Below are 122,705 nucleotides of genomic sequence, written 5' to 3' on the forward strand. Positions count from 1 at the left end.
GCCACCATTGTCACTCTAAAGGGCACTGGCAAATGAAAAATATCTGACAAATTGACAACTTGACAGCGACCCGAGATGGTGAATTAATCCACCTTGGCAGAAGGCTGTTGATGAATATTTAAATAGGTTAATAGTCAACATCAGAACCCAGAAACCAAATACAGGCTGGCAGCAGTAAGGAACAGGTAAATCTGATATCTAAATTATACTGTTACTAGTGTGCTTCAATCTCAGAGTGGAAATCAGATCCCTCAAACCTGAAATAAAAAAGTTAATAATCTTTCCTTACAGATAGTTCTTTGAGCCTTTTCTATCAAAAGAAGTTGCTTGTTTCTTGAATTTATGTGTGCCCTTACACAGGCAAATCCCCAGTTCCTTATTCAGCTCAAAGTCACACACATTCAAATAAGAAGATGGGTATGTTCACAAAAGAGAAATATATTAAAAATAAGCGAACCCCATCTGAATTGGCATTGCTAAATTTTGAATATATCCATGAGTCTCTCAATATCTCTGTTCTTTCTCCTAAAACACAATGAGAAATACTCCCTGTTCTGGCCATGCATGACAGATAGACAGGAACTCGTCTCCTTGGGGTGGTTTTCATGGTGTTCTCACAGCCAAGATCTGCACTCCTGAGGGTGCCATCAGCCCAGCACCAGAGCTGGAGTTGCAGAAAATGAGAAGTGAGAAAGGAGCATAAGGATGTGTAGCAGTGGTGTAGATGATCCAACCTCAGCTCTTCGCTGCGGTACTTTCTGGGTCACCTGCAGTATCTTTTTGGCAAAATGCAGAAGGGCAAGCTCAGTTGGCACCACACACATTTACCTTGCAGAGTATCATTAAAAATGTACAAGTTGGACAATGCACTTTGTCCATATCACTTTCAGGTACTTTAGGGTGGCATTCCTCCAAAGGGCTGATGCCGTTCAATAACAGTGGTTTTAGACATCTGTGGGGTCTGTAATGAATTCTTTGACTAACCCAGAATCCTGTTTGGCTCAAGAAAGGCTCCATAGCAGCCAGGCAAGTCGGGTGCACTGGAGTCTATCTGTTGTCTAAGGATAACTCAATTCCGTGTTAATAATAAGAGCTAGTGCTGGCCAAATCCATTCTCATTGTGTAAATCAAAGAGTGGTCCTTATAAGAGTCTGTTCTTGGTCCAATACTAATCAGTATTTCCATTAAGCACTGGGATTAGGACATACTGTGTTATTATGTTTGCAAATGATACCAGGATGGGAGGCACTTTGCAGAAGAAAAGGTAAATTAAAAAAAATCTTGGTGAAGTAGATAAATAGTCTGTGTGGTGCTAAAATAAAAATGGTCATTTAAAAAAATAGGAATTATTTAAGAATAATGAATTGCATCAACATTAGATATAAACTGACCAATTTGGCGTGCCAGGAAAAAAGTTTCAAATATTATAGAGCACACATTTGCCAGTAGTCAAAGCATAATAGCTATAAAGGAAAAAACAAGCATATCTTGTTATGGGTTATACAAATACATGGGAGATAAGTGAAATTATTTTTCCATTGCGTGCAGCACAGATAAGCCCTCAGTTAAAGTACCAGCTCCGTTTGGTACTTGTAGATTTGGAAAAGAAGTGTCCAGGATAATGTCCAGATGACAGCAACAAAAACAACAACAGATTTTACCAGAAAACTTAAGGAAACTGGGTGATCTTCAGGTTAAAGAAGTAGGATTATTTTCATATGGTATACAGGTATTTCTCAATACTAGACTTCATATTTGGGCCAGGATAAGAAGCAAAAAATTTTACCTATTGGTGAAGAAGATCTAGGTTAGAGGTTCAGAAAAATTTAATGTTTTGGGGGATATTGAGCTTTTATGATTGATTTTTAGAAGGAGCTGGGTGACCAGAATTGGCTGGTGCAGCAGGCCTTGGGCAGGAGTGTGGGACTGGAAAACTGCTGCCCATTTTATTTTCTAGAAGACAATTGCTTAAGTCCCAAATGATGTCAGTGATACTGAAATTTCTGAATATATTTTTGTGGAACAAGCAAAACTGAGGATAAGCAGAAGAGAAGAAAATACAGTAACTTAAAAAACATGGATGACTATTTTGCTTGCTATGGCTCATCATCTAATGTTTCTTACAGATATATTTTAACAAATAGATTCATGGGCAGTATGATATTAAAAAAATAAAATCCAAGAATATTTGGGTCTCGTTCGCCAATTTATAAATGTGAATTTTCTCTGCTTAAGAATAATTTTTGTTTTAGAAAGCAAGAAAGAGAAGGAATAGTATGTCAGATGTGTACTTCCAAAGAATAATGTCAGTAAGGTCTACAGGGTAGGAATAAACCTCCTGGGCCCAGCATTGTTCCCACTCAAGGCAATGAAAAGCCTGCTATTTTTTTCAGCTGGACGATCCTCAGAGTTATTTTAGCAATTAGGTTCACATAATTGCTTGTAATTAATTACATAAAATTATAAGCATTTTGTAGACAAATACAAAGAAATTAAATTAACTGGATAAATTATATGCTGTAAACCATTCATCTGTAATACTTATCTTTTGCTATTGTGTACCCTTAGAAATATTCCAAATAAGAAATACAGTGTCATAAAAGTGATTTAAAGAATATAATTGTTACAAAATTGTTTAATTGATATCTGGATTATTTAATAATTTTTTGTTAAATTATTAAATAAATTCCAAAACATCATGTGGAAATAGATCACAAAACACAATCACTAGCCCAGTCTCTCTTGTTTTTCTGAGTCCAGCATTTAAATCTGCACTGGATCCTGTCCCTCCTGGCTGTTTTTCATTGAGCCAGTGAAATAATTTCAGATTACAGCAGTGGCACAAATCGTAGGGTAAAATCAGAAACAGGGTCAGGTTGCTCACAGGGAATTCAATGTTCCAGTGCTGGAACTGATTTATTACCAACTAGTTTGTTTATAGATATCTTTGATATCTTCTAGCTACTTTGAATTATGCATTGTTGACATACCCTCAGCCAACCTCTACTAATATTAATAAAACATTGAAAACAACAGATATTCAACTAAGGACAGAGTAAAAAATGTTTGAAGACCTCTAGATTTGTTTCAACAGGGTGAGGCTTAACATCTTATAGCAACAGCATTGGTACTGTACATTTGCTGTGATCAAACATACAGTACTGTAAGATAACTGGCAGAAGGCTAAAAACCAAACTTTTCATTCCATCAGAACCATTGACAACTAAAAATGTCTCCTTTCAGAAAGGCAGGAGATTGGGAAACAAAAATAAAAATATGTGAGGAAATGACAAAATATGGGAGATTTATAGATTTACAGCTGCAGCAGACCTAGATGGAGAAAGTGAGACAGCAGAAAAGGGATTAGGATTAGGATTACTTATGCACTTATATAACATTTGTTCTAAATTTGATTACAGTACTCAGTAAAATGAGAACCCAGTATTCATCATGCACAGCAAAAAAATTTCATGTCAGCATCTTCATTTACATTTGCAAAAATAATTAGGAATCACTTGTAAAATGCTTTAATTATGTTAATCAGCCAATGTTTTCCTACACTTTGAAGACATAAAGGATTGTAGGAACTTCAGACAGAGCAACCATATGTTTGTTTGCCTCATATGGCTGTAGGAACATCATCTGTCATGTTCATAGCTTTTTTTTTTTTTTTTTTTTTTTGCAGAGTCCCCAGTTATCCCTGCATGGTAGATTATTGCACCCTACTTCTAGAATAATAGGCCATGAGGGGATTTAAAAAAAATAATAAATATATCCACACAACCTCTCCAATTTTGAGTATCCAGCTTCAGATTTATAAAGCTTAAGTGCTAAACACTTCCTATATGTTTATTTATTCTGCAGCTACTTCAGAAACTTGATTGAAATGGTAGACAAATTTTTGAAACTCTGAGCCTGTGTGATTTTTCTTAAACCTCAGCTGGAAATGAGATGAGAAGGTGTTGTGGAATCAGTGGTACTATGACCTCTCCTCAGTCTTTACCTACACTTTTCCTATACGATACATAACTTGTCTTGAAAGTGATCTCCAACCTAAAGGCCAGGAAAGTCTAATTCCCCAAGAGCAGTGTCAATCAACCCATTTTACTATATTTATACCAAAATAAAGAGGGGAGGGACAAAACCCAACCAAAAGCCTTTTTTGTGATTGTTGTGAACCAAACAACAATGTGCTGGGTCTGTGTGAGGGAAGCCTGGCCCGGGACAGGGCTCTGGTGGGAAGGGAGGTCAGCAACAGCTGGGAGCCAGCCTGGCATTCCTGGTGGACACACCTACAGGGCAGATCTGCCCAGAGGCATGCAGGGTGTTATTAGCACAATGTGAACACTCTTGGTTTGGGTGGGAAGGATGGTGGTGAAAAGGAAATCTGGTGGAAAGCAGGTCCTGTCATAAATACCAGCTGGAGATGTGATTAAAGAGCCAAAAATTTTATTGTAAACACTGTGTTGGAACGATGAAGTGTTTTTGCCAGCTTATTCTGTTTGGTAGATGCATTTGTAAAACTCTTTTGCTGTATAAAATGCATCTCTGTTAGCAAAAATTGCTTTTACAGTTGCACTAATGAACAGCCTCTCCAGTGCTGAGCAAGTGCAAGATTTTGTCTCCATCTGTGAGACCCTCTCCTACTCACTGACATATCTGAAAACTGTGTTCATGTGTTCTATTTTGTCCTTTGTCACCCAAGGTGGCTGTATCAGTTTTAGATGAGGCACTGAAATTTTCGTCACCTCCCCAAGGTGTCTGTCTTGCCTCTCCAAGCCTCCTTGCCTTGTTCCCCGAGGCATTGATGTAACCCAGCCAGGCTGGAGCCCTGACCTTTGTCATGGACACGCCTGTGCAAGGGAGTGACCATTGCTCCTTAAGACACCTGGACAATGCAGGGATGGGGTAAAGTCAATGGGCAGGAATTTAATCTCTCACCCTTGAGAAAGGGAGGAACTGGCTAACATCCTGCCACTTACCATTGAGACCTAGGCTTAAATAATGGGGAATTGATGGAAAGTACTGAATTACAAGGCTCTGTTAAATTGTTTTCCCTTTTCCCTTAGAGGAGTTGAGAGAAAGGAAGACCCTTGAAAAGGAATCTGTATAATCACAGCACCTTGCTGCTGGAACAGGTAAGATCCACAGGTATCCAAGCTGGGTTTTCAGCATTCAAGCTGGCTACAATCCAGCCAACAGCACAGCAAGGAACACCTTCAGAAATATCTACTTCATAATTTCAGTGCAGTATAGGAACATGTTAGCTGGCATTATATGAGCTAACTCAAATACTAAAAAAATGATTTTTTTTTTTTTGTGTCCAAGGCATGGGAAACTGAAGTTCTGCATGAGGGTGCTTGAAATTCTACTTCCCACTACCTGGAGAACATTCCATATATTAGATGTTACACTATTTTGAAGCAAGCTATTAAACCAAGAGAGAGTGTACAACCATGACGAGAATCCCCACGTTCCTTTCCCACAAAGATCTCAAACTCCTTTCCAAGGTAACATCCCTAGGTGTGTAACTGTTTGTATTACAGTTGTCAGGGCAATGTCCCAGGTGCCCGATGTCAAGAGACCTGGATACCAGGCCCTGTGTTTATTCACCAGAGTTCAATCTTTCTTTATCCACTCAGTGGTCTTAACTGAAGTGCTACAAAGTAGAAGACAAAAAAAATCCCTGTAGAATATATGAGTTTTTCGTTGAGATGCATTGTTTTCTGCCTGGCAAGTTTTTACAAAGGTTAACCATGAGGTGACATATGAATGCAATAATCACTAGGGCTTATAAATTAGAAAAGGAAATTGTTATAAAAAGACAAGGACAAGAATGAATTACTTAGACAAGTGTATTTTTATAAATCATTAAATAAAGAGTGGAAAAAAATTCACATTTTGTAAGGTTATCCCTGTTTATAATACAGGATAGCAAAATTATGTCACTGTCAAGGATATACTAGAAATTAACTGACTTACCTGAACAAATTTTCTAACAAAACCATTGTTTTGCAAGATTATGAGTCCTGCACTTTTATCAAGACAGGGCCATTGGAGATGTTCCAAACTTAAAAAAAAAAAAAAAATAGCATGAACAATTAGCATTTGATAGTTCACCCTGGTCATCCTCAGCTTCATGAAGATAAGGGATGGCTTTTCAGGATTTCCTCTTTCTTCTCATCTTGGACTGCTTCCCTGAGAAAAAGAAAATAAAACAGCTTTAGAGAAAGCCACAAGCTGAACATTGGGGCCTACCGGCAACATGTAATTAAAAAGTTAACAGTGAAGCTGAAAGGGAAGATGAATTTTAATGCTTTCCACAGCTTCCTGTTATCCTGAGGCCTTGCAAACTGAGCAGCACTGATTGTAAACTCTTGACGTGCATTTAGCACGCCAGGTCATTCCACACAGCCAGGGATGAGGTAAGTGCAGAGCATTTTTTGGTGAAGTGTGATGCAGTGCAAAGTTCTCTGTGCCTGCAGGGCACTGACAGGTTTGACCTTCTGCCTGTCACATGGAGCCCCTCACCTGGCATTTGGGATCCAGCTCTCTTGAGCGTCATGTGTTGGGTAGAAGTTGAAGTTCCACACTCTCAACAAAGCTCTCAAGTGAAAAGAAAAAAAAAAAAAACAACAATGGAACGGTGAGGTGTGATGTCAAGATCCAGGTTTTAACAACTAAAAGGGTAAGAAGAAATAAAAAAATACTGCATTATTGTGGAGATCCAGTAAGTGTCTTGGAAATGTCACCTTGTGCATCCTGTCATTTAATCTGATCTTATTTATTTCAGGGCACAAAAACGGAGTGACAAACTGCACGCAAGGTTTCCCTTTAAAAAGTTCAGTTCATTTTTTAACTCTTTTACTTTTTCCCTGAAGACTGGTTGCTCTAGGTAAGAATACACGTCTTTAGATGAAAAGCCTTGTGACTGAAAATCAGCCATTGATTATCTCTATATAATTGATGCTTCAGCCAGTAAGTGAATGCCTGAAGAAACCCTGTGTCTCTCAGGCAGTCCTTAACCTCGACGGATTAGAAACAAAACAGGTATTTTTATAGTGTGCATTTTTAATTAGTACCATAATTAGCAAATAAATAATGCATAGATTAAAATACTCATTTAGAGAAACTACGAAATATTTAATTAAAACCAAAGCAATGGCTGAGAGGAATTTTCTACCAGGAAAATGCTACTGTAGGGGTATTACTGGTTTTTGCTACAGAAACCTACACTCCCTACTCTGAACCTCCATCTCTACTCTGCACCTCTTTGGCTTTTCTGTTTTTCTGTCCCAAAGGACAGAGATGTTTTCTAGATGCAACATAAGAGCTGGGCTGCCCCAAAATCAGTGCGTCAGATGAGACCACCACCTTTGCAGCACCCTGGGAGCCTGGAATGGGGCTGGTGCATCCGGGGATGGGGCAGGTGACAGGGCTCAGCTGCCAGGCACTTCAGTTTTCCAAGGCAGGAATGCTGCAGGCAGCTCACCCTCTGGCATCAGTGCTGCACTTCCATCTCCTCTCATCATGCATTGGATGTGGCTGTACAGCCTGACAGCATCTCACCAGTTCCTGCTGGAAAAAACACCATTTGCTGGCCCCAAAACACCATTCAAAACTGATGGAAATGCGCGAGTGTCTCCCACAGGAACAAGCTCAGGGAGCAGCATCAGCAGCCCCAGTGACAATTTGATGATTGCATGTTCAGGCAGTGATTCTGAGGTTACCAATGTTTAATTTTATAAACCTAAAAGTAGCACCATTGATTATATAAGAATTACTCATGCACACATAAATAAAAGCTTGCTGGACCTAACATTTAAGTGTGTGTTTTTATGTTTATGTAAATATTTCTTTATCAGACAGCATTTGTATCCTGATCTTGCTAAACAAACATCTGAAATCATTACTCCCATAGAAACTTAAATAGAAAGCTTGGAGTCTAATCAAGACACCCTGGGCAATGAGTTAAACCTAATCTTTGGAAGGTGACTTTTTTCTTCAGCAGCTGCTATTTTTTTTCTGTATAAGCCTGCTGTGTGAATTCAGGTGACTCCAGGGCACTATTTTAAAGTGGGGTCTCTGATGTGGGAATTTTAATTCTTAATACAGTTGACCTCTGATTTGAGAAGTGCTGGAGTGTTACTGGCTAATCAATATCTGGCTTGGCTGCTCTGCTTCAATTTTCTCTTCTGAAAACTATTTGTCTCTCAAGGGTGAGATGAAACTTCATAAATGTCTAGTGTGGGCTTTTGAGCAATTTAAAAGGTGCAAAGTTTTACTAGGCAGGATGCTAGGAAAGGATTTTTTTTTAGTGAAATTTTCCTGTATATTTGAAAAGGTGCCTTTGCTGCACAGAGCAAAATACTTCCATCCTATCAATATACTTTCATCCACTAAAATACAAACATTTTAGAGTGAAAAATACAAACTGCAGGGTTCAAAACACTTGCAAATTGCTTCCAAGTTTTGTCTGGTGAAACAGTATCATTACAGCAAATGTGGAACAGACAGCGCCAAGCAGCTTTATGTAACAACTGCAAGCCATGGAAACAGAGGCTTGCAGAAAGTGCAACTCATACTGGAATTTGGCAGGGAGAGAGTGACAAATATTCTTGCACTTCAGAGTAATGGCATATGAATTTTAGTGTGTAGTGGTCAGGACCCTGTTCTACATCTGATGATAAAAGAGGAGCATGAATATTGAGTGTATCAGTTCAGCTTCTGGCTTAAGGCCACTCTCCAGGCAATGTGCCACAGCTATGAAATCACTCTGTTATTTTCGACTTCTCATTAGATGAATAGGGTAGTGCAAGCTGTTTGCAACTCTGCTTTGATGTATTTAAATGTTTTGAAATAATGCCTAGAATTTAATACCAAGTTTTGCTAACATGAGCTTTTCTAAGTGCCTGATAAAAATAGTTTTATTCCCTGCTGTTTAAACGTTATTTTTCTAATTAAATGCAGATGTTTAAACCACCACAAGATTCCATTGCTCAGACATTAGATCATCCATCTTAAATCCTGAACTACGTTCTAAATTTCTATATGAACACTATAATACTATAGCAGATACGATTATGATTTGTTGCTAAAAGTCCTAATTCCCTGGGAACAAATGGGAGCAGCAGGAACAGTGCTCTTCACTCACAGAAACACTTCTCTTTAATTCAGTGTCAAAATTGTCACTGACTTCAGGGACAACTGTATTTGGTCACAAATGCCCAGGTATTTACTGCTTAAAATAGTCTCCTTTAGTTCTTAGTCACAGAGGCACAGAAGCTGCAGACTTGCATAGGTGTGTCCAGTGTTTGGCGCTGAACAGTGTTTGTTTCGATAAGCAACAGCTGTTTTCAGAGCAAAATCACAGCTTTGCCGAGGCTGGGAGGGACGTCTGGAGATCACCCAGCCCAACCTCCCTGCCAAGGCAGGGCCACCCAGAGCAGGTGACACAGGGAAGAAGGGGAAGATTTCAGAGATCTCTGCCTGGCATCAGCGCGTTTCTACACGAGATTTTAACAAACAGCGGTTCAAGACAGTGCTGGCAGCAGCAGGGCGCCAGAGCCTCCAGCACCTGTTCCCGGCTTTGGGAGACCACCCTGCACTTGGGCTTCAACTTTAAATCAGTGATTATCTGCTCTCTTTTCAAACTCTTTATTCCAACATGTGTACGCTTTGCACTTTTTGCAAAGAAAAGAAAGATAAAACAGTCAAGTTGCGAAGCAGCTTCCCTTGGGTAGAACAGGGGGCCATCACAGGGCTGAGGGCGCTGAGCCCTGACGGGCTGCGGCCGGAGCCCGTGTGGGGAGCCGGAATTTTGCCCGAGGATCGCTCGGGCGCACGCACGGCTGTTGTGCCCGAGAAGCCGCACCTCAGGGACCGCGGCAGCCCAGGCCCGGGGCAGGTCACAGCAGCTCCCCCCTCACGGCTCCACCGCCCGCACCGGCCCCTCTCTCCGCCCCGCCACGTCACTTCCCGGGGCGGCCGCAGCCGCCGAGTGTCAGCGGCCGTGCTGTGATGGCGGCGGCAGCCGCGGCTCGGGGCGCCGGCGGGGCTGTGCCGCTCCTGACTCGGCGTGGGCCCCGCGCCATGGGGAGCAGCCGCGGCGGGCGGCTCGCCTGAGGCGGCGGCGATAGCGGAGGGAGGGCGCGGCACTGCCGAGGGAGCCCCGCCGCGGGGGCCGCGACCCGCGCCGCCGGGGATGCTGCGCTGGGTCCGGCAGCAGCTGGTAGGTGCCTCCCTGCGCCCTCCGCGCCGCGGGCCGGGCGAGCTCTCGGCTCGGCCCCGTCCCGACGGCGCCGCCCGGGCCGCGGGTTCGCGGAGGAAGCGGGGACAGGGCCGGGGTGCGGGAGAGGGCTGGGGAGACCCGCAGGCTGCACTTGGATCGTTATTGAAGGGTTTTTAAATTTGATTTTTAACCCGTATCCCAGGGTTTGGGGTGTTTCGGTCTTTTGGCCTTTGGTTGGTTTTTTTGTGGTTTTTTTTTTTTTTTCTTCGAAACCCCCTTGGCACAGAGACCAGCGCGTTCCCTTTCGTGTGGCCCCCGTTGGGAAGGGCTCCCCAAACTTCCCGCAGAAATGCCCTCTTCCCTGGCCCGACACTTCAGAGATTGGCAGCTTCTTCCTCCTTCCCGTTGCGAAATGTTTTAAGGCTTTTTTTCCCGACGTGCGTCTCTCAAATATTTCCCCGTACCTGAGCGCTCTGCAGCCGCTGCGTGCTGAGGATTTGAAAGTGAATGAAATTGAAGGAAAACATCCGTGAAATGCTTTTGGCGGGGGAAACGCTTGGAGAGGGCAGCAGTGAGGGTGCCTGTGCCCCACACGGGCGCTGCTTGCTGTGCTGGGTTAGAACGAGCAGGGCAAACCAGGCGGCCGTGGCTGTCACGTCTGTGCTGCTCTAGCAGGGAAGTACATCGAGTTTTACTGTTTTGATTTGAAGTATTGGCCGGCTTCCTGCATTATCCTACTTGCGTTTTCTCTAAGGGAGAAATTCTTTCTAAATGATGTATTTGTAAAATAACTTCTTGCATTCTTTGGAGTTACTTTGCATCACGCATGTTGTCCAGGTTAGTGCAAGAGCGTACATTAGTTAGGTTTTCAGATTTTGATTTGTTAAAGCTTCTGTCTCACTAATGATTTAATTTGTTGCAGCACTTTTTACCAAAAAAAAGGATTAAAAAATTTGTGTTTTCTTTTTTCCTCCTGTTCTTCTCTGACCTCATTTCCCATGGCCCATAGATTTTCCCATTTCTGTGTCTGAGGCAGAGAGCTTGTGGTCATGGTCTCAGTGCCAGCTTGACAGTGCTCAGTAGTTTGGTCTGACACCAAGAGTTACTGACCTGGAAATTAATTGCTCTGTTTGAGCTCTGACCGCACTCTTCTGTTCTGTTCCAGTTGTACACACGTTTTTTAGAAAAAAATACCTGCTATAACATAGCTGTCATTTTTTCCACTTGAAGGTGGCTTGAGGTTTGTGTGTGTGGTTTTTAAAGCAATATTATGCTGTCTTCCATAAAGTTTAGATTAGGACTGTATCAGTGCAAGCAACTCACGTATGAAACATGGTTGCTTTTTTCACTGCAAGTAGTACACTGACCAGCTTTCCAGAAATCTGTTTGCCCTTAATAGAAAGTAAAACATTAGTGTAATAGGATGAGCAATAAACTTGGCACAAGGAGGTTTTGGTGCTTCTTAAAGGAAACTGGTAGAAAATAACCATTTAAAACTTGCACTAGTTTTGACAGGGAAGAAAAGAATTAATGTAGTAGAAAAGCAGGACAATAAAAGTTCAAGACCCTTGGCAGACATCTAAATATAGTACTGATGAGAAAAAATTATTGCAAATATACGTGTTTCGTGGGTTTTTTCCTATAGACGTCACAGATGTTGATGACTTGGTTGTTTCACTGCTCATAAAGATGAAAAATGGCCTAAGATAGGTATCACACTGCATGTTTCTTCCTAAAGACACTCGACAACTCATCCCTGTGTGTAATTGCTGGTTTAACATAGATCCTACCATATGTTTGCTTCTCCACATGGCTGTGATGTTTAGGTTCTGAAAGAATGTCAGAGGGCTAAAAACATGGGGAAGGATGCTGACAAAGTAACCAGAATGAGTGGGAAGAGTGGGGTGACAGAAATAATCGAATCAAAAGGTGCTAAAATCTGTGTCTGAGAGGAGGAGAGAGGAATGTGTGGGTTTGGATGCCTTTGGAGCGTGCGTTTGTACCTGTGCTTGATGTGGCAACAATGGGGTTTATAAAAGGGTCCTCATCCTTCCAGGAGGGTTGGAGTCAGGCAAATGTGTGGGAGTGATGCAAGTGGGATGTTGTAGTAATACAAAAGAAAAACGTTGGTGTGCAGAAATGCTGGAAAAGTAGTAAGGGATTGGGGAAAGGGGGAGGGACTGGTACTTAGCTGAAGGTGCTTTGAGGTAGTTTTTAAGTACTCTCTGTGTGAAACCAGTGAATTGTTTTGCAACTTCTTGTTTGCTTAAGAGAACAACATTGCATATACTGAGTGCTCAGGAGTGTATATGGTTTTGAGAACTTCCATTGTTAAGATGGGGGGAGAATGAAGCAGGTGAACTTAAAGTAATGAGAGGACCTGGTATGGAATTCAGACTATTTTAGCTATGTTTTGGAAGTAGTGACTTCGCTGTGCTTTCTCTGAGAAGTCCAGTGCATGCCTGTAGAGCTACAGAAAGGGATAGAAAGGCATGAACAGTCATCGGAAGAGACATGCTGAGAATGCAAGGCTTCATTGATCCTTATTATCATCTTACAAGTCTGTCACAGTTTTTTAACTGAGTTGTTAAATGTTTTTTAGTGATTTGTTGTATCTAAGAAATGGGTGACAGTAGTACAGCCTTCAGTGCCTATGTGGCACAAATCACCAGGTTTTTTGGTATCTTGGCCTTCAGTCTGGTTTTCTTGCTCTGAAACAATTTACACCACCATAGCAGAGACAGTTTATCAGTTTTTCTTCATCTGCTCATCCTAAATAAGGTGCATGGTAAGTCATTAACTTTCTCGTTAATGTGATGTTATAGAATGTAGTTAATAGTTGGAAATACGTAGGTTTTAGTAATGAAAAAATATAGACCCAAATGGAGTTACAATTCATGGCTTTGAGTAAAACGGCATGATAAAAACCAGCTTTGGGCGGGAGAGATATCTGGGTTCCAGCTCTGTTACCTTGAGATCTCAGAGAGCAGTAGGCATGTGGATTTGGAGGGTTGCATAACGCCCCAGGCACAGCCAGCTCTGCTTGAAAAAAGCAACCGGATAAACAACAGTTGATAGGAAGCATCATTAATATTCAGGAATAGCATAGTGTGTTTGATTTGCATTTCCAGATATGATGGGTTAGACCTCATGGCAAATCTGTGTACCTAGTGCTACTGCGGCTGCCACAGTCGAGTTTGTGCAGTACCAACACAAAAGGAGAGTACAGTGACATTTGTAACACCCAGGGACTTTCTGTTCCACTTCTCCTTTGGTGGGTTTATGGCAGCATTTGGGCTGTGCTGCTCTCTGATGGTGCACATGCAGTGCAGGAGCTGTTGCAGTGCTATTAACAGAACGTACTGACACCTTCAGTTCTCTGGCAAGGAGGTCTCTGAAAATTGTGGTGGTATACCCTTGTATGTATGATTTTAGCTACATAATTTTAAATTGTTTGTCCTGTCAGTTGGAGAAGGGACTCAGGATTTCTCTTCTATTGCTGTTATGAGGAGTTTGAGCCTTTACTGAGCTGTTGTCTAACAGCTCAGTAAAGTACAAAGGATTCTGCATGGACAGAGCCTAAGAGTTGCCTGTCTGGCCTGTCTTACATTAATGACTACTCAAGACAAGTGTTGTGCTGGATTTGGCTGAGTATCTTTGCAGTTTAAGAACCTGAATGCTGTAGTGCACAACAGCTTTGATGCTGGGGAGAGCTGGGTTTGGGCAAATGCAGTTTTCTTATTTTACTATAAATCAAAGCTAAAATCTATGGATTAACTGTAAAACCTAGTTACCAGCCTATTTGATTTATTTCGTGGTTATAAGAAGGTTCAGATTGGGAGGGATGTCAGGAGTTTATCAAGTCCAGAAGTTCTCCATAGGCTGCATTGAGGGGTGATCACAGGGAATGTTTTTGACTGTTCTGTGTAGGTAGTGCCTGTCACACCTCACACCCTCCACAGCCAGCACAGCATCTGTAGAAGTGTTCATCTTCTAGATGTGTTCTAATGAAAATTTTTTTACTAATAAGGGAATGTCCTTAAATAGATGAGCACTAGAGGATTGGATGTCTGGGATGGGATTTTTTTTTCTTTTCAGATGCTGGTTACTGTTAAGATGCTCTGAGAGGACAGATGGTATTTTGTAATACCTTGCAGTTATTGGCATTGTGAACAAGGTGGACAGCATTTATTTCATTGTTTGCACTGACAAGTGTGTATTATTTTCACTTAATCATTTTACTGAATACAGTTACTTCCCCCCCAACCAAATTCCTTCTGTTTTCTGAATGGCAAAAGGACTTTAAACTAATCCAGCGACTGAGAATCTATCTTCTGAAACCACCTTGCTATTCTGGAGTACAGTTTTTCCCCTTCTTATTTGTCAATGAAGCCTTTTCCCCTTTCTGGCTAAAGCTAACTAACTACTTGTTATTTCATGCTAGAAAAATAAATGCATATTTGCTCAGAAGAGTTCCTGGGGTTCAGACTGCGCAGTTAATACCTTGTGAATTATCACTGAGGGATCAGCAAGGTGGGTGTTGGAACAGCCCAAAGGTTGCATTGCTTTGCTGGAGTGGTTTGAGAGCTGGAGGTCAAGGCCTCCCCTCCTGTAACTTAGCAGAGGAGCAAATGTGGCCCTCTTTTCTTTGCTAGAGATATACTTTGATCTGCTGGACTAGTGCTCCCATGTATTAGGGTCTTTTAACCTTATTTTCTCTTTGTATTCTGTGGCTGCTGAGGGCTGATGCATTTGCAGCACAATGTGTTCCAAAGCCTGCAGAACCTGGCCCTGTCTTCAGCCAGCTGTCTGCTCCAAATGGAGACATCCGTTGTGTCCTGTGTATAATTCGTAAGTCTTGCCTCATGAAAATGAAATTCTAAATCTAAGAATTGCATACCAAAACATAATCAAACCAGTCCTGAAACTGATTCTTTCTAAGACTGTTTTAAAAATGGGAAGATCAGTGTTGTCTGATGTGCTGCCTTGCTGTGAGACTTGGGTATTTGACCTGTATCTTATCCCATCCTCTTTTCTTTTTAATCCTGTCCATGAACTTTTTAAACAGCAAATTTCTGTTGTGCCAAATTTTCACTTATCACTCAGTAATAGGACTGTTTAATTGACTGTATGATATTCCTGCACTAATGGGGTCTTGCTCCCTTAATATCTTCTGTCTGTTTATGGTTTTTATGTGACTAAGGGAGAAGAGGGATAAAAATAGAATTTTGTTAACAATGAGCCAAAACTAATTGTGTTCTGGTCAATAGGGAGTATCTGGTGGGATGGGTGAAAGCTCTGTTTACTGCTTAGAGATTGTTTCTGCACTCTTAGTGGAAGGTAAAATTTGTAATCTAAGGCAAGTAGATATGTGCTGGATTTAATAACATTCAACATGTGTTTTGAATATCATTGGTATTTGTTTTTCTAGTTTAAAATGGGTTGTCTGACTTCATTAAAACTGATGTTTGCTTTCCTCTGGGATGGAGATTCAGAAGTTATAAAAGAAAAATATAACAATGTGGTTAAATTTCAGTAAAAGTGTCATGACTTGTGACTTTCACTGACACTGTGCTCCTGCTTTTTCTTGACTGTATTGTGATGTGCTGAGTAGTTATGACTGTTTTTGTAATTACGTCACCAGGAAAAGGTTTACCTTTCAAAAAAATCCTTCAATTTCTAGCACGAAATCTGTTTGTTAAGCAAGCAGGTAAGAACTGCAGCAAAATAGATGTGACAAAGTGTCTCTGTAAATGCAAGGTCATATCTTCTAGCAAAACACAGGTGACATATTTGCAGCTAGACTTTTTTCAACCTCTTTTCACCTGCTGTTGAGAAAACCACTTGGCATTAGTGCGGACCATGGTAAGAAAGATAGAAAGTAGGACTGAGAACTACACTGTGATTTAAAAAACAAACGCCTGCAGTTCCTTGGCCTCCCACATGCAGTGACTTAAGAGGATTTTTTTCCCGTTGTTTATTTTGAGTAAAAATAAGTCTGGGAAAGGAGAACTTTTCTGTAAATGGGAAGGAGAGATAAAGATGCTGACAAAAGGCAAACTGTTTGTTTTTATCCTGAAATGTTTTACTAGAGCAAGAGGTTTTAAATGGTTATCCCCCAAAATACATTTTGTCATCTTTTGTTGTTTTGTTACTCCTTTGCATGTTTCTGTGCTACTTTGTGTGGCCGTGCACATTTTTGTATTTACATTTCTGTTTGGAAAGAGAATTGCAAGAAAATGGAAAGGAACCTTAAGATTTAGTAAGCTTTGAGGATGGACTAGTCTGTACACATGTCTGAAAGCAGGGCATTAAACTGACACTTAAATCATAAATCGTGTTCAAAATGGAATTAGAACTAAAAATGCTCTTGGGTGGATACAGTAGACTCAAAAGGGTAATGTTTTACAGAGCAGGCTTTTTCAAAGCATGTTAAAATAACAGCTAGACAGTTCCAGCAATGAACTAAATTCTCTTCCTGTGAAATTTGTCGAGCAGCCATTGCCAGCAATTGTCAGTATAATTTTGTCACACATTTTGAAAAAAGCCTTAAGATTTATTATTTAATGGTGATTTTGGGGGAAGATACTTTTGGAAAGGGTTTGTTGTTTTTTGTTCTGTGCTGAAAGAAAATATGAATTGGTCTCCAGTGTAGGAGCTGATTGACATAAATAGCTATTGCCTAGTAGAACAAATCCAAATATTGAAAACAAGGGTTTTCAATAATGGCTGTATGAGTAGTCCAGAACAGGAGCCCTTCATGCTTGTGTAAGATACTTTTATAAATGATTCTTCAAAGCAGAGAGTAAACAGCATTTCATGTTAAGATAGTAATGTACTTAGTATGCCAGTATGTGAAGGAATGTATGATTGCTCTGCATTTTTCCTGTCATGGACTTGAGAAATGTCATTTTTTTATGGTGAAATTGCTATCTACAAAATTTGAGCTGCTTTCTAGCCTTAAGGGAAAGTTCCTAGCCTGTCACAGATTTGAATGCTTTATTTAATATAGAAAATCTGCTATAAACCTACTTAATATATCCTGGGAATGTTCTGAAAAGATGCACTTGGGGGGTTCTTTTTCTGAGATCCATCCTATGGTCATTTGAGTTTTGTGAAGGATTTGTGTGTTAAATGTTTCATTTCTTGCATTGGTTCTTTATTTCTTAGTGTGGCCTGTTTAGTAGCTGTTATTTTTGTGGTTGATTATTGCAGAATTGTAGCACTGTTCTGTTTAGTGTAGTTTATATAGTTTGAGAAGTCTTCTGAAAAAGTGGCTTGTGATTTTTGAGCTCTCAGTTCTTATTTTATAAAATTGATGCCCTGTAGTTGTCTCCTGATGTAGTTGTCACCCTTCAGCTTTAAAAATCTTTCCTATCTCCTTTTGTACATGCCTGACAGGAAGATGATATTGCAGATAAAGAAAACTAATTGCTGGAGCCCACAGAGGAAAACTTTTAGTTCTGAAATTAGAGCTGTGTAGTTGGAAGTGCAGAGACATCTTCATTTCCATGTTAGAGCAGTGGGCTGCTTTGGGACCATGTGGCAAAAGACCACATTGGGCATTTTGGACTACAGACACTGTCAAGCCTCACTGTCTCTTCAACTTCTTGGACTTTACATAAAGTATTTTTTTCAAAGGAAAAAAAATAGAGTGCACTAACTGGCCTTGAAATGTAGCTTAGGAGCCACTAGCCCTGCCTTTGGGATTGAGGCTTGCTTCTTAGAATCTGATTGTTGACTAAGTTTCTTCCTTCGCTGGAGCTGAAGACAATTTATTGTAGAGTCTCTTTTCTTCCAAAAAGCATCTGAGCAAAAGTTATTTATGATCTGTGTGTCTGACAGGGAGCATCCTAAAATGAAGCAATGGCATTTGGCTGGTTAAGCACATTGAGGCAAGAGGATCAGCCCCATCCAACCTGGCCTTGAACACTTCCAGGAATGGAGCAGCCATGCGTTCTCTGGACAGGCTGGGCCTCTGCACCCTCACAAGGAAGAATTTCTTCTTTGTATCTAATCCAAATCTGCCCTCTCTCAGTTTAAAGCCATTCCCCTTTGACATATCACTACAAGAACTTAAAAACAGTCCCTCCCTGGCTTTTTGTGTAGGCGCTCTTTGGTTGCTAGATTAATAAAGTGAATCTTGGCATTCTGTTGAAGACAGTCATGAAAGAGCAGCTATTACAAGGTCTTAGGTTTGTATTATCATATGAAGTCCAAAACAGATTATGCTTTATAAATACTGTGATTTGGATTTTAGGGGGGGAATGAGAAAGCCATTTCCTTCATTGATGCAAGTTGGACTGTTTTTGAATTAAGCAATTTTCCTGCATCTCCGTTCAAATCCTTTCCTTCTAACAGGAGCTGGACATGCCATAGCAGCCTTTGAAGGTGCTGCGTTAGAAATATCGACTTGCCTGTCCAGCTCATTTTTCCTTTCTGATTTTAGTGATGTTACAAGACCAGTCTGTTTGGCAGTGACCTGAGCAGAGGAACTGGTGTGGGGCAGTATGTTAGCAGTGAACGAAGCCAGCCTTGCTTGTGTGTATGCAGATAAATAAAGAGAAGATAGGTGATTTTTAAAAATTTTAACTAGGCATTTTTCCAAGTTATTTTTGGTGGGCATCTTGGCAAAATAGTATGTAAAGTAAGAACAACTTGAGCTCTGTGTGAGCAGGACTTTGTGGCATGCACCAGTGCAACTTTTCTTACTGCAGTACTAGGGATATTTTAACTTTGTGAAAGGAAGGGCTATTGCCTCATGATTTCACAGACCTTGTTACCTAGAGGGTGTGTTTTCACAAAAGAATGTAATCTGGTTGTAGGTCTTTTAGGAGGTTACAACATGATTTATTATCAGATATTTTGAACAGCTATAGATACAGTAAGAGGAAGTTGCACATAGTGCATTGACTTTAAGTAGTTTTATTTCTTTACTGCTGTGGTATTTAAAAGGGGAGGTACAAATTACATGGCACTGTGTACACATCAGGATGCTTCAGCTGATTCACTATTTTAGTTGTTAGAGCAGTGTTTAAAATTGCTGTGAGAGGCTCTTTCTTCCTTCATGCTAACCTTTGATAAGGCAAATTCAGTTTGACTGCTGCCCAGTTACATGACTGAAAGAATTATTGGCTGACTGTATGGAGTACAAATTTACACAGACTTCTGAAAATGGGCAGGAGTGTGAATAGATCATCTTATCTGACAGAGGGAAAAGTATTCTATGTATATTCAGAAGAAAATCCAAAGCAAGAAAATCCATTTCCTCAAAACACCTTTAATCAAAATATATCTTGACAGCAGTGTAATAGCAGACTTTTGGGCTGTCTGCCAGGAAATGTGCTGTTCTGCTTCTGCAGCCATGATCAAGTCACTTCCCTAGGAGAAAGGCTTTCTGAGACCACGTTTTCTTCTGTTTATTTGCTTTATTAAGTAGTATGTGATATTCAGAAAGGTTTTAGGGTAACTGCTGCTTTTGTCTGTTGTGTTCAGTGTGGGTTTTTAAAGGAGGAAGAGGCTCTGAATGAGACTTCCTTCTTTCAAACTCCTTTCACTTTTCAGTGGTCGTGTAGCAGAAGTTCTTTTGGCAAATATAAGTTTGGTTTTTCTTCCTCCTCTGTAAAAGCTGTGAGTAATGAATGAGAAACCCTGGGAGATGATATTAAAGTATGCTAAGTTTATGCAAGTCATAAGCAAAAACCTGGCAGATGATTTGTGATTACCAATGCATATATTGCAAAGCTTGATAATGAAATTGATGTGTTGCTTGCTGGTCTCATGTCAGTAATCCTTGCTGAAAGATCTGTGGATTTCTGCTGTCTCACCTAACAGTGCTGGGAGGGCATTGGTGCACACTGCCATACCTTAGTAGTGGTAGTAAGAGTCTTGCAGTAGATGTCTATGTTACAGCAACAGGTTGAGTACAAAAGCATTTTTTTTCTTTTCTTCCTTTGCACTTGCAGGTGTTGGGAGGGTCTTTTTTTAGTGCTGATCCTCATTTACTTCCTGTGCGGTTGCCTCAGTTGTTATATGTCTTATTAGGGCTTCCTCAGCAGCAGTGTAAAACTCTTCTTTTGCGGGGAATCTTTTTATTATATGATCAGAAAACTGGCATCATATATTAAAAAAGCCGGGGGAAAACCCCCAAGACAAAACCAAAACCACAGACCAAAGTGGGAAAATGGATGGATCAGTTTTCCTTACCTGATGGCTGATGGACAGTTCTCCAAGTACAGTGGTTGAGATGCAGACAAAATGTAGGAAAGAATTGTTTGGGGGTGGCTGTTGAATCCCGTGGCTTTCATGAAATAAATTGCATAAAATTGCAGTCAAATACTTCTCCTCAGTTCCCTGGGATATGTTTTCTGTGCTGTTTTAAAGGGGCCTGATTTACTGCACAGAGAATATCTTTGTCTAACTTTTAGAAACTGCTGAAGAAGTTTAGTGAAAATTACTTAGACTTTGCTTACAGCCATTCAAATTTATAAGAAATGCAAACTATGAATCACTTCTTTATTTTTCTTTTTTTAAAGGTTATTTTTGTTTGTGCTTTATAAATCATTTGACTAGAGTATCTGTGTACTGTATATAAGTGGCATGCTTTTAGACTGTTTTCAAAACCAAAGTATTAAGTTCATCTGGGTGCAAAACTTCTGCTGGGGAAGTGTGTAGCAAAGATTAAATGAGAGCTGTATTCCAAGGGTAGATAACGCCTGGTTTGTGTTGGTAAATCATCTGAAGAACTGAACTTTAGCCAATAAATCTAGATTTAATTTGCAACATGAAAGGGAGAAAAATCAGGTCATTTCAACTTAATTTAAAGGGGATTCATGTAATATATATGCCTGTAATATACCTGGTCAAGAAGCTTTAAATACCAGGTCTTGTCATATATTCAGCATTATTTGTCAGTCAGTGACAAATAATCAGAAGTCAGTGATCTGGGTAAAAATCACTTCACTAGATAACTGCAGGAAAACTAACTTTTTTTGGAAAGAGATTGGTGGCAACTTAATAATTTTGCAAGACTCTAATTTAGGGTTTCTCTGCTCATGCTGTTTAGCTGCAAAAATCCTTTGACAAGGGCATGTTACCCTACTTTTGCAGCTGAGTTGGAGAATGACGTTAGAAAGAGAGGAACTGTCTATTAAGTGAAATTAGGAAACAGTGTGCTTTCTGCACTGCTTTGCTGGCTGCACAGAGTCACTGTGGAAAATCCCTTGCTGGGCAGAAATTTGGACTACAAGTCAGTTTAGTGTCAGGAGCAGGCTCTGTGACCAGCCCCATAGTTAGAGAAGAGTTAAAGACATTTCAGCTCTTGAACAATGAGGTTCAGTGCCTGTGCAGAATTTTCCTTGGAGGGATGTGTAATTAACATTTCTCTGGAAGATCTGCTTAGTTGTGGTCTCATCAGCTAATTATGAGATGGCAGGGTTGTTGGCCAATTTCAAGTGATTTTTAGTAGTTATAGTCATAAAACTTAGGAAATCTGGTTTTTATTCCCAGCTCTGACACACACTTCCTGCTGTGACTACAGCAAGTCACTGAGGTTGTCAGGGATGTGTCCTTTTCCAACCCAGCTCTGACAACTGAGGGGTTTTTGTCCCCAGCCTGCCTCGTGTGTGCACTGTGATCTGCTGACTGCACAGCTTCCTGCCTTCTCCGTGGCAAATGTCAACAAAACAGAATTAAATCTCGATAGACTGCAAATTTAAGCTGCACCTGTAAACTTGTATGGCCTGATATTCTGATTTATTTGGAAAGTAAAGTTCTTGCTTTTAATCATCTGAGCCTGCTTCAGCAGAGATAGTCATTCTGATAGAAGTGCTTGTGCATGAGCCTGGAGTTGTACAGAGGTCTTTACTCTGCATCATAAAATGTCATCATACTCATCAACCTTCAGGTGCTCAGATAGTGGCCTAAAAAGGGCATATAAAAAATTCAGTGATATCCTAGTCAGTCAGTAATCTTTGATTTATCTTTTAATAGTGTGGCATGCAGGTTAGCATTTATCACTGTCAGAAAGAAGACTGCAACTTGTTTTCTTTGCTCTTTGTGGTTTTTTCCCTTGCTTTACATCTGTTTGATTTAGAGTGGAATTTTTTCAGGCTGTAGACTTTCCAAAGTGAGGATGTCTGGCATTTTGTGAGTGCCAGACATTTTCTGAGATGTAGAAGAGAGCTGTGCATGAAGTCTTACTAATTAGGCACCTTTTTTATTGCTTGAAAAACACTTTTATTTGTGGCATCTTCTGGATTGAAATACTGTGTCACTTATGTCAGATATCCAAAATGCTTCTGCTACAAACACTCTTCTCTTTAAGTTTTGTGTCAGCAGTTAACAGGTACATTTTTTTTCCATCTTCCTTTCATGCTTGTATTTCTTTTCTAAAGCTGCAAACAGTTCCTTGCATTTTGCTTTTGGTATCTTGTGTATTTTTTTCCATCCTTTCCCCTATCTACTTTTTGTCTCCTGCTCCACTCTTATCTTTAAACAAGTTTTCACCCTGGAGCATGTGACTAGACCAGCCTTCCACTGCTTGTCATCTAAAGTTTATTCTCCTTCAAATCTCTTTGAAAAATCCCCCTTCCTTTCTTTCTCCCTTCATTATTCTGGACCTCTTTCATTCGAAAGCAGAATGTTTCTGTAGTAATGATGCCAAACACAAACATTTGTATGTTTGAGAGGATTTTTAAATTATTCCTTTACTTTAAAATGACACCATGCGGGACGTGAGCATACCTAATGACCTGCATTAGAGATATTAATGGATTAAAAAAAAATGTTGGGTTATACCAGCCATTTTTTATGTCAGTCATTGTGCTCACTGTTCATCTTCTGTAGTTCATTGGTACAGAGGTATCTTCTGGAGTTTTGTGAGGTGTCACTTTTTATTTGACACGGATAAAGCTCTGAGTCTCATTCACAAGAGGAGCAAAACAACTGCAAATGCAGTTTCCTCACCTGCAGTAGTAGAATTGATAATGCCCTTTCTAGCAAAGGACACCACCAGTTGTCCTTGCACTTGGCATCAAAGAACAAGGAGATTGTGTAAACTCTGCAACTTGTTCTAAGATTAGGAACGTGTGTGATGCAGATGCTGGAATTCACCACTTTGCAGACAGTCATTGACTCTGAATCAAACAACAGTTCCAAATTTAATTTCACTAGTTTATTTCGTGTGTAAAAGCTTTTTGTCTTTTTCTTTAGTAGTCTTCTTGGCCTGTTATCAGAATTACTACTGTTTGGTTGTCTTCTGCCATCACCTGCTCCTCCGGGTCAGAACATTATTGCTAGGAAGGGTTCTGGTGAGTCATGTAGCCCCAGGAAAGGCTCAATTAAACACAGACTTGAATGACCTAGATATAAGCCCTTGTGTTACAGACATTGCAACCTTTCCTCATGACTTATTTTGGTATTTAATTATTCCTTTCCACAACAAAGGTATTTGTTTGCTTTCCAATATTCAGACTTAGGTTTTCTTACCTGCAGCTTAACCCTGCTTACTTCTGTTCTTCTTTGGCCTTCAAAGCACCCATTTTCTCAATGGAACAGTCTTCTGTGTGTCAGGAGATTTACTAGGATATCCCAAGTTTCCTCTCCTCCAGGCTAAATTACTCTAATTTGTTTGCTCTTTGCTTTTTAGATTGCTCAGCCTTGCGTTATATGTCATGTTTTCAGGATCTCTTGGGGCTCGTGGTGCACTCCTCTGGGTGCTGTCCATTTGGTTCACAGTGCTTCAGCTGTGGCTCCCACTCCTCCTCCAGCCTCCTCTGCACTGAAGGCCTTTTTCTCAGTGGGGTGACGTGGATGACTCATGTCTAGCCTGTGATCTGTTATAGCCTTTGACATTTTTTTCCAAATTCCTTTACGGGCTTTTATTCTCTTTTTCTGGATGCAGTTTCTTTGTGCTGGATCTTTGTGTTCTGTGCATCTGGTTGGTCAAGAATTTTCTCTTACTTGGTGTTCTTGCAGTCCCAGGGTGGTATCATCTGCAGGTTTAACACTTGTGTTCCACTTCCTCTTGAAGAAGCAGATGATGAAAACTCTGACCATTAGACCTGCAACAGGGCTTTGATTCCCAGGGACCTCACTCAGATCATCTGTTTTGGCAGGAAATTATTGATAAGTATTTCTGAGTATGCTTTTTCTTTTTTTTCCCCCATGGGTTTGCTTTCACTTTGGCACCATTCATGTAGGAATTGGTGGTAATGGCAGGAAATCACATTTGAAATGAGACAAAATGTTAGTTCTTGGAAATAGAACTTGTTAGGAAGCATACTGCTGTCTGGTCAGATGTATATGCTTTTGGCTTTTCTCTGGTGAGAATCTTTTCAAAATCCAGTTACCACAGCATAGTAGTAGAGTTTGTATGTTTTGACCTTTTTCTCAATAATCTGTTTTATTAGGGTTACTGGGAGCATGGTTATGAGATTTTGTAAATTATTTCTGTTTCTTCCTTTTTAAGTTTTGCAGGGCTTCAAGTTTGCGTGGTAGCAAGTGTTCTCCAACACTGAGACAGGGTTTTTTCCTTTCATTTTTTTCAGAATGAGTACACAACCTCAAAAGTAAGGTTTTGGGTTTTTTCCCCACAGTTTTTGAAAACTGTCTGGACACAGCAGACTTCAATTTTGTACACTGATTTTCTTTACTCTTCGAAACTGCTGTTTGATATCCAAATGTCCTTTTCCACAAAATTTTAAAAAACAGCAGTTAAAAAAATCAACTTTCTTGATTGCCTCTTTTTTTATTTGATGTTCTAGGGTTTTGACCCACCGCATCAAAGCGACACAAGAACTATTTATATAGCAAACCGTTTTCCCCAGCATGGCCATTATGTTCCTCAGAAGTTTGCAGACAACAGAATCATATCATCCAAGGTAAGGTAATCGATTTGTCATGGTAAAACCACTTGATATGTTACTTAAGAAGTTGTGTGGCAGATGTGCATGCCTGTATTATGGCTAGTGGTGCATATACAATATTCAAAGTGAAATAAACTCTGAACTCTTTTGAGGGAAAAGCTGAGTTGCTTCTTGTGTAGTTTGTCTCATTCTCTCACCCTTCTTTCCTCAAAACTCAAGTTCAGAGCAATTAAGTAAGTCGGTCAGGCTTTCTGAAGAAAAGTACTTTTTCCTCCAGTGTTACCAAAACTACTTAAAAGGCAGGATGAAGCTGGTTATGAGGATTTTTAAAATAGCCATATTGAAAGCCAGTACTCTGCATAAAATAAATCAGCAGTGGACTGCAGTTGCGGATTCCCTCCCGGTGTGTCCTTGGATTGAAATCAATAGAGCTGATGGTGGGGATGTGCCTCGTTGCTGTAGTGTTGGAGGGAATGTTACAGCTGCAGGAATTAATTTCTTTCCTCCTACCCAGGACACAAGCAGCCAAATTACTCCAGCTGCCCCTGTCCCAGTTGGAGGAAAACATTTTAAACTTGGCCTGTACAGGAAATGCAGTTGCTACCACTGCTTCCCTGCTAGCTGTACTTAAAACAGAAGGAATTTTAAAAAAAGAACAAAAATTGGATACAGCAGCAAGGTCTGGGGGAGGGGTCCTGGGGAATGAGAACATTTAGGTTAGAGAGTTCAATGGGAGCAGAACTGAATTACACTGAAAAATTGTGCATTGTGTTATAATTACTCATCTCTCTCTCCTTTTTCCCCCTCCAGTATACAGTGTGGAATTTTGTTCCAAAAAACTTATTTGAGCAGTTCAGAAGAGTAGCCAACTTTTATTTTCTCATTATATTTTTGGTTCAGGTAAGTTGAATAATACTCAAGAAATTGCAATTTTTGTTGCAAATTTTGCTGCTGATTTTTGTTTAATGAATTTAACTTCTCTACTTATATATTCTGTGTATAAAAAGAATACATTTCCAGTTTCTCCGGGAAAAGAACATGAACATAACTTTAAAAATAATTATGTCCAAATTTGAGTATTATCCTTAGGTTTCATTTTCATGAATGCTAATGTATTTAAGTGTGCAGTGGACTTCAAAGTCCATTGCACAGTCAGCACAGGGATTCAGTTGTCTGCCTCCAATACAACTTTAAAGCTCTTAAGAGAGTAATGAAATTCCAGATATGCTTCTTGTCTTTGTGGGTGTTGATGATGTTTGAATGTTTGTATATTTTCACTGTAGGTGGTTGTAATCAACAGAGTATTATGGTATAGTTCTAAGATCCTCAAATTCAATTTGTTCAGATAAAGTGAACACACAGATGTTGCAGTTAAAATCAATAGTTCCCCAGTTTTGAAGACCTCAGTGCTGTTACTGTTACAGTTTATGTCAGAAATATTGCTGTGGCTTTTGTAGCCTACTGTATTTCTTTTAATTAAGAACACCCACAAGTAGATTAGGACAGTCTGTACATTTTGTATGATCTTTGCCTCTCCAGCTCTGTAATGTACCTGAATTCTGTGGAGCTATTGCAGGCTTACTAGGTGAAGGATAAGTGGGAGAAGGGTTCAGAGGAGAGATAGTAACTTTTGAAAGACTAATTAGTATCTGAGGCAGAGACAGGATTTTGGGGTGCACAAAACTTTTATTCCATTATAAAGTAGAGTTATTTGAACATGTACAGCCCTCCACGGTGATTAACCAACATTTGGAGTGTGCATATGAAAAAGATGGCACCTCATTTGACAAAGAATGGGGATAGTGAAGAGCTCATAAAACTTCTCTGTGGTTGTGTAAGGTGTCAGTATCAGGGCCAGGTCTGCAGTTTTTCATCCATTGCCTCCTGTGTCCCTTGATCTTGTTCTTTCACATTTAAAAGGAAGGACATTCCTAGGCTGAAAATTCCTGTGCTGGACTAAAGTCATACAGTTCTAACTTAGGCTGACAGAATGTCTGTCACATCTTCCTCTTAAGAATAATAACTGTATCATTCCAGTTGTAATGTTTCATGCTGCTTAACATATTGTAACATGAGGAAGATGGGAACGTGCTGAAGATGGAACAAAAATGTTATTAAAGTAACCATAGACAGCATGGCTTTTACTTCTTTTTAATGCAGATTTATCTCTTCAGTTCAATGTTGTGTCATAGTTCTTTCAAACTATTGCCTTTCAGTTGTATCTAAATGAACAAATAAGGGTCTAAGGCAGAAATTCTGTTCTGAGTGTAATCCTGTTCTCTGTGTCAAGTGGATGCCCTCACCTATATGGGAAATGTCTTCTTGTCTGTGTGTCTGCATTCTTGGAAACAGAACAGCAGAAAAGTTGAAGTCATTTTTGTTCATTTGTTAGAATGGAATTCTGTTTTTATTCAAATCTGTTTTGGAAGTTCATTAATATCTAATATTTTTCTTTTTGTGAGGCTAAGCTGCCTTTTAAAGCTGAGCACCATGGTACCTTCCCTGTCCTGTGAATCTCGTGTGGCCAAGATGCAGTGTTTGTCATTACCACCTTTTCCACTGGGGATGGCAGAGCTGGGGCAGGGTCGCATTGTGTGATTTCAACTTGCAGCACAGTCCAGTCCACGTTGTTCACCACACATGTGCATGCCCAAAACAAGGTGACAGACTGCATCTTGGTGACACGAGGTGTGTCATGGCTGTGTGTCCATCTGCGTGGCAGGCAGAGGATCGTGTTGTCCTGGTGAAACATGACAATTCCACCAGCACAAAACCTGCTTCATTTTCATATATGAGCCTCTCTTGAGAGAGAATGAGAGAGTATAGATGGCAGAAATGCCATGATTAACCCTATCCAGCCAAAAATCAGATGCTTTTGGTAGGATTTTTCTTGGTCAATATGCTGCCAAACTGAAATTGTAGTGCTGCCATTAAAGAATAGACAGTATTACAGGCTAGGTCTCATTTTTGTTGTGTTCTATAAATTGTCTGTTTCAGTGGAAAAAAAAAACAACAACAACCAAAAACCTCATGTGTGCATGGTAAAGTGGCATGATCTGTTTTCTCTTTGAGGTTCTTCCCCAGTGATAGAGTAAATTTCATGTATGACTTTTTTTTCTTCTTTAATGATTCCCAAAGCAATGCCATAAGTCTCAGGTAAAGTGAATCAAATCAATGTCTGTGGTTTTGAGTAGTTCTTGTGTATATTTCCTTTACAGCACTTGACCATGTTGATTTTTCCTGCAGCAGAAGAGAACCACTAACATCCCCCCACATTCAGAACCTTAGTGTGTACACTGCACTTTTGGCATGCCAGCAATAATTGCACAAGTTGTAAAAACCGCATGTTAACTTGGGGCAACCAGAAAGATGCAGTCTAAAAAAAGTGTTCTCTAATACCTAAACCATTGGAAATTACTGTTCTTAATTTTATTTTCACTTCTAAAGTGGATGATGTTATATTCTACATTGCTGGTAAGCAGTGGATCATATAGAGTGTTGAAACAGGTTCATGAAATGTAGATTTCCTTCCTTTATAATATGCTTTTGAATTCATTTTTCTAGGATGAAATTAATCCCTTCCTTTTGGTAAGGACCCCTAAAATTGTCACATGCTTTACGAATGTGACTAAGGCTGCTCTATGCCCTAAAACATTTTTTTGCATCATTACTGACATATTATTTAGTTGTCAGAAACTGAGTTTTGCTTGAGAAATTCTGCAGCACATGCAGTAAAAATACTCACAGGTTATAATAAAGAGTTTGGAAAACAGTAGTCTTGCATTTTTTTTTTAATACAATTGTAAAAATGAAATTTGGACTAATTTTAATATTTTCTTTTCTTTTAGCTCATGATAGATACCCCTACCAGTCCTATTACCAGTGGATTGCCATTATTCTTTGTCATAACTGTGACAGCCATAAAACAGGTAAAGGGGATAAATCTGGCAGCATGAAGTCCTACTGAATAAAGTTACTTAACAGAGTCTGACCAGGATAGTGCTTAGATACTAAAAATACATAAAAATGGTGTAATTTTTAGAAACTATTTTGGGTTTAATGCTTCTAGTTAGGTGCTTGAGCTTCAGGATTTGGTTGGTTGTCAAGCACTCGGTGACTCACTGCAGTCCCCTAAAATGGACAGTGGATGACTGTCAGGCAGCATTTTTGTCTAAACATTACATGTCACTTGTTATCAGACCTTTTCTGAAAGCTCCTCACTTATTCCTTTGGCACACCTCACTGCCTGTTAGAAGCAGTCCTCGCACATCACACTCTGAGAAAGGAGCTTGGGCAGATGAAACAGTGATGCAGGGTGTGTTTGTCACTAGTTAAAAGGCAAATTTTGCCCCAAGGGGTAAGTTTTGTGGTGTAAAATGTGTATTAACTGTGATTCTGTACCAGGTAAAAGCCCCATGTCTTCTTCAGTTACATAAAACATTTTTGAGTGTTTGATAGCACTTAAAATAAGAAAAATCTTCTGAGTTTAATAGAAATCTTGTTCCAGGACCATATTATATCCTACTGAGACCTAGAGCCTCTGGAATCAGAATGTAAAAATAAAATAAAAGAAAAAAAGGTTTTTTGTTTTCTTTATGCTCTTAAAGCAAGAGGAGAAAGAAACAAGCTCATAAATAAAGAAGTGATGTGGATAAAAATTATAATCTCTTCTGCAGGGAGGTAACTTTCAGGAGCTGTCCTCTTCAAGGGATTTGACAGTGCTGTCGGGAATAGATGCAGCCTCGCAACTGAAAAATAAGCAGGAGACTGTTTCAGAGCTGTAACCAGAATTTCAATTTGCCTTCTGTGCCAGAAAGACCCAAAGCCACCCAGAAATAGGGCAAAAGTAAAAATAGTTCTAGCTTTCAGGCAGCTAGAAAGGTGTTTGGGACACAGTGGTTCTTAAAGCTGGAGTAATATTTGGACAATATTTCATGTTGTTGCTGTGCAATTTGTATATGTAGAATGCCCTAATCCTATTCAATTGCAGTTGTTACCATCACCCAAAAAAATCACATGTTCAAAAGCTATAATCGTATGTAGGCAATGGATAATGAAACTGTGTGAACTAAAAGAGTTTATGAAACAGAGTTATAAATATTATATCATTGCTTCCAGAAAGAAGTTAGACTTGTGTAAGTCTAAAATAGTCCAAAATATTTCCAAAAATTGTTTCTAGATGTCCAATCAGATTGGAAAATTTAACTCCCTTATCATCAATTTTGATGAACAGAGATTCTGTCATTCCTTCTGGAAGCTTCAAATCATTCATGGCATCAAGAGATTTTCTGGTTGTCTCAATATCTCTGCAAGGACTATTGGAACCACCTAAACTGATCTAATGGACTCTCATATTTCTCCTACCTGCTGCAAAGGAAGCAAGCAATATTCACAGGCTGTTATCTGGGACTGAATTGTGCTATTTCCAACAGCCTGCCCTCAGACAAGGGAGAAAGATAAATCTTTCGGAGTGCAGCGGGAAAAATCCCCAGTATTGCCTCAAAATCAGTTCCCATTTTCTCTAAACCAGAAGTGTAATAGGAGCAGATTTTAAGGAAAGAACCCCTTTTTGAAAACTGTGGGGCCCTGGTTTATACGAAGTTACATCAGGATAAATGTTAAACTATAATTTAGTATTCTCTCAAAAGATGAAGGGGAAAAATAGAAGCATTAATCATTCGAAGGTTTGAGAAGCTTAGCACTGGATGGAAAAGTCACCCCTGTCTTCCAGAAGACTGGTGAATGTGGCACTTCTTGCAACCCTCAGAACTCAGCCTTGTTTTAATCTCAGCCAAGGAGACAGAACTTTTTCTACTTGGAAGTGTAATTGCACCTAGGTCAGAAGAAGGACATACAAGACTGCAAAGTGATGCAGCTCATGCTGTGTCATTTTGTCTGTCTTGTTAGCCAGAGCACTTTCCTCCTTATGCCTCTGAAGATCTTTATGCAGTCCTTCATGGAGTTAAAAGTTAACAAATAAATAAAAACAAAACAAAAATTTTAAAAAAAGCAACAAAATAAAGGTATTTCCCAAGGAACTGTAGGAAACAGTGCATTTTAATAAGTTCATAGGTATTTTAGCTGAAGGAACACAGATGTTTACTTGCCAGGTAAATAATAAACAACTACTTTGCAGTTTTTGATTAATTGTAGACTTAAACTGAAAATGTTTTACACTTAGTGGTGTAAAATGCAGATATTTTCTTAATTACAGTGATGCAGTTATTTCAGCAGGACTTCAGAATGTAATTTAATAGAGGGATTTTAATCTTTAGTTTATTTTTTTTGCAAGTAAGGCAATATTCCCTGTATTTCTCTTGCATGTTTCTTTTTCACTGTATTTTTCCAATGTTTTCAAGTAAGGAGAAGGACCTCTCAAAAATGCTGCAGTAGGTAAACTTGGGGGGAATTTGAACTGTCCAGACTAAGTTGGCTCTTAAGAATTCCCTGGTGTGAGGTGTCACCCTTGTGTTGGAGGCAGGAGGTGTCAGATGGAGAAAGCGCTGAAATCTGTACTTTCTAAAGAAGGTAAATTTCAGTTCTTTGCCAAATGCCCACATTGCTCAGCTGTTCAGGTTTGTGAGACAAATGCCCCAAGGTTACTGGATGTTAGTTAAATCCTTGTTTTCTTCTGTCAGTCACCTTTAACAGGGAGCTGTAGGTACTGACTCTTGCTTTTTCATGCTGCTTAGGAAGGATTCAAGAGTTGTCCTTAGGGACTTCAGGGTTCTGATGTCTCAGTATCTCTCTGTATGGCTGCTGTTGCTGCTCACTTCTTAATTACTGATTTTGAACTCTTTGGCATATAAAGCTCTTTTCTTTTCCTCATTCCCCCTCTCCTTCATCTTTCTTTTCAAACACAGGTAGTGCAGTTGTGCTGTCCTTATTCAGTTGTGCAAGTAACAGTGGAGATGTGTGAAGGTAGAACTACAACACTATTTTTAAAATGCAGAATTCATCAAATAACTTTTCCTGCAAACTGCAGAACTCTCTAAATTGGCATCTGCATTAGTATTTCTTGTACTCTGACATTCATATAATGTTTGTAGGATGAGTTGGGATTATGCCAGCTGTTTCATACAGCCGCCTTCTTCTGTCTGCAGACTTCCAAGGAAATGTTTTTAACTCTTTCACAGAAAAGCATTTTAGGAAGCATTTTCTACAGAAAAGCATTTTAGGAAGTCTATTATTGCAGATCAGTTGCAGGAGTCCTGCCAGATTGTAAAAGACATTTGAACTTCCTGCATGATTGATTCATTTCCTGTGCTTGCTAGTGAGGCTTTCCAAACAGTACCTAGACATGAGGATCAGAAATTAATGTGCTATTGGGATCTGATGTTAGATTAAACAAGCAGTGGATTCATACTTTAGAAAATAGGAGGGGAATAGTATACTTGGATTCACAATCCTGAGTTTTGCACGTGCGTGCATGGTATAAAGGGTGCCTAAACAAGTGTGGAGTATCTGCTTAAGTAAAGAAAAGCTGTTTAGTTTATCAATTAAAAGCTCAGACTGTTGCTGCAGACTGTTCCATTAGGACTTATAAAGAACAAAAATCTTCTCAGTCATCTCCTCTTGCTGGACAGAGCTGATGTGTCAGCAGCATGTCATACAGAATTAAGTTTTGAGATTTCATGCATGGGCTGTGGCAGTAACTATAAGAAATGCTATATGGTATGACTTGAGAAAGTAATTTAAATCTGTTACATCTGAAAAAAAAAAAAGAAAGGAATCCACAAAGGAGCCTGAGGAGTGACTGTTCCTGGTTTTGTGGTGTATTAATCCATATAGATCAAAGATTTACTGAGTGCTTGGTCAGCTGATCCACAGAAAATGACACTGCCTGTTTGTTCTGAGGGAACATGGGACTGTTAAGTTTCTTCACCACTTCTGCTACTTTATTTGCCTTTACATGTTAGTGTGAAGTGACAAAATTAAGAAGTTCACAGGTTCTTGAGTAACAGCTGGAGCAGAAACTCAAGAGAAGTTAGTGACTGTATTCAGACAATACAGGAAGTAGATCGAACACATTTGCCTAGTAGATTAAATTTAGTCTATTTTTTAGTTTTCTTGCTTAAAAAGTAGATTTTTATGTGTTTTCCACAGGGCTATGAGGACTGGCTACGACATAAAGCAGACAATGAAGTCAACGGTGCTCCAGTTTATGTTGTTCGAAGTGGTGGCCTTGTGAAAACCAGATCTAAAAACATTCGGGTAAAGGACAAATTCAGCATTTTGTTTCTATTGTACAGCTAAAACTCTTGTTTTATTGCTAATCATTGTGGTTTGGTAACAATGCTGAAATGAATTCTCCCCTTTAAACCTCTTTGTGTCTTTCTGATCTATGTTCACAGGTGGGGGACATTGTCAGAGTAGCCAAAGATGAGACTTTCCCTGTTGATCTGGTGCTCCTGTCATCTGACCGAGTGGATGGTTCATGCCACGTTACCACTGCAAGTTTGGATGGAGAGACCAATCTTAAGGTCTGGGTTACTTCTGTGAAGCAGGATGTAGTTCATTTGTGGTGCCATTTTTCCTTCAGCCTGTTGAAATACCTGCCCTGCTGCCTGGTAGACCTGTAGTAACCCATTGGGCACTGTTTTACAGACACATGTTGCAGTCCCAGAAACAGCAGTGCTGCAGTCTGTTGCCAACCTGGACAAACTGGTAGCTGTTATAGAATGTCAGCAGCCAGAAGCAGATCTATACAGGTATCACTTTATTAGTAAATATTTTGAAATTAAATCAAAATGAGGTGTTTAATACTCAGAATGTTACAGATTAGGATTAAAATAGCATCAGACATCTGCTTGAATTTCAGGTTTTAATCACCAGCTTGTGTTTATACATATGTACATACTGAAAGTTGCAAGTGACAAGTTAAACTTGATTACTTGAGTAGTAAACCAGACATTATAATATTTATATTTTTATTTTAATTGTGTACCTTTCAGTTCTAATCAGTAAACTTGTTTCTAGATTTTAAAGAATTAAATGGCCTACAGTCTGATCAGGTTGAAGAAAGTTCTATAAGGAGATTTCAATGTTATATAGGACATGTTAGAGTGGAATTGACTCAAGTCTAATTCTAAGGATATGTGTTGCTCATATTTGTTTCACATATGCTTCAGAGAAGATTTGAACTCCATTCTTCAGCAGCAAAGCCTTAGATTTAAAAAGGGATATCCGGGTGTGCTTTAACATCAGCAAACAAGGTCATAGATTCTGTAAAGCAGCATCATGGGTAGCAAAAGTTATGTTCCCATCTAAGTTTCTTCTGAATTGTATAACGGAAAATAGTAGCTATGAAGTAGTAGTTTTTAAAGTCCAAGTATATTATTATCACTGTTCTTAACTAAGCTTGGAGATCTTTGAGAAATACTAGATATTTTAAAACAAAGATACTCAGTTTGAACAGATGTTCAAATATTCGATATTTAGTAAATTAAGGTACAGTCACTATATAGAAGTTTGTGTCCCTTTTTGTGGCTGGAGTCATGCTAAGTATGTGTATGTCAGATTTTTAAATGTGTAGTAGATTGGCTTTATTAAATAGAAAGTTTCTGTTTCTGGTGGATAGTGTGCAAACTTACATTTGTTGAGGAATTATTTCTTACTGAATCATCAAGAAGTCACAATCTGTTTTAAATGAATAGAAATGTAATCTTTTCTGGTAATTAATCAGAGTTAATAAGTTTTCTCAAATGCCTGTTAGTATGAAGGATAAATGTTTCTGTTGCTAAATGTCTCTTGTAAAATTAATGCCAGTTTTGCCATATTGGTTTAGTTTGATTGTTAATAAAAGTTGATTCATTTTTTACTTGTGAACTCTTAATGAGTATTTTATAGATGTAGAGAAGGTTTTTATGTTTTTGAGTCTTTATGTAGATACTTCTAAGACATATCTATCTTTCATAGATTTGTTGGAAGAATAACTGTAAGTCAACAAGCTGAAGAAATAGTACGGTGAGTAAAATTGTATAAGATGATTATTTAGAACACATGGAGGTGGTTAAAATCTTGGCCATCACAAGAGTTACTGTTGAATATATGAAAAGGGGAGGTATTTTTACTAAAAGTGTCAACTGCAACTGTATGCCTCAGATGGAGATGTGAAAAAATGAGTGGAAGAAATTCATTACTACCCAGTTTTACAGATTTAATAAAAGAGTTCTGGAAAGCTTGGCTGTTGTGAGGCAGGTAATTTTTTTTCACTGGTAATCAGCTGGTAACTTTGTTGTTATTTGTTAATTAAAGCATTTATTGATCTGAAGCAATTTCCACTGATGTATTATCTATACTACAACAGATGCTCTGTCATCAGGGGCACTGGGAAGCAGTTTTTGTAGTTAAAATCCCTAGAAATTTGTGGTTTAACAAAGCCTCTGCTGTGAATTTGTAATTTTTAGTATTTATTTCAAACTACAGCTGGACTGTGCAGATAAGTGCTTACATCTGTTATAAGCAACACAGCTGTGTGCACATAATCATGGGCTCACCACCTTTCCTTGTGCAGTCACAGCAAGTAACAAACTTGCAATTACAAAAATAAAGATGTGAAGCCATTTACAGACTTCCATCTAGACTTCCTGGAAAGATTTCTAATTGCTGTGGGTTGGTCCCAGCTATCAGTGAGGCATCCAAACAGCTGCTCATTCAATTGCCACCACCACGACAGGATAGGAGAGAAAACAGGAAGGACAGGAGTGAGAAAGATCATGGTTTGAAATAAAGGCATAGAAATCACTCACAAGAAATTGCCAAATTTTCAGAAATATTTACCATTCAAGTTTAGTTATTTTTTCTTGAGAGCTGTTGATTGTCCAGCTTACAAAAAAACTTTGTCACCTGTTCTGAAAAGGTGAAGTGCTGTGTGTAAATTTGTCACAGAAACAAGTAAATCTGCTATGGTTCTTTCACTCCACTAATGTGCAAAATGTTTCTTTTACACTTTTTTTTAGTGAAATTTCTATTTGAATATTAAACGAGTACTGTTTCCATGTCATATCTGCCTTCAGTCTGAGGAGATGAATGTCTCTCAGTCTGAGGCTGGCAAACGTCTGTCAGCTTTGGATGGGAGTGACATGGAGTTCAGAGTGAATCGAGGAGTTTTCAGTGGTTTTGCAAGAAATATGGAAGTGTAGCAGCCAGGTCACTTGGCCTCAAGTGCAGTGGCTTAGTCACCCTCACCAAAAAGCCTCACCCATGCCACCCCCAAAAACCCACTCAGCTGTTTTCTAAGGTCACTTTTGCTACTTCATTGAGAGCTTTTCAGAATTCATTCCTGCCAAGCTTGACAGGTGCAGCATTGATATAATCTATCAAAATAATTCAGTTGACAGTGTAAAACAGAGCTGTTTTAAAGGGAGGTGAAAAAAATAATTGCAAGTTCTGACTACTAGGGGAGCTGTATCTTCTGGCTAAGATAAACTTTAAGTTAAATTCCTGACTGTAGGAGGTCGGTTGTGGGTTTGTCTTTGGCTCTTTTGAGTAACTTCAGGTTATACTTTCAAAGGGACTTCAAGTATAAGAGCTTTGTTTATGTAATAGTGATCATGGCCTGCATGTGGCACAGCTAAAGGAAAAGCAGGGTAAACCCAAGGGCTTGCATTGCAAAGCACTTAGCATCTGAACTTTTAATTCTTTTGTTTCTACCTAATATGTCAGTCTGGCCACTGCAGTTGTTAAATTTCTGCTTTCATTTGAAGTAGTGGAAATAATACATTTTTTTAAAATTACAAACCAACGCTGCTGACAGTTTCTAAAGATGATAAAGCTGCTGCAGTAGAACATATGGTTCTAACCTTCTATTAACCTTGTTTCTAACTAGACCCTTATTTTCACAACACTGCTTGTGGTGAACTTAGTCAAAGAAATGAATGTTATTGTATTGTGATAGATGTGAGGAAAAAATATCTATTTTACCTCCTGAAATTTTATCTCTGTGTTAGGAAAAAAAATTGGCACTGCTGCCATTGCATCTATCTAATTGTTTCTTTCTTTGATATGAATAGCTTTTGAACTTTCTAGATAATTTCAGTCTGACAGAGGGGTAGAGGATGGGTAAATTAGCCAAACCTAAAGCAGCACTCAAAGTGCACTTTGGGTGCACTGTGAGCTCCACTGGTTTCTTGTCTGCTTCCTTCCCAAGTACTTGTGGCTCTCTCTGAAGCAGCCATTTGGAATATTTAACTCAATCAGTAGTTATGGGATATGGAACAGTGGTGGGGGAGTATGGCAGTGACCAAGGGAGACATGAAAGGAAACAGAGCTCTGTGGAGACGTGTGGGAGGTGTGGTGAAAGGGGTAAGATCCCTGATTGAGTTGCTGCATTGGGAATTTCTTTGCAATAGGAAACTGGATTTCAGTACTTCTCCAGAATACAGAACAGCTGATGTTCACATGCTGATATGTCTATTTCTTTTTAGACCTCTTGGGCCTGAAAGTCTCTTACTTCGTGGAGCAAGATTAAAAAACACTAAAGAAATATTTGGTTTGTAGACATCTAAATATTTAAAGAGTATTCTCTTCTTAAAGCATGTTGATGAACTATGTTTTAATTCTACTTGCACTGAAGAAATGGTAATAATCTTGCTGACTGTTACCTGAGGGGATATGATTATAGATGAAAGTAATGATATTATGCTGAAGAACCTCTGAGGATATAAAGTTCCAGCTCTGCTCTGTGAAAATATTTGAAGTGGTTTGATAAAGGAATAACTTAACTTCAATGGATAAATGACTGTTCTTACTGTTACCTATTGTTGAAGGCTTTCTCCTGAGATTTACCATGCTGATTTCCATAAAATACATATTGAAGAGCAGTACAGTCATAATAATGAAGAGTGTTAAAGTAGGTGTTAAAATTACTTCAGTAGTACTCTTTTACTACAGAAGAGTCTTGCAAATAGTACAAAATACTGTCTCATAGTAAACACAGAAGTGGTACCATCATTTGCTTTTATCCTATATCTCTCAAAATGAAAAATTCTGCAAATTGTATTGATGCAGAAAATGAAGTCTGACTCTTCCCCCCTTCCTTCCCAGGTGTTGCTGTGTATACAGGTATGGAGACAAAGATGGCATTAAATTACAAGAGTAAATCTCAGAAACGGTCAGCAGTAGAAAAGTATGTTTATTTTCTAATATCTCTCTTATTTCTAGAGCTTTAACTTAGTTTTTCCTGTGTAGCCTTAAAACCCTGATAGTCTCATCATTGAGTTACAGGCAAAGGGAAGAGAGTGTTAACTGCCTTGCCTTCAATAGGAAGCTATAAAGATAAAATTCATTTTTGGTATTACATTCTTTAGTAGTGTACAAAGTAGTTAGTCGTGTACAAAGTGGAAATATCCAAGCTTGCTCCTGCTTGCAGGATAGGCATTACTATGATAGATATTTTTATTGAGTCTCATGATTTATTTTAAAAGGAAAAGGAGGTCTGATGTGTTGCCTTTATTCCAGTTACTAAAAATCTGAGAGCTCCCTGGCATTCTTGTGCAAATATATAGCTACATGCAAACAACTGTATGTAGCATAAGAGAAGTTCAGCCATCAAAGCATGGGTAGGAAGGATGATCTGGCTAGTTACAGAACAAGAAGGAGGTGTGACTATCCTGCTGTAGCCTGGCCTGGGTTAAATGCTCAGCTGCACAAGGCAGTGCTCTTCTAACTGAGGAAGAAGTGCAGCCATGGGTTTCTGCAGTGCTTGGTTGTGCTGCCTGCACAGCCTTGCAAGCCCCTTGGGGAAAAAGAGGACCAGTGTGGGACTTGTAGGTGTGACACAAGTCAGCTTTTGGGGTGTTCCTGCGCCTTAATCTAGTCTTCATATTGCTATATAGGGAGTTTATTTTAGTCAGATGCAGAATTTCATTCCCATTCTGTTGCCTGATTGTCACATAGAAACTTTATATCTGTATCAAGGCTACACTTACTGAAAAAGGTCCAACAAGTTTTTGATCAATTCATGTAACCAGACTGTGTCAACAGATGAAGTAAAATAAACTGAAATTTCTTGCTTTATTTTCTTGCCTCTTTATAGGTCCATGAATTCCTTTTTGATTATTTATCTAATAATCCTCCTCTTTGAAGCCATTCTAAGCACTATTTTAAAGTATGCATGGCAAGCTGAAGAGAAATGGGATGAGCCTTGGTATAATGAAAAAACAGAACATGAAAGAAACAGCAGTAAGGTAATGTAGTTCTGCCCAGCTGCATGTGTGAGGAACACGCAACCAATACACACTCAATGTCATACATACTGTGTTTATTCTATGTGTAACCACCACGTGATCCGCTTGCAAGTCTCTGTGCAGTTGTCTCAGTGATTTTTGAGTTAGTCCCATGTAGCCTTACCATTGTGTAGAAATATTTCTACCTCTGTTACTGGTTGGACTTTTCCTTCCCTTATGAAAAGATCAGATTTTTTGAAAACTTTTGAAAAGGCTTTGTTAGGACATATTTCTGATGGTCTATGTTCTAATTATTGTTCTTTAGGATGTCTTTTGTCATTCCATAAAGGAAAAGAGGACGAGGATGGCTCTTCTTGTGTATGTTCTATTGCAGTGATTTCACAGTTCAGGAATTTTGTACTTTGTGTGATGTTGAGATGGTTTGGGCAATTTCATAAGGCTGTAATTTTGCTCAAGCTCCTGCTTGCCTGCTCAGTTCTCTTTAGAGATTGAAGGGATACTTTAAAGTGTCCCTGACATCTGTGGTTCTGAAAAGTATCTCTTTTTTCAATTAGTCGGTATTTTTCTGTCTTCTCTTTAATTTTTGATTTCTGTTTGAGTCTGCCTTTGTCCAAAGCAGTTCAGGAGCTTAATCTGAAATAATTGCTATGCAAGTTAGTCTAGCCTGTGGAGCCTTTCAGTTCTGAATAGAGCAGGGATAAGTATTTCCTCAATCTTTCCATTCCTTTCCCACCAGGATTGTAGAGAGCCGTGTGTCTTTCTGCAGTGTCATTCTCCTTCTGTCATGTCTTTGTTTTTCTGTCTCCCATGTTGACTTCCACAATCTGCTTTGAATTTCTCATCATGCCAACATCCTTACTCAGAGTGCTTTCCCTGTCCATCTCCTCCTGTGTGTGCAGATTGTGATTTCATTGCCATAGGTTGAAGAAACACTCTTAACTTAAGTAATTGTCACTACCTCTCTTAGAAGAATTACTGCTCTCACTTGCTATCTGTCTTTTGTGGTTTAGTCTGGAAGATCTCTGTAGGCACAGAACTTGCTGAGTTTTTGTCAGCTACTTTAATTATTTATTAAATACTTACAGCTACTCCCTAAAGAGGAAGAACAGACATTATTTAGCTTTGCAAATTGTTGACTACTTTTATACTTCCTTGACTTAAAATGTTCTCCTGCACCAGTATCTGGTGGACTTAATATAGGTGGCCTGGTTTTTGTCATCTCTAGTCTCCCTTGCTCATTATTCAAGTGATGGTAACAGTGTTTCCAACAATTTAGATACTGAGTTTATTGTGCAGATGAAAAAGAGACTGTAGTGTTGCATTTCAGGGTTTGTTAAAATCATCATACCTAGTAAAAAGAAGTTTCTTTCCTGTCACATAGGTATTGCCTGAAATGTGTGTGTGGAACACAATGATGTGAAGAGGCATAAAAGAAATCCACGTGGTCCCTTTCTTTTTGTGTGGTCTGGATCACCCACATCACTGGGGAATGCCAGCAAACAGGAACCCTCTTGACACTTTGCTGTCCTGAAACAACAGAATGCTTGCAGATTCCTCTGGCAGCCTGGGAAATCACTTGTTTGCCTTCACAATTTAGGGTTCTTTAGAAAAGCTTACATGAATGATGCTGTTTGATGGAATGGGGAACACATTTGATTTCTCAGACCAAACTCTTTCAGACCTGGAAAACAGAATCACCATGACAGTTAATATTAATTGGCAGCCCTCCTGACAGATTCAGTAGAGAGACAAAAATTAATGAACTCATGAATTGAAACCTCCAGTCAGAGCTTAAGGCAGACTTTTTGCATCAGTGTGAAGGCGTGTTACTGAGGCAACCTGCAAATGCCTGTGTTGTCACTGGAGTGTTGTCTCTCTCATGTGTGTGTGGGACTTGGGCTTCTCTGGCTCTCCCAGTTTGTCATTTTTCATGCATATTGAACCATAATTAAGTCACCATGTTTCACCTGACCACTGTGGTAATCTTCACTTTTTCTTTTTTTCTTTTGCAGATCCTGAGATTTATATCAGATTTTCTTGCTTTTCTGGTACTTTACAATTTTATCATACCCATTTCACTCTATGTGACTGTTGAGATGCAGAAATTTCTTGGATCGTTTTTTATTGGCTGGGATCTTGACCTCTATCATGAAGAAACAAACCAGAGAGCACAAGTAAATACTTCAGACCTCAATGAAGAATTGGGACAGGTAAAGAATATGTTGTCTGTTGGGGTTTTTTCACCTATTTTCTACTTAGTTTTTAATATTGAAATTTGTTACTGTGGGCTTTTTATTACTTGTGATAGGATTTCTGATTAATTTTAAAATAAGGTATAAAGACCTGATGGCAGAAGTTAAAATTCTTATATGATTAAAAAATCTGTGTGATAGAAAGTCTGAGTGGAGATTATTGTATCTTTTTTCTTTTAACAAGTACATGCAATTCCAAGTTTGTTTTTTGTTTTATTTTACAAAAGGTAGAATATGTGTTTACAGACAAAACTGGTACATTAACTGAAAATGAGATGCAGTTTCGGGAGTGCTCTATTAATGGCATAAAGTACCAAGAGGTCAATGGTAAACTAACTCCAGAGGGATTTTCTGAAGATTCTCCAGATGGAAATAGGCATGGTTTGGTAAGGCTCTTTGGTTTACCCACCATTAGTCATCCTAGTTTGAAAGTGTTTTATTTCAGAGATATATTCTTGTACCATTAGCATAAAAAAACCCCCAACCCAAACATAAATCAGAATTTCTGAATAGTTTGAAGCTTTCAAGTGTCACTGAACAAATAATATTTATTAAACATGTTGAGATGGGATTATTTAACATGAAATGCTTGGCAGATTTGTAAGTAAAAATGCTTCTTCCTTAAGTGTGTTCAAAACTAGGTTGATATGTAAATGCTACAAATCAAGTTTTTTCTTTCTTCTAGGTGAAAGAGGAAGAGCTGTTCTTGAAAGCAGTTTGTCTGTGTCATACAGTGCAGATCAATGCAGATCAGACAGATGGTGCTGATGGTCCCTGGCATGCCAATGGAATAACATCCCCCCTGGAATATTATGCTTCTTCCCCTGATGAGAAGGCTTTGGTGGAAGCTGCGAGCCGGTGAGCAGCACTGCCAGGGCTGTCTGAACAGGAATTGCCTGCAAGGGCAGCCTTACAAATGGCTCAGGACACTGGTGACCACCAGGGCCTGGCACTGTCACGTTACTGGGAAAACATTCAAATGTAAAATACAGAACCTCCTCGGTGTATTATAAAGTGATGATTTGAAATATTTATGAAAATACTTGAGAAATTACAGTGGTCAGAGTATGATGTGAATAAAATATGCAGAAATCGGCATTCTTAATTTTCCTTAGAAGCAGAGTACAGTAATGGGGTGTAAGAGTCTCTTCTTTTCTTCCCTGCCATCTTCTCCTCCCTCCATTAATAGGCATTTTGTCTAAAGTGATAATTAAATGTATATTTTCTTTACTTTTAGGGTTGGAGTAGTATTTACTGGAATTAGTGGAGACAGTATGGAAGTAAAAAGTCTTGGAAAACCAGAGAGGTATTTGTTTTTTTTCCTTGGTTATTTTGAAGGCTAGAACAGTAGTGAAGATTAATGTAATGTTCTCCTCTTAATCCTCTTTGTTCATAAGCAAACCTTGCCTTTCCACAGCGTGCTCTGTTTAATGCTTTTCCCTTGATGTCTTCAAGACAGCTTGCATCTTATTCCTTACCAATTGTAGCTGAGATGCAAGAATTTTGTGTGAGTTACTCTGTGTAGGTGTGTGTTGTAACAGTTTGTATCTTGTCCCATTCCTCAAAGGTTGAGACTGTAGCAGAGTTGGAAAACTGAATTGCTTATTCAAGTCTTGTTTCAACTCTCAAAATTCCCAGAATCAGTCTCGTCTGTGCATAATCTAATCAGATATTTTAAACTTTCCTAAAATAAGTACAAATTATTAATAACTATATATGTGCAGTATTCCATAACTCGTTTTACTCATTTGATCTGTGTCAGCTAGTTGACAGTACTTTGAATTTAAATGTCTAAAATTAATTTGCTAAGCTAGTGGTAACATAGCAAAAGTTAATCCACTTACCAGGGTGCACACACTTTTTTGACAGTCTAGATTTTTTACAAATTCTCAGAAACAAAATGTAGTTTTCAAAGTTATACTTGAAGTAGTGACAGAAGGATGAAGAAATAGATGGGAGCTGCTTGTAATTGCCAAATGTCAAGTTAGTATTCAGAAAGCTATTTCTGTTGGTAGAAGAACCTTTTATTCTTACAGAATTGAATTAAGCATATATAAATTCATAGAAAGCAATGAACAGTGATTGTTGTTCAGCAGTGGTATCATTGCTTTCGGAGTTTCTATACAAAAATGACACTTTGAGGAAAGGTCTGTGGTGTAAGAGTCTATTTAGAAGTAGCTGTCTTTGGAAATTTATTTCTAAAAATGTTTTCTTCCTGTTCCCTTCTTTAAAACACAAAATGCAGGTATAAATTGCTTCATGTTTTGGAGTTTGATCCAAATCGCAGACGAATGAGTGTCATTGTAGAGAGTCCTTCAGGTATGTGATCAGAAATTGTACAAGCAGCACTTGAGAACTTTTAAACAACATTATTTTTAATTTCAGTTCTATTTCACTTTCTAGGGGAGAAGCTTTTATTCACAAAGGGAGCAGAATCTTCCATTCTTCCTCGTAGTAAGAGTGGAGAAATAGATAAAACAAGGATACATGTGGATGAATTTGCTTTGGTAAGTGTAAAGATTTGCCCAACTCCCAGCCTCAGCTGATCAGAAGAAAATTCATGCAGTATAAATGGTGACTTGAAGTGAAAAAATTGCTGGTGACACCTTCTTGTTGGATCAGAAACTTGTCTACTCTGAATGTAGTCTTTTATTTTCTTGCAGAAAGGCCTAAGAACTTTGTGTGTGGCCTACAGAAGATTCACACCTGAGGAGTACCAAGAAATTGGCAAACGCCTTCATGAGGCCAGGACTGCCTTACAGCAGCGGGAAGAGAGATTAGCAGATGTGTTCAACTTCATAGAAAGGGATCTGGAGTTACTGGGGGCTACAGGAGTAGAAGACAAGTATGCCATGGATTTACTGCTATCTGCGCTCAAACCCAGCGAGTTTAGGATTTATACTTGAAATATGAAGTGTGGAAAGCTCTCCCACTGTGACCAAAAGTTCTGTGCTATTCTTATTTAATATATATGTCTTTGGATTGATGCAGATTCAAAACAAAACTTGTACCAACTGATTCTGTCTTAATAAAGGTGATATACAGTGTGTTTCATCAGGAGAGATGTCACGTACGTGAAATGGAATAGTTGCAGCAAATATTTAGTGTGACAGCATATTCCTTAGGAAAGCTTTTACACACAGCTCCTTTGCAAAGCATTCTACTTGTGCTCTGTATGTCACAGGGTGTGTTGTACACTGAAGTGAGCACATGGGGCTTGAGAAGCTTTTCTTGCACCACAGTAGCCAAGAATTATTGTGGACTGTTTTAAAGCTTCTCAAATGCAGTGATGGTGCCTAGTTTAAAACAAGATATGCTTCCTACAAATTTTTGATCCCTTAGAAGGATTTAAGTTTAGTTTTTGTTTCATCAAGGCCTTTGTTTTGTTGCTGGTAACAGACTATCATTTGCCAGACTATGATTCTCTGAAAATACATGTAACATTGGAAAGGCAGACTTAACTCACCGTGACAGTGGGGTTACAGTGGTAGCATGGAGTTACACTATGAGCTCCATGAGTATGAGTTTTTATTTGTAAAGTGTTCAGTTGGTTATTTAAAATTTTTCTTGTTTCTAGGCTGCAGGAGAAAGTCCAAGAAACTATAGAAGCCCTCAGGCTGGCTGGTATCAAAGTGTGGGTGCTCACTGGAGACAAGCACGAAACAGCTGTTAGTGTCAGTTTGTCCTGTGGACACTTTCACAGAACCATGAACATCCTTGAGCTTGTGCAGCACAAGTCAGACAGTACCTGTGCAGAACAGCTGAGGCAGCTAGCCAAAAGGTAAAATACCTGAGAAGTCACTATCTGAGTGATCTTACCTTGGGTTGCTTTCATTTTTAAATTTTATGGCAGTCTCTTTGATGCATGTGCCAAACAAAAAAGTTGTCTCTTAAAAAAATCATTTATTAATATCATAACAGACTGGAAGAAGTAGTCTGTCTGACAGATTAACTCCTTTGCTTATTGTCTGGCCAACAACATAGTTTATAGCAAAATTGGAATTTTACCCTTAACACTCATACAATGTCAACATTTTTGTCCCCAAATAGAATAAAGGAAGACCATGTTATCCAGCATGGACTGGTTGTGGATGGGACCAGCCTCTCTCTTGCACTCAGGGAACATGAAAAACTGTTCATGGAAGTTTGCAAAAACTGTTCTGCAGTGTTGTGCTGTCGCATGGCACCCCTTCAGAAAGCAAAGGTAAGTGAGAATATAGTCAGGATTGCCTTTGAAGTATTTTTGTCATGCTTTGAGGAGGCAAGGATGTCTGAAACTGCTTTGTTTGTTTGTCTGACCCTTCTTGTGACCTCTGAATCCTTGTTAAATTCAGATCTAGAGTAGCTCACTCAGAAGTTTCTACATGTGTTTGAAAATTTGCAAGTGGATGGAGAAATCAAAATACTGCCACCAAGCTCATCTTTATTCTGCCTCTTGAGTGTTCAGTCAGGCAGCAGCTCCCCCAGTCTCCTGCCTGGTTTTATCTTAGCTGCTCCATTACTTCTCCAAACCAAAGAAACTAAATTGAAAATTTATATACCTGTAAGGAGAAACTGTGCTTCTATAAATACTTTAAAAATACCCAAGTTTGAGGAACAAGTAGAAGGGAAGGCAAGGCCTAGTCTCCAGGAAAGGTTTGCCTTAATGCTCTCTTCTAATATAGTTTTTCATTCACATATACTGAATTTTATTCAAATACGTGTTGGATAAGATTCAAATTCAGATTTCGTGATTTTTTGTTTTTTTAACTCCAGAATGCTAAGCTCTGAAGGACTGTAATATTCTTTCCTTTTGAAAATTTCTCTTCATGAAAAGACATCTCTTTACCTTAAAACACTAGGAAACCCTTCTGTGAGGTATTAGATGTTCAAGAGGTAGGCTGTTTTACTGTAACAAGAGTGACCTGTTAGCAGGTCATTCTTCATTCCAGAGTTCTCATGCAGTCTGTAGAATCACTTCAGTATAGAACTGTTCACCTGGTATAGTCTTAGTTTCAGTGAAATGTTGAAAGAATCTTGCAGCTTAGTTACACTGAGTAAACAAATTTGTTGGATATATCAACTCTACATTGTTTTAGCTGAAATTTTTGTCATCCTGTCTCTTTAAGGTGCAGTTATTTCTCAGTGTCGTGTCCTTGTTCTTATTTTGTCATTTAACTTGATTTATAATGTTTTGTACTGCTTTCCTTAATTCTTCTCCTCACCAGCAGATAATGGAGATTATTTCCTGTCTTGAGTCATGAAGTACAGCAAAATATAATTTTAATTGCAGTGAATTTTTAATTTCATATATTGAAGTATATAAATCACCAAGACAAATGCCATACAGCTTGAGAGGTAGGGAAAGAAGTGCAGAGCAGTTTAGTCTAGTCTTGCACATTATTTTTTGCAGTAGGCAACCTTTTTGTGAGGTTTATTCCAAGGTTAAGCTGGAACTCAGTTTAATACTTCTTGCATCTTTAATTATAATGCATGTTATTGTTTGGTTAATGGTCTCACTACTAATTTTGGTATGTTTTATGACTCAAAACCTTGTTTAAACATCATCATTTCAGTCATTTGGAGATGCTGCTGTTAAAATTTGTAAAGGATTTGTCTTGACCTTTTCACATAGATGTTTGCCTGTCCAAATTACCCAGGCCTTGGGGATCTCAAGAGGACTGATCTGGGTGACATCCTGCAGCCTTGCTGCTTCCTAGGATCTAATTTGAAATAATTACCCCTTAGAAATGGGGAACCTTTAAACTTGAATACCTGCAATTAGGGAATGTATTCCCACAATCAGGTGGATTTCTCTGACCTGTGGACTTTGTTTAATTACTCTTGTGTTCCTTGTGTGAATTCTCACTTCTGTGACTCAATGTCCTGACACTGCCAGCCACAACTCATTTACTCCAGTACAGTTTTTATGTCTATTTAACTTCATGCAGTTGCTCCATTGATATTTCCACTTTGGGGTTTCTGAAACTTGAGGGGGAAAATGTTTTTTCATACATATTTATTTCCTTGGTTTTGGAAAACCTCTTGATCTGTGATGATACCTTTGCCTGCAGCCCACTTACAACTGAATTAGTGAAGCTTCTACCTTCAGCTAGAGCTCTGTGGGAGGTTAATGAATCACTAATTCTCCTTAACCAAAAGCCTCATCTAACTAACTCCTTTGTATTTAGAATATTATTGTCACTTGTATTGAAGATCTGTTATCACTGCTCCTCTTCTGAGTATTTTAGGGCTCTGCATGTCAACCGTTTTTTCCCTCATTCTGTCATATCTTCTTCTGTTTCTTTGTCAGTTGAGGATACCCCTTGATGATATTGAAGTTGCTTTAGAAAGAAGCTATTTTCCTTAATAACAGCACATTGATCTTTTAGCTAATGCATTTGCTTTTTCAGATTCTTCTTTCACCTGGATTAGTTCCATTAATTATAAATATGAAGAATCTGGGTTTAATTAAAGGGCATTAAATCTGTATTAGTCTAAGTGAATTTTCAGTTCTAAATTTTACTTGACTTTGTTTTGTATGATAAAGCACCAAACTAAGAGTTGTAACAGAATGTTGAAATAAGAACAGGAAAATAGGCTAAGGCAGATACAATATTTAAATCAGGCTTGTGCTCCAAAACAGGCAGCTTTTCTAAAGAAGGAATTAATGTATGCAAAGATATTTTTGACCCAAACATGCATGTTCATAAAACATATTAATTATATCTACAGATAGGCTGCTAACTGAGATACTTGGGAATTGGTGACATGGTTTGTAAGTAGAGTGTGCCATCTGAAAGTGTTTAATTTTCCTTCTCCAGGTGGTCCGACTGTTAAAAACCTCTCCGGAGAAGCCCATAACGTTAGCGATCGGAGATGGTGCTAATGATGTGAGCATGATCCAGGAGGCACATGTTGGCATAGGTAACTTCCTTCTGTCTCCACCAGTTGGGGCTTCTTTATTTGAGTCAGCATCAGATGAGCAGCTTCCTTTAGTTGTAAGTGTGGGGATTATCTTCCTTTGCAACACTGCTGAAGTCCTTACAGTGTTGAAGTGCAGGAAAAACAGAGCTGTAGCTTCAGGTGTGTGGTGTTGGGCTTTTTAAACTTCAGTTTTTGTTATACTTGACCTGTTTTGTGTTTTGTTTTCCAAACATTGCAGGAATCATGGGCAAGGAAGGAAGGCAAGCTGTAAGAAACAGTGACTATGCAATAGCACGGTTTAAATTCCTCTCCAAGTTGCTTTTTGTTCATGGGCACTTTTACTATATTAGAATAGCAACCCTTGTACAGTACTTTTTTTATAAGGTGAGTTTTTTTCCCAGCAAGAAATTTATTTCAGATCTGAGACTTTTGTTGGGATCAGGTTAAATATCTCTGTTTAAACATGTTTTCTGGGCTTTTTAATTTTATCTTTTACAACAAAATGCAGTAGATTAACTCTGAAATTGTTTAATCTTTCCACTTAGAAATCAGCTTTAAATACTGCAGTGAGTTTGTGTAGACTGAGAGGCTGGTATGTTTGTTTTCTCAAGGCAGGGATTTTGTTTGTTTGGTTGGGGTGCTTTTGGTTTTTTCACTTGTTCATCAATTTTCATAACAAGTTAAAACTCACTGTCTTTATTGAATTTTGTCTGGGATTTCAGCTTTGGCTCCCAGGTCCCCTTTGAAATTGTTTTCTTTCATTTAATGGCAATAGCATGGTGTTATATTTTGATTTCTTCTTTGTTTGCTTCCATGCAACAAACTCACATGAGCACAGCACAACTTTATTGAATAAAATGTGGAAACTATTCTGCAAAGAAATTCTTAAAAAGAAGCTGAATGGGAAAATGAATGGATTTCTTCTACATAATTACTACTTAGACTCCTGTAGTGAGATGTGCTCATCAAGCACATATAGTAAAGCTCATACTTTTCAGGTTCATTGTCCCAAAGGACAAACAAACAAAATATCCTCTCAAGAAAAGCATCTTGCTTTACTTTGCCAAGTAAAATGCTTAAAGGCTTCATGCTCTCCCTATTTTTAGCAGCTTCTAAGAATTAGCAATTTCTTTTAGGGCTGTGAAGCATGTACTAAGGATTAACTATTTCCTTAATTTCTCTTTATTTCAGAATGTGTGCTTTATTACACCACAATTTTTATATCAGTTCTTCTGTTTGTTTTCACAACAAGTAAGTATTGCTTGCCTGTCATCTTGTCTGTGAAACACTTGAGATCCATAATTGAGAAAATAGGAGGGTGGCACAAGGAGCAGTAGAGATGTTACACTTAGCAAATACCCAGCTCCTTTCTCTGTATTTGATAGCTGATGTTATTGGATTGTTATGTGAGTGCAGCTGTTTTCCTAACTAGCCAATTAATGTAACTGAGTAATCAATGCTGCTATAAGTGTGCTAATAAATCTTTATCAATTCCAAGGCAAAAAATGCTTTTTGCTTTCCTTTGCAGACGCTCTATGACAGTGTATACCTGACTTTGTACAATATTTGTTTCACTTCCCTGCCTGTCCTCATCTACAGTCTTTTTGAGCAGCATGTGCACCCGCATGTATTGCAGAGTAAACCTGTGCTCTACAGGTATGTATGTCCTGCATCAATTCCCACAGAGGCACAAATTGCACAGCAGCAGTGGCATCTGCACAACTCTGAACTTCCTACGATAATTAGCTGTAATTTAGGCATTTTTTAGTAACTGTCTTGATGAGGAAGAATTGAAGCTACATAGTTCTCATCCTAAAAGTTAATTAAAAGGAATAGTTTAAGAGAAGTGTCTTTTTATATCAACCATGTGAAGAGCACTGAGCACTTGGTCAGCTTACATGATTGGCATCCTTCTCCTCCATTACATGTAGGAGATGAAAATCACTCAGACGATGAGAATGAAAAACTAGGACACCATGATTAGGGTAATCACCACAAAAAATCCTTTACTAAGAGGAGGAGTGATTTCCTGTAGAATTAGATGTCCTCCCAGTGGTAGCATGTTGCACTGCATACTTTTTGGAGAAAAAAGTAGGTATTTTCGTAAAAAAGAGATGTCTTATATCAGATGGTTCTCTTTTTTGTGAAGGTCTTTTAAGCAGAGCAAGGGGTAAATATCAGGAGATTTGGCTTTTTCTTCGTCTTGCAGTTTCACCTTCAGGGACAAGAATTCTAGTTTGTGCTATTCTTAATTTGACCCATTAGAGACCCTGGCCATTGGTGACCTCTCCTTAAAGCAGAGCCAAATCTTGAGGGCTCAGGGTTCTTTTTTTGCCCATGACTTATGTATTTTTTTCATATGTCAGCATTTGTTTAATGTGTCTTGGTGCAATTGAGAGTTACATTTATTCAAAGCAGTAGCAGTCATGCAGTGTGTATAGCTGATGGTTATGGACAGTATGAAATCCAAAATCTGTTTTATTTCTGCAGAGACATCAGTAAAAATGCCCATCTGGGGTTTAAACCATTTCTTTACTGGACCATCTTGGGCTTCTTTCATGCATTTGTTTTCTTTTATGGCTCGTATCTTCTAATGGGAGAAGACACTTCTCTGCTGGGAAATGGCCAGGTACAATATCATAAGTGTTATTCTACTACTGTATTTTTGTTGGTATTTCTTAATGCTTTTTTGAAAAATCCTCCTGTGTCCAAAAAATTTTGTTTTTATGAACTACAATTATCAAAGATTCTTTGTCAGTATTTGTGTGTGCTCTCAAGAGTAACATTTTTTAGCATGGAAGTTGTGAGGTGTTGTCAGAAAGCATATGTCCCTGAAGAACATATCTTTCAAGATAATAGATGTATCATGGTTGTCTTAAACTTTGTTGTATTTCATAAACTGTTTTGTCTAAATCCTATTTCATAATGTCAGCAAATAAGAATTTATATTCATTCCTTCAAAACTCATTTTGAATTGGACTTAATTGCAATGTCAAGCAAGAGAAGTAATGGCTTCTCTTCAGTAACTGTTATAAAGTTAGGCTGAAAGTTGACAAAAGTCTTAAAGCTTCTCCTGAAAATGTTATTTTAATTACTCTGAATTTTTCGAAATTTAGTGGTGCAAGCTGCTTTTAAATTATGCTATTTATTCAGTAAGTGTTTTTAAGGCCATACCTTAATGAAATCATCATACACTAATGTGACACTTTCTATTTTAAAGATGTTAAAGTTCACAGGAAGAATAATTTACAAAAAACTCTAAAGCTTGAATGAAACCATTACAAGTCTGTTTCCTTATTTCCTTTGGTTCTGAGATACTTAAGTCAATTTAAAACAATTAGATCCCTTGTTAAATGTGGGTAGTCATGGAAAAATACACTTCCTTCTCATTATGCCATACTTAATACTGGCATGAAGAACTTGCCAATTCTCATAGTGCTTGGCAGAGTTGCAAGTTAGGGCATAAGGGACAAAAGCAGCATCCTGCTGAATTCCCAGTGTCACCTGGTGCGAGGGCGTGGGTGTGAGCTCAGGAAGTTTAGTCAGAAATGCAGCGATGTTCAGCCAGGGAACAGAATGGTCCTGAGGGGCTGCAGGCAGAGCTGGTGGCTGGCAGCATCCCTGCAGAGGGAGGAGCAGTGAAGGGGGAGTGGTGCAGCCACCTGGAGCACCAGTTCCATCATCAGATGATTGATAAGAATATTAAAATAGTTGTGCTTTAGACTAAGGTGTCTATTTCCAGCTGAGGCATGAGCATGTCCTCTCTTGTCATTTGTTACAAACTGTGGGATTTGAAATTCTTGTGAGCTGGTAAAGGTCCTTGAGGACTCTTGTATTGAGGTAATTTTAGACTATGAATCAGTGTGTGTGGTGCATCCCTCTTCAGTTGTCAAAGCACCTCACTTCAGAATTGCTTAGTAAATGTCCATGGGGCAGGAAGAGACTTCTCCCGCTGTATTTAGTAACAACTGTTTGGTTTGGGGAATTGGCAGCTGCCCTTTAGCTTCTTATGTGATATGACTCCAAATAAATTCTAAGACTTTTCTGGGTTTTAGTTACTCTGCCTCTCTGTGTTGTTAAAAGATGTTGATTAGAACTGGTAGAACTGTGTTGCAGTGGAATCTGCATTGCATCGCTTCTTGCAAATTTAATGTGTGCCTGGAAAAGCCAAAATTAAGGGCAAGAGGATTTTGTGTGCTGCTGAGTGCTTTCTTAAGTCCTCCAGAAGTGATCACCTGTACAGATCTGTGATACAGGGTAGTGTTAGTGCAAGGCCTCAAGTTTCCATTCCAGGTTCTCAGTTCAGAGCACAGCAGAATAGAAGAGACTGTAAATAATTTGTTAATGCTGGTGCTTTGTTAGGCTTACCTCAACACATTGTGCAACAACTTGATCTTTTAGTTCTTTTTTCTCCCCCCTTTTTCATGCTGTGCATGTCGTCAGATATTGAAACCTAACAGGCAAATGGTAAGAGTTTAGAAGAGGAGGAGATACAAAATATTGTATCTGTTACTTCATAGGATTAAAGGATGCAGCATCCGCAGTGTAAATGTGTTCAAAAATAAAATGGTGGCAAGAACCTGTTTGTGTTTTGCATTCTAACTCTGTGACCATTGAGAGCAGTGTTAGCAAAGACACTTTCTTTCACAGCTCACTCAGGAGAAGTTTAATTTTACTTTTAAGATGAATATTGCAGCAGTTAACAACAAGCATGTTATTTGTTAACCATTACTGTTGGTGGGACAAGTAAATCCAAGGCTTCAAGAAGGCATGTTATCATAAAGATCTTTAAAATGATCAGTGAATCCAGACTCATGGCTGCCTCCATTTTGTGCCTTATGTGTAGATGAGAGAAGCAGTTGTGAGATCTGTCCTCAGGCTGTTGGGATTTTTTGTCAGAGCTCTGCAACAAGAACTACAACTGTGTGAATCCCAGTTCCGTGCCCCTGTGCTGTACTGACATGTCAGCTCTAGGATAATTGGTTGCCTGTCTGCATGTGGTACCTTCCTCCTTGCTTGCTTAGTCTGCTGCCAGTAAACACAGAGTTGAGGATTTGGTCATTGTTCAGTTTGTCAGTGGCAAAACCAGCTGTGAAACAGCCACATCTCCCCTGTGACCCCCCAGCCAGTTCCAGGCTGGACCTGGTGTAGAATGGCAGCCCTGAGTAGCATGTGTGTAGATAGATACAACCTCAGCATCCCTGCTTGGTTGTCAGAGCTGAGATTTTATTGTTGTAGACCTTGTTCAGAGTTTTGATAGTTTAATTTATGAGCACAAGAGAAAACAAAAGTGACAGATTTCAGTGTTTCGGAGTTAGAGCTTAATTTTGTGTTTATTAGCCTTGAAACAAAGTGTCTTTTCCTTAGAATTTTCTTAGTAAAATACAATGGCACCATTATTTTTGAATTGTATAATTGTGCTTGGGGTTAAAAGTGAACCTTCATTTGATGCTGCATGTTTAAAATTATCTGGAAGGGTTTAAACTCAAAAGTGTTTTGCACTTAAAGTGAATACCTTCCACCCAATATTTCCTTTCTATTGGACACTTACAATGAATTGATCAAATTGGTGTCTTCATTTCCCTATCATTTCATATTACCTTTTGGCCTTTTTTTTTTTTTTCATATTTCATGTAGCCTTTGTGGTGGTTTGTTTTGAACTGAGAAGAAAGATGACTTGGGGGTTGTTAATTATGCTCTTATCATAACCTCTATTTTTTCTAGTAGTTTGTGTTGTATCCTCCTTGCTTTTTTCATGATGATTACTTGTCACAAGTTTATGTCTTATTTCTTAAGTGTAGCTGACTTAAAAAGAATTTAACTTACTGTGAATGCTCTTAACTGATGTTTTTTTCTTCCATGATTTTTGCCTTGCCATTTTCTTAGATGTTTGGGAACTGGACATTTGGTACTTTGGTCTTCACCGTTATGGTTATAACTGTTACGATGAAGGTATGCTATCACACTGGCTGCTCTTTGGGTTTGGGTGTGTAGGCAAATATGTAATAAAGCAGTAATTTAAAATTCATTCCAAAGTTACTGCTTCTTGAGGGTTCCAGATAAGGGACTTTTATGTTTCATTTCAACGGTGGTTAAAATTTTTCTTTAGTTTTTGTGTGTTACAACAATATTTAGTGTTTGGGCTGGAAGTTCATAAGTGTGTTCTAAGTGGTATTTATCATTTTCTGTGAAGTGGGTGGGAAACAGAAGCTCACTGAAATTATCTCTGTTTTAGATGGCACTAGAAACTCATTTCTGGACATGGATAAACCATTTTGTTACTTGGGGATCCATTGTATTTTATTTCATATTCTCCTTGTTTTATGGGGGAATTATCTGGTAAGTGATTTGCCTCCCCTCCCCTCTTTTGTTCACATGTAATATTGATGAAGCTAAAAACCACTGAAATATCATGTTCTACCGTCTTGCTCTGAATTTTGTGACAGGTTTGTGATAAAAAGGTTTTAAATCTAGACTGGCTACTTGCTTTTGGTGATTCTTTGAAAAATTTAAGAAGCACTGCTGTGCTGTCCTGTGCTCTAGGACACACAGTATCTGTCTCTGACAGCCTGTAACTATAAAGGTATTTTAAAAAAGTAAATAGGCTCCCAGAGGTGCTATGTAATAGGTGAATAATTGCAGCAGAAATAAAGATGCTGGGGTTTGAATCATAAAGTGAAGTGTTTTTGCTTGTAATTTGGAGTCTGGAGAGACAGAGTCTGAGAGAAGAGACTGATTCTCTGCAGCACAACTTAAAAGTAAATCAGAACCTTTTCCTCCAAAGTTCAGTACCCCCATTCCCTGGAGGAGCTCATTGGCAGGTCAGGTCCAACAGGTTGCTGGACTTCATGTGGACATGATGCAGTTGTCACTCTGCATCCTGAGTCTCTCTGCTTGGTGTAAAAAAAGACAACCTGTGCTGTGCTTTTGTTCCTAGAAGTTCTTTTTAGTAATTGCCACTTCTTTTAACTTTTCAGGCCATTTTTACATACCCAGGACATGTACTTTGTATTTGTTCAACTGTTGTCAAGTGGTTCTGCTTGGTTTGCCATAATCCTCATAGTAGTTGCTTGTTTGTTTATTGATGTTGTGAAGAAAGTGCTGTACAGACATCTGCAACCAACAAGTACTGAAAAAGCTCAGGTAATGTTATGCTTTTGTATCCAACTTGACCAATAGTTACCCTCTTACATTGCTGTCATGTTTAATGCAGTGAAGTGTTCTCATTTCGAAATACACTTGTTAATTTAAAATTATGAAAGTGAGGACACCATTTTGCAAGGTAGTAGTGTTTATATTTAGTAATTGGTAATAAAAATAATAGAATTATTTGAAGGGGTCACTGAGTCTTTTGCATCTCAGCTTGCAGCTGTATGAAAGGATCATACTGCTAATTTTTATACTGCTTTAGAGATGGTAACTTACTTTTTGTCTAGGTATTAGAAGTATTAGAAGCTACTGCTCTAATTAGCACTGAATAGTTCTTAAAATGTGATGGAAATAATAATTGTAAAAATTACTTTAGTAAAACTTGTTTTAATTAGTTTTTCTTAAATCTCAAATAATTTCAAATGCTGTGCATTTGATTGTTGGTTCTGTAATTGAAACTAATTACTCATATGGTAGTTTCAGAGATTCATAGAAAAGGTCTAAAGTTATGCTGTGGTAGTGGAATCTCCCTTCTGCCTGATAGAACCTACAAAAAAAAATTTAAATCATTCTGCTGAGATTAGACTGTCTTTTAAGTAAATACCTTTGAGTGTTTTCTTCTTTTTAGAGACAGTTATGGAGAAGTCATCCTGGCCTATTGTTCTAATAGTAACTGTCTCTCTGGTTTCAGTTTTCAACATTTTATTTTTTTATCCTTCTGCTAAACTGAGAAGGTCTCTGTTACAGTTTTTGTTTTATTCACAGTTAGCTTTGTGAACAAGCTAATTTTAGCACTGATAGGTAGATTGGACTTGCATCTTCAGTCAAAAAGATTGTTTTAGAGTCTTCTCATCATTCTTGTGTTTCTCCTCTGATTTTCACCCTTCTTCAACTTCATCTTGATTTTGGACTTCACCAGTGGACTCAGTATTCCAATACAGCAGACATCAGTGCCAAGTATGGAAATAATGAGTCCCCAGCTACATTCAGATTACAGAATAACATATATCAGTAACCTGTTGTCTCCTGCATCTCCTACACATCTGCAGGTGGTGATGTTGGTTTCTTTCAGGGCATTGTTGAGAGGTCAGTTAGCATGGGGCCAAAAATAGTGAAAGTGTGTGAAGAACCCAGCTGACAGAGATATCCCATGAGCAGTTATGGTCTGAAACCTCTCAGCAGCTTTCTGTCCACCTGTGTGCCAGATGGATTTTTGTGGTGTCCTAATTGCTTAATGCAAGTGGCACTGAGCTCTGTGCCATGCAGAACTGCTGACTGCACTGCATCAGTGCTGCTATCTTTAGCCTCTAACCTTGTAATTGCTTTGATACAAGTGCCCATTGATTTACTTAAATTATATTACCCTTTTAATATGTGTGTTAAAAAAAAAATCCGTGTGAAACCTTCTCTTCATTTGCCTAGGATCAACATCATGCTGACAAGCCTACTGCTAGCCAGCATATCCCACTAGTCCCATTCAAAAATTGGAAATTGGCTGCTTTTTCCTGTCTTGGAATTCAGTAGCTGAAGCCAAAGTAAATAACCACTGGCTCTCTTAAGACTGTTCAGATAGAGCTGGTAAGGCTCTAGATTGCACATTATTGCACTTCTTGGGTTAGAGTGTCTGTAGGCAATGATACTTACCTATCTTTTTTTCTCTCTTCAAAAACCAATGTTAGTATTTATCAAACACTCCTTCCTTCCTTGCTGGGCATTACCTGTTGCTGTGTGGCACGGTACTGGTGTGGCTCTTGAGGTTTTTCATGTTCTTGAAGTGCTTGAATTAAAACCCTAAAAGCCATGTGGATTTTCCTGCCTTTGTCCATATACTTCCTGCTACATTCTCTTGCTTTATGACTCCTTTCTAAAGATTTTTTTGGGTTCAGTTTAATGACATTACAGCTGTGCAAAAACACAGTAGGACTTTTTGTTTTTAAGAAGGAATGTATGAATATCTAACTCCTTTCCTGTAGCTATAGCTTGATTCCTGGCCATGGGGATTTTGCTTTGTGCATCTCTGTTAGCTATCTTTTTCCTTATTTGCTTTCTACTTTGCATTTGACAGAGTCAGCACTGAGGCCTATGTTTACCAAAATACTGTCTTTTCTCTGAAAATTCTTAATTCCTGATGCGGCAAAGTCAAGGTATCTGAGATGGGATTTGACCAGAAGTTCTTCAGCAGCCATCCAGTGGTTTCCTCTTTGTGAATCTGATAGTGAAATTATAGCTACAAATGTATTTGCAGAAAGAACACACCTCTTTGTTCCTTTCTTGAGGTTTAATCTGTTGAGATTTTCCTGCTCTTGCTTTAATGGGACAGTCAGCTCCACTGGATTTCATTCGCTGTTCTTGCAGTGGGGAAGTGGATATAACTGAAGAGGAGCAGATGATCAGCTTAGCACATTTGTTGTCAAGAAGTGACAGAATGCTTCTTTTATGATCATACATCATAAATTGTTTTTAAAATTCCTAGTAAATATTTTTCTTTCTGTTTCCAAGCAGAGGAAGAGACTGACTTTCAGATAGAAAGAGTTTGGAGAATATCTTTGCCCTAAATGCTAAGGGTGATGACGGATGCTAATGAATTCTATGGAAGTCATTGAAGGAATAAATATGGAACTTTGTGTATTGTCCTTTGAAATTATTTTTCATTGTGTAGGTGCACCCTCTGTATAACTCAACATGTTTAATTATTCATTTTTAATTGTAGGACTACATTGGTATATTTTCATATTGGGGGGAAAAAAAAGCTTGGTTTATCGTTACAGAGTTTTTATTATGGCAAGATAAATTGTTACATGCCCTAGTTCCTTGTTTTTAAATTGCAGCTTTTTAGGTTATTTGTTTCTGTCTGCCATCATTTAAATTCTAAACTAATCCCAGGAGCAATGAGGAAAACACACATTTCTCAGCTGAAACTGTTTGCCCCTATTGTTTTAATTTTTCAGAACTTTTTGTGTGTGACTTACTTTAGTGCTCTGAATTCATTATATCTGTAGGAAACTGCCTTACCTTGATTTTATATCTTTTTGTTAGTATAAGGTGATAGCATCACTTGTGAGTTTGCCTCTGATCTGTTAGATGTTATATGTAGCTAAGTTTTTCATAAGACAGCAGAGAAGTTTAAATGATATGAGAGAGAAAATTGATAGGCTTTTAAATGTAAATATTTTTCTTTCACAGGAACTTTAATCTCAGTCATTCATTCTGGGAAACTAAAAATTAAAAATTTGACAGGCAAGCATGAGTTGACTTTATAGAGGATGAGCTTGGTTAACTTTATGTTCCTTAATGCATTTAAGGTGAATGTGTGTTACTGTATTGTATTTTAGTTTTGCTTTATTTCAAGGGGTTTTTGCTGGCCTAAAGGAAAGCCCTGAGGTCAGTTGCCCTGAAGTGGTGTGTGGGCAATTTCTCAATATAGGTCTGTTACAAAATCATACAGGAGGAATTGGACAGTAAGGTAAATGTGAATCAAAGTATAAATCTTTGAGTGAAGATAAATCACAGCACTGTTGAGGGGAGAAAGCAAGACAGAGTAAAGGTGTCTGGTAAAGCACAGATGTAAAAGTGTGTAGGCCTTTTCTCTCAGTATGAAAGCAAAGGTACTTTAAGAATGGTCCTGCCAAGCAGTGACTGGCTGTGATGGTCCCAGGAGCTGTCTTGAAGGTACCAGGCTTGTGTTCTGTATATGATGTGTATTCCAGTTAAATAACAATGTGTTGTCCTGTGTCTTTCTCTTAGAAAATTACTGCTGCTACTTACTGACATGTATGTTCCATCCCTTCTCTGTCCAATTGTAGATGTACTCCAACAGAGTTGCTTTAAGTGACGAGTTCATCGCACTGCAGCCATTGTCCAGGGCAAGGAATCAGCTGAGCAAAATTAGGTAGAGTAGGAGGGACAGTTCCTCATCAACTCTTATGCATGCTCAAGGTGAACTAACCAGTGCTGAGAGAGATGGGAAGAGGCATGAATATATATTAGTGGGGTGAGAGGGCAATACGTGTAGTGCAGAAACATTCAGTTTGGTGATTTCTTGGCTTTGCTCTGTGTTTCTGAGCCAAATGCTTCTCCTAAGTAGCATGTGTTGGACGTGCTTTTTTTTCTTTTGAGGAAAAAACATCCCTAGCATGATGTTCAACTTCCAGAATAAAGATCAGCTGTTCTTGCATCCATTTTTAAATAATCGTAGTTTCTAGCATGGTTATAATGCTTTTGGTTTCTTTATGATAAAAATTAACATTTTGCATGCTGGATAATTTCAGCTTTATAAGGCTGTGACAGGAAGATCCATGTACTTTAGGCAGCAATTTCTTGCAAGTTATTTGCCCATTTTAATTTGCTTTCAATTGTGTCAAAAGAGCAGATTATGTTTGAAGCTTGGGTGCATCCATACCCTTGTGCAGCTGAGGCTTTTTGTGTCTGTTTTGTGCAGCTATAAAGTGAGTGTTGTTTGTTTTCAATGTGTATAGATACATATTCCTAAAGGCATTTGGCTACAAAGTCCCAGAAAATTATTCAAAACAAGATCAAAGCATACATGTGTCTGTGTAGGTAAAACATGATTCTGCAGCTCTTCAAATGCACTGAGATCAGCACATGAAATGCTGTCAAATGCTGATTCTCTTTTGTAAGACTTAAGTATTCATATGCATCAGCAATGTCTCAATCTGTTTAATTCCACATCCTACAGCAAGAATTAATGCAAAGATCTGATTCCTTTTAAATATTTTTCAAGGTGACTTTGTTGTTAAAAATGTGCAAATAGGTGCCTAGGAGTACCAACTAACCTACATTTTAGGGACTTAATTGCTGTTTGTGAAACCAAAAGAGAGAAGTTTTGTATTTCCTCTGAGAGTGCACTACAACTTTACAAGGCAAAACTTGAAATAGCCATTGTGCTGTGGTGTTAGTGACCCCAGGGTGAAACACAACACCTTGGATTTCCAAACACCCAGGGGGATAGTGGTGGGCTGGTTCAATTTTGTTTTGTTTTGAATTCAGCACTTAATAGCTTTAAAACAGGCAAAGTACAGTATAGCTTTTGAAAGCTGTTAAACTTAGCAACATATTAGAGATGTCCCTCTGCAAAAGCCTTTACAAGTTAGCTTTCCAAATTCTTAGTTTATCAGATATCTTGGTTTATCAAGTTACATTTTAAAAACTGTGGATAAATGTGTGTAAGTTTGTTTTCTCAATTAATTATTAAAATTAATTACATCACACATCATAGCTACACCAACGGTTTAGAACAGATCATTCTGCTAAAATTTAAAAAACTAAAGACATCATAATGGTTATACAGCTGGATAGTAAAAGAAAAATAAAGCTGTCTAGGAATGCCGCACTGTAGCTGTTAAAATGCTAAAACCAGGAGAATCCTTGCTAATGTGAGGCAATTTTCTTCATATTACACTTAAGGAAGAGTTGAAAAAAACAGGAAATGTGTTTTGTCCATGAGTAACAAATGTTTATGCAAATCCAATTCTCTTGTAAGTCAGAATTTTTGCACTTCAGTATCTGCTTGTACCTGAAGTACGAGCACTGGCTGCCTTCTAATGTGCAGTTGAGCTTGTAAAGTGCAACAAGAAGGAAACAAAGGTTCAGGTTTCTCTAGTCCTTTATTCTGTCTTTGGACAAAGTTCAGAAGTTATCCTGTGGATCCTTGCCTAAAACAGTGAAAAGGAAAATCCATTGATAGACCGAAACTACTCACTTCACTATACTAAATAAAATCTAATTTGGAGTGAAGAGCGTGAGTTGGTTTCTGTGGTTTTCCCAAAGCAATAAGACAAGGAAAACTGTGGGAGCATGAAACAAAACAGCTGCCTGGTGAATATGTAGCTGTAAAGCAGCTAATCTGTCACACCTCATTTGTACATGCCCACCCAGGGACTGCATCCTTTGTGACTGCAGAATGCATGGAGGTTGATGAACAGACTTTGGCAGGTTTTTGTTGTTTGTAAATATGTATTAAGAGTCTCAAAAGGAGCATAACTGCAGGTTAAACTGAGTTACGCCTTGTGCTGCCAAAATGCTTACTCTTCTCTTGAGATCAAAAGACAGCTTCTTTTATGAATGCAAATTAAAGAGAAGTATGATGTTACAATGTTTTTTTTATTTCTGTAGGCTTCACAGTGTGCAAAAATGTTCACATTTGTATTGAGTACATTGGTGATGTACAGTTAAGATCTTTGAGGGGATCTTCTAAGTGTCCAGGTGATTCCTGTAAGTCAGAATTGCACTCTTGTGTGTGCCTGTTAAAGTCTTGCCTCTGAACTTTACTGTCCCTTTTGGAGCATGGGATGAAGAGGAAATGAGGCAGCACAGGCAGGTGCAGGTGTGCTTAGCTGGAGTCTGGCTGAGCACTGCTTTCCTTCATAGGTGTCTCTCCTGTTCTTGGAATATGTGAAATATGTATCCTCGGATGCTAACTGGGTCCCACTGTATCTCATTCCATGTTTTTATCTGTAAAGAAAGTGTTCTGTGTGCATGTATGTCTACATGTCCTGTGCTTTGTAAGAACTGTCAGAAATCTTAAGTCACATTTGAGAAGTGTTGCTTGGACAGATGTTTTAATTCTATTTGCTGATGGGATTAACTATGTTTACAGAGTTTCTGCCTTTGGACATTGTGTTATGAACTGTACCCAGAACTGGGGAAATGTAAGACAGCAGAAAGAGTTTATTTACAGAGAAGGCTGTCAGTGCACAGTGTTATATCCAGGGCTCTGGAGCATTTACCTTGTCACAGCCAAACCCTGTTCTTTCCCCATCTCCACCCTCATGAGTCTGTTGTTGCCTGGCTTTCCCTTCATCTCAGTCCAGATCTGCTCTTTAGCTGGCTCCAGAGCTCCAGGCCCTGCCTTTAAGGCATTCATTCCTTGTCTGTATTTTCTCCTCTAGTCCTGTTCCACAGGGCTTCCCCCCTGCAGCTTTCAGGTCTGACCCAGCCCAGCTGTGTCGAGAGCAGAGAGGTTTCTGTTCCTTGTACAGCCTATGTTTTCTGTAAGGAACGTGCAATTTCCAAGAAAACTGTCCCAGTGGAAGCATGAATTCCCACTAGTGAGGTGTGCCAGAACCCCCTGATGTGCTGCACTTGGATCAAGGGTGATCTCTTCCTTTACAGACTTGTTCATTGTGTTAGCAAAGCTTGGTGTTGATCTGTTGGCTAATCCACAAAATCAATTGTAGGAAGATGAGGAAATGAGGGAAGAATGCACCATTTTGTGTTTGACAATAGTCACAAAAATGCACATACTACTTACCTGAAGAAACCTTTGTCTAATGACATGGAAATAATGAAATAATTTGGCACTTGCAGGTTAATTTGATACAAAGAGTAGAAAAAGGAGTGATAAAAACATCATGGCAGTGAAATTGTTAGATGTCAACATTCCTATATATTTTCTTTAAAAATTTTAAATCCAATTGTTTGGGATTTTTGTATACAGTATATTAAAGGTTACAGATTGTGAGATTTACAGTAGGGAGAAAGTTTTAACTTAATTGTGGCATCAGAATGTTGGCAGCTGGGATCTGGGCTCAGGAGAGTACCCTGCAGTGCTCTTAACTTGGTGTACAGGATTGAACACATTCCCCATCCCTCAAAGTCCCAACTTTTCAGTGTGATTACATCTTGGGTTGAAATGTCTGTCTTGTGGCGTATGGAATAACCTGCAGTAAGATAAACAAACTGAAATGGTTCTTTCTGTTAGATGGGAGAAAACAAGTAAAACTCCAGAATCTCTAAGAATTTTAGATAGATTCCAAATTTGTTTGGTTTCCTTGTAGTCTATAGAGCACAAAAAGGCCAAACTTTGGTGCTGAGAAACTGCATTTGATCCACCAAAAATAAAAATTGCCTCTTGACCTTGTAAATTGCCTTGTTCTCTCAAGACCAGACCTGTGAAAGTTCTTGTAAGAATGGTAACTGTTTTAAAGCAATGCAAGCATGGTGCTTTATAAGATCTGTTGCTTTTCTGTCCTTCCAGATGGAAGAAGATAAGGGTTCAGTCAGCTCAGCATGTGACTTTGCTGAAAGCAGGCACAGAGGGGAGGACAGTAGGCAGCTGCTAGACCCATCTTGCCTGCCCGACAGTTCTTACCTGCACTAGGTAGTACTCCCACTGTACCCTAATGTGTGTGTATTTATTTACCTGTATCATACAGAGACAGTCATTGAGCCATCTCCAAAATACTCATATTTTTGGTATCTACAAGAAAAAATACATCATAGAATGTTGGTTTGTTTTTTTTTTCTTTAGCAAGCTGAATCATTCTTTAATTCTGCACCTCAGTTGCTTTTTGATTTATTACATCCAATGGGCCATTCTCATATGAAGTATTATGTTTATTGAGATTCCAAATCTCACCTTATGAACATACTTTGTTTGCCACCCAAATATTAATAATGCCTGGTATTTCTCTATCTTCATGAATTTTTTTAAAGCATTGTCTCTCCTGCCTTGTGTTTCCTGAGGGTTTGTTTCAGGTCTTCAGGGAACGTTATGCCTTCCTGCCTTGCCATGCCAGGTTTTGCTTTGGTATAAAATTATGACTATAATTGTCCTCCACAGAGAGAAAGTGAGAAAAGGGACTCTAGCATATGTATCTTTCTTACAGGTAGTGGAAATAGAAAAATCCATGTTCACCAGGCAATGATAAACAATATCTCTAGTTAGACTTTTTATCCTTAATGTTCTCACAGCATTTCTTTACACTTAACTGTGAGTTTAACAGAAGGAATTGTTGTTTCCAGACTTAATATAAGGTCTCATTTGCCATTTTTTAAAAAAGTGATAGTAACTTTTCCAGAGGTTGTAGTTCAAGCATGATCCTTGCTTTTTGTATCTAACTTGTGAAGAAAAAAGAGATTCTCCAAAAAAAGAGTCATTAGACCTCCAAAATCCGGAGCTGAGGGGTTTGCTCCTTGGAAGCTTGTTTGGGTTACTCTTGGTTCCTCTTTCTGACAGTCTTTGGATAATATCCAGGACTCCTGGCTCTCAGGGTGACAGATTCTAAGGGAAAAAATGCTCTGGTTCATCTGATCCAGCATACAGCCACTGTATGTGACTTTCTGCAGTAAATTTAAAGGTCTGCTTGAGCATAATGGATGAACTAAATACTCTGTCTGAAATCCTGAGTGTTGGAATGTTTCAGTTTTGTATTGCTGTGACCACAGCTGTGAAGGTCACTCCATCTGCAGCAGGGGGGTTGCCTGCTGACCTCCAAATGGGAATTCCTTCTACTCTGTGTAATCTCTTGTGTCACAATTCTGGGAGCACAGTCTGAGGGGCTCTGAAGGTCATACTTGCTGGTGCTGCAGTGCTGCAAAGTGTGCAGTTCCTGATTCTGGTGTCTTCTGTGGCACTGCAGCTGGGACCAGTCATGGTGGTCATCACATGAGGGTGTTCAGGGACTCAGCTCTGTTGAGATGTGTTTTGTTTTGTTTGTCTTTTAACCAGAACCCTTTCCAGACCTGTCACTGCAAATCTTCTGCTCCTGCCTCTCAGGTACAGAAGTTCATTGTCACAGTAAATGTTCCTTCTGTGTCCCAAAGACCCCCCAGATGAGTGTGTGAGTTAAAGTGTGTTCTGCCTGTACTCAGCCACGGCCTCTGAGGCACAGCATCCACAGGATCAGGGGGCTCAGTTTGTGGAGAATCCTGCACATTCCAGCAGCTGCTGAGTGACAGTTCTGTGAACATCACAATGAGTGCTGCGATGGGAAGGTCTGGAGGGGCTGTGGGGAATGTGGCACAGGGCTGAGGAAGGGGCAGGCACAGGGAAAGGTGCATGGAAACAAACACCACTTCTGCATGTGTTCCTCCTTGTCCTACCAGCTGAGATTTTTCTCTTGTATTTCCAAAAGCCTCTTGTTTCTGTTAGCTGCCTCTTCTTTGTTGTGTAGGCTGTTCTGTTGTGAAGCTGTAAATGTGTCCAGCTGCCTGTTTGGGGGGATTAGGAAGGAGAGTGGGTCTACTCATAGTAAACCATTCTCATAGGGAACTCTTGAGATTCTTTGCTTTCCTTGCAGTTTTTGGCAACTGTGGGTGGCATAGAATAAATTTGGGCTCAAAAATAGAATCTTCAGACAACAGTCAGTGACCTTTAGTGTCACAGTGAAAAGTTGTGGGAAGGTCTTAAGTGAGTTGTGTCCTGTCATGGACTAAGATGCCTCCTCCCAGAATTCTTCTTTCTCCTGGTGTGAGGAGAGGGTAAAGTTCAGCCTCTGTGTTTAGTATTTGTTTGACAGGATGCTCTCATGGAGAGTTTAAAATTAAATTAAGAAGCATCCCCACAGTTCACATTTTTATTTCTCTTTAGAATGGTACTGAAGTCAGTTTAGGATATTCTCTCTGCAGAAGCAGGAGATTCCAGTTATGCTGCAGTTGGTGCAGCAGTGCTGTAGAGGAGCACACTGGTAGGTGGCACTTACACCCATACATCTGTTGCTGCTTTCTTTTCATTTTATTTCTTTTATTCCTTTTTTTCTTCACCTACAAAACATGAGCTTTGAAAGAGTTTTTTATGCTAATGCTGAATTATTCTTCATGCTGGCATGAACATGACTGAACCTTTCTGACATCAGCCTTGTTTGCTTTTGGATAAACCATGTTTAAAATCAGGAATGTGCTTTTGTTCTGTATCAAGCCAAGGGTATATATGGGAGTGATATAATGTCAATTATTCTAGGAAGTTTCGTCATGTGCTTGAGGAAGAATTACTTGGGATCCAGTTACTGTGTTGTATTCTGCAGCCTGAAGCTTTGTCTTGATAAATTTCCCTTAAAACAGGACGGAGCTGATAGAAATTGTTGTAGGTAAATCAAGGCATCCCAGCTGACAGTGCATGTGCTCTGCTGTGGGGTTTGGTGGAGGGAATTCCTGAGCAGTTCATTTCCAGGGTTAGGCAGATGTGGTGCCAGACCATTTCCATGCACTCAACAAGGCTGCAATCAAACCTTGGGAAGAACAAATTTTAGTGTATGTAGACCTTAGGGAGTGGTAATATTATTGTTGTAGTTCTCCTATAAAATTGAAAAATATTCAACACTCTAGCTAAAAAAACCTGCTTTTCCTAAGTGTTTCTTTGGTAACATCTTCATTGCTAGAATTTATGAGTACTGATTTTTCTTTTTTCTTTTTCCTTTCTTTCTTTTTTTATTTTTTCTTTCCAGCTTACTGAGGCAGGTTCAGGTATCAACTGCTTGGACTCCATGTGCTGCTTCTCAGATGGGGAAACAGCATGCACATCTGTTAGAAGAATGCTGGAACGACTAATGGGAAGGTGTAGCCCGAGCCGGGTCAACAGGTGTGGCATTTCTCTCAATAGCCTTTGCTGCAGACGATTCTCCTATAAACTGGAACCCGATGAGCCTGCAGCAATAGATGTCTAGAAACCAGCTGCAGGTTTTGCTTATCTAAGTAGAAAATGCAACTCTTTATTGTACTTTTTTCATCCTGAAAGATTAGCTTCTTGTTTCTTTTTGAGTGGTTTCTTTTGGGATGGGGAGGGGAAAAACAGTTTTCGAAAGATTTCTGTTGAAGTGTTTAGTTTGGCTTTACAAGCTCTTGTGTTGTATCTATCGTAATTTCTCTTGATTTGTACGTTCTTCTCTTTAGAAAATCAAGCCTTGCTCCTGTTTTTGTTCTCCTTTTTATGATTACTTTTTTGCCTTCACAATCAGGAGTTGTTTGTAAAGTCGAAAGACTTTTCCCTTGGGTTCTTGATGTACAACCTCCAAATATTTACCTTGGAGCTTGCATTACTCCTGAAGGTATACAAGAGGCTCACATTCCCCCCCTTAAATCTAACTTCATTGTTAGGAGGAGAGCCTTTAAATCTTTCAGCCATTGATTGATAAGAAGATGAAATATTTTTGTAGTATAACTTTTATAATCTATTTCTAAAATCTGAGTGATTGACAGAACAGAGTCTTCAGGTTCTAAGAATTTTCAATGTTTTTTGGGTTCCAGAAGGTATATTGTCAAAATCATGTGTGCCATTCCAAAATATGTGCTAAATAAATCTTTCCTTCACAAACCACGTGTGAAACAAACGTCAGTGGGGTGAAAGCATGTTGAGTAATTGAACATGTCTGCAGAGCAACTCTTGCAGTCAGCCCAGCTGGGAGAGGAGCTCTCACTGAATCCTCTCATGTGCCATCTCCCCATTTCCAAACAAAGAGGGATAGCAAACAAATATGGAAATATTTGGGGGTAGAAGTAAAAATAGTCTTTTGTACATCGTAATCTCTGTCCCTGAATGATATCATGGTCCTTCATTGGTCAAAAGGCAAACCTGAAAACACTGAATTTCACACATTTTCAAGGAAACTCATTTTGTATTTGAAGAACTTTGTCTCTTTCAGTTAAAGGTTGTGATATCATTCATTGGGTATCAAATCTCGTGTGGGTGATTTACCCTGACAGCTTTGTCAGCTCTGATTCTGCCTTTAGGTATTGCCTGGTCTGTAGCTCATCTCTGTTGGAACTCTTGTGTTGAACATGGTGTCTGTGCTTTCAGTCAGTCTCTCTCTTCTGGCTTGCTTATGAAATTTATTCAATGTTTCTACAAATCTAGGGTATGAATATGCAAGAAGTTTCATTCCATATGAAAAATGAACTGTTACTATTAAGTACATTTTTAATTCAAACTTGCTGTGTAGAAAGCGGGCATGATGTGTAAAATAAACAGTTTAATAGAATTTTTAATCTACAAGGTGAGCATTTAATTGGTATAAAAATCAACATTTTGCTAGCAGTTGCTCTAACTTTTCTGGAGTTTTTTTCACCTCTCTGTAAAACTGTGCTTTCCAAATGAGGAATTTCTCATGCTAGTTTGTTTCACTTATTGTTATCTAATTAGGGCAGATTGTTAGTTAACAATTGCCTTAGTAACCTGTAGTCTTCTTATAAGGTAGGTATTCTGTGTTTTGTTTTCTGCAATGTATTTGCAGCTTTACAATTTTCTCTTTGTTCCACTCAAATTTTCTTTCCTTAAGAACTTAAAAATACTTATTGAAGCTAACTTGTATTTGACAGAATATTAAGAACTTTTTTCAAGTCTGCTTTTTTTAGGTTTCTTTTCTGCTTACCTCATGTAGTTTTCAGATTATGTTCCACCTAGCCAAATTATTTTAGAGTTCTTAGAACACAGACATTAGGATTCAGTTCAATGAATATGCAAAACTATCTTGGTGCTACTCTAAGGGCTTGAAGTTCTGTGGGTTTTGCATCTACCTCTGGTTGAAATTGCTCTGAACAATCTTCTAGTTTCACTTAAATTTATGTACAGTGCAAATTGAAAGGAGATTTTTTTTAAGTCAGTAATATTTATTTTCCCCAATGATTTCAGCTCCTTCCACTCAGTTATGACAGCCTGGTCTAAAAGCTAAAGGATCATTTTCTCCCTTATACATTTTTGCTAATATGAGAAAGTCCTAATTATTTTTTAAAATTATTAATCGCTTAAATCACATGAAGCAGTAACAACTTGCGAAATGCTGAAGGTACAATTAAGAAAACTGTTGGGTGATAAAAAAATTGTTTAGGCTTTGTTCAAGAGCTTGAACTGCTTTGTTTTTTATCTAAATCTCCAGAAGATTGTGCAGTCCCCAACAGGATGGTCTTTTGAGTACTTGTCCTCTATAAAACAGCTAAGTGTTCAACCAGGAAGTAGCTGCAAATTATTTTTGTTGATTGAAGTGATGCTGATGAATATGTTGTTTGTGCAAGTGCTGTAGAATGAAGAGCACTATTTTAAATAACTTTGCTGTAGGCAGCTTCTGTTGTATTCTCTGCTCCTGATATTCTGTCAAATACAATATTCTGTCAAATATGATAATATGAAATCAAACCTTGTATGAAATTTTGATAAAAACTTTGATGAATCAAAGTCATACAAATGCTTGGAGTAGCGGGCCACAGGAATATAGTCTCTTGTGCTTAATTTACTGCTTGTAAAATGTATGTGAGAAGTATTTTCTATAGCTTCATTAGCCAGTTAGAATATAAAATGTGTGGTGTGGTATGTTAAAATGCATTTTGTCTGTCTGTTCCATTAAATTGTCTGTCGACTTGTCAGTCACTAAAATATTAAGAATGCTGGATCACATACATCACTTGTACAGTATTGTTGGGTCTCCCATTAGTGGTTCTCATGTCAAGGCACTGGATGGAACAGTTCTAAAGAAACAGCAGATTTCTGACAGAGCCTAATTTGGAGGATAAGCTTGTTGTGTTTTGATTTCCTGCCTTCCAAACGTCTTCAGCTTTTCCCATACAGTCCTACAAAGCTGTGCAGCCAAGAACAGTATTTCTTCCCAAGCAGTAATTTGTCCTCAAGTGAAAGACATAGTGAGACCCCTCTGAGTCAGCAGCTGTGACGTCTGGGGTGGTTCCCTGATGTTTTGAAGTGTAAAAGGAAAGGATGAAACAGGTTCCATCCTGGCTGTAGATAAGCTTTGCCTCCCCCAGGCTCAGGCAGTGTGGATGGGACATGGCTGTGCCAGGTTCCCAGGGCTGGCTGTGTGCTCCACAGGGCTCTGTACACAGGCAGCATTCACAGCCTCCCAAGGCACAGCACTGAAACTTAGCTGCAAAATAGGCATAAAAACCTCTGGTTGTTTTAATTTATAGATGGAAATAGCTGTAGCTGTGTGCTAATTACACAGCAGGCATGAATTGGCCTCTGTTTCCAAAGGTCTGAATGAACTGCAGGTACCTACATGAAATTAGTAGATTAGTCCTTTAAATTTACCTGCTCTTGTAACACTTCTGTCTTTTGCTCTCATAGACTTTTCTCCTCACCTCCCAGTACAAATACAAGTTCCCAGTCAGCCAAACTTTTCTTTTATTGTTACTTTAGATCATGGAGTTCATCGGATCCCTTCTATGCCAACGACAGGAGCATCTTGACTCTCTCCACAATGGACTCAGCCACTTGCTGACAGGGACATTTTTGAATGCCTTGTGGAAGCCGTGTGGTGCTCACACACCTCAGCAGGTGCTGAGGCGAGCTCAGTGTCCGGCACTGCCCTAGGAAAGGCCAGAGGACTCCTGAGTCCAGGCAGGGCTTGTCTGGCCTGGCAAAATCTGCACAGCAGTTGCTTCCAGGATTTTTTCTAGTTATATCTACAAATTGCTAAATAAGTTTTTTGGTTTTTGGGGTTTTTTTAAGGAATGCTTTTACCTCTGACCATCTGATCCTTTTTGTTGCTGTATGAGCAGATTGGAATCCTACATTTAATACTGGAGATGTCCCTGTAGGGCAATGACAGAAATCTTTCTCCTCCCAAATTTGAGTGATCCAATTTGAATCAATTTGAATCTCCACAATTATACTTTTAAAAGTTGTGTTTTTAATGATGACCCTTCCTTTTAAACACACATTCATTTTGAGCTGTCTTGCAGATGCTGTCTTAGCAGTTTGCAAATCAATTTTGTTACTTCTGTGGACAGTTACTGTATTCTATAAGCAATCAGTTTAGTAATTTTTGAGAGTTAAATGCAATTCAAATATTTATGCTGGTGTATGAGTGGCTAATATATTAGCCATTGCTTTGAAAAACACTGTTAACTGTGACAAACCAGTAATTTGGAATAATAAGAGATATAACAGCTCACTGTTCTCCTAAAGTACAATTTAGAAACCAGTCATCTTTTATTATGCCCTGTATGTTTTGTTAACAGTTCTGGATCCTGACATGGAAAAATTTGCTAAGAATTGGTGGATTGAGCAGAAGTCTCACTAGCATAAATTTTTGAATTATTAATCCTTTTAAAGTTGGGGAATTTTTGCATGTTTTGTTCTTTTTCATGTATTTATATTCGGTCACGTTGTACTTTGAAGATATAATTAATGCTTAATTATCTTCGTTTATCAGAAGGATCCGAGACCTTGATGGCAATGTTTTGATACCTAAGTATGCCAATAAAAACAAATTGCACAGTTGGAGCTCTGGGTGGTGCATCCTGCAGGTGCCTCCCCTGCCCAGTACAGACCTGTGTGTGCTGGGGGCTGGGGAGCAGCAGCATTTCACTGTTCCCTCAGCCAGGGAGGCTGAACCCACTGCTTGTCCTGGGACGTGGGAGATGAAGTGGAGGTGCTGTGAGGGTGCCTTAGAACAGAGCTGTTCATGGCTGGGGACTGGGAAAAGTGCTGCTGCTCCAGGACACCCCCTTTGGCACCTCTGACAGTGACATCCCATCAATAACTGGAATACTCCTCCTGTCAGACAGTTAAAAGTGTAAAGATCCATCTTAAAATTACCTCTGGGTAAAAACCCTAAATCTGGGTTGCTGCAAACCTGGCTGACTGTAACTGGGCTGCTGCCAGGGGAGTGCATCCCTCTGTCATCCCAAATTCTCCCAAGTTCAATGAGCAAAGGAACAGGTCCTGCTTTCCTGGGATCACATCCTTCAGGTTTTCCTTAGCTCTGCTGTTCATTTTCCTGCCCATGACTTTAACTGGGGTTATTTCAGCTCTCCTCTTGGAGCTTTGTTTTTGCATTAGTGCCTGGCAGCTTCTCCCAGATCTGAATGAAGGCTGCAGGTACCGTGGAGTTTACAAGATCTCAGTGCTCAAGGCAACATCTGTGTAGGAAAGAAATTGTCATTGCAACTTTGTTGTTAAATTTCTAGTGATTTGAACTTGCAGCAGACAAGGGATTTTCCCCACTGTTACAGGTGAGGATTAGTTCAGAAATTAAGCATTAAAAATAAATTATGAGACAAGAAGAAGGAAAAAATATAGTAAACTTTCCTTTTAAATAAGTGTTTCATTCAGCGTTCATAGTGCATTTCTGTATCGTGTCTTCAGATGCCTGAGTGCAGTGAAGCTTGAGGTTGAAAATGTCAGTGTGCACTAGATCCCCCCAGCGAGTGCCCAGGGGATGAAGAAACACTAAAATTGAGCCTCATTTTCTCATGCAGCAGGTATGAACATGTGACTAATCCCACTGCATGGGGCTGAAAACCTGGATCCAGCTGGAGAGACAATAACCTGATTGCCACCCATCCAGTCCCCTCCAGATCTGCAATAGTAGCAAAATACTATTTTCACCAACTCGTATAACTTCCTTTATATTTCATATCTCTCTTAAACCTGGGTTTAAAATAGTAATTTTCTTCCTAGTAGTTTCTTTTCCTAGGAGTCTTCATGCTGCCATGGATACCTAGGAAATAGAGAATGATTTTACCACTCTAATCAGATATCTGCTGTTTAGCTGTGTTTTACACCTCAGCCACAGTGTTTCACCTTTCAGCAGTGCTCGTTTGTCCGTGCCAGGCACAGCATTGTCCTGTCAGTGTGTGTGACCGTGTGCCCTCATCCGTCCATGTGCTTCGTGTGTCCCACCCTGAGGCTGAGGGGAGCAGAGGCTTTGCCAAAAACCCCACTCCAAGCATTTCCACTGGCCCAGCTCTCTAGGTGATGTATTTGGCTCTTACCACACCAGTGTGTTGAGTAGATTTGCACAGAAGCAGCACAGTCGTGTATTTGAAGAATAATTTGCGCTCATTATGTGTTTCTTTAAAACCTTCCATCTCCTCTCCTCCCTTTCCCCCCGCTTTCCCTTTTCCCAGTGTTTGTAAGGTTACCGAAGAAACTTGCATTTAAACAATTCAGGAAGGACTTAAGAATCCATCCCTCGGCCAAGGTATATTTTTCTATTTGCAGTAAATCTGACTCAGTAATGTCTCATTGAGTAAGGGCACAGATGTGGTTTGCTTAAGGACAGATTTTTTGGTGTGACGCATGTTTTGTGTGGAAGTCACTGGGGTTTTGTGTTGGTATCACAGATCTTTTAAAAATGCTCCTGTTCAAGGAAGAAAGACTCTGTGTATTTTGATAGCTGAAATGTAGGAGCCCGTTCACAGTGCAGAGTCCTTCATGAGGGAAACTGAAAAATCCAGCTAAAATTCAGAGCAATGCTGGCATTCACCTCCCAGTGCGAATGTGAACGGATGGGGGAGGCTTTGCCATGGGGAGGAAAAATTTTATTATTTACCTTTTAGCCTTGAAATCCATAAAAGCCTGTAGTAGATGTTTGTAGCTCAAAGCAAGAGTAGTGTGCACTCACTTTACTATGCAGTGTCCCTGAGAAAGTACCTTCTCCATGGGATTGTGTTCTCTGCAGCTCAGTTCTGCCTCTGGGAAAAACAGGGTTTGGTTTTGTTGCTTAGGAAAACAATTTTAATTGCCAAACTCATGCTTTTAAGAGGATGCAGTGGAAAAAAAACCTGAGATTTTCTGAATCTGTTCAAAAACTAAAATGTAAATATTCTGCTTAAAAATACTCTGTATTTTTTAAGATCACAGCAAGGAAGGGGAGCAGAAGCTTCAATGGAAGGAATGCTGAAAACTTTGCTTTTTCATTTTTAGAAAGATTTGAGGAAAGCTTATGCAACTTAGAATGCATATTAAGCACCTATAATTTCTTATAGGAATAAAATATAAATTTCTAATGCTAGAAGTGTCTCAAAGCTGCAGTCTAAATTATTTTTCATAGTTCTGTCTGCTATTGCTATACTTCTAAATATCTGTGATTTTGGTGAAATTCAGTCTTCAAAAGTGCTCAAGCAAATGTGCTTTTGAACCACTTACTTTGAGGTGGTTTTTTTTTTTGGGTGTAGAATCCCTAATACCTCACCATTGTCACTGCCCTCACCACTGCTTTTTTTACACAGATTGTTACACAGATGTCACTGCTTAAAGGAGCCATTCCTAGAGCTGGGCAAACCTTTCACCAGGGCTTCATTTTAACCTTTATCCTAAATGATTTCCCAGCCAGACTCTCTCCTTTGCACCTCTGGGCTGGGATTTTTTTTTTCTGTGACTGTTTGTTTGGTTGTTTCGCACGTTCCCTGCTGCTGTTGTTTGTTCCCAGTGGCACGGTTTGGTGGCTGCCCTGGGAACGCCTGGGTTTGGAGCAGAGCGGGGCCGGGGATGCTCGGGCAGCTCCTGCCGCGGGATGTGCCAGGCTTCTGCTTTCTATGGGTTTCTCTCTCCCTTCAGCTCAGGGCTGCTCCCAAGGCGTCAGGACCGGCCCAGAGCCGCCTGCTGCTCCTCCGGGGACGTCGCTGCTGTCGCCGCCCGGCTCCGGCTGAGCCCGCTCCGTGTCCTGCGGGGGAAGAGCTCTGCGGACAGGAACGCGCAGCTCCCGGGGGCGCAGAGCGGGGCTGGGCTGGACAGACCCCGCCGTGGCCCGGGGCTTTGCTCATCGCTCCTCAGCGGTTTTCAAGGAAATTACTTCAAACTGCAGCAGGTTCTCGCCCTTTTTACATTTTGACCGCAGGGTAAAAGATGGGCTGTGGAGCATGCAGTTGGAAATGGTTAAAAATGAGGTGCACCTTGCTCCAGGAGGATTTTAATTTTTATCTCAAAGAATATATTTTTACAATTCCTAGTTGCAGTCCCCATGACAGATTTCAGGTTTTATGCATACAAAAATAACAAATCATCATCTAGAGTCCTGTTTTGTCACTGAAGAGGGATTGAGCTTGCTTCTTTGAAGGAAAAAACTGGAATGCTTTCACCTCTGCAAGAAATACCTTTTAAAAGCTGTTGATCCTTAATTTTAGGCAGATTAGGGGTGTTGCCCACTGGAAATGAGCAATAAGTAATACAAAGAATTTTGGACCTCTGACACTGTGGCTGCCTCATGTTATTTTTGCTCCTTTGACAGCGAGGCCGTGTGCTTGTTCCTTGTACAGCTTGGTCGGTAGTTGTTTTGAAAATGGTTTATGAAAATTATATTTATTAAATAAAACTTTCACTTCTAGCTGAGTCATTGTTTTAATTATGTAACTGGTAGAGGAAAAGATGGCAGAGCACAGCCAGGCTTGCTCCACCCTGGCCCAGGAACAGTCAGGAGCAGGGCTGGAGAGAAATCACCAGCAAGAGAAAGATAACAAACCTGGGCCCCTCCCCACACAATTCTTACAGCCCCCTCATCTCTCACCCTCCCAGGTTCCTTGCCCTGATTTGATTTATCCCTGACAGTTGTCCTTTGAACACTGACAAAGGCTTGAAATGGTATATTCTGCAAACACAGAGTTGAGTTTAGAAAAGAGACAACTGCAGTTTCATGCAAAACATTGAAATTGCATTTAGGCAGCGTTTGCTGACTGAGAATTCCAGGAGCTGGGGTTGAGTTTTCTACCACTTTAAATGGTCAGACTTGGGCCTGAGGTACAGGTGCCTATTTAGAAGCAAAACTCTTGGTGTTTATTTTATGCAGATACTTCTACTTTAGTACACATTGGTACTAAACCAGCTTCATATTTACAAAGCTAAGGCCTATTTTTGATAGATGAAATTATAATTACAGCAAGTATTTAATGGTGTGGTCAACTGTTAGAGATCTCAGAGGCCTGAAGGGCATCACTGGTTTTTGTTTAAAAGCCAACCCAGACAATTTACCGTCCTCAAATAAAAGCTACAGAGACTTCTGGCAACATTATTGAAATCAAAGTGTGAATGACAAACAGTTTATTAAATGCATTATTTAAAAAATTTATATCTTTCTTAAATAAGGATGTCTCAGTACGGATTTCACTGTAAAACAGTTTTGAGGCAAGTCATAAGTTACTTATTAACAGGTTGATCAAGAAGAAGTGGCTTTACTGCTGAACCTGAGGCACAACAGCCACTGCAGTGTGTGGTGTCTTCCTCACGAGCTGGGGCACGGCCCTGCCCAGGGCTGGGACAATCAGCTCCAGCTGGGACTTGTGAACAGTGGGAACAAGCAACAGGCAAGGTGGAGGAGCAGTTTTTAGATTCTTTTTTACCCACCCAAAAGAAAGACTTGCCCTGAATTTTATGCAGATCACATCTATTCCATGGTTTGGTTTTTTTTCCCCGCTCCCTAAAAGCAGATTCCAGAAATAAGTTTTACAAATAATACACTGAAACAATGCAGTACAAACCTCAGTCATGGCAATTTCACTGGAGCTTTATTGCCTCTGTTGGTAATGAGAGGGATTGTAAGAAGTTACATTTTGAACTTACAGAGATATGTAAATGATGGGTTTTTACTAAATATAATCTCGAGATTAAGTGTTTTATATCAGGGCACTTCTAATTTTGTACATATCTTAATGTATAAAAACAGTTTACAAACTTGATGTTTGCCTTCATTTTTTTTTCCTTGACATTTGGCAAAATTAAATCAATCCATTTGCGGGGAGATCATCAAATTGAAGACATAAGCACTTACGAATTAAAGCAATCCAAGTAAGCAACGGCTGCATTCTTAAAAAAAAAAAAAAACAAACAAACAAACAAAAAAAAAACCAACCCCACACATATATAAAGGAAAAAAAACACATGGCCACATCCGAGCACGTTTCAGTACAAAATATTCCCTGTAACCAGGCATTTTGTCCTTAGAACAACACCCTGTTAAATCAATGTTTCTTTCAACTTCAGTCATTTTGAAAAACTTTTAAAGATGCCATGATAGCACAAATAACCCTTTTCTGCAACATAATTAGTCAAAGTTTTTATGTATTTCTTTATAATTACACAGTAATTATAAGCATGTAGTACCAAACTGATGACAACACTATTTTGTTGGAAAGATCTTGCATTCAAAAGGAAGAGTCTCTAAAACACCACGGCATTTTGCCATTGCCCAATCCCAGACATTTTTGAGGGACAAGTCTGCATTGGGCTGAAAAGCAAGTCAGTTCTGCTCTCCAAGCACAGCATACTTGAACTAATCAATCTGAAACAGTACCAAAACCCTCAAGACAGAAAACAGCACGCAGAGATAACCTTGTCGAGCTTTTCTTTTTTTTCCACCCCACCCACCCCATAATTTCAAGTCCCCGTTTTTATTTACACAAAACTGAGAAAGGAAATACTGAAAGCAGCAAAACACACAGTTTTTGGCATAGCCAATTCCAGTAGCTGGAGAAAGTCTGCAATGTTTTTGAGGAATTGTATTTTTGGAATAAATGCATAACTGGATTTGCCAAAAGGGCACTGCTGTAAGGGGAGCCAGGCTTAATGTCAACTGCACAGAGTACAAATAAAAATTTTAGCTGTTTAAGTCAATTTTTCTTTAAAATACTTTTAGCATCTGCATAAAATCGTGCTGCAGTCTAGTGCCAAGTACCAATGACTCATCTCAAGAATAATTCTTGCCTTATCAGGGCACTATTTAGAGCATGGACTTAAACCCCCTCTTCTCACTTGTAAGTATGGTCTGTCTCCTCTCCTGGAGCTCGTTCTTTCCAGCTTGTTTTCCAGAGCAGGATTTAGCACATCTCTTCACAAGTAACTCAGTGAGGAGTAAAAGACCATAAAAGCAGCTCAAGAGCTCTTGTATTATTAAAGAACTGCATTTGATAAAACCTGCTTTGATCCAAATGAAGCAATTTAGTCAAATGCAGCAAGACAGAAGTAGTGATGATCAACAAAATAATTTAAACAAACAAAGCCAGTGGAGTAGTTTGGATCTGATCTGTGCTTGTTTGGGAAAGCTTTACTTTGAATTTCTGTATTTGGCAACCACAGTGATACGTCAATTTAAGGAAAACTCAGCAAAATAATTTAAAAAAGGGTGTCATCCATAATGGCAGTACCTCTATGTTATGAAGACTTAACTTACCAGGATAATGGTTTCAAAACCCAGATTCACATCAACCTCACCAGCTTCTTGTACAACAGGGCCATTTGCTTTGTCACACCTCAGCCATAAAAGTCACATGTCTCAATTTAAAATACTGTATTGTGTAGCAAACAGTTAAGACACAAATTCAGTATATTCAAGTGTTTGATTTCCACAGAAATGAAAAACCTTTCTTTGACAGACAGATAAGCATTTCAAAACTGTAATGAAATCTGATTTCTTAGAGAGCAACCTAGAGAACGCTGGCTCCTGTGAGGACACAGCTCAGCCCACTGCGGGCTCTGCCATGGCCCGGGGGGGAAGTGCTCAACCTGTGTCGTCCCCAAGCTGTCCCCAGAGCAGCTGAACCACCAGCAAACCTCAGCCAGGCACCAGAGACCTCCAATCAACAGCCCTGGGGCTCCTGGGTCATTCCTGTCACTGCTGTGACAGAGACTCAAGCTCAGACGACACCTGCACTTTTCCAGGAAAGAAAAAACTCGGACCCAGTACACTTAAATATATCACTCTTGCAGGAAGTGCTATCAGTACAGTCTTTGCAACTAGCCCCAAGTGTGTATTTAAGGATTCTTTTAAAAATTGTTTTGATGTTGATCTGTATAATTCAGATGCCATACAACAGTTGTCTGATGATGACCAGCATTGTGCTTTATGTGAAATCAGAAACCTCAAAATAATTATAAAGCTTCTAGGACTTATGGGAGATGAAACTAGGGTGATCCACCAACAAAAAATAAATCCATGATGAAATCCACAGTGTTGGAATTTTAACGGGCAAGAGTGGTCCAGACTAGAAGAAAAGCCCAAACCACCAGTAGAAGAATGAAATATGATATGGTCCAAGATGTATCCTTAAAGGTTTGTCTCAACCCTCAGCCATATTGTGAGGATTGATCTTCAGTTCAGTCCAGCCAGCAGAAATTGACTGTGCAATTTTCCATTTCAGGTATTGTACAGACTATGTACACTCTAGAAGGGTCCTTTAGTGCTACACTGTTGTACTTTTTGTCCCAGCAATTTGAGGGCGTGCAAATTCCACAAAGTCATCAATAAGAACTGGCCATGCCCCTAAAAGAGGAAAACACCAGAATGTAAGAACTTGGTTCAACAAGGCATTCTGTCACAAGCTTCATATCCAGACAAGCTATTTGCTTTCCAGTATTAAACTAGGCAGAGTTCAAAGCAAAAAAATACAATTTTATTTTCCTGCTTGAAATTTAAGAGCCGGTTAAAGATTTCTGCTTCCTTTAAAGCCAGTTAATACACATCACCTTCAAGGGTCATCTTCCAAACAAAACCAAAAAACTGACCAAAACCCTAACTCAAAACTGATGAGGGAATGAGGACAGTCCATAATCACTAAATGAAGCTGGAGAAGTTTGCTGCCCTCTGCTCTGGAGGTATCCCAAGTTTAGTTTCCCCCCTCACTGAACTGATGTGCTGCCAAGGCTGAGGGTAATCAGCTGTTCTTGGCTGCACAGGGACCGCAAGAGGAAAGATCGATACAAAAGTTTACAAGAAACACATTTGGTAGGAAGTGAGTTCTGTTCAGAAACCCCTGTGTGCTGCCAGCTTCACTTCTATGTCAAAACATGTCCAAGCCTCACATAAACTGAAGCAACCAGACTTAAAAACATCCTCAGCTACAAAATGCAGTAACCAAAGGACCCTACACAGAGCTGCACAAACCATGGATCAGTTACTTGGATGAAGCTGCCAAGAACTGCACCAGCAGAGAATCTGTGGGTTTTAAATGGACATATAGCAGGGTTTGTCTCAATAAGAAAGAATTTGAGGTTGTCTCAGTAAGAAAGAATTTGTGTCTGAGCTTAGAACAAAAAAAGAAAATGGATTCCATGAAAGCTTCAGCATTTCTTTTTTAAAACATTAATAACAGATATGATTACAACGTGCATTAAAGCAGCCCTAACTGGACTTCAGATCACCAGAAATACTCTAATGGAGCTGGTTTTGAGATTGTGCCAAAACAGATTACAGAAATAAAGGTAACATAAAACACAGAAGTTCATGAGGGAAGATGGCAATGTTTACCTTCCTCATCATAGTTAGACATGTCATCTGCTATCATTGTACTAAAGTCTAGAAGAAGGTTCCAGGTATCCTTAGGAATTGATCTTTTATGATGTTCCTGTTTGGAGAAGTGAAAAATTTATATTTAAAAAAATAAATTAAAACCCTATTATACATTCATTTTTACTGTCTCAAACACATCCATATCCCCAAAACATATTTCTATTGTACACACTATGAATATCTGTGATTTAGGTCAAGACAGTCTATTTCATCTACTCAATAAACATGTTTGTCTTCCAAGTTCTGAAAATACTGCAGTCCAGATTATGTAAAGGTTTAAACTTACCAACAAAAATTTGTTCCACAAGTCTAGAAATTTAAATCTTCCATTAAGTACTAAATTCCAGTAGGCAATGGCCATTTCTAAATCTGTAATATTAAAATAATTACTTTTAGAGATATACATACCAAATATATAATCTCCACAAGTATCTAACACTAGGATGAACCATGTATTTATGCATGTATAAAAGAAAAGATTGTGAAAATGAAAAGATTAAACTAATGCAAATATACTCATGGATCCTTTACAAAAAGGCAACCATAAATAAAGTTTTACACACATATTTTATATTTCACAGAACTGAAAATTGTCCACATTAATATCTAACATGTCCAAAACCCCCCAGGACATTTCATATGCCTTTTGCTATCTAACAACAGTTTAGTTAAAAGTCAGCAAAATATTTTCAGTTAAAGATGCTATTGGCTTGAAAAGAAAATTTGTAGTATTTTCTACTGAGACTTTCTTTTTTTAATGTACAAAATACAATTTAGATAAAAGCAACTTTTAATTATTTCATTTTTAGGGCAATTATTTTAGGGCAATAAACAACAAGTGTTGCCTTTGTAACAAGGCTTTTGTCAAGTGCTCATTTCTGTAGTCAAGATTTCCTTTTGAAAAAGAATCTTTAGGTAGTGTCCTTGAGCAGACAGAAGATAGTGGGCTTTTTGTTGGTGGTGGTGTTTTGGTTGGGTTGAGTTTTTGCTTTTGTTTTGGGGTTTTTTTGTTGGTGGTTTGGGGTAGTTTTTGGCTGTTTTGGTTTGGGATTTTTTTCCTTTTGTTTCTTGGGTGTTTTTTGTGGTGGGTTGGCGTTTTTTGTTCTTCTTTCCAAGCCTTGTGTTAAATTCCTGCTTGTTTGGAATGAGTGAAGCCTGCCCTGACAGATTTGAGAGCAGCCCCCTGCCTGTCAGAGCTGCTGGAGGGCAGCAGCTCCCAAAAAACCCCGGCTGGTCTGGATGGAGGGGAGGGACAGAGGCAGCTCCCCCCCCCTGGGGAGGGCCAAAGTGCCAGGAGGGGCAGACAGGAGCTGGTGAGCACATAAAAAACATCTGGAACCCACAACTCTGCCCAGGGTCACCTGCACTGCCAGGAACCACCAGGGAATTGCTGCAGCACTAACCCCACTCACTGTGAATTACCAAACCCAGTATCCTCAGCCACAGGATGGCACACAGTGACCCCAAAAGGCTGCCCAGGTGAGTGGTCTCTTTTTAACAAAAGCTCTTAGCTATTTGACAGTCTAGCAAATTTCTACTGTACAATCACTATAAACAAACTGTGCATTCTGACATCTTTACACAATTTTGAGGTAATTCTTGTGGGTAAGCAAAGGCTGTTAAAAGCTCAATCTCAGGATGCTGCAACCTCAAACTCACTGTATGAGTCCAAACATGTAAAGCATGATGACATAATGCCTTGGGACAACCTACGTTTTTAAAAATAAACTACATGAAATAACAAAACTGGAAGGTAAAGATATAATTTTAGGTTTCTGGAAGTGTGAAAATGCTCAGTGAAATCCTCCTGGATCAAATATAAGAGTTTCAAAATTCCTCCATTTTGAATTTTATCCAGAGAGATGCAAGAGAAGCAAACAGTGTTTGAGATGAACACCAGCTACAGGGTATTTTCCAATGAGATGCAAATATCACAAGAACTTTTCAGACACCCTCCTACTTACACAGTAGTAAGGAATTATGCAGAGGAAATATATTTCCAGAACTGTGCCTGAACTACTGAACAATGTTTGCAAGATTAGAGGCCAATATACATTAAAATCAATTTGGCAAGTTCCTACAAGCAGTTATTCAGACACACCAAAATTAATTGCCTAACTAGCAGCACTTACTTTGCAGCTCTGTACTTCTCCCAGTATTGTTTTGCTCCAGGGTTTCCAGAATTATTCTGCCCCGTTCTAAATTCATGCCTAGAACTGTGTATTTATGAGCACCAAAATGGCTGGTAAGCATCCAGACTTTAGGCTCAGACTTCTAGACCCAGACTTTAAAACAAAAACAATTTTAAAACCTATCTTACACTATGTATATGCTATATGGATCTCAGAAAACTATACTTGCCTGCCACTGCTAGAGCTTAACATGCATGAAGAAGCTTTATGATGAATGAGAAATAAAGCAAGTGAATGAGTTTTCCTGGGAAATTAATCCCACAATTCAGTTGCTGTCTACATTTTCCTTGTTGTAGCAGCCTAAAAAAATTATAATGACTTTCTACAAGAAATACACATCAGCCTATTCATTTATTTGCATGATTCAGAAACGACTGCAAGCATGCACAAGTATTTTCAGATGGTTTAGCACCACTTTTAGCTCCTCTGGATACAATGAAATTCACAATCCACTGAAAACAACAAACAAAATACAGCCAAATGTCAAAGAAGGACGCAGAGCTTTTGCTTATTTACTTACTTTTCAATACTCATTTTAAGGCAAAAGTTGGTCTGTACATAAAAGCCAGGAAAGCTAAGGCAGAAAGCTCATCTTTACACAGCCTGGGAATGCAAAGCTGTCCAGTGGCAGCCAGTTTAGAGCATTTTCATTACTGAGAAGAACAAATTCATAACTGCCAAGGAAGAACCTACCAGCCTTTCCATAGTTTATTACTTCTCAAAACCAGAAAAATTAACTTAAGAAGTTACAGTATCATGAAAGGCCAGTTTTGGCTAATAGCCAAATCACACTGTAAGAAATGAATGTACATCCTGGCTGTTTAACATCACAGCTTGAACGAAATTTTTATTCCCTCATTTTTGTTGTTTTGCACAGACAGAGCTACAGTTGGTTGCTTTAATTCCATCCAAACTGTGGTGTTCTGAAATTATTTTTAATAAGTTATTTTTCCACTCTACCTGTTACACCAACCAAAGCCACACTCTGCATGTGAACTCCAAAATAATGACAAAAAAGCCTTCAGTGAGGTAAAGGGAAAAAAAAACCCCTGTATGTAGGCACCAGCAGGCATCAGGCCCAGAACACAGGAATCCATTTGTACCATTCCAATTTTACCCTGCTAAGACATTTGCAAGCATTTCTGGTGTTACAAGGGACTGTACAAATGTGCTTACGCAGAAAATGGTTTTACAGCTTCAATTTATCCTAAAAGTAAAAATTCAATTAATCTGTTCAGTGCTGCAAATTCTAAGTGGTGCAATTATGTCTTTAACATAAGAGCATAATCCATTGTGCTTGCTGAGAACTGCACTCACTCTGAGTGAACAGGTAAACCTTCTCCCATAAAACTCTGTAGCCTTTATTAATAATCAATTTGAATACCTTAAATTGACATCTATCTTTCAAAACACAGAGATGTATTTTATGCCAAGGGTGATTATCTTCCAGATTCATTGGATCACAATAATACATTCATTTACTGCTTTAATTAGCCATTTCAAATATTCATGAACAAATGCTTATGAATTAGAATACATACCTAAACCTTTCTGTCCCGGGTTCTTTGCAAAGTTGAAAGTAAACTGATAAAAATCTTTAAATCTTCCTGGCTCTTTTAATTCTTGTTCCATTTTAGGAATCTGGGCCTTCAGTTTTTCTATGCTGTCACATCTGCATTTTAAAAAGCACATTTGTTTGTGTATTTATGTGTTATTCACTTTGCTATAAAAACATGAGTTAAAATGTATAAACTGTTTATAGAATACAATATGATTATCAAAACAGAATTCAGGAAGCCTTTAATGAGTCTGCACCTCTACAAGAATTTTATTTGTTATTTCTTCGCATTGCATGTGCACATATACCTGACAGATCAGGTTCTAGAATCCACAAAACTTTTAGGGAAGTGTGATAAAGACTCCTGCACTCTCACAAGGCAGAGAAACCCCAGGGCTGCCCAACACCCCTGCTCCACTGCCAGAGCAGCTCTGTGCCAACCACCACACAACCCTCCCAGGACCAAGGCTGGGCTGTGTTCTTCCAGAGGCAAACAAGCAATGCTGGGCTCTGAAACGTCTCAGAAAGGACACAAAGCCTGAGAATTCCCCAAAGCAGGACACTGGATCACACTGCCACCATCGAACACTCAGTGAGCACTTACCCCAGCTCAGTCATTCCATCCATGAATTCCAGCTTTGAAAATTCACACTGTGTCGCAGCCCGGAATTTCCACGCGATGATGAGTACGGTGATGCTGGCTGGGTCGAGAGCTAGGTCATCACAGAACTGCTGTATTCCATCTATACCAATCTTATTTTCATCTTGAGGATCTTTGGCACATAAAAGTAAGTATCAAGAAAAACAGATATTTGAAAAAGCTAATTTGTTCAACAAGTGTATTTAAGAAAAGGAGACATTTTCAAGAAGCCATTTTTGGGATCTGCTCTTCTAAGAGAGTATTTTAAAAACAAAATTAAATGAGTGTTCCCAATGGTTAAGCTTTAACAATTGAGGCAGTTACTGCAATAAAGCCTCCCATACAATGAAGATCATATTATTTTCATTGAGAGACAAAAGCACCACAAACATTTGTTTTCTCCTAATAATATGCAGGATGTTCTGACTCATTCCCTGCAGAGCACAGTGGTTCTGTCCCCCCAGCACAATCAATTATTGGCCTCTTTGGTCACACTGATGAGCTGTGTTCCAGCAGAAGCCATTCTGCACTGTTCATTTCCACGCTGTACCAACAGCCAAATCTGCCCATCCATGGCTCCCCCAAGAGCAGGTTTAGGCATTTCCTGGCACACAGGAGGTTTCCAGCAGGCAGAGGGTGGACCCAGGAACCTCCAGGGGGAAGTTATGCTGCTCCATTAGCGATTCCAAGTCAGCCAGGCCCACTCCTCTTTCCACAAAGGAATCAACATCTGGTCTGGAAGTGAGATGCTCACATTTCAACTGTGCTAACAAAGATCTACTAATACAAGCCAACAAAGACTTCATAAAAAAGGTATTTGGATTATACATATAAAACATAGGAAAGCTGACAGAAAACAGAGCACTCATTTTTAGATTAAGTGCTAAAACACAGGATTTGTTCTGCTCTACTGAGTCCACTTTACGTGGTAGGATATCAGTTGAACACTGGCGATGTAACAGATACAAAGACTCTGTTTTCTTTTACACTCTGTTTGTAACTACCTGATAATAAGAACGAGCTGAATAAAAACTAAGGTAGAAGCCATCCCTAGTATGCAACCTTGTCCTCTGTCAGCAAGTCCTGTGTGATGTGCCTTCCCCAGGAGACATACCTAAAATCCTTGTTAACATCACAATTACTCACTGCACACACAATTCCAGCTCAGACCCTAATGTCCTACAAATGTAAATACATTCAGATCACATAAAGCAACTCCATGTAATCCTTGTGAAGCAGAAACTTACCTGTATTTCCCTTCTAATATGTATTATTAGCACAGAAAAACAAAGCTGAAAGAGTCAGTTAAGATTTCCCAGCACAAGAGCACAACATCACCAATATACTGTAAATAAGAATTACACAAGTATGAAATGAGCCTTAAAATTCAGGGTACTCACCTTTGTATCTGTTATATAGTTGTTCTAACTTCTTTCTGTCCAGTGATCCTTTAACACTCTCTCGTATATAAAGTTCAGGATTTTGGAAAAAGTTGTCTGTTGCAACATCTAACTTCCAGTCATTTTGAGACAGACAACTCACTGCTGTCTTTTCACTAGATTGTGTGAAGACCATAAACTGACGCACTTTATCCTTCTGTGATGATTTCAACTTGTTCTAGTGAAAACAGACAATACTGTAACTAGAAATGTCTACTGGAAAAAAAACCCACAAGTGAATAAAAACCAGTCTCTTCATGTTTTTTTTAAATCAGTATCTTTATAATTTTCCCAAGCAATCATACCAAAATATCTGATCAAGTTCCTCCAGAGGTGGGGCAGAGCAGGCCACTGAACAGTTTAGCACCACTGAGCAGCAGGCTGGAGTCCTTTTGGTCCCAGCTGCTGCAGGACCAGGGCCACACCTGGAACGGGATCTCCTGAGGTGCCTCCTGATGGCAGCAAGGGACTACGCTGGGCCATCCATTGCAGGGAGCTACACACTGAAATACCTTAAAGACTTCTTTTTCTTTAAAAGGATTTTTGCCTTTGAAGGTTCTCAGCTCCACCTACATAATTTGCACAACATTCCTGCGAGGAGGCATTGTCTCCATTTCACAGGTGCAGCAACCGAAGCTAAGAAAAAAAGAGGCAGTGGTGCCTGAGGCAGGCGGGGGAGTGAGTAGCCAAGGTGAGAGCTCTGGAATTCCAGGCCTCCTGCCCAGGCCCAGCCATCCCGCCCTGCTCCAGCCCAGGACTGAAGGCAGACTTGCTGCTTATCAGCAGAGAGGGAATCCCAAGGATATTTCTGATGAGGAGCAGCACACTCAGGATTTCAAGGGTCTGAGTTATACAAAACTAACTGCTCATCAGGAGAAAGCAATCACAGCTCCTGTACTACACCCAAATTCAGTTCTACAGTTCACTCAATACAGTCAAAGCAAACACTCCCAACGTTACAACTTGGTACATAAAAGTTCTGACAAAATTTTAAGTCAGGATTGGATTCTTTACATGGCACAAGTGTTTAATTTTTAGTTTACTTTGTATTCTAACCAAAACTTATATGTTCTGTTCACTATTGTAACTGTAATTTCAACAGTTCCTTCTCACTGAATATGGAGAAAAAGGGAAAAAAAAAATCCCATGACACCATAAAATTCAGCCAAAGAATGATTAGGAGCAGTATGTGCTCAAGCTCTTAATTCCGAAGTGTTAATTAGTGTTCAATCACATCATCATAAGAAAAAAGAACGAATGCTTCAGAACACAAATTCATCTGTCCTGAAAGTCAGGATTAGTTTTCTGCAGCTTGATGATGAGCGTGAACACTTTTATTTGTAAGAATAGTTAAGTTACCAGCTTCAGAGTTACACCACTGAAAAAAAAATACAGGAACATCACATTTGGTTTAAACTGATACCCACATAACATAATAAACAGAACAATACCCTTAGCTTAAGTATCCCTTAATAAAAATAATCCCCCCCAAACCAAAACCACCCTGTATCTACAACACTTAACTGAAGCCAAACTTTTAGCTCAGACTGCAGACTTCAAACAGAGTGATATCAGTCAGGCTGTAGCATTTTTAAAGCTATTATGTGCTTGTGCTGCTCCTTATTTCAGTCTCTTGACCGAGTTTGTCACTCTGGACCTCTGGCTACAAACACACTTCTGAAACTGAGACTCTCAGGCGTGGTTCCAGGCAAAGGCCAAGCCAGCAGAGCAGCTCCTGTGCAGCCCATGCGCCGATGCTCACTCCACAGCAGACACTCAGCACCTTGCACTACTGAGCTCACACTCCTACAAAAATCTCTTACACTGACAAGGCCGTGTGGAACAACCTCCAGAAATGACTGATGGATTTTTAGTTGCAGCTTTTTAAAATGTATTGTAAACTCAGATTATTGAAAACAAACCACTGAAAGAAATCCCAAATGAAGATGAAACAATCCCAAATTTAAATTTCTCTATCAATTACCAGCTTCCTCTAATCAGTTCCACACAGCCAGACTGCTGCATCACCACAGACTCAGCTGCACTATAGGACAGCCATACTTAATTATCTTGGCTTTTCTTTTTTTCTTTACAAAGCCGGTGCCTTTAATCTTTAGTATTTTGATTTTTTTAAAATGTGTACACATAAGTATGCATAGCTCATTTAATAGTGAGTACTCTGCAAAACCCTCAGGAGGCTTTGTTCTTCCCTGCTCCTGCAAGGGTGAACTCTAAAAGCAGTGACATCCCACAAAAAGTCAAGGAACAGGTTTAAATGGACTTTACCATGGATGCCCAGGACCACAGAAGGTGGTGTGTTCTGCATCTTGTCACATAAAAGAAGAGTGCAATTTTTTAGAACAAAAACTTGCAGCTTAAATGCCTTTTATGGTAAAATTTAAATTCTGCATATGTACATGAGATTTTCCCATGCTTGGGGCTCCCTAAGTAATAAAAACCTTTTTAAAAGATTGAAATTGCAAAGAATCAAGCAGCTAATTACAACATTCAGTAAGGCAGAAGATGCAATAAATCACACTGTTCAGCCATACTCTTTTTCTTTAATATTCATGTTTTTCCTGGTCAAATATGAGTTTATTTTTAGTGAAGAAGTGCCAAAACCCTTTCTTTATATTTGATGAATGCTTCTGCAGAGCCTTGCCAATATGGACAGGACACTCCACATCCTAAGTGACTGGGCACTCTCTGCAGGCCTACTACAGGACAGCAAGAGATGGAATTATTGCTGAGTTTTTATTATCCTATTATAGCTCTTCTTCCAGCACATTAAAAACCCACACTTCAAGCAGGAACAGGTTCCAAACCTTCTGCACTTTTAAGGGCTATTTCTAGACACTGAGCACTAATACTCTATTATTGTTTTAAGTGCAATACAGAGCAGCACATAACCTTTAATCCTACAGTCATCAGGCAACAAATACCTGACACTGAAATTGTGCTCACTGTAATGAATCACAATCCACTTAAAACATCTCAACTTTAACACAGGTTAAAAAGGAAGACAGAATTTTATTTAACAGATATTTGTCTTGCCTATATATACAAATGAACACCAATGGAAAGCAAATGAAACGAATTTGTACTCTTATTTCTTGGATCAAAAGGCAAAGGAAAAATTTAGTTCTGTAAGCCTTTGATCAAGTTTGTGTGGTATCCAAGCTACCTTTCACAATAAGAATGTCACAAGACAGATAACCTTGCTTTTAAAACACAGAATAACGTCTCTAAATGAAAAGCTACATTGTGTAGATTCATAAAACTACACTCATTCTAATTAACATCTGGTTCTATAATTTTAATTTTAAAATGAAAATTTGCCTCTTATCATGAAGTACCAAATCTGAATATTCTAATTCAATATCCTTTCCTTGATCAGATACTTCAGTGAAAAAATTGCAAATAAAAAATAAAATACTTGGACTTTTATTTCTTCAAGTATTTTTTCTCCTAGTCTCAGGCACTAAAAATGCTAGAACTTCTCTACCAACTCTGACTACAGCACTGTTTTTTTCTTATCTTCTGCACTGTTTTTAGTCACCCCAGATTCAAAGATAAGTTCTGCACACTGATCATCAATATTCTGCAGACAGCCAATAGCCAAATGAGGGCTCCACTCTCTTGGATAATGTTCATGGGAAGCAGCACCAACCTTTGTCCCACACTGCCTGGACTGGAGAGCTGAGGATCCCCACTGGAGCCTGTTCTTGAACTTGGCTCAAAGGTCCCATGCGGCCCCAGCGAGACAAGCAGGGCACGGTGAGTTCTGCTGCCCAAACTTCCTCGTGGGCCCAAGGAAGGCATTCACACAACTCCTCTGAGAGCAAGGCTTTGCACCTTTCCCTTCCCACAGATACAGAGGATCCCATTCCTGCCAGTTTCACCGCCAAGCAAAGGAATTCCAACGATGTGACATCTGTGCTTTTGTTTCAGGCAGGACTCGAAGAAAAGCCTGTTAAGTTCTCATGCATGTGACAGGTAAAAGCCTTTTCTAAAATAGTATCAACAGCCCCAAAGTCTGGGCCTTCACACTCACTGCACTCAGACTCCAGCAAGAGCCGTGGCTGTGGGAAGCATCCCTGCTCCTCCCAAGGAGCCAGCTCGATCCCAGAGGCTCGGGGCAGCCCCTCACCCGACTGCCCCTTCTGTCCCTTGATGTGACACCAATGGCCAGGGAGTTCTGCTCCTGAATCATCCCACCTTGGACCGTATGCATGAAAGGAACCAAAGGCACCTAAAAATATCTGCTCTACTGCTTGATTTCAACAAACACATGGCTAAAGCTTAAAAGGCAGAATCATGAGTATTTTTCTTTGTTTTGTAAGAAAAATGTTAATTACAACAAAAATCTGTAAATACACAGAACTGCATCTTAACCCACCAACAGTGATGGCACACAGGTATACTTCCAAAAAAATCTGAGGTAAAGACAAAAACAATGAAAGTAAATAGCCACAGTTTCTGCATAACGTAAACAAACATGTCCTTCAACTACATTTTATTTTCCACAGCAGTTTCTCTAGGAGAGGGCACACAAAGTAAGACAGTCAGGACATTTTTAAGGTGCTGTCTCAAACTGATGCGAAATCCACTTGGCTGCAGTGGAACAGAACAAAAACATTTAAAAAGTCTGTTGAGATATAAAATCGAAGGGAAAAATAACAACATAAAATTAAAGTTGCTTTCCATCCTCTATAATGTTCTTTTAGTGGATAAAATAATTTCAGTATTTGTATGCGGGCAGAAGGTCAATATACAGCTACCCAGAATATTGCTGCAGATATAATGGTAATTCGTGCTAACCTGAGAGGTGAAGGAAACACAAAAATCAGGGCTTTTCCAAATAAAAAAGGACAACATAAAGCAGCCAGTTGTTTAGCATTCTTAACTCTGGTCTGGGGCACAAGCTCTATTCATACTGAATATTTGCATTGGCACCGTAAAACATGAGTAAAATATCAAGAGCTACATAACAAATTTCACACCTTGTTCTCAGAGTAGTTCATATTCTTGAATATTTTCTTCATGGCTCTAGTTAAAAGTGATTTAAAGTATTAGTTCAAAGGGATCTCTGGGAAGCTAGGAGAGGAAACAAAATCATGCACCATCTTGTCTAGCACTCTGACTACTCCGTCCAAAGTGTAATGCCAAGAATCTGAAGTTTTACCATGGGACAACCAAACCTCAAATGTTTAATATCAACAAACCGCTTCAGACATGCATATGCACCACCGATTTCACGTATAAACAGCTGGCCTTGCAGAATAGCTCGTTGAGTTAAACACCACATAACAATGTCATGAAGTACACCAACATTACAGGAGACAGCGTCAGACATGAAATTCTTGTAATATTAAATTTTACAACTTCCTGTCAGCTGAGGCTTGCAGTAAGAAATTATGTATTTATCAGCACAGAAATATTTTTCAGAGAACACAAACTGGACAATATAATAGATAATATAAATAGAGACAAGGCTAGCACTTGGCTCTGGATAAAGATGTAGATAATCACACACTTGCCTCGATTACCACACACAGTTCTAAACTCATTAAATCATTCAGAACTGTACAGGCAGTGAAGATGGCTCAGAGTACAGTGGACCAGCTTACTGCTCTGCCTTGATTCATGGGCACAGCACTGTCCTCAGGATGAGATGAAGCAGTAACACTCTCACGGGGAAGGTGAAGGACAGCACTTCCACAGGTGCTGCTCAGCCAGCTCAAATGAAGAGTGGGTAAGAAAAGCTGACTGCTCTCAGCAGCCCAAGGAATACTGGCAGGGTGGTGTCCCTTCCAGATCCAGGACAAAGATGGTTCAAGGGCAGGAAGCCTCTGTCCTGAAGGCACAAAGCTCTGGCCATACGGACACTGCTGGACTCGGGCAGAGCCAGCAGTGCTCGATCTGGCAGGGCTGCATGGACAGGTAGGAGCCAGGCCCCAGCTGCAGGAGCCTGTGCCATAGCATTGGCTGTGCTGGACAAGGTACCTGGCCACAGCCTCTGGCAGGATGGGCCAGAGCAGTTGTGTACATGGCATGAAAAATGGGACATCGAATCTCATGTTTCTGGATGGGCATCCTCAGATCCCTGTGAAGTCTCCCTACCTTTCCCCTAACCAAACAGAGGACTTTGACATACCACAAGCACAGGTACAGAATCCTACACCCGGGCACTGGAAACCATCCACACCTGTATTTACTACTTCTAGAGGCTGCAGCCTGTCATTTAGTCCCACTTCAGTGTCATCCTTTCACCTGGGTGCTGGAGTCAGCAAGCACAACCTGGAGCACAGCTGTCTGCACAGGGGCTAACAGTTCTGCTCGGGGCCATGACTGGAGCATTCACACACTCCCTCCCTTCTGATAAACACCAATCACCCAGGACAGAACTGCTACACAGAATATGTCTGCTGGTTCTTCAGCTAAGTGTTTCCAAGAAGACCAAGCAGACAGAACTCTGCTGTATCTAACAAAAATATATTCTCTGAATAATGGGCCTCACTATTTCTCTTATAATGCCACTTTCTACAGTATGGTTCAATTCAAATTTCTAATCTCACAGCCAGCCAATAATATATGTACATTCAAGACATTAACTGCCTGTTTCATCAACTGTGTATCTATTTTGCCTACCTACACTGGATATACTGTGAGACAACTCTAGGTGATTTTTATGGAAAAAAGTCTTCATAAAAGTTGTGTAACATTACTGTGTATGCACAATTTCAGACAGTCCCAGACCTGCACAATTACAATAAGACAGCTTTACAGTCTGAACTTTATTCAGACTTCAGTCTTAAGCACTCCTTAAAAAACACAAATGAAGATCTACATCAAACTATTCAATTAAAAATTATACTAGTTACTTAGTGACAAGTTTATTAGAGGTCTGCACACCACTAATTTAAATGCTGGCTAACCAAATTTTTATGCCAACGTAACTCCATCAATTAAAGATGACGTTGTAATTTTTTTTAATATGTTTTTAACTCTGCTTGCCAGAATAGTATTAACAGCAAGTATAAAACATCCTTATACCAATAAGCATACACCAGTAGATTTTAAGACTCCCTCCTACACCCTTCCTAGGACTGTATCACTGCTACAGAAAAGTACTGCTTTAAATTGTACAGGTGTAGTAGCTAAAGCTGTTACAACATTTGAATACAGGGAAAGCCTGGAAGTACTATTATAAACCGTTCCCTCTGGTGCATAAGACACTGTGCAAGAAACCAATGAGGGCCCCCTTAATTAAACTGAAGGAATGTATTTTTCTTTTGTTTAGGCAAACAGAACCAGCAAATGTTGTTGTAAACACTGCAGTTTCCCCCTACAAGAAGCAAGGGAGAAAGTCAGTCGATCTGGGAGTCCACAGCAAATCCTCAGCTGTAAGAACTGTATTACAGAGAAAAAGCAAGATGAACCTTCGCTAGGATGACCTCTGCAAGGCCCTCCCTTACAACACTTCTATGAAAGGAACCAACCAAGACCCTAGAACAATTATCCAGAAATTCTCCAACATAATCCCAGCCCAAAGAAGCACCAACACCCCCAAGTTTCCCTGTGAACTGACAGCACCTAATGGGCTCTGAGATGCCTGAAATCCTGCGGAAAAACTCCGAGCAGCCCCTGGTTCGTGGCAGCCCCTCGCACTCCCTCAGTGCTGCTGCAGGCACAGACCGCCCAGAGCTGCCCGCAGCACCGCCGCTGTCCCGCGGGGTGCCCGCACCCTCACGCCAGGTGCCGGCAGCCCCTCCCCGCCGTGCGGGGCCTGCCGGGGCCCCGCGGGTCCGAGCCTGGCCGGGATCCCGGCGCCCCCGCTTAGGCCCCTGCCCGGAGCAGCCCTGCCGCCCGCCCCGCGGCCCGGGCCCCACGCGCCGGCCCTGCCGTACCCGGCAGGAGGACGAGCAGCCCCCGGGCCAGCACATCGTGCCCGGCTGCGGAGCCCCCGACACCGGCCATTCGGCCGCTCCCGGACACCCAGCGCGCCACGACCAGGCCGCGCTGGCCCTGCCCGGCCCCGAGGCGCCGCGCTGGGCCCGGAGGGGCCCCGGGCGGCCGCTCACCATGGTGGGGGCTGTGCGGGCCTCTCCCCTCCCGGCTCGGGCGGACACTGAGGGCGGCGGCGGCGGCGCTTCCTCCGGCGGCGGCGGCTCCCGGCTCCTCACGGGCCCTTCCGCCGCCTTCCCCCGCTCATGCGCAGTGTGGGGAGCCGGGAGCCCTCACGGGGGGCGGCCCCGGCCGCGTTCCCCGGGAGCGGCGGCGGCGAGCGGCCCTCGCTCGGCGCTGAGGTCGCGGCGAGCACCGGGAAGGCCTCGGCCCGAGGAGGGAAGGGACGCAAAGGGAGGGGAAAAGTCACTGCCGGCCTCCTGGGGGCTGTTATGGTGGGCTTGGGGCTAGGAGGGGATGCGGCGGGGGTGCGGCGTCCCAGCGGCTCCTCACCCCGGGACCCGCTGTTCTGTCGGGAAAACTCCCTAGGTGTTCCTATTCCGTCAATATCAAAAGGTCAGACACTTTTCGAGCGGTCAGTGTGAACGCCAGGGTCGTGTGGCCGCCGTTCGGGGGGCCTGACCCCGGCAAGGGTGAGATGGGAAAATCCCCCGGGCTTTCCAGGATGGAGTCGCTGAAGAGGCAGAATCGCTCGCTGAGCAGCCACGGAGACCTGGGGGAGGTGGAGGCTCGGGGCAGCAGCTTCACAGAGGAGCACTCCGCGCCTGTAAGGTTTCCCTGATTTCCCTGCTCCAGGCTGCTGTGGGCAGATGTAGCTCTTCCTGCAGTAGCATGGCTGTGCTAGCAGAAGGGGCTGCAGTGGTTAAATCACGGTTTGTACCACTATCCCAGACAGTTGTTTTTTCCCAGGAAAGCTTACTCTACCTACTGCAGGCTTTTGGCAGCCGAGGGAGTTTGGGGAAGCAAAATACTTGCTGATAAAACTCACAGTGGTGGCATACTGCTGTTGTGAAGGACAAAGGTTTGAGATCTGATCTTGTTCTCTCATCTCCTGCTGAGATTGGAGCTATTAAAGTAAGCTTCTGTATTTATTATGACTGGTATGATTGCACACACTGCAGAGAAATTAAGACTTCAAAAAGCCATTCCTCATCATGGATGTCCACAGTTTACGTGTGTGTTTTTATAGAAAAGGGTCTGAATTGCTTCTTGGTTACTTTCCTGAAAATCAGGGCAAAGCTTAGATGGGACCGTGAGGAGTTGAGTTGTATTTGGTGAGGAGAATCAGGCCTGTCCTGTGAAGTGTCCAATTTTCCTGGTGTATGAAACAGTAAAATTAAGAGCTTGATATCAAGTATATGGGAATATAGCTGAATTCAGCTATTCTTGGAGACAGCAGTTGCCTGGATACCTTGAATCCTACCAAAGAGCATAATTTTGAAATTGGGGATGGATGCAAATTGGCCAGTGAACAGCCATGAACACTGCACACCAGCCCAGTCCTTGTAACCACGGCAGGGGAGGCAAAGCCAAACCTGGAAAGCTCTTTGATTGAGGTAGCTAATTGCCATCACTGTAACATGCTGTGACAGCCCTCCTGCCAGCTGAAGACACAGTTTAGACCTGGAGAGTTATTGTGACATGTAACAATAATCTGAGGGATGAGCTGTGCATGCAGGAGACTCCTCAGGAGAGAAAGAGGATTTTTAAGTGACTTGTTTTTTTCTAATACCTGCAGATTTTGGAGGTTTCTTGTAATGCAGGGACTCTTTGTGGGTTTTTTGAGTGTATGGGGGCAGACTGTATTTGTGTTTAGTTTTTTGACTGGCTTTTGGTTTGGTCTCCCTAACTTACTAGATTGCTCTATAATATGAATTCCTGTTGTAGAAGGCATGGAAAATCATACTTAACCTCTTCTGAGCAGGGCAGATAACGAGATAACCCAGTGATATGATAATGAAATATATTTAAAAATGTGAAATGCATATTGCTGCTATTCACAGCATGCATACTATTTCTTGTGGGTTTTTTCCCAATTCAAGATCAGTCCTCAGGTGAAACTGTACCTGAGAAAAGGAGTGACTTCCTGCTGCCATTTAGGTCATAAGTCTAGTGTTACTGATTTTAGTGGGAGCTGCAGTGTTCTGTACTGGTTTCCAGAGTGCTTCCATGGGGATATGGCTGAATTTCTGAATCTGAGGTTACCTTACCCAGAGCTCTTGGCCACCATGGTCTGACTAGACTGAGTTATTCTCCAGACACAGCTCACTGCAATGGGCAGGCACACACCTCAGGACACAGCCAGACTGCCCCAATTCCACCCATATCCACGTGCTTGAGCCTGCCTACAGATGGAGATGGGTACTTGCATGCTGTGTGTGCTGTCTGAACCTCACCCTCACCACTTCTGAGCAAAACCAGATGCTCTGTAAGCCAGGAGGCAGCATGAGGCCCCCAAAAAGTGCAAGTTACCTGAACTGGGTCTGTTGCCTTTTGTGCAGCTCCCTGCAGGATGGAGGCCAGGGCAGAGCAGGGAGAGCCAGCTCTGCTGCTGTGAACGTGACCCGTGTCCTCAGCGACTCAGAGAGAAGGAAATTTCATTGTGCAATTGCAGGCAGCATCATCGCCGTGACCAGGGTAACATGATGACTTGTTCAGTTTATTTTAAGGCTGACACACTTGCCTTGTTTTGTTGTGTGAACCAATGACGTTTTATCTTCTCATGTGAAACCCAGGAAAATGAGGCAGTGATTTTATTTTTTTAAAACTGTGTCAAGTGCATAACTGAATATAACACTGAGCTGGTTTACACTGACCTGAGCTCTCTTCTTGAGCAGACAAATCAGTCTCACGTTCGGTCAAAGCAGAATCCATTTAGTGTAATCCCCTGGCTGAGAACCTAGAGCACTTTCTGAGGAAGAGGCCCGAAGCTTTATGAAGGATAACAATAACCCAGGGCAGTTGGGCTGGACATGTCTTTCTAACCACATCTTTTTACTTTGTGCTCTAGAAAATGAAACCACCAAATCATCATACTGATGTAACAGCCATAGGGTGATAACAGCTATGGCCCTTTGCCTGCAAACTGACCCCGTGGTTAAGAGAGACCAAAGTCCCATGAGCTGTCCTGCACAAGGGTAATTAATGTCACTCTGTAGACATCCAGAGGTGCAGACCCAGTGGTCTCCTGTTGTGCTGTTCAGCTGATACAGTTGGAATGCCTCTATCAGCCCATTATGGGGTTTTTTCTGCATTGAAAGAAGCACATAGGAAGTAAACAGAGAGTCTTCCTGTAGGTGTCTGAGCAATTTAACCTGCAGTGACACAGCACCAGTATCAGAAGATTGTTGTTGATAGGTTGCAGGGAAGGGTGTTCACCTTCTATTAAGTTTTTCATCCTTCCTGCATTACACAAGAGGTTAACAAGTTACTACACCCAGTCCAAGGCACTGTTAGGAGCAGTTTTCCATGTGACAGCATCTCTGGGAGGGAGCAGGACAGCTGTATGTGACAAAGCAAAATCAGGTCAGAGAGCCTAAGAAAATCTGAACATTTCACATGTATTCCACCATACTCTGGCAGGCCTGAATAAACTGAGACTTCCCTGGACACCTAAAAGGCAACAGACTGCTAGGCTTCTGGGGTTTTTTAAAACCAGCACGTACTGAGATACATGTACTAAAAGCAAGGCATTTTAAGTAATATGAGTTAGCAAATGGGAGGGCAATAAGAACTGACATAGCTAGTTGATTTTTATATGGACATTTTTTAGTTCAGAACTTCTGTAATACAAGGTACAATATTTGTAACCAGAATTCTTTGAAACTTTCCCAAGCTGTGATCCACACAGCACCATCACAGCTTCATGATTAGAACCTACACCTTTGAACAGTAAGCATTCTCACTACAAAGAATTGCAGGTGATGTCAAGAATCTAGAAGACTGAGACATGAATCACCCTATCCCAGTGATTTTCTGTGGAGACTGGAGTAGCAGTTTTCCTGGAAGAAGCCCCATTTGTGATTGTTTTTTCTTTGTTTCAGAACCAGCAATTCTATCATATCATAGGCCAGTGTAATAAAGTACAACAGAATTGACCTTAGCTCAGCCCCCAGAGGTGATAAACAGCACAACTTGGACACCAAGGGCACCATCACATGACACAAACCTGAAAACAAGCACAACAGCTCTGAGAACAAACAATACTATGACCACTATTAAATTTATATAATGAATGCTTGTAACAAATCTGTTTTACAGAGTCTGGTCAGATCTGTTATCTCCACCCTTTGTGGCGCACATTGGGCACCAAAAAGGTCTGTCACAGTTTAACTCCCTCCAGCAATTAGGTACCATGGAACTGCTCATTCACCACCCTCACTTCCTGCTGGGATGGGGAGGAGGATAGGAAAAAAAGGGGCAAAACCCATGGGTTGAAGTCAGAACAATTTAATAATTGAAATCAAATATAATAAATAATAATACAACTATAATGAAAAGACGACAAAGAGAGTGAGAAATGAAACCCAGCAGAGACAGGTGATGCACACTACAGTTGCTCAACACACCCAGAATGTCCCCAAGCAGCTCCTGGCCAGCTTCCCCCACGTCTGTGCTTGCCACAGTGTTCTGTGGTGTGCCATGTCCCTTGGGCCAGTTGGGTCAGCTGGCCCAGCTCTGCTCCCTCCCAGCTCCCTGTACACCTGTCTGCTGGCAGAGCATGGGAAACTGGAAAACCTTGAACTTAGGGCAAGCAGTACTCAGCAACAACTGAAGCATCAGCTTCTTACCACCATTTTTCTCTCACTGACTCCAGAACACAGCCCTGGACCAGCTACAAGGAAGAAAGTTAAGTCCCAGCTGAAACCAGGACACAGATTAAAGTTAAATCCAGCAACCGTTATGATTTTAAAACCCAGCAGGACTCCAGATGTATTTTATTAATTACTGCTATAATAAAAAACATGGCGTATTCTGGTGTAACCAGAACATCCATGTTTGTTTTAATAATTCATTGTATAATCAACAGGTTTTTAAGCTAACATCAAATGTCTCAAAATTGCTTTTAGAATCCAGGCTCTGTTCCAAGAAATTCAGTTGGATCACATAAAAATAAATACCAAGGTTTCAATTACCAATTTCTGCAATGTTGATTTTTTAAACACAGCATTCAGTAGTGCATATTATTTTCCAAATGGAATTCTTAGGCAGAAGGATATGCCCCAGTATTATAGAAGTACTAACTGATACTCACCTGCAAGGCATTTGTGTGTAAAAATCTCTACTTGGAACAGAACTACAAGAAGTTGAAGTGTCTTGAGTATGTTGAGAATATACTTTGTGTAGAAGCTGGTAGTTCAGAACTTAATCAATTGCCATTGATTGTTCAGTAAACACATTCTAATCAGCACAGCTGAGCTTTTTACAAACAGAACACAAAATTCCTGATCTGCTTGAAAAGGATTATCAGCAATGAATATACCTGTGAGAGAGCACTGGTACCTATTTCAAGGGACATATCAACAAGTAACTTTAATAAAAGAGTTCTGTGCCCAGATGAACTTTTTTCCCCCTACCATAGGCTAAATTTTAAAGGTCCTGCCAAAAACCACTTGAGTATTCATTTTTCAGTCAGCATGAAGACTTGAAGCTAAGATTTCCTGGTAACTAGCTGGTACAATCATTACAACAAGGGATACAATACACACTGGAAACTTTGTGACTCTGAGGTATTGACATTTGATTTATAAAAGGTTAAAAAAACCCTTACAACTAGAATTAGTCTACATCTGAAACTACAACTTTCCCAACAAGCAGAGAAAATTATTTATAAATCAGTGTGTTCACAAATTTTGCAGTGTTTTGATTGCCATCAACCTCTTTAAATAGGAGGAAACAGGCAAATATCTGCCAAGTGACTTGTCTGAAGTCACAGTGGCTGAAATGAGAACACAGTCCTGCTCTCCTGGTTCCCAGTCCAGCATGGATTGAGGCTCCACAGCACAGAGCTTCCCTGGGTATCAGCCACAGGAACTGGCAGCAGTGGAGAGTGCAGGAGAGATGGAGATGCCCACAGGGGAAAACTGAAGTTACCCAGGGCTCTCCCTGTGTCTGGCAGCACTCACACTGCTGGGCAGGATGAGCCATTCCTGCTCCAAGCTGGGCAGGGCTCAGGGTGTCACTCCCTGACTCTGTCTCAGAGAAGCCTGAGTCTGGAACACCAACACCTTTGTTCTTTCCTGCAGATCATCAACTGTCTGAATTAAATATCTCATGACACAACCCCCTCTCTCCTCTTGCAGCAAGAATCAGTTCAGATTCATTGTTCCTGTAACATCTGTGACTGTTGTTTCAGAACTACAGCTCTATCTGAAAAAGCACATTGATAATAAATCAGTAGCAGAGATTACCCCTTTAGCCCAAATGCTAAAATACTGCATTTTAAAAAATTAAATTTTTTTATTAGTCTGCCATTAAGTGTTTTAGAGACAACAAGTGACAGCTATGTCACTAGGACTCTTATCAATTTACATTCATAACACAAAAACTTATTTGTAATAAACTGAAGATTCAAAAATATTTTGTTAACTAAGATGCTGGTATAGGAACAACCTACCTTTAATTTTTGAGCATCTCCAAGTTCAATTAAATCACTGCAGTAAAGCATTTCAAATAAGCAAACTGTGACAGTGACTTCTGCAAGAGATATTTCTTAAATAAAACCATCACTATCTGAAAAATCTATCTCAGTAGAAACCTACAGAGATAAAAACCTAAGTGCTAATTTTTGAGAATGAGGGCAAATGAAGCCTGGTGAGATTGCTTGTCTCCCCTGGCTCCGAAGGGAGGACATTTTGTCACTCCCAGGGAATGTGTTTTGCTGCACTGGCTGTGTGCAGCCAAGCTGTGCAGCCCGAGCGGGCAGAGAACCTCCTGCTGGGAGTTTCATGTTTTGGTGCATTCAGTGCAGCAAAGTCAGTCTAGAAACAGCCGTGTCACAGAGAGAGAAAAAAATAAATGCCAAGCTGCTGAGTGTCTTCAGGCTGAGCTCACGTTTCTGTGTGAGGATTCAGTTCTGGATAAAACAAGTGCCTAACCTTACCTGCAGTGAAACCCATCACGAGTGTCTGGATCACTGCCTGCTAAATGTGATCTGCAGATTGTGCTCATCATCATCAGATGATACAGAAACAGCTGCTTAAAGCCTCTAATCCAATGCATGAACAGAAGCAACCAAGCAAAGAACAAAATGGAGAAAAATCAAAACATTCCAAGTTATGCTTAGTTTTTATTTGACAGTAAATAAAAATAATAGTGGCAATATTCTACAAGATGATAACTGGAATTTAATTATTTGCTAGATGACCACAGGATTGGAAGGAAAATTGTAAATTATTAAAATATGCTTTTAATACACTAATCATCCAGAGTCATTGCTTTTTCACCACTTTTTTTTCTGCATTGCAGACAAGGCTGCACAATTATAAAAGCAGATCAGAGAATTCCCCATGATACTGTATATTGATTCAGAAAGGAGATTTCAGGTAAGGGTCCATTTGCACAGATTTAACTACAGGCTTGGGATCACTGCAGCATCTGATTGTTCCTTTCTGCAGTATAAACAGATTATTTAATTAAATTAGCATATCAAAACTTCACATGATAACAGAACTTCACATTAACTGTAAGATGAAAAGACTTTCAACGTCTGCAACAATTAAAACATTTTCTTCTTTCCCTTGTTTCTCTAAGGTGCTGGTTAAATAAGTTAAATTTATGGCAAATTATCAGTATGCTTAGTCTGAGAATTCTTTTTCTTTGCATATCCAAAATCCTACCAATTTTCTCTTCTGAAACCCTGAACATACAAAAAAAATCTATTATTCCTAATAACATTTCATGTTGTTTTAAAGACTGTGGTGTACTTCATTCCAGCCAGTAAGAAATACATTAGAACATGAACAATATGGTAACAGTAATTAAGATTTTGAAGTCAGTATTGTATTTTGGCACACTTAAGTATTAAATAAGCTTATATTTCTCTGTTACTACTTCATGTTTAAAGTTCAAATGGTATTTTTGGAAAGCAGTTACATTTTCACTTTGATTAGTGTTGCAAATGTATTTGAGAAATGCTTTGTATCACGTATTTTGAGGTATATTAAAATAATTTTTGAAATGCAAATTTTCACAACTCATTGAGGTAAACAGGAAAAACAGATGCACCAGAAATGATTGAGAGGCATTCTGGGCTAAGGAACAATCCTAAATTCCCTATTAAGGCAAAAACATAAGCCACAAACAGGAATTTTGCCAGAGAATAGAAAAACTGTCTTTAAGATTTCCTTCAAATCAATTCTCGCATGTTTAAGGGAAAAAAGGCAGCTGTGAGTAAGTAGGCAGAACCACACAACCTGTCTATACCTTACAGTCCTTATTAACCTCTCTGAACCTTTCAGAGTTTCACATCTTCCAGTCCTTTCCTCAGGCAAACAACCACTGGACAATAATCACATAGGTCCACAAGTTATAAATACAATTACAGTATAGTGATACCCAAATTTCAGTCAGTTCAGCATCATTTACAGTCAAACTATGCAGGAAGTGCAGAGGAAACCAATCTCCCATTCATACAAAACAGTTTGCTGAAAATATGAAGAAATCTTCTTCTGGAAGAAAATCAGCAAAGTAGAAAAAATAAAATGCACTTTCCTTGAATTTTATTTTGACTCTGCTTCTTCATCCACGAATTCAACAAGTGGAGCATGTCTGTTGGCCTGGGCACCTTCCTGGAAATTGACCTTTTTAATCACTCCTGCCTTGGGAGCCCTTATGGTGTGCTGCACAGAAACACAGCCACAGTGAGCAGCAGACAACCCAGGGGTTTCCCCCCCTCCCTCCCTCTCCAGCAAATGCCAGCATTACTGCTTGGTCCAAGTAGATCTGAACACTTAATTCCTTCCTCTGACATGTTTTACTTTAAACCTTCTTTTAAACATTCCTAGGCCATTTTCAAGCTTTATTTTCTCATGAATATTTGGCAAGTATACTGGGGAGAAAAATGCTAGATAATACATTTATATGAATTATCATCATCATGTGAATGATCATCAGTATGAACAGCTGACTTCTTTTACCTCACCAGTAATAAATACAAACCAGAAATAACAGTATTAATCCAAAATGTTAATCAGAGGGCAGATTTGTTCCCTTAAGAGAAATCTGCAGATTTACTGAAGATATTTCTGTTTTTTGGCCAGGAGGGGTCTTTAGTGGGCAGATATTTGGCAAAATGCAGATTAAACACAAATACAGCTACTAATGCCAGTAAAGGAACAGCAAGCTACACACCAACCCCCAACTGGTCTGCTTGTCATTGTACCAGGTTAGTTTGATATTGTAGCTTTGTCTCCTGGTAGTTTTCTACATGGGGTTAGTCCAGCATCAAAATATGTAAGATCAGCTTTTAAATCCTTACATCGAAGGATTCTCTAAATAATAATTTGATTTTTAAATTTTATATTTTATATTTCAATAGCACTATAAAAATAACTCAGATAAGGTCAGTCTGGATATCAGCTGAAGAAGCACAAACACATTTAGCATCCAACTGCAAAGAAGTTTGTGTGTAGGTTTTTTTAGTTCAGTTTTATTTAATACAATTTGAGTGTAATTAAAAAAAGAACATGATAAGAGAAAGGCAGATTTTCTCAACAGTGTTTTTCTGCTGCCACAAACTGAGGTTTATTTTGAACTAATAATCAAACCAAACCAGTTAAGGCTACAGAAACTGTAATTCAAGCAATCTGAGCCACAGTCAAGCACTGTGACAAAGTAAAATGGCCAAAATGCTGTGTGGATAACTACACAGACTCTTTAGTGTGCTTCTCATAAAACTTTATGTAAATATTATTATTAATAATAATAATAAAAGGATTATACACAAGAAGAATCCTGTGCACATTTACAAAGTCCCCATTAGCTAAACCTCTGCTTGAAGTAACTGCAGACATCCATGTGCCTGGATCACAACCAGGGAGCAACAGGCACAGCAAGACAGTTTTGTGCTAGAGAAGTCAAAGGAGAGGAGGGGACAGAAGGCCTGACACCACCACCCAAATCATGTTAGAACAGCTGCAGAATACCATGGATTATATAATCATCATTTGTTAGTGAAGTAACAGCAAATATAATCCTCTGAAATCTAGTCAGACACAACACTGACGTTACAGCAGATGAAGTGATACTGACAGCTGCAAGCTGCACTCCACACTGAACTTCAATAATGCAACCAAAAATTATTAGATTTTGAGCAGATTTTTATTTTCTCGATAATTAAAACCTTTACATTCACTTACCTCCATTTTCATAGCTATCATAACCATTAGAGGGTCTCCAATCTGAACTTTATCCCCTGCTTTCACAAACACCTGCAATTCAGGAGAAAATTGGGGGGAAAAAATAATTTATTCCTGTACAATTCAAAATGAGGTGGATCTTGACTAACACGATACACAGAGGGAGAGAGATTTTGCAAAACAGCCTCACATTATTTATTTTTGGTCTGGGTATCTGAGTTCTCTAGATAGGGAATAGTTCTAGATAGATCTCCTCAAGGGAAGGCAGAGCCTGCAGAAAGAAGGTCAGTACCAGATGACAGTATGACAAGGAAGCCATTTACCTATCAAAGAAGAAACACTAGAAGAGATGATGTATAGTCTACCCTTTCAGCAATTCTGAGAAAAGTGCAGAACCTCATCCTGGAGCCAGTCCCTAAAGTCTTTAAAACAACATCCAGAAAGAAGATGGCAGGAGCCACCTCATTTTCAACAATTACTCTGATTTGGAGTGTTCATTCAGGATGTCAGAGATCCACATTCCATGTACTCTGTCCTTTGTGCCTTTTTATTAGTGGTTGAATCTTTCAACCACTAAACTCTCCAGAAAATCTGTTTCTGTTGAAACTTTGTCACTGTACAGAGTATGAAGAAGACTTGCTGAGCAAAAGAAAACTAAATCAACTCACAGCTTAACAAAAGAGGCATTTCTGAGTATTTCTTCTTTTGCAAGTGCATCTCACTCTTTTGTTAGATGAAATTAATCAAAAGAGCCATAACACTTCAGAGAGCTTTGACTTGGGAACTAATTAAGATGAAGAAAAAATTAGTTAAGCAGTAGCATTAGTTCAGATCTTCTAGAGCCTAAAGAAAGAATGGAAACCTTAAAAAACTATAGGCGGCTGCTGAAAACTCAGAGTAAACAAAGCTTCTTCCAATCAGAAGTCACACAGCACTGACATTTCTGGCCCCAGATCTTTCCTGGCAGTACAGAAGCACTATTTCTGTACTGCAGAAATAGTACTACAAAAAAAGTAAATGTGAATATATTGGAGAATTCAGGTCCCACCCATGCTGTTATAATTACCTTTTCTACTGTGCCTGTCATGGGCGCCACAGCTCCACTCTGCTCTGCCCCTGAACTCACTGCAGACAAGTATTTGGGCACAGGGAGCCCAATCTGAGCACTGCCTTCCTGCAAAAAGAAAATCCAGGACAGGTGAGTAAACACATGAAATAATAGCACCAGTAGATGGGCTGACAGAGGGAAAGAACAGATCCAGCCTTAGGCACAGCAGTCAGCTCTGAGGGTGGCAGACCCTGGAGTCAGGAGTCAGAGCTGCACTAGGACTGTGATGGTCACTGCTTTGCCAGTGTCTGAGGCCTAGGAAGTCACAAAATTCACATTCTATTGCAATATATATTGTTCATTTATATGGATAAAAAGCCAAAATTTTAAATTTGTGATAATAAAGAAAGGAACGTTACCGGGAAGAACAGATAAATGGTGTTGTCCAAAATTACCAACTTGGACTTGGACACTGTTCCATTTACTGAAGACCTCAAGTACAGTGAATCACCTTCTTTCAAAATCTCTCCAGAAACGAGGAAAGTTTTATCTTCAATCTGAAAGTTAAATGCTTTTATAAGGACAAGGGTTAACCCTTCAAAAGCAATAAATCAAAAGATTGTATTTGTACCCTCATAACCTGTGATTCTGCATAGGCAACTCTGGAATTGAAAAAAAATAATTTAAACCTTATGTATCCTTTATGTTTTAGTTAAAAGACTGCTCTGTATCCAATAAAAACAGCTCAGCAAATTATCTAATATATTCATTCAGGACAATTTTTATCTTAAACAAGGATATACTATTTCTCAAGGAAAAAAAACCACCCCAGAATATTGAGTTTAGTGATGCTATTAAAATCCAGTATTTTTAACTTGTCCTAGCATCTTGACTTTGTTCAAACTGAGGAATTCATAGTATTCAGCTGACATATTCCACAATGTTTTCCAAAAGAGAGGTGAATTCCTCTGTCTTGGAAGCTTGTAGGACAAGAACTACCACATATTCAGTAAACCTACAAAGGACCTCAGCAGTAATGGAAACAGTGCCAATGAGACACCAAAACTGCAAAAGAAAGACCAAACAGAAAGGTCATTTATTTATGAATATCCCTTTCCACCCTTTCCATCAGTGGAAGCTGCACCTGTACTACAACTGCAGCACACAAAGACTGTAAGAACACAAAGGTAAATACATTATTTTTCACTCATATGTTCACTTCCAAGTCTGACATCTCACTGAGCACAGAATCAGAGACTTGCTGGTCTTTCAGGATGGTACAAGTAGAAATAAAACTCAAGTCTTCACTTACATAGTTGCAAATTATTCTTCCACTGACAACATGCACTGAAAGGAACCTGTTGATCTGACACTGATCCCTGAGCAGAGAATTGTTTGCTTGAGCACTGAGTGCCTGCCAGTTCTAGGCCAGCCACCTTCTCTGGTGCCTTTGCCTCAGGACAGGTTCTGCAGCACTCCAGAGGCACTGTCCTCCTCATAATAAGCCCCCACCTATCTCTTCACGTGTCTTATCTCCAGCTGCTCTCCATTTCCATGTCAACCCCAATTCTTCCATCTTCCCTAGGACGTTCCCCCCAGTTACACTTCCCTCCAGAAAAGTTCCCTACATCCCTTCCAGCCTCTTTTCATCATTGCTGATGTGACTTCTGAGACAAGGCTCAGGTGTCAAAGCTGTCAGACATTACACAGATAATCAATACACTCAAAAAACTCAAGTATTACAGGAGGGATGTGGGTTATCTCAATCTTCACATCAGCAGAAGTAAAGGTTTGAGTTACCATGATACATCCTTGAAAGCACAATAATTTTAATCCCTAATTTTTAGTACACCCATCTATATAGTCTAAGCAGTTCATAAATACTTACTCTCTTAATTCCCCTATTCTGACTATTAAAACAAGAAATAGAGATTGCATTCTTGAGTGTTCATCCATTCTGGGTGCCAAATCTGAGAGAATAAGACATTCAACTACAGGGGATGCAAGAAGGAATACTGAACACCCAGCCAAACACAACCCCCTTAAGCCAACAAGTGGAGACTCTCACGTGCACACACAAAATTATCTACAACTAAGGCATCTTGAGCTGTTTACTATAGGAGCTCTATAGCATGGACAAAGAGGCCAATTCTAGGGGGTATCATTCAATTATCTAACCAGAAGATTCCTCAGCTCATTTGGTAATCACTCTCCAATTTCCATCTTCAAAATAAAATGTTATCTTGCAGATAATGCTCTAGAAAGCTTTTATTTATCCCACAGGAGATCCATTCTCATGCACAGAATAGAGCAGGAGTCCTGTGGAAAAAAAGTCTTTTAAAATGCAGATTTAAATCTAACTTCCCACGTTTTAAACAGACAAATTTAACAAGGAAAAAGAAGAGTAAGACCTTTAAATACTGAAAATACAAACACTTCTCTTAGCCTTGTCAGAAACATTTTAATAGCTCTTCCATGCCAATCCAGCATCTAGCACAGATAATTTCAGGTGAAAGTAACAGTATATAGCAATGGATACAAGCAAACTAAAAACAGAATCCTGCATCTGAAATCACCAAGCAGTTTCAGTAACAATTAATACTAAGAGAATTCTACAAGAAATGGATTATTTTATCTAATGAAGTATCTGAAAAAATTGTACTTGTACCTGCATTTTGTATGACCCATCTTGATTGTAACTTACAGCTACATCCACAACTGTTCAATAAAACAAAACATGCATGTGTGAGTAGATTTAATTGGAATATCTTGAAAGTGATGACATATAAACACTATCAAGGCTTTCTTGATAAAAATGAGGCCTACCAACACTAAGATAAGAACAAGTATTTTCACATTAGCTTACTACACACTGCAGAATTCCTACTGAATTCCAGACAATTTGTCTTTCAAAGATGAACATCTGAAATCATGTATCTAAAATCTGTATTACATGGACAGAAAACAAGTTTGTGATGGGAGGAAGTACTCCTTTCACAACAAAAAGAAGTTCAAAAAAAGTAAATAGCACTCTTCTCTTTTAAAAATCTCAACCTCATTTATTTAAATGATGAACATGGATTAGCAGTCATTTCAATTTGGTTTACATGTCCTCAGGATCTAACAGTGTGGATTAAACATGCAATTCTGTGAATTCCCAGCTTACACTGCATAAAACTCCTATTGATTCTATGCTGTATCTTAGCCTGAATTTTCAAGCATCAGTTAAAATAACTTCATCCATCAAGTACCTCCCTTCCCTCCACACACTTTGTTAACTTACTGTTTTCCCCATCCAGCAGAGACAGTTTTCTAGTGTAACATATATTTATTCTTCTACCAGTGCTGGATGCAAATGGTGAGAATTTATCTAAAACATGAAATACACAGATATGTTATTTTTCATTCTACTTCAGCAGAACACAATACTTAGAACTTAGGCCTTAAAATCATTGTCCTACTCTTACTACCTTCACATTTATGTATTTATATTGCACAGAAAAGACTGGGAAACTACTGTAGTCAGAGGGAGTGACAATTTCTTGATCTCCAACACTGAATAAATTGATGCTGTGTGACCTACAGAAATCATGACACTAGGAAGGGCACTGGCTGTTTTCCATGAACACATCCCTGAACAGGACTAGAGAGCATCAGAATTCAACTACACCACAGCAGGTCCTGACTAACCTTTAGGTGAAGGTTTCATTAAACCCCCACTGCCTCTCCCATTCAGAGCAGAGGTCATTTTGTCTGAAGACCCTGTAGGAATACAAGGCAGGTTCCTAGTCCTAGAGGCAGATCATTGCTTGTGCTTATGAAGAGCAAAGAACTCTCAGTGTCACTGACCATGAATCCCAAGGTCTTTCAGACAGTGCCTGTCTGAAGGGCTTTGGGAAGTGCTCTGGACATTACAGTGGTGAGATATTCCCTATCTGATCCTTAACAAAAGTTGTAGTCTCCCCTGTGTGTAAATATCTGGGAGATGCCAGAATGCAGCACCCTGAGCAGGCACAAAGCAGGGCAAAGAAAGAACATCCAAATTAAGTAACTGCACATGAACTCATAAAATAAAACAATATAAAACAATGATCCTTACCATCTGACTGATCTCTGAAAGCATCTGTTAGCATCCTCTCTTTCAGTATGAGCCCCAGAGCTGCCTGGCACATAACTTCATGTGGAGTTGCCTTTTTGGTTGGAAATAGTTCATCATGGTGTTGAGGAATGAAATTAGTGTGCACATTTCCAGCCTCAAACTCTGGGTGTCCTGACAGGCTCAGTAAGAAATCAATATTAGTGCTTAATCCTACAATCTGTAAAGAAACAGAACAGAAGCATATTGCCAAACTGATTTATGAATGCACAGCTTTCTGCTCACAAAGTTTATCAATAAAATGTAATTCACTCAGCTGGTCTGCTTTTATTATCAATAAAACCACTGACTGTGAAAAGACAAAAAACCAAAACAAAGCCCAAAAGCTGCTTTCTCAAAAGCACTCTGTTTTCTAAATGTTGCCTTTGTCCACTGTGAAATTGAGCAAAGTTTCCCAGAAACACTAACAGGAGGTAATTTCAGAAAAAATCCTACTTTTGGAAAATTGTGCTCTGAGTATTTAAAAGAACATTGCTAATTTGACAAGTGCTTCTTATTAAAAATGAGTTACAATAATTCCAGTATCCCATATTTTATCTTTTAATAGTAAAAAGTAGGAACAGGGACTTCTGTAAGTTTACTAGATACTATCCATTTCCTGTAGTGCAAAATACCTAATGAAACAACATCATTATTTTAGAGAAATCAGTAAAAATGGTAACTATGTTATGCTGTCAACATTTACTGACAGAACTGCTCAAAAAATTCCGGAAAAGGCGAGTGAATCCTTTTATCTCTTTCTCTTGCAGTAGATTTAATTTTAGCTAAAACAATAAGGGGCCCAACACTTCCACTACCTCAGTCACATGAACGTAATGTTCATATTGTTGATTTAAAAGTGTAAATGCTTTAAAAGTATAAATTCTTTATGAGTTCTGCACAAGTAATAATCAGTCTCACCTCAAGCCAAACCTTCTGAATTCTGCTTTTGAAAACAGTTATGATACTTGTAGTTTTCATAGGGGAAAAATGGAATGTTTCTTAAAAAGAGCTGACAGCACATTTCTTTACCACATGTATAGTCTAAAAACCTAATTCTTTTTACAAATTAAAAATTACAAGCAAATATTGTCTGACACAAATGCCATGTAAGAAACACTTTATGTCTGAGAAAGCTCACACTACAATTGAAAACATTGTTTAGCCTTACCCTTCTACAAAGTCACAGGTGCATATCCAAACTGAAGATACCACAAACTTAAACATCTATGTGTAAAACTGGCCTTCACACTTATTTTCACTCACTCCACCAATGAAAACAGTTGGCAAAGTAGGAAAAAATACAACTTTTGCAAACAACTAATGAATTTGAAATGGCAGTAGCAATGCAGGCTCCCTCTGGAATGCACTTTTGTTTCACTGCAGTGTTTTCTGCATGCTCTGATGGCTCAAGCTGGGCTGTCACACTTACATTGTACTGGTGCAAACTGTAGCGCAGCCTCCTGAGCGCTGCCGGCCGGTCCTCGGCCCACACCACCAGCTTTGCAATCATGGGGTCATAATGCACAGAAACCTCATCACCTGAAACGGGGCAATAAAACAAAAATGCTCTAACATGCAACCATGTAGTTATGAAAGTTGGTAATGCTAAGTACTGGACACCACATGGCATCCAACACAGGCACAATTCATGGCCACATTTCTCTCAAGATTAAAATTGTTTGAGGACATGATGATGTGACCTGGCATTTAAATTTTAAGGACAATTTCAGCACAGATTTTTTGTCAATTTTTGTAGAGGTAACATTACCCAAATTCAATTTCCTTTATTGCAATCAGAATGCAGGATTGCTAAATAGTGAGGAGAATATCACTACCGTGATCCAGTGGGCATTAATTTGGGGACAGGTAAAGAAGAGGTAAATAAAATATCCGGTGATTGACCAAAAGTACATGGAAAAGCATAAGAATAATTCTGTAGGGATTAGTCTTTATAACAGAACTCTTTTAGACAAACTTTTTTGTGGCCAAAGAGGGAAATGCTTACAAAGGTAAGTTCTTGATGTTCATTATTTCTTCTTCCACCACTGCCTTCAGTTTTACCTTGCCTGACTCCGGTCTCTATCCTGGTGAAACGATCTGCTGGGGGGGTGGATAAGTGCAACAGTGGCCCAGCTCCTGGCATGAAGTTGTTATTAGGGTCTTCAGCATATATTCTAGCTTCAAATGCATGGCCCTGGAGCAGGATCTCTTCCTGCATTAGAGGAATTTTCTCTCCTGCTGCAACCTGAAAACAATAGATTTTTTTCTTTAATGCAGGATCAATATTCTGGAACGCTGATATATGAAATATTAACTATATTCCTTCTGAATATGAACAACTAGGAAGCACATTTTAAAAAGCACAAGGAGCAAAACAGTGCCAAAATCACTGATTCTGTCCACCTTGTTTCTCTCTTTCTTCCAGTGTTGTTTGATCCCTAATTCTAACTCAGGATTCAATTCTTAATTTCCATGCCCAGATAAGGAAGACAAATGTTCCTTCTTTTTTCCATCAGCATTGCCATTTTAATTTTCTTTCTGATTACACTTCCCCACCCTTAATCTCACACTACTTAAGCTGCTGTCCTCACTTTTGGATTTATGCAAACAGAATTGGGGTTTATTTCAAGTTCTCTAATACCCAAGACATCCTGTGATCACTCAAATGTGTGAATAATCTATGCAAATTGGGTGTGTGCTCCAGTCCACCCCACTGTACATCTATTTCAGAATGTGGCTATACTGGTAGAACACCAGACATAGGTTTTTGTGAAGATTTTTTTCCTCCTATAGCCTTATGTAAGAATGGTTTTTGGGCCACAGATCCATTTCAATTAGAGTTTCAGAAATCTTACAACATAGCAAAGGAAAGATCAGGACCCCACTCCCTCCCACTTTCCACACTTGTCTGTAATGTCTCTAAATACACTTGAAAAATGTTTTCTCTCTACACAGCTGGGAGAGGCTGGTTGAAATTCAGAGCACCTACACAATGCTCTACATCCAATACAGCAATGTGAGATGTTCCTGTGGAGCAAAGGAAACTCTAGCCTGACAGCTGAGCAGGAGATGAGGATCTGGAAACCCACGTGGCCTCTCACAGGCAGTGTCACACAGCACTCAGGGGGAGCTCTACATGTAAAACAAATTAACACTCACCCTGAGCTGCCATTCCACCAAGTCTGTTCCAGTGATCATCTCTGTAACTGGGTGCTCCACTTGCAGCCTGGTATTCATCTCCATGAAGTAAAAATTATGTTGGGAGTCCATAATAAATTCAACTGTTCCTGAAGTATTCAACAAAAGGACATTTCACCTGAGAGCATCTCAGGTGCCCATTTATGGAAAAGACACCCAAGAATTAATTCAGCTATGCCAAAACTATTATCTCTAAATCAGACACACTGAATTTCATTAGATTCTACAGAAACAATCTCAAAGGGTCACAAAATTGAGATCTGAAAACAGAAGGCTTGTTTCCTTGTATATTTACATAACCTTTGCTTAATAGCCATTCTTTACAGTAAGAGCTGCATTTCATTAGCACTTTAAAAAGTCCATCAAGACTGCTTGAAAGTATTTTGAATATTCATGGGGTATGCAATTTTAAAAAAATAAATATCCAAAGAAAGCAGTGAGAAAACAAAGTTAAAATAATTTTAGAAGGTTATTTTTCATCTGGGAAATGGTATGGACTTTAAAGTGAGTTGTGATTTCCTTTTAAAGACTACTGTTTTTATATAGAGGATTATCCTTTGTATGCTAAAAGAAAAATTATTTTCCCCTTGCTCAGCTCGAATTTATTAATTCATAAAGCTCACTTTCCAACAACAGTTGAGTTGACCAAATTATGCGCCCTGAAATTTTTTCTTTCTATCCTTCAGCTGCCACTGGTCTTGAGCTCAGGTATGCTAATTTAAACCTGTAATTACATCAGAATTAACTACATGATTACTTGCTTAAACCTCAAGAATTTGAGGGATGTGTGTCATACTCAAAAACAACCAGAGGCCATTTACCTGAGACTTAAAAGTCTGATTAAGTTAAAAGCTGCACCTCCCCAGATTTACCTGCTCCCACGTAATTCACAGCTTTAGCTGCTTTGACAGCAGCTTCTCCAAGCCTCCTTCGAACCTCTGGACTAATTCCTGGCTGTAAATAATAATAATAAAAGGATTATAAACTATTGTTAAGTTTGGTGATATTAAATCTGGTATGCATGAATATTTAACAGTATTTAACAACTGCAGTGAAACTCTGATTTGTACTATGCTTGAAATCTACATAATTCTTTTTCCTAAAGAATGCAGTTTTTTCAATAAGAACATATTCTGCAGCAAAACTGAAACAGGTCTGAGAATTACAAATAAATTATTACCCACTACATACATTCAGTGGGGGACAGCAATTACTATAAAAACATGGCAGTTCATAAAATATATTAACAATTTTCTGCTCACCCCTGGTGCCTCTTCAATGATTTTCTGATGCCTCCTTTGCACACTGCAGTCTCTTTCAAACAAATACACTGCATTGCCATGCTGGTCACCAAATACCTGGACTTCAACATGCCTGTTCCATAAAAATAAATGTTTTAATGTATTTTAATGTCCCAAACAGACTTCAAACTTGTAATTTTAATAAGATTTCTTATAAGTTTAAGTGTCTGCCCTTAAAAAATGCCAAAAATGTAAAGTGAGGTTGATATTATGCAGGATTTTACTGTTTTAGACTTACTCAATCTTCTAAATGAAAGAGGATTCCTAATACCAACTACTGCAGTGAAATCTCATAGATTGTAGGATAAGCAAGACACATATCTGAAGGCTGCTACCTCTTTCTTAGTTATTATAATAAAAGTAAAACCACTTCACTATTAATTTGATAATGATTATTTCCCTCATAATTTACTGTGCAGCAATTCACAAGAGACAGTAGCAGTCCTGGCTCAGAAATAACAATGTTCACTTCAAAACACCATTTCAAAAGACAACTATTAGGTGGCAGAATTTTATTGTATGCATAAAGCTAATAAAAATACTTCACCATTCTGACAATCCCCTGATCTTGGCAAAAGAAATTCCCCAGCAATGAGTTTTTTCTCATGGCCACTTGACAGCATAAGCAGACCCTCAATTTCTTTGGAATAAATACTTTCCCTATAGTGAGGCTTCAAGGAAGAACAGATGTGAAGTACAAGAGTGTCAAACAGACCTCTGTGAGACAATCTTTATAAAAAATAAATTGGTTCAGTTTCACAGGCCAGCCATGAGCTAAAGCCTCTCACTTCTGTTTGAAATATCAAAGTAGAGGAAGATTAAATAACTGGTTTGGGACACCTGAGGGCAGCAGAATCACCATCACAGCTTGACTAAGGTCTGTAGTTTAAATGTTATAGAGTGATATTTTTCCTAGATTAAATCAATTTTAGAAATCTCACTGCCACATCTCCCAAGCAGTAGCATTTTAATTCCTGTCATTCAAGACAAAGACACTACAAGAAATTCAATAAATTATAAACTATTTTGACCAAATTAATAGCTTTCATAGTGCAAATCAGACATACAAAACCAATTTTAATCTTACAACTTAGCCAGTTATGTTTATTTAAGGAGAATAAACATTACAGTGTTTATATTGAAACATCTATTTCTCACCTTGGATTATCTACGAATTTCTCAATCAGCATTGCATCATCATTAAAAGACTTCTTTGCTTCTCTCCTTGCTGATTCTAATTGGTCCAGAAACTCCTTTTCTGAATGAGCAATCCTCATACCCTAAAATACAAGAAGAAAGCTTATATAAATATCTCAAATACAGCACACAACAAAAACCTTGTTGCACACACAGAGTGAAAAATCAGCTTAAAAATAACAGCTTTTCTTTCTTTCATAAACTTTAGCAGAATTGTGTTTCAGCCTCTAGTAAATTAAACCTACTAAGTCCCATTGAAAGTGCCATAAGTGTAAAATATAGATATTATCATTCCATTTATATGAGTGAGCACAAAATTCAATTTCGTCCTCAAATATTACAGAAATTTTCCAAGGTTGGCAGAGAAAAACTTATTTCTCACAAAATAAATCTAGCTATTTGGAGGTAACTAAAATTTTTAATATGTAATTTTTACAGACATCTATTTCAGAGCAAAATCTGATTTGGACTGGGAGTTCACCACTCATTGAAAAACATCTAGACACAAAATGGTATTTCTAATAATTTCTTATGCAACATTTAAAACTGTTAGCAAAGGAAGTCACAGAACCTATCACAGAGTAATAATTTAAAGTCATCTCATTTTGCACAAATCCATAGCATCACTTTTTTGCTTATGTGAATTATTGGAGATCCACTGAAATAAACAAAACTGTTCCAGTTTATTCCAGCTACTTATCTTCTACACATCAAGGGAGATTTCATAGTGCTAGATTGGCCATTAATATATTTTAACACAAAGTACTTTTCCAGTTCTTGCTTTCTTTTAAAATACTGAGTTACAAATCCTGAGCCACAGTAACTTTACAGCACATGATGAACAGATGAGTTCCTTACCTTTCCTCCACCCCCACGGACAGCTTTAATCATTACTGGGTATCCAATTCTCCTGGCATGTTCCTTTAGACACTCATCAGACTGATCTTCTCCATGATAACCTTCAACAACAGGAACGCCAGCAGCAGACATTATAGCTTTGGAAGTGCTTTGACAGAACAGTTTTATATTTAGAATGATAAAAATATTTTTTTCTTACTTTAAGCTCCAACCTGTCTAATGTTCCCAATATTAATTCTCTCCAGGAAAACAGTTCCACAGTAGACCTCAACAAGGCTACTTGCATAGGTGAGTTACACAGCATTGGACTGTAATTCAGTTCATGCTTCAAACAAATATTTTTGTTTCTCCTAGCAGGATTACACTTTAGTTTAACTGTTTTTTTCCACCTTACAGATGCTAAAATTTAACATTTTCCAATTAAAACACTGCATCCTACAATATTTAAGTTGTACAAAGGCAAAACTTTTAATTACACAGGCTACATTCACACCACACATAAAACACTCAAGCATAACAACTCTAATTTCCAAAATGCATGCAAAGCTTGTTAAATTACTGAGGCAATTTACTCTCACATTATGAGGTGATAAAGTTAATTCTCTCTAACTATGACTGCACAGTTCCTGTGCCAGTAATAATTTCATTTCCATATTCTTGATTTATACTTCATACCTTAAAAGTCTGTCTTCAATCTAAGTAACTAACAATAAGATCCTCTGTGATGAACTAAGCTTATCATTTTACATGAGCCACAATAACCCTGATAATTTGGTGCTTCTTTTCTGCTGCTCTATTGACCCATCCAATCTGAATGCTGAACCTCTACCTACACTACACTGCAATGCTTCAATTCTGGAAAAGTAGAATCATTACTTATTTAATTACTAAAATCCCAATAACTGAACAATCTTGGCTGTTTATGTCTCTAAACAAATCTATAAACCTGGACTTTGTTCCTTTGAAGAAAACTGTAAAAATACAATGCAAATTGACAGAATAAAACAACTACAGAGCAACTGGTCATCTGTTAACAAAATCAGCTTTGCCAAGCTGTAAACTGCAAAACCAAGTAACAAATCAGAAATAGCTACCTTTTAATACCCATATCTCTGATAGCAGATGAAGGAGGACCTATGAAGATGATTCCCTGCTGCTTACACAGCTCTGCAAACTCTGTGTTTTCCGAGAGGAAACCATAACCTGGATGAATAGCCTAAAACAGAAAAACATTAGCAGCCTGCTTTTTGTATCAGTTTAGCTTAGAAAACTCAGAAACTTCAGAGATCATTAAGGAAAAGCAAGATGAGCAAAAATAAAGAACTAAAGACATGGAAGCAACAGAAAATGTAAGGCCCTGATCTCCTTACCTGTGCTGCTGAGACCTTTGCCACCTGCAGTATTTTCTCCATGGCCAAGTAACTCTGCTGTGAGGGTGGTGGACCAATGCAATATGCTTCATCTGCCTGTTTTACAAAAAATACATACAAGAGAGACTGGTTACTAGCAAATTTAAATGAGTTTCTGAGCTAATTATATCACTTATCAGACTGCAGTTTAAATCACTGCCTTTCCTCATGGAGAGGCTCAACTGGGTGAAACAAATTCTGAGTTTTTCCCCAAAATCACAGTCTTTTCTCTAACCCCTGGCTGTCCAGAGTCAGAGAGCCAAGCCTGAATGCACTTTCTGTAAAGCTGTCAGGTGTTGAGACAGAGACCAGGCAAGCTTTCCACCCATTCAAGGAAAACTTGGCAGTAGGTCTACAGAAGTGAAAATCAACTTTGCATCAGCACCCAGATCTGCTTTAGCCATGGAACTTATCAATGAACAATACTGTTATGAATGAACATCAGCCAAGTTTAAGGAATATACTTCACCATTGCCACGTGCATGGAATTCCTGTCTGCCTCACTATAAACTGCCACAGACTTCACCCCCATTTTCTTGGCCGTGCGCATCACCCTGCAGGCGATTTCTCCTCGGTTTGCAATGAGGATCTTCCCTATGCTGTGACCTCCTGTTTGGAAGGATGAGGCACAGTAAGAAACCAAGCCACAAAAACATTCCTGGAAACAAAGCAACTTTAAAATTCTGCTTTCTTTTACATTATTTATAAAGTTTATGCATTTCTTCAATAATAGAAAGAGCATACTTCACCCAAAAGCATTTCCAAGCTGCTCTTTGAATTTTTAACTCAGAGTCCTTATGCAGAAATATGCTTAAGCCATTTTTTTTTCTTTTTTAGAATTCAAGAAATATATCCTAACCCTAAAAGAAATCCCACTTCTACATAACAGCTGATGCTTATAGTTGTGCTGTGTACCTTCTGCACTAACCAGGAAACAATCAAAGCTGTGTTGTGTCCCTCAGTGATTCACATATGAAGAGCACTGTTCCCCTTTGAAACAGTGACAAATAACAAGCTATCAACTTTTGTTGTTTTGGTTTTTTAATCAGTGACTTACAAACTTCCACAAACTGTCATGACAGCAGCCACAACTTGATAGAAGTATAAGGCCAGCACTGACAGAGACTTCTCAGTGAGAACTAAATAGCTTAAAACTAAATAAAATTAAAATAATCTCTGAATTCTCAAACATAACTTTTTAGATAACATGACCACGCAGTGAGTTTAAATAATTTGCTAAACCCCTTTACTCTCCTCCATATATTGTTTAAATACCATTATGCCTATAAAATAATTCTCACAGACTTTGCAACATTTGTATCAGAAAAGGACTCAGAGGAAAATATCACAAAAAATAAATAGTTTTCATTAATTTCCACATACCTAGATATAATAGATAAAATTATGCAAAATGTTGTTTAAACATTGAAGATGATTTCTGTTAGGTTAGCTACAGGTTCCTGTTTTCAAAAACTGTGAAGATACTGAATATTTATTTAAAAACCCTGCAGTCTTTCAGCAACTAATACTCTAAAGCCATTCACACTGCACAGCAATTTAAGCTAGTAGTTAGAGAAGTGAAATTTCATACCTATCGTTGAGGCCCATTTCACAAATATTCGTACTTGGTTCCATTGCCTGTGCAATTATAAAGGGACAGAAGTGTTATGAGTGCATATGAAAAAGTGGCAACTGAGCTAATTTTATTTTCAGGTGAGACAGCACTGAAACTTCTGATACATCTGATACAGAACATATTCAGGTGTAACAAGGGAAGGTGCCCAAACTTCACCAGATCTCTCCCTAAGTACTTTCACTTGGACACAAAAAAAACTACCCCTGTCCTACTTTTTTAGTAGCATTCAAACAGAAATAACCAAGGAGTTTTCTTAAAACAAACAAGCAAAAAACCCCTCTTTTTGGTGGACAGAACAGCCAACAACTCGTATTTATTTTTTACAGAGAGGCCAAGTCAGGAAGTATTTGGGAAAGAAGACATGAGCAAACATAAAATAAAAAAGCTTAAAAAGGCAACAGGAGCTGCTTTTGTAGAGCAAAGGTGCAAGAGAAATGAATGTGAAAGATCAAGAGCGAGCTATGGAGACTTTTGGAAATGGAAAGTTAAACTTCAGGTGATAAATGCTAACTAAATGAGATAACGGCAGTGAAGTGACTGGATAGAGCTGTGAAAGCAAACTCCTGGAACTGTTTTAATTGGTATGTAAAACAACGTCGGAATTTTGGATCAAATCCAGCATTCTTTAAGCGTTATCGGACAAAAAGACACGGGACGTCCCCGACACCCCACAAGCAGAGCTCGGCTGTAACAATGGGAGGAGGAATCGGTGCATGCCCTAAACATTGAATACACAGCTGTCATGGTCACCCTCCGTGCGCACAGGCTGCGGACCGACCCGGGGGCCCGGGCAGCTTCATGGCACCCGCCACAGCGATTCCCTACGGCCCAGGAGGGTTTATTTGCTGCTCCTTCCCCCAGAGCAGCCCGGCCTTCCCGTGTGTCCCCTCACGCCCCGCAGAGCGCCCTCCCGTCCTGCCCGGGCAGCGGGCTCCGTGCTCGCTGCGGGCCGCTCCCCTCGGCGCCTCAGGCCGGCCCCGCCGCCCCCCGCCCGCACTCACAGCCGGCGCAGCGCCCCGAGGCCCCGCTCGGCCGCCGCCAGCGCCATGTTGGGCAGCGCGGGCGGCAGCGGGGAGAGCCCTCAGGGGGGGGGAGGGAGGGAGGGAGGGAGGGAGGGAGGGAGGGAGGGAGGGAGCGGGCGGAGGGAGCGCGTCACGGGGAGGAGAGCCCGGCACGGCCGGGGCCCGCGCGGGGAGAGCCGCGGAAATGGCTGTCGGGGGCGGGGTTGTGTGGCACCGAGGAATGGCGCTGAGAGGGCAGAGGGAATAAATTTCATTTAGATGTGAAACGGTGCGTGTCGCTGAAGGGTTGTTGGCCCTGTGGGTGCACGGACTCAGCTGGGCGTGCTCCTTCAGGAATGATGTCCGGGGTTGTAATAGGATAGCGACACGCAAAGGTGAGGGTTGTTGGGAAGGGCATCCTCGGATAACACAACATCCCCAGATCGGGCATCAAAACCTCCTGGCAGCAGAGGAGGTCACGGAGCGGGGGATCAGAAAGCCGTCAGGATCCATTCCGCTCCCTCAGGCTTTGGAGCTCTGCAAGTCACAAAGGCACAGAAGATTTGGGTTGGAAGGGAGCTTGAAGCTCATCGCATTACATTACGCTCCCTTGAGGAGGGACATCTTCCTGCAGCCCAGGTTGCTGCCAACCCCATCCAACCTGCCTTGGATACTTCCAGGGATGGAGCATCCACAGCTGCTGTAGGCAGCCTGTGCCAGGGCCGCACCAACCTCACAGGGAAGGATTTCTTTCCCAAATCCATCTGTTTAAGGCCCAGCCCACCCCAGTGCAGAGCCTTGCAAAACCTGCACAGCCTCAGCACAGTCAACGTATTTCCAGTTGCTGTTTACAAAAAGCAAAGCTGTTGTGCTTTTTCACAACGGGAATACACAAGCTATCAATTGCAATAGTGGCAGTGTTTCATGTCTTAAGCGTTCTCCATACTCTGAGGCATTAACAGCTTCTTACATGTAGAGCATCCTCAGTATGCAGGCAGTCTCTGCTTGCTCCTCTCCTGCTATTTTGACTTTGCCACGGTGACCCCTCTCACCAGTGACTGGAAGGTTCAAGAAGGTTAAACACACACCGGATCGGCTTGGGGAAATCATCCCTTGGACCTGACTGCAAGACAGATCAGCACTTGCTCTAAGGATGAGATTTTAAAAACTAAATTATTAAGTGAAGCTTCCCCTTTTCCATAGTCCATTCACTCCAGTCTTCTTCAACATAAGATGCTGACAGTGTAGATCTTACTTTTGCCTTTCGTAATCCAGATTTTTAAAAGGTTGTGTTTAATTTGTCTCTAAACACAAGATGGCAGCATTTTATGTAGTTTAACTGCTGGACGTTGGGAAGAGCTGCAGATATTTTACAGTACTTAAATCAGAGGTGGCAGAGGAGGCTTTTAGCAGTAGTACTAATGGAAGGGGCAAACTCATTTACATTGCAAATCTGCTCTTGGTGGAGGCATCCTGCCAACAGGGTTTTTAGGGCTTGCAAAGCCAAGCGGGATCACCAGACTATACACACAGATGTTTGAAAGAACAGTGCAATAAAGCTTAAATGCAGAAATAATAATTTCCTCAGTGACACCAGTAATATGTTTGATGTGCACATCCATAGTCAGAAGCACTCAGATGAACCTACCAATATAGTGGATAGGTTGGGTTGGCAACATTTTTTTTTAATTTTATTGTGGAAGCTGGGCATATTTTGAAATATGCTTTGATTAATAGTTTGAGTAGTTTGCTCATAAAAAAATTTTCCATGAGCAGGTTGTGAAAAATGTAATGTGAAATATGAATTCATTTTCCTTGACCTGATGACAAAAAAGCCATTCCTTGGTAAAATGAGGTTAAACATTGGCTGGACTCATGATTCATAATCTTCAAACATTTTTGTGATATAGGAAAGCCTCAGTAAAACTGAGGTTCTAAACCAAGATCTGTGTCTCTAATAAACACAGATATCCTGACTCATATTGAACGCCTTCCTTTTTCCCAACAGCCATTTATTTTGGTTTTGCATGTTGCTCCTGTCTAAAATTGTGAACAAAGAGCTAAGTAATAATCTGAGTTGGTTAGTTTATAATTTAGTAAAATACTTGAGATCTACCAGTTCCATAGGCAATAAGACTCACAGAAAAAGAGAAACATGTTTTGTGACATTTTGTGGCTGGCTGGGAAAGCCCAGATGCTGGTGAAAGCCCAGCAGTGTTATGTTGCTGTGGCAGATAAACTTCAGACCCACATTCCCCTGCCAGGTTGGCATTCAATGGCCACAGCCCTGGACGTGAGGAAAAAAGTGTAGTGCCCAAGGCTTGTCACCTTAGTCACAAAGGGTTAAAAAAGAGAAATCTTTCTCTTCTCACACTTGTTATTTTGCTCAAATTGATGCTTAAAAAATACACCTCCTTTTTTCTCCTAAAT

The 122,705-nt window shown here is 39.6% G+C and overlaps 3 protein-coding genes and 1 long non-coding RNA gene across 16 annotated transcripts; 1 reads left to right on the forward strand and 3 right to left on the reverse strand.

The window, feature by feature from the left end:
* The first annotated feature begins 9,981 nt into the window (after positions 1 to 9,981).
* On the forward strand, positions 9,982 to 75,384 carry ATP11B (ATPase phospholipid transporting 11B (putative)). Of its 12 annotated transcripts, XR_010346147.1 has the most exons (32): positions 9,982 to 10,231; positions 24,997 to 25,113; positions 25,909 to 25,998; positions 28,947 to 29,027; positions 33,205 to 33,312; positions 33,453 to 33,581; positions 33,706 to 33,809; positions 35,017 to 35,064; positions 37,527 to 37,591; positions 38,146 to 38,227; positions 39,137 to 39,287; positions 41,300 to 41,497; positions 41,767 to 41,925; positions 42,225 to 42,397; positions 42,777 to 42,845; positions 43,785 to 43,858; positions 43,943 to 44,046; positions 44,203 to 44,384; positions 45,117 to 45,320; positions 45,590 to 45,743; positions 48,343 to 48,445; positions 48,684 to 48,829; positions 49,637 to 49,696; positions 49,974 to 50,101; positions 50,936 to 51,074; positions 54,332 to 54,397; positions 54,681 to 54,784; positions 55,423 to 55,588; positions 59,398 to 59,483; positions 66,778 to 66,911; positions 73,187 to 73,260; positions 74,619 to 75,384. XR_010346147.1 is itself a non-coding variant. In XM_064385383.1 (31 exons), exons 1-30 carry the CDS (start codon positions 10,205 to 10,207, stop codon positions 66,878 to 66,880), a joined length of 3,420 nt encoding a protein of 1,139 aa, XP_064241453.1. In that variant the 5' UTR covers positions 9,982 to 10,204; the 3' UTR covers positions 66,881 to 66,911; positions 73,187 to 75,384. The 12 variants fall into 12 exon arrangements, 10 of the variants coding, with proteins under 10 accessions (XP_064241453.1, XP_064241452.1, XP_064241454.1 ...); XM_064385383.1 differs by having other exon boundaries at positions 73,187 to 75,384; XM_064385382.1 differs by lacking the exons at positions 73,187 to 73,260; positions 74,619 to 75,384 and adding an exon at positions 70,470 to 71,558.
* LOC135278705 (uncharacterized) lies at positions 61,209 to 65,293 on the reverse strand. The gene is made up of 3 exons (XR_010346149.1): positions 64,498 to 65,293; positions 63,756 to 63,812; positions 61,209 to 61,266 (listed from the first exon to the last, which is right to left on the reverse strand). It is a non-coding gene; the product is annotated as an uncharacterized LOC135278705 (long non-coding RNA).
* A 1,157-nt stretch (positions 75,385 to 76,541) lies between the features above and the next one.
* Positions 76,542 to 94,385, reverse strand: DCUN1D1 (defective in cullin neddylation 1 domain containing 1). 2 transcript variants are annotated; one of them, XM_064385393.1, is made up of 7 exons: positions 94,248 to 94,385; positions 86,125 to 86,341; positions 84,689 to 84,857; positions 84,068 to 84,198; positions 80,621 to 80,703; positions 80,293 to 80,389; positions 76,542 to 79,308 (listed from the first exon to the last, which is right to left on the reverse strand). In XM_064385393.1, the coding sequence occupies exons 1-7, from the start codon at positions 94,248 to 94,250 to the stop codon at positions 79,229 to 79,231; spliced, it is 780 nt and encodes a 259-aa protein (XP_064241463.1). In that variant the 5' UTR covers positions 94,251 to 94,385; the 3' UTR covers positions 76,542 to 79,228. The 2 variants fall into 2 exon arrangements, with proteins under 2 accessions (XP_064241463.1, XP_064241462.1); XM_064385392.1 differs by lacking the exon at positions 94,248 to 94,385 and adding an exon at positions 89,834 to 93,718.
* A 7,014-nt stretch (positions 94,386 to 101,399) lies between these two features.
* On the reverse strand, positions 101,400 to 120,374 carry MCCC1 (methylcrotonyl-CoA carboxylase subunit 1). Its single transcript, XM_064385391.1, has 19 exons — positions 120,276 to 120,374; positions 119,230 to 119,276; positions 118,108 to 118,247; positions 117,600 to 117,695; positions 117,324 to 117,445; positions 116,230 to 116,377; positions 115,333 to 115,454; positions 114,136 to 114,247; positions 113,746 to 113,827; positions 112,835 to 112,962; positions 111,737 to 111,920; positions 111,105 to 111,214; positions 109,637 to 109,853; positions 108,821 to 108,907; positions 108,206 to 108,255; positions 105,957 to 106,094; positions 105,556 to 105,663; positions 104,490 to 104,561; positions 101,400 to 102,971 (listed from the first exon to the last, which is right to left on the reverse strand). The coding sequence occupies exons 1-19, from the start codon at positions 120,320 to 120,322 to the stop codon at positions 102,852 to 102,854; spliced, it is 2,130 nt and encodes a 709-aa protein (XP_064241461.1). The 5' UTR covers positions 120,323 to 120,374; the 3' UTR covers positions 101,400 to 102,851.
* Positions 120,375 to 122,705: the final 2,331 nt, after the last annotated feature.

This window comes from Passer domesticus, chromosome 11 (assembly GCF_036417665.1).
Source record: "Passer domesticus isolate bPasDom1 chromosome 11, bPasDom1.hap1, whole genome shotgun sequence".
NCBI lineage: Eukaryota > Metazoa > Chordata > Aves > Passeriformes > Passeridae > Passer > Passer domesticus.

Bases quoted from the DNA above. Each gene is read 5' to 3' on its own strand.
- ATP11B (XM_064385380.1), top strand. From the start codon at position 10,205: ATGCTGCGCTGGGTCCGGCAGCAGCTG. The intron at 35,065-37,526 runs GTGAGTAAAATT...ATTTCTTTTTAG, and splicing joins CAAGCTGAAGAAATAGTACG to ACCTCTTGGGCCTGAAAGTC. The intron at 41,498-41,766 runs GTAAAGAATATG...ATTTTACAAAAG, and splicing joins TCAATGAAGAATTGGGACAG to GTAGAATATGTGTTTACAGA.
- DCUN1D1 (XM_064385393.1), bottom strand. The intron at 84,199-84,688 runs GTAAGTGCTCAC...TTTAAAATGCAG, and splicing joins GATGGAATGACTGAGCTGGG to ATGTGACAGCATAGAAAAAC. The intron at 79,309-80,292 runs GTAAACATTGCC...TTCCTCTTTTAG, and splicing joins GTCTAACTATGATGAGGAAG to GGGCATGGCCAGTTCTTATT.
- MCCC1 (XM_064385391.1), bottom strand. From the start codon at position 120,322: ATGGCGCTGGCGGCGGCCGAGCGGGGCCTCGGGGCGCTGCGCCGGCT. The intron at 111,215-111,736 runs GTAAAACTGAAG...GCCCCGTTTCAG, and splicing joins AGAGACCGGAGTCAGGCAAG to GTGATGAGGTTTCTGTGCAT. The intron at 104,562-105,555 runs GTAATTATAACA...CCTGAATTGCAG, and splicing joins TGACAGGCACAGTAGAAAAG to GTGTTTGTGAAAGCAGGGGA.